The sequence below is a fragment of the Tachyglossus aculeatus genome, chromosome 13 (assembly GCF_015852505.1).
Source record: "Tachyglossus aculeatus isolate mTacAcu1 chromosome 13, mTacAcu1.pri, whole genome shotgun sequence".
Lineage (NCBI taxonomy): Eukaryota > Metazoa > Chordata > Mammalia > Monotremata > Tachyglossidae > Tachyglossus > Tachyglossus aculeatus.
In genome coordinates, this window is record NC_052078.1 from 23797689 (window position 1) to 23929510 (window position 131822).

The window sequence follows — 131822 nt, forward strand, 5'->3', positions numbered from 1 at the left end:
ATATATCCAGGTGCTGTGGGGAGGGGATGGAATAAAATCAATAGAATAAATATGTACAAGTAAAATAGAGTAATAAATACGTACAAACATATATACATGTATCCAGGTGCTGTGGGGAGGGGATGGAATAAAATAAATAGAATAAATATGTACAAGTAAAATAAATACATAGAGTAATAAATACGTACAAACATATATACATATATCCAGGTGCTGTGGGGAGGGGACGGAATAAAATAAATAGAATAAATATCTACAAGTAAAATAAATACATAGAGTAATAAATACGTACAAACATACATACATATATCCAGGTGCTGTGGGGAGGGGACGGAATAAAATAAATAGAATAAATATCTACAAGTAAAATATATAAATGGAGTAATAAATACTTACAAACATATATCCAGGTGCTGTGGGGAGGGGACAGAATAAAATAAATAGAATAAATATGTACAAATAAAATAAATGAATAGAGTAATAAATACGTACAAACGTATATACATATATCCAGGTGCTGTGGGGAGGGGATGGAATAAAATAAATAGAATAAATATCTACAAGTAAAATATATAAATGGAGTAATAAATACTTACAAACATATACCCAGGTGCGGTAGGGAGGGGACGGAATAAAATAAATAGAATAAATATGTACAAGTAAAATAAATAGAGTAATAAATACTTACAAACATATATCCAGGTGCTGTGGGGAGGGGACGGAATAAAATAAATAGAATAAATATGTACAAGTAAAATATATAAATGGAGTAATAAATACTTACAAACATATATCCAGGTGCTGTGGGGAGGGGACGGAATACAATAAATAGAATAAATATGTACAAGTAAAATAAATAGAGTGATAAATACGTACAAACATATATACATATATCCAGGTGCTGTGGGGAGGGGACGGAATAAAATAAATAGAATAAATATGTACAAGTAAAATAAATAGAGTAATAAATACGTACAAACATATATACATGTATCCAGGTGCTGTGGGTAGGGGATGGAATAAAATAAATAGAATAAATATGTACAAGTAAAATAAATAAATAGAGTAATAAATACTTACAAACATATATCCAGGTGCTGTGGGGAGGGGAACGGAATAAAATAAATAGAATAAATATGTACAATTAAAATAAATAGAGTAATAAATACGTACAAACATATATACATATATCCAGGTGCTGTGGGGAGGGGACGGAGTAAAATAAATAGAATAAATATGTACAAGTAAAATAAATAAATAGAGTAATAAATACAAACATATATCCAGGTGCTGTGGGGAGGGGACAGAATAAAATAAATAGAATAAATATGTACAAGTAAAATAAATAAATAAATAGAGTAATAAATATGTACAAACATATATACATATATCCAGGTGCTGTGGGGAGGGGACGGAATAAAATAAATAGAATAAATATCTACAAGTAAAATATATAAATGGAGTAATAAATACGTACAAACATATACCCAGGTGCGGTGGGGAGGGGACGGAATAAAATAAATAGAATAAATAGGCACAAGTAAAATAAATAAATGATATACATATATCCAGGTATTGAAGGCAGCCGGGGGGGAGGCGGTCAAGCGCTTACTACGTGCCCAGCACTGTTCTAAGCGTTGGACCTCCGCTCCCTCCCCACAGCACCTGGATATACGTATATATGTTTGTACATATTTATTATTCTATTTATTTTACTTGTACATATTGATTCTATTTCTTTTATTCCGTCCCCTCCCCATAACAATAAACAGACACATTCCCTGCCCACAATGTGCTTAGAGTCTGAAGGATTTGAGGAGGGAGGGCGTTGGGAGGTTGCCAGTTTCCCCCTGGCAGATAGCTTAGCTCCTCAAGGCCGGTGATCCTTAGGGAAGCAGTGTTGTCTAATGGATAGAGCCCAGGCCTGGGAGTTGGAAGATCACGGCTTCTAACCCCTGACACCGCCCCTTGTCTGCCGTGTGACCTTGGACGAGTCACTTCTCGGTGCCTCAGTTCCCTCATCCAATAATAATAATAATGATGGCACTTATTAAGCACTTACTATGTGCAAAGCACCGTTCTAAGCGCCGGGGAGGTTACAAGGTGATCAGGTTGGAGATGAGGGAACTGAGGCACAGAGAAGTGAAGCGACTTGGCCCAAGTCACACAGCTGATCATCGGCGGAGCCGGGATTTGAACCCATGACCTGTGACTCCAAAGCCCGGGCTCTTTCCACTGAGCCACGCTGCTTCTCATCTGCGGAAGAGGGGAAGTGGAGACAACTCTCAAGAAGGCTGGAGCCCACTGTTGGGTAGGGACTGTCTCTATATGTTGCCAACTTGTACTTCCCAAGTGCTTAGTACAGTGCTCTACACACAGTAAGCGCTCAATAAATACGACTGACTGATTGATTGATTGGAGTAGAATGGTAGGAGGGAGATGGGGCCGTAACTGGAGGGAGCCAGGAGTCAAGGGACGGTTTTATTTTAATCTCTACTCAACCACAGTCACACCCACTCAAAGTGCTTAGTACAGTAGAGGCCCAATAAATACTACACTAATAATATTGATCGACGGATTTTGAGGAACCAAATTCCGGTTGTCCTCCTAGATTCCCCAGCTTCATAGGTAGGGAGGGGACCTTGACTTGCTCCCTTTATTCCAGCAGAGATTCGACGTGCCAGTTTGCGGTTAGGTATTTTTAAAAATAGAGTTACCGAATTAAAAGCAAAAATCTGGCATTGAGGGCAGTGTTGGATGCAGGCGGCCTTCGATCTAAATGTTTTGAGGTTCGACCAACGGGACTAGCCCCTTTTAGCCCCAGACTGAACCCCTTCCTTCCTCTCCCCCTCGTCCCCCTCTCCATCCCCCCTATCTTACCTCCTTCCCTTCCCCACAGCACCTGTATATATGGATATATGTTTGTACAGATTTATTATTCTATTTATTTATTTATTTATTTTGCTTGTACATATCTATTCTATTTATTTTATTTTGTTAGTATGTTTGGTTTTGTTCTCTGGCTCCCCCTTTTAGACTGTGAGCCCGCGGTTGGGTAGGGACTGTCTCTATATGTTGCCAATTTGTACTTCCCAAGCGCTTAGTACAGTGCTCTGCACATAGTAAGCGCTCAATAAATACGATTGATGATGATGATGATGATCTTACCTCCTTCCCTTCCCCACAGCACCTGTATATATGTATATATGTTTGTACATATTTATTACTCTATTTTACTTGTACATATCTATTCTATTTATTTTATTTTGTTAGTATGTTTGGTTTTGTTCTCTGGCTGCCCCTTTTAGACTGTGAGCCCACTGTTGGGTAGGGACTGTCTCTATATGTTGCCAATTTGTACTTCCCAAGCGCTTAGTACAGTGCTCTGCACATAGTAAGCGCTCAATAAATACGATTGATGATGATGATGATGATCTTGCCTCCTTCCCTTCCCCACAGCACCTGTATATATGTATATATGTTTGTACATATTTATTTATTTATTTATTTTACTTGTACATATCTATTCTATTTATTTTATTTTGTTAGTACGTTTGGTTTTGTTCTCTGGCTGCCCCTTTTAGACTGTGAGCCCACTGTTGGGTAGGGACTGTCTCTATATGTTGCGAATCTGTACTTCCCAAGCGCTTAGTACAGTGCTCTGCACATAGTAAGCGCTCAATAAATATGATTGATGATGATGATGACCTTCGACATTCCCTAAATCTCCCCTCTATCATAATAATGATGATGGCACTGTCTTAAGCGCTGTCTTAAGCGCTGGGGTAGATTAGAGAAGCAGCATGACTCAGTGAGAAGAGCACTGGCTTTGGAGTCAGGTCAATCAATCAATCAATCGTATTTATTGAGCTCTTACTGTGTGCAGAGCACTGTACTAAGCGCTTGGGAAGTACAAGTTGGCAACATATAGAGACAGTCCCTACCCAACAGTGGGCTCACAGTGTAAAAGGGGGAGACAGAGAACAAAACCAAACATACTAACAAAATAAAATAGAATAGATATGTACAAGTAAAATAGAGTAATCAATCAATCAATCAATCGTATTTATTGAGCGCTTACTGTGTGCAAAACACTGTACTAAGCGCTTGGGTAATAAATATGTACAAACATATATACATATATACAGGTGCTGTGGGGAAGGGAAGGAGGTAAGATGAGGGGGATGGAGAGGGGGACGAGGTGGAGGTCATGGGTTCAAATCCCAGCTCTGCCAACTGTCAGCTGGGTGACTTTGGGCAAGTCACTTCACTTCTCTGTGCCTCAGTTCCCTCATCTGTAAAATGGGGATAAAGACTGAGAGCCCCCCGTGGGACAACCTGATCACCTTGTAACCGCCCCAGCGCTTAGAACAGTGCTTTGCACATAGTAAGCGCTTAATAAATGCCATCATTATTATTACGCAAGATAATCAGATTGTTCCACGCGAGGCTCACGGTCTTAATCCCCATTTCACAGATGAGGGAACTGAGATATAGAGAGGTCAAGTGACTTGCCCAAGATCAGTGGCGGAGTCGGAATTAGAACTCACGACTCCCAAGCTCTTGACACTGCGACCCAGCATAAGCGTCAGGGCGGTGACGATTTTCGGTTGCTGGCTCACGCCGTCGTGTCCTAGCCATAGCCACGCCACGGACGCGTCGCTCCCAGACGGCCCCGCTCTCTGTCTGCCGTCGTTCTGGTAGTGGATCCGGAGAGTTTTCTCGGGAAAAATCCGGCATCTTTTGCCCATCGCCTCCTTCCGCGCGGTAAACTTGAGTCTCCGCCCTCGACTCTCTCCCCTTCCGCTGCTGCCCAGCACGGGGGAGTTTTGACTTGTAGCAGATGGCCTTCCACTCGCTAGCCACTGGCCAAGCTAGGAATGGACCGGGTAATAATGATAATAATAATAATAATAATAGCATTTATTAAGCACTTACTATGTGCAAAGCACTGTTGTAAGCGCTGGGGAGGTTACAACGTGATCAATTCGTCCCACGGGGGGCTCACAGTCTTAATCTTAATCTCCCCCTTTTAGACTGTGAGCCCACTGTTGGGTAGGGACTGTCTCTATATGTTGCCAATTTGTACTTCCCAAGCGCTTAGTACAGTGCTCTGCACATAGTAAGCGCTCAATAAATACGATTGATTGATTGATTGATTAATCACCATTTTCCAGGCCCGGAGAAGTGAAGCGACTTGCCCAAAGTCACACAGCTGCCAAGTGGCGGAGCCGGGATTTGAACCCATGACCTCTGACTCCAAAGCCCGGGCTCTGCCTGACTCTCCCTCCCTTAGCCGAGACCGGGAGAGGCCCGGAAACTCTCTCCAGGGGCCACCCTGGGAGGGGATGGCGGAAATAGGGAACGTTATTCTGAGAAAAGGGATGACGGAAATAGGGAACGTTAGTCTGAGAACGCAACCCTGTGCGACACAGCGTGGGAAGGAAGAGCTGTGGGCAGGAACTTGGCCTTACCCTGGCCATTTTCTTCAGCGCAGGTTTCTCCAATTTCCCAGAACGAGGCACGGAAAAGGCCATAAGCGTAGGATCGGCGTTTTGGATAGTTTTACGGGTCGCACTTGGGGATTCAGACTGTGAGCCCCACGTGGGACAACCTGATAATCTTGTAACCTGATAACCCCAGCGCTTAGAACAGTGCTTGGCACATAGTAAGCGCTCGCTTAACAAATACCATCTTCATTATATGAAATCGCTGACTTCACGAGAGCCACCAAATGAGCCAAAAAACATCAGTTCTACGCTGCAGCCCGGAGGGAAGAGAACATCCGGTTTTTAGCGAGAGACCGTTCTCGGAGCGCAAGGAATTGAGCCGCACCAACTACTGTTTCCAAGTTTATTTTGAACGATAATTTTTGGATAACCAAGCAGCTCTTTAAAGACGATGCACAGAAGTCATTCAGGCACCTTTCGGAGTGTACACCGTCTGGGATTTCAAACGCTTAAAACGCCACTGACACGCTCCGCTCCGTCCGCTTCGGCTCCGGGGTTCGGAAGCAGATCCGCCCCGGGGCATCCGGAACGGGACACTCGAACCGTCCAACGACATCACAGGTGAGGATGAGGAGGGAGGTGGCTTTTGGAGAGGGAAGGGGAGGGGTGAGAAGTCCCGCAGTCTCGCTAGACAGACTCCGCATTATCCATACCGAGAGAACACACGGGACCGAAGGGAAAACGCATAGGGGTTCGCGGCAGCATGCGGGTTAAAGAAAAAGGGTTGATAATTCCATCGATTTATAAAATCCCCCAAGTTCTCTGCCGGGGAGTGAGCAAAACAATGGCCTGTCTATCGTTCCTGTAAAAAAGGCACTTGGGTTAACGGGGCCAGGATCAAAGGACGCTCGGCTGACGCGAAATTCCGTTTGGTTTCGTTAAAAGGCTCGACGGGGAGAGACGCCACGGAGTTCCCGGACGGAGACAATGAAATAAACCACCAACAGAGAGAACAGATCAAAACAAGAGCATAAATGTTTACAACCAAATCGCAATCCCCCCCTCCCGCCATCCCCCGCCGCCCCCAAAGCATAACCGAAGCGTTAAATTCCTTAACAAGCAGCGCCGCGTAGCCTTTTGAGCATAACACGCTTCCTCCGACCCCCCTGGCCGACGCGTGCCGATCCGACCCTCGGCGATCCCGGCTAGGCGTGATCGAACCGGCTGGAGAGAGGAAAAAACAAAACACCCACGAAGTCCCCCGCTCCCCAACTTCAACCATCACCAGGGTTCAGGGGAAAGGACGAGGTCCTCGAACCGACCTTCCTCGGCGCCTTTTTCGACGCCTGCGACGAAGAGTCCGGTATCCGGGCTACGGGAGGCGAGCGTTCCCATCCACCTCTCCCGAGGGAGGATCGGCAACCCTCCCGTCCGCCGGCCCCCCGCCCGCCTCCCCGCCGCGTCCCGTTTCTCTCACGGAGAAGCCGGGGGCTTCCGCCGAAAGGATATTTGGCAATTTCCTAGGCCTCGGAGAGGCCGCCGCTCACTTCAGGTTGAACGCCATCAGTGGCCGTTCCTCCCGTCTCTGCCACGGGCTCTTCTTGTCTTCCCCCTGGTCGTCGTCGTCGTCGTCGTCGTCCCCTTCGCGGGCGGTCGGCCCGGGGTCGGGGCCGGCCGGAGGTTCCGGGGGCCGGTCCGCGGCCCGCTTTCCCGCCTCCTCCTGCAGGCTGGGCAACTGGGCCCCGGCCCTCCGGCCGGCCGCCTCCAGGAAGCAGCGCAGGGCACCGTCCTCCGGGCCCTCGGCCTCGCCGCCCTCCCGCTCCGGTCCGTCCAAGTCCACCAGCCGGGGGAAGGCCGGCTCCCCGGGCGGGGGCTCCCCGGGGCCCTGCGGGCTCGGCAGCGTCGGGGGGTCTCCCCTTCCCTTCCGGGCGGCCCGGGGTTCGTTCATGTCCACCCCGGAATCCAGGCTGGCGTCGTTCCGGCCGCCGCGGCCGGCCCTTTGGAGGTCGATGTAGGAATGGCGGACGTGGGCGTTGGAGCGGCCGTCCAGGGAGACGAACCAGGCCCGCGGGTGGGGCAGGGGCCGGCCCCCGCCCAGCTCCATCAGGGCCTTCTCCACGAGGAGCGGGCCGTCCCCCGCCGCCACGTGGACCAGGGCCGCGTCGTTGAGGGCGGCGGGGATGGACAGGGACTCGGCCACGGGGGCGTCGGGCGCGCTCCAGTCCCCGGCCCCCGCCTCCTGCAAATGCTGCTGGGACACCGCCTGGGCGGAGAAGTGCGGCGGCCGGAACAGCTGCGTGTGGGAGCCGGCCAGCTCCGCCTGGAGCCTCTCCATCTCCCCCGGCTCCTCCTCCCAGGGCTGGCCGCCGTACGGGGGCTCCCCGGGCAGCTGCAGGTAGCGGGCCGGGACGGCCAGGGTGGGCACGACGCTGCGGAAGAGGCGGTCGCTCACCTGGTCCACGGAGTTGCAGCAGAGCAGCTGGCCGGGCCGGGGGTAGGCCGCGGCCGGCCTCTCCAGGTGGTCGACGGAGCGGGACATCATGCACTCGGCGGGCCGGCGCTCGGCCGGCTGCTCCTTCTCGGGGGACGAGGAGGGCCCGGGGCCCGGCCGGGCGGGGGTCCGGGGCCGCCCGCCCGCGGGGAGAGGGCGGGCGGGAGGCACCAGGACGTCGTAGCTCTTCCGGTAATCGTCCTCGCGGCCTTCCGCCTCCGGCGCCTTCCTGGACCTCAAGGGGAAGATCTCCACGGATCGGTGGTAGTCCTTCCCGAAGGCCCCGCCCGGCGCCAGGTGATCGAACGAGGCCCGGCCCCGGTCTTCGTCCCTGCGGGAGAGGAGCTCTTCTCGGGAGCTAAACTCCTGGGAGGTGCTGTACGACAGCTTCAGCCTCGGGGTCGGGGGCCCCGGGTTCCCCCCGGCGGAGATGGTCTCCAGGCCCGCCCCGGCCATCAGCTCCTCCCGGCCGGAGAGGTCGGGGCGCCCGCCCGTCGCCGCGGGGAGGGCTCCGGGGAAATCCGACTCGCGGTGGGAGAACAACAGATTGACGTGGGACATGGAAGTCGACTGGTCTTTTTTGGCGGCGTCCAGCGAGGCCGGGAGTTGCGGTTTCCTGGGGTGCTGACGGGGCTTTAGGCATTTCCTCCTGGGAGCGGGGGAGACAGACCGGAGAGTTGGAAACAAACGTTAACGCGGGACCCTCCGCCGGGAGAGGGTCTTCGCACCGGGCCTCGGACAACCGACCATCGGGGGACGCCCGCCGGGTAGCTCGTCGTAAAAGCGAGAACGGCTGACGCTCGAGAACCCGGACGGCGGGTGGGGAGGAGGAGCTCTGGGACACGGACCTCACCCGACGTCGAGACGGATCTCCGATCGGGGGCCGCGGGAAACCGATGAGGCCTCGCGACCCTCCCCGTCTGCGTGCATCCCGCGGCCCCGCGCCCCTCTCCGAACATCCCGCGGCGGAATCGTCTCCTTCCGCTGGCAGGCCGTCGACGAGGGCCGACCGTTTGGGTAGGGACTGTCTCTATATGTTACCAACTTGTACTTCCCAAGCGCTTAGTGCAGTGCTCTGCACACAGTAAGCGCTCAATAAATACGATTGATTGATTGATTGATTGATTGATTAAACATTTGGAGGAGAGGACGGGGGGAAGGGGGCGTTCCCAACCGGAGGAGCGGGAAAGGAGAGAGGGAGGAGCTAGGCTCTCGGGACCGCGCTGCCTACAGAAGTCCAGAAGGAAAAGGGATTCCCGAAGCGGCGAGACTTTACCTGCAATAATACAAAGCGAGCCCCAGCAAAACCAGAAGGATGAAAGCCAACCCTCCTAAAATGGCCAAAAGAAACACCGTGTGATAGGTGGCAATATCCTGTGTTACAACCGGACCTGGAAGGTCAGAAAATGGAATTTTAGACGGGTGAGAATCCGGACAGAGGAAAAGGGACAATTAGCTGGGCACTCCTGTCTGTTTCCTCACCGCCCGGGATTTGGGGGTGGAGGGGGAAAGTGTTCTTCCTACGCACCGTTTTCCAAGAACCCCGAGGGCCCAGGCAGACCACCTCTAAGTGCGTTCGTTGAAAATGACGCTATCGATTGAAATCTTGAAGCCCTGGTCGGCTCCGCCGCTTGTCTGCCCTACTGTGAGTCACCTCGCTTCTCTGTGCCTCAGTTCCCTCATCTGGAAAATGGGGCCTGAGACCGTGAGCCCCACCTGGGGCAGGGACCGCGTCTACCTCAATCTGCCGGTATCCACCACGGCGCTCAGTACGGCGCCTGGCACATAGTGAGTTCGGCATTCCCGGCAGGCGAAACGTGAAAAATCGAGACAAGTTCTGAAATGTTCCAATGCCGTTCCCGAACGGGGCTGGGGCCGGGGAAGAAAAATCTTCCCTCCTTTCAACTTCGCCTGGGGCTTTCTGGGTGGAAAGCTGAACAGACAGGAGTAGGTTCGAGTGGGTGGGATGTAAAATTCCAAGGGATTCTCCTAAACTAAGTTCAGCGTTTCCTACTGCGCCGCCAAAATCACCAGAGAGAATTGGCTTTTTAAACAATCCGACTTCCACCCTGGGCGCTTCTCAGCGTGGCTCGGTGGAAAGAGCCCGGGCTTGGGAGTCGGAGGTCGTGGGTTCTAATCCCGACTCCGCCACCTGTCAGCTGTGGGACTTTGGGCAAATCGCTTCACTTTGCCGCGCCTCAGTTACTTCATCTGTAAAACGGGGATGAATGCTGTCAACCCCACGTGGGACAACCTGATGACCTTGTGTCTACCCCAGCGCTTAGAACAGTGCTTGGCACCTAGTAAGCGCTTAACAAATACCATCATCATCATCATCATTATAATACACCTTTATTAAAATGATAGAAGTATTCGTCCAAAATGGATAACCCAACATCACTATCATACCTGGAATCTGACCGCTCTAAAGGACCGCCCAAGCAATTATTTTGCTTTTTTCCCATGAGATCCCTGTGAGGTAGGGAGAGGAAGGTATGATTCTCGTCCCCATTTTACAGATGGGGAAACCGAGGCCCAGAAAAGTCATTCATTCCTTCAATCGTATTTATTGAGCGCTCACTGTGTGCAGAGCACTGTACTAAGCGCTTGGGAAGTACAAGTCGGCAGAGTAGGACGATGGCGCAGCTGGGCCTCGACTAATTCGGGACTCCTGATTCCCATCATCTCTCCACTTGGCATTTTCTCTGACGAGGCAGTGTGGCCTAGCGGAAAGAGCCGGGCCGTGGAATCAGGAGGACCCGGGTTCTAATCCCGGCTCTGCCCCCTGTCTGCTGTGTGACCACGGGCAAGTCACTCGACTTCTCTGGGCCTCAGTTCCCTCATCTGGGAAAGACGGCGAACCCCACGTGGCACCCGACTGGCTTGAATCTACCCCAGTGCTTAGGAGAGTGCCCGGCACACAGTAAGTGCTTCACAAATATCGTTAAAAAAAAATAGCTACGGGGAATTATCCAAGGTTGGAGAATTCACCAGATTAGTTCCTGATCTTGAGGATCCAGAGCGATCCCAATCCCTCACCTAGGCCTCCCTGATGGCAAGGCTGTTCATAATAATAATGATGGTATTTATTAAGCGCTTACTATGTGCAAAGCACTGTTCATCATGAAGCTACCCTGCAACCGCCGCGAAGGAACCAGCCAAACATCAATGACGTTCACATCCACCTGGCAATTCCCACAAGGGAAGCAAGACAATCTTCCCAACGCATTTGAAGAACCCAAATCCCGAAGATTGAATAGCTAAACTCCAGCCCACCCGCCATGGGGAAAATGGATGTTTCTCTTCAGCGTGGCTTAATGGAGAGGGCACAGCTTTGAGAGTCATGAGTTCTAATCCCGGCTCTGCCACTTTCATTCACTCATTCAATCGTAATTATCGAGAGCTTGCTGTGTGCAGAGCACTGTACTGAGCGCTTGGGATGTACAAGTTGGCAACGTATAGAGACGGTCCCTACCCAACAACGGGCTCACTTGTCTGCTGGGTGGCCTCGGGCCCGTCACTTGGCTTCTCTGGGCCTCAGTTACCTCATCTGGAAAATGAGGATTGAGACCGCGAGCCCCACGTGGGACAGGGACCACATCCAACCTGATCAGCATGTATCCACCCCAGCGTTTAGTACAGTGCCTGGCACACAGTAAGAGCTTAACAAGTACCACAACTATTATTATTAGAGCGCCTGGCACATAGTAAGCGCTTAACAAATACCATAATTCTTCTTCTTCTTATCAGGTAAGAATTCTGGGAGACAAGAAGGCCTGAAACTAGCTCGTATGAATTGGGGATTGGGGCGGTTTCTAAAAGAAAGAAAGGTAACGATCAAGCCCACTGTTGGGTAGGGACTGTCTCTATGTGTTCCCAACTTGTACTTCCCAAGCGCTCAGTACAGTGCTCTGCACACAGTAAGCGCTCAATAAATACGATTGATTGTGTGACTCGCAGTGGAAACACGTCTTGTTCCATCTGCTGGGTTGGAGAAGAGGAGGAGTCCCACCAATGGAAGGTGAGTCAGAAACGGGGCAGGGGGAGCCCGGCTTCAGCTTTCCAGGACCCCCACTCCATGCTGGAGTTTCATCAAGCGCTCAGTACAGTGCTCGGCACACAGTAAGCGCTCAATAAATACGACTGAATGAAATGAGTGAATGTTCCTCTGAAGGACGGTCAGATCTCTGAAACTGAAATGCCAACAGTCTCAGAAGGACTCTCGATGCAAACGTACGCTCCAAAGTGCTTAGTACAGTGCTCTGCACACAGTAAGCACCCAAAAGACACCACTGATCGATAGATACGCACCCAATCACCTAATCTTTTTTTTTTAGGGATGTCACAGTGGGGGAAGCATTGCTCTACTATACTCTCCCAAGCGCTTAGTACAGTGCTCTGCACACGGTAAGCTTTCAATAAATACTATTGAGAAGCAGCATGGTGCACTGGGAGAGCAGAGGCCTGAGAGAGAGAAGGGCATGAGTTCTAATCCAGGCTCCGCCACGTGTCTGCTGTTTGACCTTGGGCAAGTCACTTAACTTCTCTGTGCCTCAGTTACCTCATCTGTAAAATGGGGATTAAGATTGTGAGCCCCATGTGGGACAACCTGATCACCTTGTAACCTCCCCAGCGCTTAGAACGGTGCTTTGCACATCGTAAGCGCTTAATAATTGATTGATAGTATGCATGAATGATAGTATGATAGAATGAATGAATGAATGACTTTATTTATTTTATTTGTACATACTTATTCTGTTTATTTTATTTTGTTAATATGTTTTGTTTTGTTGTCTGTCCCCCCTTCCAGACTGTGAGCCCGTTGTTCGGTAGGGACCGTCTCTATATGTTGCCGACTTGTACTTCCCAAGCGCTTAGTACAGTGCTCTGCACACAGTAAGCACTCAATAAATACAATTGAATGAATGAATTACTCTATTTATTCATTTTATTTGTACATATTTATTCTATTTATTTTATTTTGTTAATATGTTTTGTTTGGTTCTCTATCTCCCCCTTCTAGACTGTGAGCCCACTGTTGGGTAGGGACCATCTCTATATGTTGCCGACTTGTACTTCCCAAGCGCTAAGTACAGTGCTCTGCACACAGTAAGCGCTCAATAAATATGATTGATTGAATGAATGAATGAATAAAAAAAAGTCAATTCACTTCTCTGGGCCTCAGTTCCCTCACCTAGAAAATGGGGATGGAGACTGTGAGCCCCACGTGGGACGGGGACCGTGTCCAACCTGATTTGCTCGTCTCCGCCAAGGTGCTTAGAACAGTGCCTGGCACATAGTAAGCGCTTAACGAACACCACAATCATTATCATCATCATCGACCGATCGATGACAAAGCCGCACGGATCGATTGACAGGATAAGCTCCCGGGGAAGGCATTTTCAGTTTCTGGTCAACGCCTCCAAAGTCAGTCGACCGTGCTTATTGGGTGCTTACTATTCATTCATTCAGTCGTATTTATTGAGCGCTGTCCTAAGCGCTTGCAAAGTACAATTCAGCAACAAACAGACCCAACAATGGGCTAAAACACTCAACACAACCACTCCACTCCGGCCCGCCTCCTCTCCCTCGCACCTGGTGTATCCCTAATTCCTCAGCCCCCCGTCCGGCCCCGGAGCCAGGCTGCGGAGAGCGGGAGCGGAGGAGCAGGATCCGCCTCTTGGGGACAATTCGTACTTCCCAAGCGCTTGGTACAGTGCTCTGCACATAGTAAGCGCTCAATAAATACGACTGACGATGATGACAAATCGACGCAGCTGGCGATTACCTTGGCCATCCGGAGACATGGCTGCCACCCAGTAACCCAGCTGAGGGGCGATGTAAGTCCAGGTCAGCTGGGTCCCCTCCTGCTGCACGAGGCCCAAGCCACTTTTCAGCCACGTCCCTGCGGGAGGTACAAGAGAACTTTAGGGAAGCGCGACGCCTCCGGAGTTTTCCCGTCTGGGAAGCGATCCCGACCGACGGGACTCTTCCCCCTCAGAGAGTGAAGATGAGCCGGCTGGGACGTTCCCCTCGACGATCCAAAGAAGTCCTCGGTTGGGTTCTGGCCCGGCCGGCCTAGGTTCTCTGCGGTCGTGGCGTGGTATTACGAGACGCATTCATTCATTCGATCGTATTTATTGAGCGCTTACTGCGTGCGGAGCACTGTACTGGGCGCTTGGGAAGGCCAAGTGGGCAACATATAGAGACGGTCCCTACCCAACAACGGGCTCACAGTCTAGAAGGAAAGAGCCTGGGCTTGGAGGTCAGAGGTCAATCAATCAATCAATCGTATTTATTGAGCGCTTACTGTGTGCAGAGCACTGTACTAAGCGCTTGGGAAGTCCAAGTTGGCACCATATAGAGACAGTCCCTACCCAACAGTGGGCTCACAGTCTAAAAGGGGGAGACAGAGAATAAAACCAAACATCATCATCATCATCAATCGTATTTATTGAGCGCTTACTGTGTGCAGAGCACTGTACTAAGCGCTTGGGAAGTCCAAGTTGGCACCATATAGAGACAGTCCCTACCCAACAGTGGGCTCACAGTCTAAAAGGGGGAGACAGAGAATAAAACCAAACATCATCATCATCATCAATCGCATTTATTGAGCGCTTACTGTGTGCAGAGCACTGTACTAAGCGCTTGGGAAGTCCAAGTTGGCAACATATAGAGACAGTCCCTACCCAACAGTGGGCTCACAGTCTAAAAGGGGGAGACAGAGAATAAAACCAAACATACTAACAAAATCCCCGCCCCGCCACTTGTCGGTTATGTGACTCTGGGCAAGTCACTTAACGTCTCTGGGCCTCGGTTACCTCATCTGTAAAATGGGGATTAAGACTGTGAGCCCCACGTGGGACAACCTGATCACCTTGTATTTACCTCAGCGCTTGGCACATAGTAAGCGCTTAACAAATACCATCATTATCATTATTATTATCGTCCACGATGCCCTTTAAGTGCTTGATAATAATAATAATAATAATCATCATCATCATCATCAATCGTATTTATTGAGCGCTATGTGCAGAGCACTGTACTAAGCACTTGATAAATAATCAATAATATATTGATAAATAATAATAGCATTTGTTAAGTGCTTTGATTAGAGCTCTACCTCAGTGCCTAATACATAACGTCATGGCAAGGCAATGTGTCAACGTCGTGGCAACGATGTATCTAAGAGCTGGTGTCAGAATACAATTCCAATCCTCTGGGAAAATCCCGCTACTTTGTCCACGGGGACAACTTGATATTCATCCCACCCTCAGTCCCTAAGCACTTATGTACTTATCCATGATTTACTTATTTACATCGATACGCTGTAAGACTCTAGACAGTAAGCTCGTTATGGGCAGGGGCCACGTCTGCTAATTTTGTTGAACTGCACTCTCCCAAACACTCAGTAAAGTGCTCTGCACATAGTAAGCGCCCAATAACATTGATTGATTGTTTGTCTCTCCCTCTAGTCTGTCGGCAGGGAAGGTGTCTACCAACTCAGTTATATTCTACTTTCTCAAGAGCTTAGCACAGTGCTCTGCACATAGTAAGTGCTCAACAAATACCACTGATTGAATCTCTATTTTGCATCACACAGCATAACTGCCTTTATAAAGAGCAGGTTTCACAACAAGTAGCAAATAATCTCTGAGTCTTTCTCATCGAACCAGTCCTGTTGTTTTCTCATTCATTCATTCAATTGTATTTATTGAGCACTTACTGTGTGCAGAGCACTGTACTAAGCGCTTGGGAAGTACAAGTTGGCAACATATAGAGACGGTCCCTACCCAACAACAGGCTCAAGTAACCCCCAATCTAAATAATAATGGCATTTATGAAGTGCTTCCTATGTGCAAAGCACTGTTCTAAGCCCTGGGGAGGTTACAGGGTGATCAGGTTGTCCCACGGGGGGCTCACAGTCTTCACCCCCATTTTCCAGATGAGGTCACTGAAGCACAGAGAAGTTAAGTGAGTTGCTCAAAGTCACACAGCTGACAACTGGCAGAGCCGGGATCCGAACCCATGAACTCTGACTCCAAAGCCCGGGCTCTTTCCAGTGAGCCACACTGATTCTCTGAAGAGTTTTCTGGTTGAAAATCACCCACTTGGTCACCTCGACACGGACAAGATTCCCTCTCTTCCACGGTCTGTTCAATGTGAAATCTGTCCCATGTTATTTTGCCCTCTAGGAGCTCGGCATTCAACCATCCGGGCAGTTCGAATGTCACCTCGTGATACGACTCAAACAAAGGATAAAACCCACGGATCAAGTGAGGAGGGGCCTAGGATTCAGCCAAGTATTAAGAGAAACACGCGTCCTTCATGCGTCACTGGTGGACAACGTCAGACGCAATAACAGGTCCCCGCTTGGACCTCAGATACAGCCTAGAGGTCTTTCTCTCCCTCACAATATATATATATATATATATATATATATATATATATATATATTTATTTATTTATACATATTTATTACTCTATTTATTTATTTATTTATTTTACTTGTACATATCTATTCTATTTATTTTGTTAGTACGTTTGGTTTTGTTCTCTGTCTCCCCCTTTTAGACTGTGAGCCCACTGGTGGGTAGGGACTGTCTCTATATGTTGCCAACTTGTACTTCCCAAGCGCTTAGTACAGTGCTCTGCACACAGTAAGCGCTCAATAAATATGACCGATTGATTGATTGATTGAAAAAGGATGTTTGTGACAGTGTGAGATGATTTTTGGTACATAAAGAAAGAAGGTTTTTCTAACACATTTCCAAGTCCCTTCCCAGGGTGCACTGAAATTTCCCATAAGAATCAATTTATCCGGCATTGGAACTTTGGAAACTCTATGGATTCATAATCATTCAGTCAGTCATACTTATGAAGCGCTTACGGCGTGCAGAGCACTGTACTGAGTGCTTGGGAAAGTACGATACAATAATAAACGGTGACATTCCCTGCCCACCACGAGTGTTCGGTCAATGGTACTTACTGAGCGCTCGCTGTGTGCAGAGCACTTGGGAGCGTATTAATTCGTTCGATCGTGTTTCTTGAGCGCTTACTGTGTGCAGAGCACTGTACTAAGCGCTTGGAAAGTACAAGTTGGTGACATATAGAGACGGTCCCTACCCAACAACAGGCTCACAGTCTAGAAGGGGGAGACCGACAACAAAACACAACGTGTGGACAGGTGTCAAGTCGTCAGAATAAACAGAATTATAATGTAGACAAGATCTCTGATTAGGGAAGCAGCGTGGTCTAGTGGATAGAGCCCGGGCTTGGGAGTCAGAGGGACCTGGGTTCTAATCCCGCTCAGCCACTTGTCTGCTGTGTGACCTGGGGCAAATCACTTCCCTTCCCTGTGTCTCAGTTACCTCACCTGTAAAATGGGGATTTAGATCGTGAGCCCCTGGGTCCCACCTGATTAGAGCTCTACCTCAGTGCCTAATACATAACGTCGTGGCAAGGGGATGTGTCTGTTCACTGTTGTATGGTACTCTCCCAAGCGCTTAGTACAGTGTTCTGCACACAGGAAGCGCTCAATGAATACGACTGAATGAATGAATGTATAAAACAGGACCAGCTTCGTGTAACCTATGCCGTACCAAAAGATGCAACGATGCATCTAAGAGCTGGTGTCAGAATACAATTCCGATCCTCTGGGAAAATCTCTCTACTCAACAAGCTCAGGGCATTATCAAGAATTATCATGAATCAGCTCGACTCTGAAGACTCTGCTCGGAAAAGACCCACACATACATACAAACACACCCACACAGACAATTATGAACTGCTTCTCGAAATCAGCAATCCTATGGGCTGACAATTAATCTGAAGACTAAGGATACGTAGCAAATATATTTATATTTACACTGATTGTTAGTGCTTGAGAACATATAATCGATCGATGGTATTTCCAACTTGTGCTTCCCAAGTGCTTAGTACAGTGCTCTGCACACGGTAAGTGCTCAATAAATATGATTGCTTGATCGGCTGATTGAACACTTTTTTTAAAATGCTATTTGTTAAGGGCTTACTATGTGCCAAGCACTGTACTAAGCGCTGGGGTAGATACAGCTTATCGGGCCGGGCATAGTTCAGTCTTAATCCCCATTTTACGGCGGAGGTAACGGAGGCACAGAGAAGTGAACTGTCTCTATATGTTGCCAATTTGTACTTCCCAAGCGCTTAGTACAGTGCTCTGCACATAGTAAGCGCTCAATAAATACGATTGATGATGATGATGATGAAGTGACTTGCCTAAGGTCACGCAGCAGACAAGTGGCAGAAGCGGGATTAGAACCCAGGCCTTTGTTCTATTCTCTAGGCCACCCTGCTTCCACTTACTGTGCACATTACCACGTAATTCATCTATATTAATGTCTGTCTTCCCCTTTAGACTTTAAGCTCCTTGTGGGCAGGGAATGTCCCTGTACTCTCCCAAGCATTCAGCACAGTGCTCTGCACGTGGTAAGGACTCAACTGATACACTGACTGATTGGTTGCTGGGCAGATGGTAAAGGGCTGAAGAAATACCAACAGCTAATCTCCTACATTCCCGCTGAAATCTAGCAACTGTCCAAAACACCTTGGAAAACAGAAATCCACGGCTGGGGTTCACCCATCCGATTCAGTCTCCGCAGACTTTTACCGTTTTCCAGAAATAAATACCGAACGAAGGTCCGGGGGAACACCAATAAGAATGAAAGAGTCGGGATGCCGTAAATGGCATTTATGGGCAAACCTGTCTTCAGGGGAGGAGGGTATTTCGCACCTGAACAAGAAGTAAATTTGAGAATTTAGTTTCAACACTGGGAACGTGTGTGGCGGCGAGGGGAGCTGCCGTGAAATCAGATGAATGATTAGATAATAATAATAATAATAATAATAATGGCATTTGTTAAGCGCTTACTATGTGCAAAGCACTGTTCTAAGTGCTGGGGGGGATACAATGTGATCAAGTTGTCCCACATGGGGCTCACAGTCTTAATCCCCACTTTTACAGATGAGTTAACTGAGGCTCAAAGAAGTTAAGTGACTTGCCCAAGGTCACACAGCAGACTTGCGGTGGAGCCGGGATTCGAACCCATGACCTCTGACTCCAAAGCCTGTTCTCTTTCCACTGAGCCATGCTGCTTCTACAAGATAGATAATAATAATAATAATGATAATGATATTTGTTAAGCACTTACTATGTGCCAAGCACAGTTCTAAGCGCTGGGATAGATACAAGCTTAACGGGTTGTCCCACTTGGGGCTCCCAGTCTTGATCCCCATGTTACAGATGAGGTAACTGAGGCACAGAGAAGTGACTTGCCCAAATCAATCAATCGTATTTATTGAGCGCTTACTGTGTGCAGAGCACTGTACTAAGCGCTTGGGAAGTACAAGTTGGCAACATATAGAGACAGTCCCTGCCCAACAGTGGGCTCACAGTCTAGAAGTCAGCCAGTCACCCAGCTGACAAGTTGCGGAGCCGGGATTAGAACCCACGACTTCTGACTCCCAATAATAATAATAATAATAACAATAATAATAGCATTTATGAAGCGCTTACTATGTGCAAAGCACTGTTCTAAGCGCTGGGGCGGTTACAAGGTGATCAGGTGGTCCCACGGGGGGCTCACAGTCTTGATCCCCATGTTACAGATGAGGTAACTGAGGCCAAGAGACGTGAGTTGCCCAAAGTCACCAAGCTGACAGGTGGCGGAGCCGGCATTTGAACCCATGACCTCTGGCTCCCAAGCCCGGGCTCTTTCCACCGAGTCACGCTGCTTCCGACTTGATGCGATTAGACGGTCGAGGCTGGGGGGACGGGGCACGAGGAAGCGGGGGGGCGAGGGGCCGGAGCGGGTCGTCCTTCCCCCATGCTACTCGGGCCCTTTCCGGTCAAAGACCAATCAATCAATCGTATTTATTGAGCGCTTACTATGTGCAGAGCACTGTACTAAGCGCTTGGGAAGTACAAATTGGCAACACATAGAGACAGTCCCTACCCAACAGTGGGCTCACAGTCTAAAAGGGGGAGACAGAGAACAAAACCAAACATACCAACAAAATAAAATAAATAGGATAGAAATGTACAAGTAAAATAGAGTAATAAATATGTACAACCATATATACATATATACAGGTGCTGTGGGGAAGGGAAGGAGGTAAGATGGGGGGATGGAGAGGGGGACGAGGGGGAGAGGAAGGAAGGGGCTCAGTCTGGGAAGGCCTCCTGGAGGAGGTGAGCTCTCAGCAGGGCCTTGAAGGGAGGAAGAGAGCTAGCTAGACCAGAGACGTCCGCTGTCCCGGCAGCTCCCAGGGGGAGGGTCTCGGGCCGGGGCCCGGAATTGGGGGATCCACCCCCGGGATGGATCCGACTGCGTTGACCCCGGGTTGACCGGAGGCCGGGCCTGAAGACCTTCCGCTCATCCTCTGCGCTCAGTCGCCCTGAAACCCCACGTAGAAACCCACCGGCTCACCATACCCCAGAGACTGACTCGCGACGCACAAACCTGGGGGGTCTCTCTGCTCCAAAACGGGGGGCCGGGCCCAGGGATTCAAGGTTACGAGGAGGCTCGGCTTTTCACAAAGCCAAATAAACGGCGCGTTTTGTAAATGTGAACACCTTATTTATTTTCTATTTATTTTATTTGTACATGTTTATTTTATTTTGTTAATATGTTTTGTCCTCTGTCTCCCCCTTCTAGACTGTGAGCCCACTGTTGGGTAGGGACCGTCTCTACGTGTTGCCGACTTGGACTTCCCACGCGCTTAGTACAGCGCTCTGCACACAGTAAGCACTCAATAAATACGATCGAACGGAATGGTAGAGGAGCGTGGCTTACCAAGCTTCGGGTCGAAGCGCCAGGCTGTGACGTAGGCATTATGCTTCAGGTTGCTGTAGATGGGGAGAGGGACGGTGACAAATATCGGGCCTTCTACCGCGACTGGAGCCCCGTCGCTGTTGAGAAGCTGCACGCTGATGGCGGTGACGGGCGTCAGGTCATAGCTTGTGCTGTTTCCTGGAAAAGAAAAGTGATTTTATAGACGCGGTCCCCGCTCGCCGAGACCTCGCCGGCTACAGGGGACATGGACGCGAAAATAAGTGACGCCAAAGGACGGTAAAATCAATTAACGGAAAGGGACGTGAGTGCTGTGGGGATGAGAGGGGGGTCAACGTCGACGGAGAAGCAGCGGGGCTTAGCGGAAGCCTCGGGAGCCCGAGGATGGGGGGTCTAATCCCGGCTTGGCGGAAAGAGCCCAGGCTTGGGAGTCGGAGGCCGTGGGTTCTAATCCCGGTTCCACCCCTTGTCGGCTGTGTGACCTTGGGCAAGTCGCTTGATTTCTCTGGGCCTCAGTGACCTCATCTGTCAAACGGGGATGAAGACTGTGAGCCCCACGTGGGACAACCTGATCCCCTTGTCTCTCTCCCCAGCGCTTAGAACAGTGCTGTGCACATAGTAAGCGCTTAACAAATGCCATCGTTATTATTAGCAGGTGATCAGCAGGGGGAGGTTGGAAAGGGAGAGCCGACTGAGCACGCGATAAGGAGTTAATCCACACAGCTGCACGGGGGTTCGAATCCCGGCTCCGTCACTTGTCAGCTGTGTGACCTTGGGCAAGTCACTTCACTTCTCTTGGCCTCAGTTACCTCATCTGGAAAAGGGGGATGAAGACTGTGAGCCCCACGTGGGACAATCTGATAAACATGTATCTGCCCCGGTGCTTAGAACAGTGCTTGGCACACAGTAAGAGCTTAACAAATACCATCATTACTATTATTATCATTATCATCTTCGTGAAGCATCGCTCGGCCCATATCTCTCCACTCCCTGAAAACCCTCCACAAGGTTCCCTGTGTCCGGGATCAAACAAAAGCGCCTCGAAATCAGTTTCAAGGCGCTCCGCCTGAAACCGTAGAAGCAGCATGGCTCAGTGGGAAGAGCACAGGCTTTGGAGTCGGAGGTCATGGGTTCGAATTCCGGCTCCGCCACATGTCTGCTGCGGGACACTGGGCAGGTCACTTAACTTCTCTGAGCCTCAGTTCCCTCATCGGTAAAATGGGGATTAAGACTGTGAGCCCCATCTAGGACAACCTGATCACCTTGTATTCCCCCAGCGCTTAGAACAGTGCTTTGCACATAGTAAGCGCTTAACAAATGCCATTATTATTATTATTATTATTATTATTAATTGCAGTGCCAAACCGTGCCACCTTCATACCCTCAAAACCAGCCTTCTAGCTCTACCCTTGTTCTCCACACTTACTCCCTCGCTCCCTTGGCTTGGAAATCCGTCTCTCCCCACATTCAGAGCTCTCGTAAAATCCCTCCTCTGCTATCGAGCTCTCCCCGATTAATCTCCAAGCACCACAGCAAGCTCTAGCACTTATGAACTTCAGCGCTTAGAACAGTGCTTTGCACATAGTAAGCGCTTAATAAATGCCATTATTATTATTATTATTATTTTTATCTTTTTTGAATGGTAAGCGTTGTAATAAGCCCTGAGGTAGATACAAGCAATCAGGTTGGACACGGTCCCTGTCCCACACGGGGCTCACGATCAATCCCCATTTTACAGATGAGGTAACTGAGGCATAGAGAAGCAGCGTGGCTCAATGGAAAGAGCCTGGGCTTTGGAGTCAGAGGTCAGGGGTTCAAATCCCGGCTCCTCCAACTGTCAGCTGTGTGACTTTGGGCAAGTCACTTAACTTCTCTGTGCCTCAGTTACCTCATCTGTAAAAGGGGGATTAAAACTGTGAGCCCCCCGTGGGACAACCTGATCACCTTGTAACCTCCCCAGCGCTTAGAACAGGGCTTTGCACGTAGTAAGCGCTTAATAAATACCATCATTATTATTATTATCTACCCCAGCGCTTAGTACGGTGCCTTGCACATAGTAAGCACTTAACAAATACCATTATTGTTATTATTATTAATCTGCTCTTCCCAATTGCCTAGTCTACTGCACTGACACCAAATGGGTGCTCAGTAAATATAACGTCTACTACTAGAGGCACTTCTGTACATACCTGTAACTTATTTATTTATATTAATGTCTGTTTCCCCTTCTAGACTGTAAGCTCATATTGGGCAGGGAATGTGTCTGTTTACTGTAGTATAGTACTCTCCCAAGTGCTTAGTACAGTGCTCTGCACACAGTACGTGCTCAATAAATACACCAGACTGACTGACTAACGGCAAAGGGAGAGAATAAGACCTCTAAGGGAAGATTTCCACAAGGTTTAAAGTTTTCAGATTTCCCTAGACTGCCCGTGGATTTACTCGCTTTTTTCCTATTCCTCCTTCAGCCCCACAGCACCTACGTACACAGGCGTGATTTTTTCCTTTATATTAATGTCTGTCTCCCACTCTAAGACTGTAGACTCGCTGTGGGCAGGGAACGTGTCTGTTTAGTGTTATGTTGCGGTCTCCCAAGCGCTTAGTACAGTGATCTGCACATACTAAGTGCTCAATAAATATGGAGATTGATTAGCTTGATGAAAAAATAAAGGAGACGCCCACGTGAGGAGACATTTTAGTTAATTGTTTTACGCCGTTTACTACGTACTAATTCAGACATATACAAATGGGATGAGAGTGTATAGGTGTGTACTAATTCAGACATATACTCACTTGTATGGGATGAGAGTGTATAGGTGTGTACTAATTCAGACATATACCCACTTGTATGGGATGAGAGTGTATAGGTGTGTATTATTTGTATTTGTATATTATTTGAGTGCCTGTTTTCCCCCAACCCCTGTCCCCCAACTAGACTGTAAGCTCTTTAAGGTCAGGAATTGTACTCTCCTTTGTAGTAAGTACAGTGCTCTGCGTGTAGTAGTTGCTCAAAAATACTACCGATTGACTTGGAAGTAATCAACTGAGACATCAGCCCAAGAGCTGGATTCTCTGAAACCTGTCCTCCCAGGGGCTGACAAACCCCTTGAAATGCTCCAAGGAAATTCAACAGTGATTACATCTCTAGAAATAGTCCTCCTCCGGAACCTGAAATCCATTATTGCTGTTCTGGGGCCGAAAACGTTGGTGTGAGAGCGCTCCCTCGCCCAGATCTCCCCCTCCCATTAAATCCTGGCTGAGCGGAGAGACGAGCGGCGTTACCTGTTCCATTTCCATCTAGTCCCTGTAGATAAGGAAAGCTTCGGGCTTCCACGGGGGAGCTGGCTGCTGTGAGAAACGCGGTTAGATTGCCGTAGCCAGCGTCCTCTGGCAATTTCAGGGCTCGTCTCGGAAAGTGGGCGTGAGGCTCGGGGCGGGTTCCTGCAAAAATTCAGCCCCGAGTTACGACTGACCACAGCTTGCCGGGAGGGTTGTTTTCTGAGAAACGGAAACCGAGTGGGAATCTCCACAAGGGACCGGGAGAGACCCGCCAGCGGGGACAGGACGTGACGATACGGTTACGCGAACCAAACTCGTCACCTGCGGCCTAATTTTTTCTCCACTCGGGGATTTATCGGGCTTGAAAAAAAGGCTTTCTGGCTTCCGTTCGGGTGAGATGCTCAGTGCACGATATTCGGTGCTGTACACTGGTAAAGAAAAAATCAAATATGAATTCACCTAAATTAAATCAGGAGATGACAAATAATCCATTTAGATGATAATTGGCCCTTTAATACAGCATCGGGCGCATTCTTAATGAATTCCCACTTTCATTTCTGACTTTATTAGGAGGCTTCTAGTAGACAGTGAAGCCTGCAGAGTCCCGAGCCCATCTCCATCACACACTAAGGATAACAATAAAAAGAAAAACTGTGGATTTGTTACGTGCTGACATGAGCCAGGAGCACCACGTATGAAGCGCTAGGGTAGGTTCCAGATAATTAGATGAGACACAGTCCCTGTCCTACATGGGGCTCACAGTCGAAGTGAAGCAGCGTGGCTCAGTGGAAAGAGCCCGGGCTTTGGAGTCGGAGTGCATGGGTTCAAATCCCCCCCATTTTACCTTCTTCCCTTCCCCACAGCACCTGTATATATGTATATGTTTGTACATATTTATTACTCTATTTATTACTCTATTTTACTTGTACATATCTATTCTATTTACTTTATTTTGTTAGTATGTTTGGTTTTGTTCTCTGTCTCCCCCTTTTAGACTGTGAGCCCAATGTTGCGTAGGGACTGTCTCTATATGTTGCCAATTTGTACTTCCCAAGCACTTAGTACAGTGCTCTGCACACAGTAAGCGCTCAATAAATACGATTGATGATGATGATGATCCCGGCTCCGCCAATTGTCAGCTGTGTGACTTTGGGCAAGTCACAGCACTTCTCTGGGCCTCAGTTACCTCATCTGGAGAATGGGGATTAACACTATGAGCCCCCTATGGGACAACCTGATCACCTTGTAACCTCCCCAGCACTTAGAACAGTGCTTGGCATGTAGTAAGCGCTTAGTAAATGCCATCATTAATATTACTATTAAGAGGGAGGGAGAACGGGTATTTTACCCGCATTCTGCAAATGAGTGAGGCTCAGACAAGTGACTCGTCCAAGGCCACACACCAGGCATTGGTGCGGCGGCGATCAGAACCCACAGCTTCTGATTCTCGGGTCCGGGCTCCTTTCATTAGGCCGGACTGGTTCTCAAGGAGTTGCAACCAGCCTCCTCTCTCCCTCTGGATTCCCGGCACTCCAGACGAGAACCGGGACAGATCGGATCTTAGACCACTTCTCCCCAAGGACGACCCGGATCCAGACAGTCTGCTCGACTACACTCTCCAGGGTGGCGGCTGGTACTTTGTTCGCCGCCTGGGGACTCCAATTGCCTGTTCCAGATATTGTTTTGATTATAAGATCCTGACTTGTTTATAAACGAACACCATAACGATATGGGGACTGTGTCTGAGCTGATTATTTTGTATCTTCCCCAGCGCTTAGCACACGATAATAACAATTAACGATCATGGAAAAAAGCACTTCCTTCCAAAACTCAATTCAACAGTGTTATGACAAAGACGCAGAAACTGAAGCTTCAAAATTCAAACAATCCATCGAGAGTATTTACTGAGCGTTTGCTGCGGATGGAGCACTGTAGATCATGGAAAAAAAGCACTTCCGTCCCAAACTCAATTCAACAGGTGTTACGACAAAAATGCAGAAACTGAAGCTTCAAAATTCAAACAATCCATCGGGAGTATTTACTGAGCGTTTGCTGCAGACGGAGCACTGTACTAAGCGCTTGGGAGAGAAGCAGCAAGGCACAGTGGATAGAGCACGGGCCCGGGAGCCAGAAGGTCATGGGTTCTAATCCCTCTTCCACCACTTGTCTGCTGTGTGGCCTTGGGAAAGGCACAACTTCTCTGGGCCTCAGTTACCTCGTCTGTAAAATGGGGAGGGAGACCCCACGTGTCCAACCCAATTTGCTCATGTCCGCCCCAACGCTCAGTACAGTGCCTGGCACACAGTAAACGCTTAACAAATACCATTACTGTTATTGTTGTTGCACTATAATAGAATTGGTGACGTGTTTCCCGCCCAATTCACCAATTACGTGTGACTGGATTAGTGATAAAAGTCATGACACCAACATATCAGTCTTTCCAATATCATGTCTTTCAAATACCTCCCCTCTTCGCTCTCCTAACGACTATTTATTGCTCTATTACTCTATTTATTCTACTTGTACATATTTACTATTCTATTTATTTTGTCAAAGAAGTGCATCTAGCTTTACTTCTATTTATTCTGATGACTTGACACCTGACCACATGTTTGGTTTCATTGTCTGTCTCCCCCTTCTAGACTGTGAGCCTGCTGTTGGGTAGGGACCGTGTCTATATGTTGCCAACTTGTACTTCCCAAGCGCTTAGTACAGTGCTCCGAACACAGTAAGCGCTTAATAAATACGACAATGAATGAATGAATGAACTAACCCTCTAACCTTCCCACTCTCCCCTGCCTTTGCTTCAATCTCTACCAAATACAGAGGGTCAATCAATCGTATTTATTGTGTGCTTAGGGAACGCAAAGAACTGTAGCAGGCGTTTGGGATAGGATGATATAAAAGAGCTGATAGGCATATTCCCTGTCCACAGTGAGTCTACAGGGGGTGACAGACATGACAATTAAATAAATTAAATTATAGGTAATAATTAATGATGGCATTTATTAAGCACTTACTATGTGCAAAGCACTGTTCTAAGTGCTGGGGAGGTTACAAGGTGATCAGGTTGTCCCACGGGAGGCTCACAGTCTTAATCCCCATTTTACGGATGAGGTAACAGGCACAGAGAAGTTAAGTGACTTGTCCAAAGTCACACAGCTGACCATTGGCAGAGCCAGGATTTGAACCCTTGACCTCTGACTCCAAAGCCCGGGCCCTTTCCACGGAGCTGCGCTGCTTCTCGGCTTCTTAGATAGGTACCTAAGTGCTGGGGGGCTGAGAGTTGGGTGAATGAAGGATGAAAATCCTAGTGGAAGGGCGATGTAGAAGGGAGTGGGAGAAGAGGAAATGAGGGCTTGGTTGGGGAAGGTCTCCTGGTGGAAATGTACTTTTAATACGGCTCTGAAGGTGAGGAGAATGACCACTTGAGAACTACGAACAGGGCAGGCATTCCAGGCCAGAGGGAGGACGTGAGCGAGGATCGGTGGTGAGACGGACGAGATGGAGGTACAGTGAGGAGGCTGGCTTTATAGAAGAGTGAAGTGCGTGGGCTGGTTTGTAGAAAAAATCAGGGAGGTAAGGCAGGAGGGGGCAAGGTGATTGAGGGCTTTAAATAATAATGGTATTTGTTAAGCTCTTACTATGTGCCAGCCACTGTACTAAACGCCGGGGTGGATACAGGCAAATCGGGTTGGACGCAGTCCCTGTCCCACATGGGACTCATAGTCTTAATCCCCATTTTACAGATGAGGAAAATGAGGGACATAGAAGTTAAGTGACTTGTCCAAGTTCATGCAGATGGTGGAGTGGGCATCAGAACCCAGGTCTGTGCTCTATCCACTAATCCACGCTGCTTCTCTCCTTAAAGCCGATGGTAAAGAGTTTCTGTTTGGTGGGGAGGTGGATGGGCATCCACTGGAGGTTTTTGAGGAGCGGGGAAAACACAGACTGAATGGTTATGTACAGATACGGTCCGGGTAGCAGAGGGAAGCGTGGACTGGAGTGGGCAGAGACAGGATGCAGGGAGGTCAGCAAGGAGGCTGATGCGGTCGTCCAGGTGGGATGGGATCAGTGCTTGGATTAACGTGGTAGCAATTTGGACGGAGAGAAAAGGGAGAATTTTGGCAAGGCTGTGAAGGTTGAACAGATGGGATTGGGTGACAGATTGAACATGTAGGTTGAATGAGAGAGTTGAGCGGAGGATAACGCCAAGGTTACGGGCTTGTGAGACAGGAAGGATGGTGGTGCCGTCTTCAGTGACGGGAAATCGGGGGAAGGACGGAGTTTGGGTGGGAAGATATGGAGTTCGGTTTTGGACATGTTAAATTTGAGGCGACGGTGGGACATCCAAGTTGAGGTGTCCTGAAGGCAGAAGACTTTATCCCTCATCAGATCCTTCACCAGACCCTGTAGAATCTTTCAATTTTGTCTCCATCTTTCCAAAGCCACACCTTTGGAATTCTGTTCCTAACTGCTCTCTACACTTCCATGGTCTCCTGCTCCTCTGCCACGCCATCCACTTTCCTGATCAATTAATTGCATTTATTGAATCCTTACTTCCCTAAAGTCTTCTTTCCTCTTCTCCCATTCCCTTCTGCAATGTCCTGACTTGCCCCCTTTATTCACCCCCCTTCCCTGCCCCAGAAATAAATGTATTTATTCATAGTCATGTCTGTCTCTCCCTCTAGACTGCAAGCTCACTGTGGGAAGGGAATATGTCTGTTTATTGTTGCAGTGTACTCTCCCAAGCGCTTAATACAGGGCTCTGCACACAGTAAGTGCTCAAGAAATATGACTGAGTGACTGTGCAGAGCAGTGTACTAAGCGCTTGGGAGAAGACAATATAACAGAACTTCCTCAGCAACCTCCCTGCTTCCTGCCTCTCCCAATTCCTGGCCTGATCACAGATTCCTTGTCCATAGCGAGCTTGGGCATCTCAATGTAAATCAACTTTCTAAATGCTTAAATCATTTCTCCGAAGGGGAGGTTCTATCCATACTGCATTGTCTCTGCTGGCAAATGAAGGGGGTTTGCATCCGAGGAAAGCACAGAGCTGTCAGCAAACATTCATGCGTTCCTATTGATTTTTTAAAAGGTAACTGGGAAGTTATTCTGATTTGAGCCAGTGAGGGAAATGGTTATCCACAGCTGCTGAAGCTAGCATTTTCCAGAATTTGCAACAGGCTGCCCCAAATGGCCTTGGGCTGAGAAAGGTGCTTTTTCAATAGACCTCCCCTCACATTGCCCAAAAGGACCATTTTTTTAAAATGTCATCTATTAAGCACTTACTATGTTCCGGGCACCATACTAAGTGCTGGGATAGGTATGAGCTAATCAGGTTGGACGCAGTCCCTATTCCATATGGGGCTCACAGTCTTAATCCCCATTTTACAGGGGAGGGAACTGAGGCCCAGAGAAGTGACCTAACAACCAAGGTCACACAGCTGACAAGTGGCAGAGCCAGGATTACGATGACTACTGGGAATTTCAGTTCCCTTTTTCCCCCTTTTACAATACAGGTCACATCACCTACACCAAACTCTACAAACCCTGCCTGAAAGTCATTGAAGCTAATGAAAACTGTAGCTATAAAACCATCCAGCTCTACTCAATTGCCATTTTTGTGGAGGAAAGCAGGATCTTGCATCAGCAGAAGAATCCAGTCCTCCAGATTATAAGCCCGTTGTTGGGTAGGGACCGTCTCTATATGTTGCCAACTTGTACTTCCCAAGTGCTTAGTACAGTGCTCTGCACACAGTAAGCGCTCAATAAATACGATTGAATGAATGCCTGAATGAACCCAGTGACCTGGCAGAAACGGAGCCAAAATGCCTCATTTATCTTTCCACCGATACAAATTCTTCTGTAAAACATAGATTTGGAAATTTCCCCCTTATGTTGGGGAAAGGGAATTTTTACAAGCCAAAAACTGGGGAGAACAGTCATCAGTTCAAGAAACGGAGTAGTCTGTTATGAGGCTGGTAAATGGTGGGGAAATGGGGACCTTATAGACAAAATCAATTCCCTGCTCTGAACTACAGGGTGACATTCCCGACGACTAGTCGATTGGATTATGTTTCTGGCTCCGGAGAGATGGATGGTCAATTCAAACGGCTTCGGGCGGGGAGAGAATCGAGCCAGGCCCTGGGAAGGGAGAGAACCGAGTTAAGGTCCCAGGCGGGGGAGAGAACCAAATCGGGAGAGAACATGGACTCAAACCGAGACCCGGAGTCGGGGCTGTGGCGGGGAGAAAACCAAGCCGAGGGAGAACGGGGAAAGAATCGAGCCAGGAGAGAACAGGGAGAGAACCAAGCTGGGACCCTGGGCGGGAAGAGAACCGAGCCAGGCCCAAGGTGAGGAAAGAATGGAACCGGGATTCTGGGAGGGGAGAGAAATGAGTCAGGGCCCCGGGTAGGGACAGAACCGAGCCAGCGACCCAGATGGGGAGAGAACTGAGCCGGAGTGCCGGGCCCGGAGAGAACCGAGCCGGGGCCGGGGGTGTGGAGAGGATGGAGCTGAAGTGCCGGGCCGGGAGAGAACCGAGCCGGGAGAGAACTGAGCTCAGGAGGAGTCAAGAGGACCTGGGTTCTAATCTCGAGTCTGCTGTGTGATCTTGGCAAATCACTTCACTTATAATAATAATAATGATAATGATGATGGAATTTATTAGGTGCTTACTATGTGCAAAGTACTGTTCTTATCTGTGCCTGATCTGGAAAAATAGAACTGTGAGCCCCACGTGGGGTAGGGACCGTGCCCAACCTGATTAGCCTGAATCTACCCCGGCGCTTAGTACGGTACCTGACACGTTGTAAGCACTTATCAAATACCATAATAAAACCAAAATATCTCTTTTAGTCCCTCAGTGGTGGAGCATACCTTGAAAGGCCGCAAGTACCTGGACCACGTCTTCATACACCATTAGAGTAGCTGATCGTTCCGGAAGCAAACGGAGACTTAGAGAAGAAAAAACTGCCAGAACAAAGGGGAGACCATTACATTTCAGGAGGCCTGTAAATCAGCGCTTAGTACAGTGCCTGGAGCTTATCAAATACTGTAATTATTATACGATTATGACTGTTTTCAGCCAAGACGTCCTCTGAGCCGTAAGTGCCAATGCTGAATTTCATTACATTGCTTTCCAATCAATCAATCTATCCAATGAGAGGGAGCTTGGCTTAGTGCTAAAAGCACAGGTTTGGGAGTCTGAGGACCTGGGTTCTAATTCCGGGGCCGCCAACTTTCATTTATTTATTGATTCGATCGTATTTATTGAGCGCTTACTGTGTGCAGAGCACTGTACTACGCACTTGGAAAGTACAATTCGACAACAGATAAAGACCACCCCTAACCAATAACGGGCTCACAATCTAGAAGGGGGAGACAGACGACAAAACAAAACAAGTAGACAGGCATCGACAGCATTAAAATAAATAGAATTACAGATATATACACATCATTAGTAAAATAAATAGGATAATAAATATGTACAAATATACACAACTGCTGTGCTCCTTACTGTATGACTTTGGGCAGCTCACAACTTCTCTGGGCCTCAATTCTTCTGTTCTCCCTGCTATTTAGGTCCATCGACTGTGTCCAACCTAATTAACTTCTATCTACTCCAGCACTTGGAACAGAGTTTGACACACAGGAAGTACTTAAATACCATAGAAAAAAACCAATCAATGGCATTTGAGTGCTCACTGTTTGCAGAGCACTGTACTAAGCACTTGGGAGAGTATAATACAGACAGTTGGTACACATGATCTCCAACAATTTAGTGGGTGAGGTACATATTAAAATAAATTACAGGTTGGAGAAGAAGCAGCGTATAGAATATGTACATATGTATGGTGGGGTTGGGGGTTAGATGAGTATCAGAATGCCTTAAGGGCACAGACTCAAATGCACAGGCATAAAGAAGCAACGTGGTCCAAAAGATAGAGCACGGGCCTGGAAATCAGAAGGACCTGGGTTCTAATCCCCACTCCATTGCTTGTCTGCTGTGTCACCTTGGAAAAGTCACTTGACTTCTCAGCGCCTCAGTTACCTCATCTGTAAAACGGAGATAAGATTTGTGAGTCCCACGTGGGACGTGAACTGCGCCCAACCTGAATAGCCTGTATCTACCCCAGTGCTTAATACACTGCCTGGTACTTACTAAGTTAAACAAATACCAAAAAAGAAAAGAAGGGAGGGTCAATAGTGTGGGGAAATGAGCAATTATTCAAGGAAGGCTTCCTGGAGGAGTTATGATTTTAGCAGGGCCTTTTGAATAGGCTACAGTGCCTCTGGCAGACACAGCATTACAGCTTTAAATCCTTTGACAGTAGCGTTTTCGATTCATGTTTTTAATCTAGCTATGCTGTCAACCAACTGGTTAATGTACACTTTCAGAAGCTATCAGGGAGCATTTTTCCATTTCACAGTGAGAGTAATTTTAGACTAACTTACTTCAGGCTTTTAGGAATAGGCACTTATTTTCTATGTTCCAGAAAAACCACAGCTTGGTAATGCTAGGGAAAAAAACCTTGAGATTCTCCTCCTTTTTTCCACTTATGTTCTTGCTAAACTGAACCCTGCACAAAGCTGATGGTAAAATACAGTTCTGGAGTGCCAGGACTCAAAATGGACATAACCGAAGATGGGTTGACAATGTTCTTCTTTGGAAATGCTGTGTCCCTTGCCCATATTAACTAGATAGAGGGTTTGGAGACAGGCTACTTCTCATCATTCTAGATTCTAAGCTCACTGTGGGCACGGTATGTGTGTGCCAACTCCATTTTATTGTACTCTTCAAGCGCTCAGTACAGTCCTCTGCACACAATAAACGCTCAATAAATATCATTGACGGTGATAACCATTCTCCCTGAGAAGATGTCACCAGTAAGATGAAGTCTTCTTTTTAAAGCTGTCCACCTTTGGTGAGTTGTTAAATTTGTTTTTTTAACAGTGCTTACTATGTATCCCATACTGTCCTAAGTGCTGGGATAGATAGACGTTTATCAGGTTGGGGCACAGCACAAATGATATGAAAAAACAAAGATGCCAAGTTAAAAAAATGATAATGTGAGAATAGTAATAATCATCATGATGGTATCTGTTAGGCGCTTACTGTGTGGCAAGCACTGTTCTAAGCGCTGGGAAGATATAAGCCAATCAGGTTGGATACAATCCCTTTCCCACCTGGGGCTCAGAGTCTTAATACGAATCACTGAGTCACGTGAACCAAACAATGCTTCCTATCTGAAGATTTAAGATTCTGGGCTCGAAAATATCAGCCATTTAAGGTTTTGCGGTTGCTATTTATCACGTATTCACCCCACCGCCAAAGCCTCATAGCACTTATGTACCTATGTTTCACTGTGCCGCTTCCTCCATCTGAAATATGTTTTAATGTCTGCCTTTATCGCTATACTGTATGTTCCTCAAGGGCAGGGACCAACTCTCCCAAGTGTTTAGTACACTCAGTAAGCATTCTATAAGCACCGTAGAATGACTGATAGGTTCTCTTCCCCACTTAGGGGTGTGTTTCTAAGCCAGATCTCTCTTGCTAATTCAAGCATGCTGGAGTCATAGCACAAACCCATTTCTAGGACTGGATTAAGGTTACTCATGCAAAACTACGTTCCCGGTATCTTCTGTGTCTCAGGCACAGTTCTTAGATTTGAAGGTGGGCTGTAGGTCAGCGATATGTCTGAAATGAAGGGCGGGGGCGGGGGGGGGGGGTCCCTTGAAAACCGGGGGAGCCGCCGCTATCCTCGGGCTGAAGAGGCAAAAAAGAAAGTGCTTTTTTCCTCTCTGGGAGTTCTACTACACTACACTGCCTTTCCGTCGAAGGAGAGCCACTTATCTTTCCAAAATTGCTAACGTGGCTAACGATGCTGCGGGAGGCTGTGGGGAAGACGTAGGGAATCCGTCACGGAGGAGATTTAGGCAGGCCACCGGCAGATGAGGAACAATCTCAGGAATCTCAGCGTAGGTTCCTCTCACTCTGGGAAAATGGCCCCGGAAGGCACCAGATGGGCATTCTGTGATGCCCACCTTGTCTGAGACCTCGCCTCCCCACTCCATGATAAGTGTGGTTGTCCTTTACCATTACGAACACCGGTTAGGTGCTGCCCTGAGTGAAAGGACTGTGGTGATTCCACGGAACCTAGTTTTCCTGGATCCTTGGGTCAGAGGATTTATTGAGCCCTCACAGAGCACTGTACTAAGCGCTTGGGACAGTAAAATACCAAACGGTAGGTACAGAAGATCTCTGTCCACAGACGAGAGGGGCGAAGAGAGACATTAAAATAAATTCCAGATAGATACAAACAGAATTCCTGTGAGACTGGGGAAGGGTGAACAGCGAAATGCTTAAGGAGAACGGGTGAACAGGTGGAAACAACATGATCTGGTGGAAAGAGTATAATCCTGGGAGTCAGGGAACCTGGGTTCTAATCCCAGCTCTGTCACTCTCCTGCTGTGTGATCCTGGGCAAGTTACTTAACTACTCTGTGCCTCCGTTTCTTCACCTGTAAAATAGGGGTTCAATACCTCCCACCTATACTGGGATTCCCACATGGGTCAGGGGAGGTGTCTGATCTGCTTATCCTGTACTTACCACAGCGCTTAGTACATACAGTGCTTGGCACATAGTAAGTGCTTCATACCACAATTATCATTATTATTATATGCAACGCGGGGGGAGGGCTTAGATAGAGAAGCGAGGGCTTAGTTGGGATAGGAAATGTGACTTTAGTAGGGCTTTGAAGATGAGGAGAGAGGTAGTCTGTTGGATACGAATGGGGAGGGAGTCAAGGGGTCAGAACTGAGACAAAATCGAGGTACAGTCAGTGGGCTGGTGACAGAGGAAAGAAGTGGGCGGGTTGGGCTGCAGTAGGAGATCAGCGAGCTAAGGCAGGAGGGGGACTCAGGGGAATGAAAATCCAAATTGGGGATGGCAAACCCAATGAGAACAGCGGTTCAGACAAAACTGGAATAGGGTTAAAATTCACCACAGCGGAAATATCCACCGTATAACCCCAACTCCCCTCTGAATCCCGTTACAGCTAGAAGTAGAGTGCTGAACTTCCCGTTCCAGAGAAGACATTGGGAAGTTCAGATGAAATCCACCCTTCGCTTCTCTTCATGGCCCCTCAAAAGTCCAAAGGAGAAAAGGCTTCGTTCTCGGTTCCCTTTGTCAGGAGAAAACATCTCCTCAGAACGCCGAGAAAGAACTCTTACCGGGTAATCGGGTGGGTTTCCACGGTGCCGAGCCGGGGACATAGGCGTGCTTGGAAGCTGTGACGACCAGCTGGCTGCCCAATTTATACTGAAACTTAATGAAAGCGATGCCATCTGCTCCCGTGCTTCCAGAGGCAACGGAAACTTGATTGGTGAAGATTTCCACGAAGGCTTCGAGGATTGGCTGATGTGTGCTGCCGTCGCTCACATGGACTTTCAGCGTCACCTCTGCAATGAGAAGAAACCAGACTCGGTATTCGGGGAGGTCGTGCGGCCTAAAGGAATGAGCACAACTGGGAACCTAGGACGCCTGGCTTCTAGCCTCAGTTTTTTTTTGGTTTGCTTTTTTTTTTAAGGTATCTGTTAAGCACTTATTACGTCAGGCATTGTACTAAGCGCTGGGGTAGATACCAGCTAATCAGTTTGGACACAGTCCCTGTCCCACAAAGGACTCACGATCTTAATCCCCATTTTACGGATGAGGTAACCGAGGCACAGAGAATCAATCAATCATATTTACTGAGCACTTACTATGTGCAGAGCACCGTACTAAGCACTTTGGAGAACACGATACAACAGAATTAGCAGGCACGTTCCCTGCCCACAACGAGCTTACAGACTAGAAGGGGAGACAGACGATAATAAGAGAAGTTAAGTGGCTTGCCCAAGGTCACACGGCAGATGCTATTGATGCCTGTTTACTTGTTTTGCTTGGTTTTCTTGTCTGTCTCCCCTCTTCTAGACTGTGGGCCCATTGTTGGGTAGAGATTGTCTCTATTTGTTGCCAAATTGTTCTTTCCAAGCATCCAGTACAGTGCTCTGCACAAAGGAAGCGCTCAACAGATAGGACTGAATGAATGAAAAAGTGGCAGAGCTGGGATTAGAACCCAGGTCCTTCTTTCCCCCAAGCCTGCACGCTATCCTCTAGGTCGTCTTGCTTCTCAGTTTGGTTTGCTGGCTCGCTGGGTGACACTGAACAGGATGTTTGGACTTTCTGGGTCTCAATTTTCTCATCCCTAAGAGGACTAGATTGTGATCCATTGTACTGTAATGTCCTTTGGGATGCAGCAGCCCCAAAATTACTATGGTTATTTAAAAAAATGCATGGAACTACACCAACAGAACACCGCAGAAATGAAAAAGTCTTCAATGTTATTAGAAACAAAAAGGAAATATTGCAAAGATGAGCAAATAGTGACACCATTATCAGCTCTGGGCCAGGTTTATAGTTTGAATGAATGCGGCATAAGAGCAATACTGAATAAGTAAACAAAAGTAAAGCTCAGGGGAATTAGTTGACATTATCCCTGCCCTTAAGGGGCTTACCCAAAGAGTCCCTTCAAAGATCTATATCCAAATATTCACATCCTCTGATCCTTTGATGTTTAATAAGACCTAACTGCGTTTCATCCTGTGCTCTAAGTGCTACCATAGATGTGTGAAAATCAGAAGAGACATGGTCACTTTCCCCCCTGATTCCCTTCTTACTACCTGGCAGCCAAAGGTGAACAAGAGGACAGAGGTGAGGAAATAAATCTAGGAATTTCTCTTCTAACACCATTCCCATCCATAAAGCTCTTCCCTTCAGCCACGGTGAAGAATCTTGCTGCACTGATTCATATTCCAATGCCTGGAATGCCCTTCCTCCTCACATAAGATGTTGCCAACTTGTACTTCCCAAGCGCTTAGTACAGTGCTCTGCACACAGTAAGCGCTCAATAAATACGATTGATTGATTGATCAGATAACTGCTCTCCCCCCTTCAAAGCCTTATTGAAGTTATATCACCTCCAAGAGGCCTTCCCTGACTAAGCCCTCCTCTCTTCTTCTCCCACTCCCTTCTGTATCTCCCTGATTTGCTGTCTTCATGCATCCTCCCTCCCATCCCCACAGCCTATATATAGATATCTGTAATTTATTTACGTATGCATGCATATTAATGTCTTGTCTCCCCCTTTAGACTGTGAGCTCGCTGTGGGCAGGGAATGTCTGTTGTTCTATTGTACCCTCCTAAGCGCTTAATACAGTGATTTGCATACAGTAAGCACTCAATAAAGACGACTGAATGAATACTCTCCTCTTCAGCAGCACAGGGAACAGTTGCCTTGAAGATAGAACACTAAGTCTCATCTTTTAGTCTCTGCCCCTCTGTTGGCCTTGGATCTAGCTCTCTGTGAACGGAAAAGGGCAGTTTCAGTATAGAGAGCAGTGTGGGCTTCTGGAAAGAACATGGTTTTGGTAATCATAGGCCCTGGGTTCTAATCCCGCTTTGCCAACCACCTGCCGCGTGATCTCGGGCAAGTCACTTCTCTACGCTTCAGTTTCCCAGACAGAGCCCCCTTTTTCCTCCCCCCAGGCCCCCCAGCCCTACCTCCTTCCCCTCCCCACAGCACCCGTATATATGTTCGTACAGATTTATTACTCTATTTATTTTACTTGTACATATTTACTATTCTACTTATTTTGTTAAAGATGTGCTTCTAGCTTTATTTCCATTTGTTCTGACGACTTGACACCTGTCCACATGTTTTGTTTTGTTGTCTATCTCCCCCTTCTAGACTGTGAGCCCGTTGCTGGGTAGGGACCGTCTCTACTTGTACTTCCCAAGCACTTAGTACAGCGCTCTGCACACAGTAAACGCTCAATAAGTACGATCGAATGAATGAATAAAACAGGGATTCAATACATCTCCCTCCTACTTAGACTGTGAACGCAACAAGGGACAGGGGCTGTGTCTGTTCTGATTACCTTGCCTCTACCCCAGTGCTTGAGTTCAATGTTTGACACAGAATAAGTGCTTCACAAACACCACCATTATTGTTACTTGGGAGAATGTCTGAGGGAGAGAAATTTTCTGGGTCATCAGAATGGCAGTCACTAAATATTTAATGAGCACCTACTGTATACTCAATCAAATCAATCCACTAATAGTATTTCTTGAATACCTACTGTGTGCAAATACCTACCTACTTAGCACTGCTCTAAAGGCGATGGATAATACAACAGAAAAGAAGATCCCTGTCTCCAAAGAGCTCACAGACACCAAATAATTTACAGACAGGAAGAATAAACGAAGGGAAAGGTCGGAATGTGGCCGAGTACGGGATGCAGGTGGCGGAACTGTTGAGGTGATGTAGAAGTATTGAGGAAGTAGCTGGAAGAAGGAAAATGAATTGGGCAAAGCCTCCCGGAGAGAGTTGGAGTTCGAAGGGCTTTGATGATGGAGAGTTGTCGTCCAGAAGATCTGAAGGGAGAGAAAGTTCCAGAAAGGAAGGAAAGTGAGCCGGGATCAGATGACTCAAGCTGGGGTGGTATTAACTAACTGGGGAATGAATGTCTGCCTCTTGGAGGAGTTGTTTGTTTTTAAATGGTATTTTTTAGGGACTTATTATGCGCCAGGCATTCATTCATTCATTCATACTTATTGAGCGCTTACTGTGTGCAGAGCACTGTACTAAGTAAGCACTGTACTACGGCACCAGGATGGAAACGAGATAATCAAGTTGGACAGTCTATGTTCCACACAGGGCTCACAGTTTTAACCCCCATTTTACAGAGGAGGTAACTGAGGCACAGAGAAGTGAAGTGACTTGCCCAAGGTCACACAGCAGACGAGCATCAGAGCCGGGAATAGAACCAAGTCCTCCAACTCCCAAGCCTGTGTTCTTTCTACTAAGCCACACTGCTTCTTGTTTTCAAGGGGGGATCTGAATAAGGGGAAAGCTGGAATCTGGCGATTGGATTTTTTTAAACGGTATTTCACTCATTCATTCATTCAGTCGCATTTATTGAGCGCTTACTGTGTACTAAGCACTTGGGAAGTACAAGTTGGCAACATATAGAGACGGTCCCTACCGAACAACGGGCTCACAGTCTAGAAGGGGGAGACAGACAACAAAACAAAACATGTGGACAGGTGTCAAGTCATCAGAATAAACAGAAGTAAAGCTAGATGAACATCATTAACAAAATATATAGAACAGTAAATATGTACAAGTAAAATTTGTTAAGCATTTATTACGTATTAGGCTCTGGACTAAGCGCTGGGGTAGACACGAGATAATCAGATTAGATCCAGTCCCTGTTCCATATAGGGCTCCCGGTCTTAATTCCATTTTACAGATGAGGTAACTGAGGCACAGAGAAGTTAAGTGACTTGTCCAAGGTCACACAGCAGACATGTGGCGGAGCCGGAATTCGAACCCATGATCTCTGACTCCAAAGCCCGGGTTCCTTCCTCTAGGCCATGCTGCTTCTTTGGAGGGAGAGAGAGAGATCCAAGCAAAGGAAAAGGCCAGGAGTGAAGGGTCGCGGTTGCTTGGGAAGCAGCGTGGCTCAGTGGAAAGAGCATGGGCTTGGGAGTCAGAGGTCATGGGTTCAAATCCCACCTCCGCCACTTGCCAGCTGTGTGACTTTGGGCAAGTCACTTAACTTCTCTGTGCCTCAGTTCCCTCATCTGGAAAATGGGGATGAAGACTGTGAACCCCACGTGGGACAACCTGATCACCTTGTATCCTCCCAAGCACTTAGAACAGTGCTTTGCACATAGCAAGCGTTTAACAAATGCCATCATTATTATTATTATTATTACATTATTATTATTATTATTATTATTATTATTATTATTGGGAGAAGTGAAGAATTTGAGCTGGGGAGTACCAGGTGAAAAGAGCCGATATGAATGAAGGAGTGTGCTGGTACAGTGGGGAATAAATCAGGGGAATTTTCACTCCCACACAGCCACTGGACTCTCCGCTGGTTTTTGGAATAATATTAATAACAACAATAATAATGGTATTCGTTAAGCGCTTACGATGTGTCAGGCACCGTACTAAGTGCGAGGGTGGATACAAGCAAAGCAGGTTGGATAAAGTCTCCGTCTCACGTGGGGCTCACAGTCTCAATCACCATTTTACAGATAACTGGGGCACAGAAAGGTAAAGTGACTGGCCCAAGGTCACACGGCAGACAAGTGGCACGGCCCACGACCTTCTGACTCTCAGGCCCGTGCTCTATCCACTAAGCCATGCTGCTTCGTCATGGAATAGAAGATACCACTCTGGGAACCATTCGTTTATTCATTCAATCGTATTTATTGAGGGCTTACTGTGTGCAGAGCACTGTACTAAGCGCTTGGGAGAATACAATAGAACAATAAACAGACACATTCCCTGCCCAGAGCGATATCACAGTCTACAGACTTTTGAGGTAACTGATGCCATGGGGCTTATCTGGGCATGGACATAAACACATGAAAGAAGCGTGGCTCAGTGGAAAGAGCCCGGGCTTGGGTGTCAGAAGTCATGGGTTCTAATTCCGGCTCCGCTACTTATCAGCTATGTGACTTTGGGCAAGTCACTTAACTTCTCTGTGCCTCAGTAACCTCATCTGGAAAATGGGGATTAAAGACTGTGAGCTCCACGTGGGACAACCTGATTACCTCGTATCTTCCCCAGTCCTTAGAACAGTGCTTGGCACATAGTAAACGCTTAACAAATACCAACATTATTATTATTATTATGAAATGCATTGCTCATGAGTATCTCTAAGAACAAATAAGATACTTTCAGGGCTTTTTTCCCTTCTCCTTTCAAACAAAATCAGTGAGCACAATCCAGTAGTGGAAAACTGGGATGATGCATTTGTCGAAGTAAGCACAACTGAATGGATGGGAAAAGTCTTTATTACAGGATGTCACTGTAGGCTAAAAAGAATGGCTTAAAACAGCAAGGCAACAAAAGCAACTGTCGTACTTTGAAATGCAGTCTCAGGATCATCATTTCCAAGGACTGCCACTCCCCAAAACCCAAGTTAAATGTAGCCGGCTTTCTGAATTTAAAAATAAACAGTGAGAGAGTCCAAACAGGAATAGATCGGGCTGTTAGAAGAATCCTATCATGCTTGGTGTAGCTCCTCGTGAGTTTTCATTCCGAGAAACAAGGATATGAATCTTTTATCCTTATGTAGCACTGCTCTTAGAAGGCAGGAAGACTACAGCACGTTTTTGGTAAGTGTGCATAAATGTGCTTTGCAGAAGAGGCTCACTTGAAATACCCAGGTAAATACACGAGAACCAGAAAGACCTGGGTTCTAATTCCGCCTCTGCCGTTCATCCACGGTGCGACCTTAGGCAAGTCGCTTAACTTCTCTGGGCCTCAGTTCCCTCATCTGTAAAATGGGGATGAAGGGTGGGAGCCCTATGTGTGATAGGGACTTTGTCCAACCTATCTTAAATCTACAGTACAGTGCCTGGCACGTAGTAAAATGCTTAAAAAATACCTTAAAAATTTCAACCGTATTTACTGAGCGCTTACTGTGTGCAGAGCACGGTACTAAGCGCTTGGGAAGTACAAGTCGGCAACATATAGAGACGGTCCCAACCCAACAACGGGCTCACAGTCTAGAAAATGACTAAGTGCGGATAATTAGGTATCAGCAACAATGCCAATTGATGTTTACCCTGTCACATCATAAGAGGGATCATGTCTTCTATTTCTATTCTACTCCTGCAGTGCTCAGTACAGTGCTCTGCATATTTGGCTTAAAATGACCCCTAACAAAGACTTTAGTTGGACCAAGGTGGTGGGACAACTGTCAAGCCGAATGGAAAACGTCTGGAAAGATCTTATCTGTGTGGTTTAGTCAATCACTCAGTAGTATTTACTGAGCACTTAACTGTTTGCCAAGCACTGTATTTAATGGTGAGTTAAGAGGCTCCCTGCCTCTAACTTTTATTCATTCAATCTTATTTATTGAGTGCTTACTGTGTGCAGAGCACTGTACTAAGCGCTTGGAAAGTACAGCAATAAAGAGAGATAATTCCTGCCCACCACAGGCTCACAGTTTAACGTTAACAGTGATCAGATCTGTACCAGAACTCTTCTCTCCAGAGTTTCCTTGTGCTGTTTTTCTCCATCTGCCTGTCTCAGTCTCCCCTCAAACGCTTGACTTTATTGAGCACTTGCACTGTACTAAGCGCTTGGGAAAGTACAACAATAACGGGGTTGGTAGACACATCCCCGGCCTACAACGAGCTTACAGTCTCCATCCTAGTTCCTGTCACCCTTTAGATGGTTGTTAGCTCCTCCAGACTGTAAGCTCTCTGTGGGCAGGGAATGTGTCTATAGACTCTGCTGTACCGTTCTCTCCCAAGTGCTTAGCGTGCAGTGCTCTACACACAGAGAGCGCTCAGTAGAGAAGCAGCATGGCCTCGTGGCAAGAACCCAGGCTTCGGAGTCAGAGGTCACGGGTTCTGATCCCGGCTCTGCCGCTTGTCTGCTGGGTGAACTTAAGCAAGTCACTTAACTTCTCTGTGCCTCAGTTAACTCCTCTGAGGTAACTAATGGGAATTGAGACTGTGAGCCCTTCGTGGGACAGGAACTGTGTCCAACCTCATTGCCTCGTATCTACCCCAGTGCTTAGAACAGTGCTTGGCAAATAGTAAGTGCTTAATAAATTCCATAATTATTATTTTTATTACGACTGATTGACTGATCAACACTCCTATCCCTTCCTCTATTGTCATTCATTCATTCAATCGTATTTACCGAGCCCTTACTGTGTGCAGGGCACTGTACTAAGCGCTTGGGAGAGTATGATTCAACAATAAACAGATACATTCCCTGCCCAAAATGAGCTTACAGTCTTCCCCTTTGCCTCAAACCATCTCATCTATCCTGTTAGGTACGGATCCAAACTAGCATCCTAAAAGGATCCTCGAGTAACCACGGTAACCGTCCCAATAAAGTATTACCATTCACCATCTACGGAGAAAGGCCAAGTGAATAAACACATTTCTGAGAGTTTTCAGATGGCTGTAAAAGTTTTTTTTGTTTGTTTTTTTTTTTACAACAGACTTTTAGTACGTTCCCCTCTGGAAAACTAAACTTCAAAAGAACTCTCTAGTTTGGAAAGCAGCATTTTTCATGCTGCTTCGTGCTGCTATATAATACGTGGCCTCTCCCTTAGGAAATGAACTGTGGTTGGGCGCTCATTAAATGGCTTGCTTGCAATCGGCGGTGAATGCTTTTCTGCAAGCAAAAATGTCTGTTTGTTTACAGAAATAGCCCTTTTCGAGATTCTATCACTTTGAATGAATTTGGTGAATTGGACCATGTGTGCTAATGATAATGTCCTCTCCCCGTCAGAAACAGACCCCGCTGCCTCACACCACTCTGGTTCCAACATGTCCCGATGGCCTGATTAGCAACAGTAATAACGCTGATTGTCCTAAGGGTTTTCTAGAGCAAAAGGATACTAAAAAGATTTTAAATTTCCTGCCTGGGGTTGAAAAAGAAAATTAATTGGCTTGGTGGTGGGTTTTTTTGTAACTTTGTTCCAACAAATCTCCTCCGCGGGATTTTCCTCAGAATTCTAGTTCACTGGACAGAGACTTCTTTGTGATAGAACTAACTATGGCCCAAATAGATTAGTTTCTTGGTTTCCTTAAACTTCTGTGAATGTTTGGTGTCACTTTAATTAGGCATTTTCTTTAGCTTAAGAGAAGCCCCATGCTCTCTTTTAGAAAGGTCATCTCCATTCCCTGTGTACAACTACAGAAACACCTTGTTTTTTTACAATCAGATCAAGGAGAGAATCTTGCACTTGGTTTCTAATATGCTGAGAAAAACGCATCAGATAACACTACTATTAAAAATAGTATCTTGTAGTACAATGCTTGATACACAGTACATTTAAATACAATTATTATTATGATAGTGTCTGTTAAGTGATTAGCATGTTCCAAGCAGTGTACAAATGCAACGATGAGAATGAGATAAGCGGTGACCTTGGGCAAGTCACTTAACTTCTCTGTGCCTCAGTTACCTCATCTGCAAAATGGAGGTTAAGTTGGAGCCTTAAGTGGGACATGGACTGTGTGTTTAATCTGATTAGCTTGTATCTACCCCAGTGATTGGTAGCGCTTAGAACTATGCTCGGCACATAGTAAGCGCTTAACAAATACCATAAAAAAACCCCAAATCAGAGCAGACACTGTCCACTTTCCCCTCAGGGCTCAGAGCCTAAGTGGGAGGAAGAACAAGTATTGCATCCTCATTTTTCAGGTGAGAAAACTGAAGCGCAAGGAAGTTAGGCGACTTGCCCGAAAATAATAATAATAATAACAGTAATAATAATAATGATTGCATTTATTAAGCGCTTACTCTATGCAAAGCACTGTTCTAAGCACTGGGGAGGTTACAAGGTGATCAGGTTGTCCCACAGGGGGCTCACAGTCTTAATCCCCATTTTACAGATGAGGTAACTGAGGCCCAGAGAAGTTAAGTGACTTGCCCAAAGTCACCCAGCTGACAATTGGCAGAGCCGGGGTTTGAACCCATGACCTCTGACTCCAAAGCCCGGGCTCTTTCCACTGAGCCACGCTGCTTCTCATATCACCTCCCTACCCCCTAGTAATGCTTCAGTACCTATCCTTAAACTCCATTATTCCTTATTTCCACTATTATTCCAATATTCCATTATTATTCCATTATTCCTTCAGCGCTTAGAACAGTACTTTGCACATAGTAAGTGCTTAACAAATGCCATTATTATTATTATTATTTGGCTTTAGCACTCAATCGCCTTGATCCTCCTACCTCACTTCTCTGCTCTCCTACTACAACCCAGCCGTACATTTCACTCTTTCGCTCCCGTAATGCCAACCTTCTCACTGTACCTCGACCTCATCTATCTCTCCACTGATCTCTGGCCCACATCCTGTCCCTGGCATGGAACGCCCTCCCTCCTCATATCCCACAGACAATGACTCTCCCCCACTTCAAAGCTTTATTGAAGGGACATCTCCTCCAAGAGGCCCGACTAAACCCTCTTTTTCCTTAACTCCCAACTGCATCGCCCTGACTTTCTCCCTTCCCAGCCCCACAACACTTAGGTACAAAGCTGTAAATTATTTATTTATATTAATGTCCACCTCCTTCACTACAGTGTAAGCTCATTGTGGGTGGAGAATATGTCAGCTACATTGTTTTACTGTACTCTCCCTAGTGCTTAGTACAAATCTCTGCCGACATTAAAAGCTCAATAAATATGACTGACTGACTATACTTATTTTGAGTCAGTCTCCCCGACTAGTCTATAAATTCTTTGAGGGCAGGGATTACGTCTAATAATTCTCTTGGACCCCCCCAAGCATAAAGTCCAGTGCTTTGCATAGAGTAGGGGCTCAAATACAACCAACTGATGTATAAGATGCCCAAAGTTATTAAAGGAAAGTTAGAGATGGAATGATAGAGATGGAAAGGGATGTTAGCTAGTTCATTCATTCAATCATATTTATTGAGCGCTTACTGTGTGCAGAGCACTGGACTAAGTCAAATTCAGCAACAGATAGACATTTTCTACACCAAGTCCTATTATACTGTCAACAGAATCATGGGCTGAAAGTCTGATTTAGTTATGGCCATTCTTATGGCTTTATGTTCTAAACTAACTGCCCTAAGGCTTTATGGAATTACAGCATGTCTGTAGTCAGTTTGGTAGTAGCCTGTAATTGTACACAATTCAAGCTTCTACCAAACTGCCTACAGACAAGCTGTTTTGGGGAAAATTCCCAAACACTGCCCTGGCTTTCCCCGCTCCAGTTAGGTCCCACAGTTACTAGGGTAAAAATCCTGGAAGCAAGAGCTTTTGTGGCCATAATGTGACACCAAACCCCTCACCGCATAATAATAATAATAATAAAAATAATAATAATAATAATAATAGTTATGGTACTTGTTAAGCATTCACTATGTGCCAGGCACTATACTAAGTGCTGGCAAATCACATTTGGGGAAGGCCCTTAAATGGCTTTACCGAGTACAGAATTTCCCACCCTCTCCTTTCACCTTGTCTCCTGCTTCCTCCCCCGGCCCCCATCTTTCTCACCCCTGGGCTCCCAAACTTTTCCTACCCACCCATTCATGTCTGAGGAATGCTGCACTCCCACCTCAGCTCTGCACAGTGTCCTAAATATTTCAGGGCTGAGAATAAGCATTAAAAAGGATTCCTGTGTCTGCCGCCCCAATATTTTCCTCCCACCCCTCACACATTTCCATTTCCCACCTGAGAACCACAGTGAAATGACTGCCCTGGAGTTCGCCCAATTTCAGAGGGCTCTTCTGATAGCCGAAGTTTCCGAGCCTGAGGTTCAGCAGACACTTGTTCAAGTGGGCAACTCTGTGCGGGTATTTTAAGAACTGCATCTTTTCACGCCCGTCACCACCTCCACCTCCACTCAATCAGGGCTTGGGGAACTCGGCATTCCCTTCCGGAGTCTCCCGTTTCCTCCAGCTGTGGGACTCAAATGAGGTAATACACAGAGGGAGGAGAGGGAAGGGTAAGGGCTTGTAGAATCCCCTCCACAATCCTCTCAACAGCTGACAGGGAACTCAGCTGTTTGGTTGAGGGGCAGCTTGCTAACCAAAAGTCACGCCTAATAAGAGGACAATCACTCCATCGTATTTAATGAGCGCTTACTGTGTGCAGTGCACTGGACTAAGCACTTGGGAGAGTAAGCAACATGGCTCAGTGTTAAGAGCACAGGCTTGGGAGTCAGAAGTCACGGGTTCTAATCCCTGCTCCGCCACTTGTCAGCTGTGTGGCTTTGGGCAAGTCACTTAACTGCTCTGAGCCTCACAGCACCATACTAACAGTTTGGAAGAGCTCAATATAACAATAAACAGACATATTTCCTGGTCACAACAAGCTTAGAGGCTAAAGGACACAGCCAATCGTATTTGTCCATAAAGAATAATATCCCAATACCTGTTTATAATTTAACGGACCGTGACCCTCTATTTTTTTCTATAGCAATACCTCCAGAAAGATCATCTGGCCATCCACAAAGGTATCAGGCAGGTTACACTCTGAAAATTATCAGTTCTGTGCTGCAGTGAAAAACTGACAGTTCTATCACAAGACAAGTCAAGATAATCAATAACAAAGTCCTGGAATTCAGTCAGTCCAGCATTAAAGAGGCAGTGTTTGAGCCATTACTTCTTTGCTTGCAGGGTCATGATTCAGTGAACACCAACAGAAGCAGTATGGCCTAGTGGAAAGAGCACGGACCTGGGAATCAGAAGGAACTGGGTTCTAATCCCAGCTCCGCCACTTGTCTGCTGCGTGACCTTGGACAAGTCACTTCACTTCTCGGTGCCTCGGTTTCTCTTCTGTAAAATGGGGATTAAGATCAGGAGCCCCGAGTGGGACACGGACTGTGTTCAACTTGATTATCTTGTATCTGCTCCAGCACTTAGTACAGAGCGTGGCACATACTAAGTCCCTAACGTTTACCACAAAAAAACCCCTAACAAAGAAAGAGAGTGCTCAACAGCTACTTGGCGAGCTGAAATGATGAAAGAGTAAACAGGGAGGGGAAAAGGAATGCTAAAAAGCACAAAGAGGCAAAACTTTAGAGGATGTGTAAGACCTGTTCACAGCTGGGAGACAGCGACAGAAAAAAGACCAGCTGGAATTTGGCAATTAGAACAGGGTGGCAGAATTAGAAAAGAGACCTTGGGAAGATCATAACAGCAGTAAGTGCTCAATAAATACGACTGAATGAGCAAGAGAAAGGAATGATAACAGCCCCAGGTACTGTGGGTAACAAATATAACACCAGAGCGATGCCAAGATTAAAGTGTACAAGATGTGAAAGGACTTTTCTGTCACCCTGGTATTATCCATTACACTCTTAGACACTCATCAGTACACACTGGCAGCGCTTAGTACAGTGCTGTGCACACAGTAAGTACTTAATAAATATGACTGAATTAATGAATTTTGTTAAACAGTTACTGTGAGAAGCAGCATGGCACAGTGGAAAGAGCATGGGCCTGAGAGTTAGAAGGTCATGGGTTCTAATCCCAGTCTGCCACTGTGTGACCTGGGCGAGTCTCTTAACTTCTCTGTACCTCAGTTTTCTCTATTCTGCACAATGGGGATTGAGTCTATGAGCCCCACATGGGACAGGGACTGTGTACAACCTGATTTTCCTTGTATCCACCCCAGTGCTTAGTACAGGGCCTGGCACATAGTAAGTGCTTAATGAATACCATATTATTATTATTATGTGACAAGTACTGTCCTAAGCACTTGGATAGATACAAGGAAATCAGGTCAGACCTGGTCTCTATCCCATATGGGGCTTGAATGGTAAAAGAGAGGGAGAATGGGTTTTTAATCCCCTCTTTACAGATGAGGAAATCAAGGTGCAGAGAAATTAAGTGACTTGCCTAAGATCACACAGCAGGGACATAGAGGATCTGGATTTCCTTGACTCCCAGGACTAAAGACTTTCCACTAGACTATGTTGCCTTGAGCCAAGAAGGCAACCATATAAACCCAAAACTGCATAAAACATCCAGATATACTCTGGAACAATGACCAGTTTTCTACTAAAGGTTTCCTCCCTAAGGACAAACTATACTAGATTTAAACAACATCAAGAAAACGGCAGGATGTAACTCATTCACTGTCATTTCCTGCTTTATAATAGGGAGCCAAACCTTCTATCAAGTAGCCCTACGAATCTCTACACACGGAAGGGAAGCCCTGTTTCCAGATAGAGCAATCTGTTTTCCTTCAAACGACTCACTCTGGACTCTGGAGGGAGCTTGGAAAATGGGGAGAGTTGTGGTCTGGTGTATAATAATGATAATAATAATGATGGTATTTGTTAAGTGCTTACTATGTGCCAGGCACTGTACTAAGCGCTGGGGCAGGGACAAGCAAATCGGGTTGGACGCAGTCAATTTATTCATCCCCACTCCCAGCGCCGCACATATCTACGCACCTTATGCACATAGGCTGTAATGTTATATATTTATATTAATGTCTGCTCCCCCTTTTGAATGTAAGCTTGTTGAGGGCAGTAGTATGTCTGTTTTATTTGTATATTGTACTCTCCCAAGCGCTTAGTACAGTACTGTGCACTCAGTAAGCCTCTTCTTTCTCCACACAGTTTCTCAGATCTCCCCCTTCATTTTCACCCAAGCAGCCTATTCCAAGCTTTCGTCCTCTCAATCAATCAGTGGTACTTACTGAGTGCTTATTGTGTGCAGAGCACTGTATTAAGCGCCCGGGAGAATACAGTTCAGTAGGTTTGGTAGAGCTGTTGCCATCCCACAAGGAGTTCACAGTCTAGAGGAGGAGCGTATTCTCCCAAACGCTGATTACAGTGCTTTGCACGCAGTAAGCACTCAATAAATACAACTGAGTGAATGAATGTATGAACGTACACCCGACAGGCAGCATGTTCTAGAGGAAAGAGCCCAGAGTCAGAGGATCTGGGTTCTAATCCCGGCTCCAAAATTTGTCCGCTCTGTGACCCTGAGCAAGTCACTTCACTTCTCTGGGCCTCAGTTCCCTCATCTGGAAAATGAGGATTCATTTTTTGTTCTCTGTTCTGATCCGTTCTCTTACCTACTCAGATAGTGAGCTTCATGCGGGACGCAATTATTTTGTTTCTACCTCAGCACTTAGTACAGTGCTTGATATATAGTAAGTGCTTAACAAATACCCTTATTGTTATTATTTATTAGCTACCTCATCTGTAAAATCAGAATTAAAACTGTGAGCCCCATGTAGGACACGGACTGTGTCCAGCCTGATTATCCTGTATCTACCCCAGCACTTAATACAGTGCCTGAACATAGGAAGCACCTAACAAATACTGGTGTTGTGGATAGAGCACAGGCCTGGGACTCAGAAGGTCATGGGTTCCAATCCCGACTCTGCCACCTGTCTGCTGCGTGACCTTGGGCAAGTCGCTTCACTTCCTCGTGCCTCAGTTACCTCATCTGTAAAATGGGGATTGTGAGTGTGAACCCCATGTGGGACAGGGATCACGTCCAACCCGAAATCTAGGAACTTGAGATGGGGGTGTAATAATAATAATGGCATTTATTAAGCGCTTACTAAGTGCAAAGCACTGTTCTAAGCACTGGGGCGGATACAGGGTGATTAGGTTGTCCCACATGGGGCTCACAGTCTTCATCCCCATTTGACAGATGAGATAACTGAGGCCCAGAGAAGTGAAGTGACTTGCCCAAAGTCGCACAGCCGACAATTGGCAGAGCCGGGATTTGAACCCATGACCTTTGACTCCAAAGCCCGTGCTCTTTTCCACTGAGCCACGCCGCTTCTCTGGATAACTCACTCAAGGAGTTTGGAGCGATACGGTAGGAGGGAGATGGGGCGGTAACTGCATTGAACTGTGGAGTCATGGGTTTTCTCCTTTAGGACAGGGGAGACACGGGGGTTGAAGAGAAAATATTCACCGGGAGCTTCAAACATTAAATAATAATAACGATGGCATTTGTTAAGCACTTACTACGTGCCGAGCACTGTTCTAAGCGCTGGATACAACGAGCCAACAAGGGATGACTTTTTTGTTTGTCCAATGGGGCCAGAACTGTGGATTGGCCTTGACATCAACACTGGCCTTGACGCACATACCACGCACACACACAAACACACTGACTCATGGGTGAACTTCACGGGTAAATTCGAAGGACAACTCCATATTTAGAAGGTAAACTATAAATCGGTAGAAATGGAGGTGGGAAAGAACATCTCGTCTTGCTTCCTGAAAAAATTAGCAACCATCTGTCCCCAGTTGTGTTCATCAGGACGACGACTCCAGTTGGTTAGATCTTGACTTGCCTGTACGGATCGTACACTGCAGACTGAATTATCAGTCAAATTATTACTGGAGGTTTTTCACATGTATATTTTAAATCAGATTTTCAGATGGGCAGACTGAAACACAGAGAAGATAAGACCAAACTGAAAATCAGAGCCCATGTAGAAGATGGCATTCCTTGCTCTTTAAACCAGTAGACTCCTGCCCACCATAAAGTTCTTCTGGATCACTGAAGAATATTCCGTACAAATGCACATAAGGAATTTATTCAGAGATCTCACTAAGTCATGCTTGACACTGAAGCTGGAAAATTAAGCAATCCTTGATCATATTTCAATTGTAAAAATTGGATTATGTATAATCTAGTCATCTTGTTCGGGACACTATTTTCATATAAACATTTAAAATAGTCTGCCTAGTAACTGAAAATGATATTTAAGCATTCCTCTCTGCTCTGAATCAGAAAAGTGCTTGGCACATAGTAAGTGCGTAACAAATACCATAATTATTAGTATTATTATTAAAGGCTTTCTCCATGAGAAACCTTCTCTTCAAGAAATTTAATGACGTCCATTAAAATGAATGGCAGTTACACATGCAGCTCAAGAAGAGATTATTTATTCCTCATTTTCAAGGACAAAGCTGAACACCAAGTGACAGAGCATTTATTTGGAATTGTTGAGGGTATGCATGATAATTCCCCAAAACAAAATTTATAAATTACAAAAAAACTAATTGTTGAGGCAAAAAGATCCAGCTCTCGTGCGTGCCAACAGAAAGAGCTAATTTTATGCCTCGTTAGCTGTTTGCCTTTGGATAGAGCCTCTTCACAGGACTGGATTTTTAACCATTTTTATTAAAGCAAACACAGAACTCGGACTGGTTAAACCAGTGAACTCCGTTGCCTTGGATGGTTCCCTGTAGCCTCAGATAGCTATTCAGTATTCACCCCATTGAACCTCTGTATAGCTCTATAACTGATTTATTTATACTAATGTTCATCTCCCCCTCTAGGCTTTAAGTTCATCGTGGGCAAGGGAACGTGTCTACCACCTCTGATGAATTGAGAAAGGTATCAAAATGGTTCAGAAAGTTGGAGGGGGGATCTGGGGGGAGGGAGATGATGGCTACCAGAATCTGGAGTTGGTGGTCAAGGCGCAATATATGGGCTTTGAAAGAAAGGAAAGAAAGGGATGGGGAAGATGGAATGGTGCAGAAGTGGCATTAGTTACAGTGTTTTGCATGTAGTAAGCGCTCACTAAATACCATTGATGATAATATTATTACGGTATTTGTTAAGCTAGGCACTGTAGTAAGCGCCGGGGTGGATACCAACAAATCGGGTTGGACACAGTCCCTGTCCCACTTGGGGCTCACGGTCTCAATCCCCATTTTACAGATGAGGTACCTGAGGCCCCGAGAAGTGAAACGACATGCCCAAGGTCACACAGCAGACAAGATGTGGAGTTAGAATTAGAACCCAGGACCTAACGATGACAGTGACAATGCAGAGCACTATACAAAGCACGTGAGAGAATATAACAGAGAGGGCAGGCATGTTTCCTGCCCTCTCCTACATTGACTAAAAATGCATATAGATATACTGGGCACTTTACTACATGTCAAGCACTGTTCTGATCGTTGTGGTTCACATCCCACATGGGGCTCACCATCTAAGCAGGAGGGAGAACGGAAAAGGTGATGGAAAAGAGCAAACATTACCTGCAATGGGCAGCTCACAAGTTTTGACCCATGGCATATTTTCTATTGCTTCTTCCGCCCTGTACTTTATTTTATTTATTTTATTTTAATATCTGGATTTTAAACTCTGTGGGGGCAGAGATCATATCTGCCAGCGCTACTGAGCATTCTGTAGGCGCTCAATAAATTCCACTGATTGAAGGCTAATGATTTTCAGAGGCAATCAAAAGCCATAGCTGAAATCAAGCATCATTTTAGCAGCTTGGTCTAGTCAGAGCACAGGGCTGGAAGTCAGAAGGACCTAGGTTCTAATCCCGACTCTTCCATCGTCTGCTGCTGACTTTGTGCAGGTCACTTAACTTTTGGGAAATAACAATTAAACAATGAAATAACAATTACAGTAGACTGTAAGCTCCTCTTGGGCAGGGAATTTGTCTGTCAACTCTTCTATAGTCTCCCAAGCGCTCACTAGAGTGTTCTGCATATAGTAAGCGCTCAGTAAATACCACTGATTAAGCACTTGCTGTGCGTAAAGCACTGTTTTGAGCGCTTAAAGTACAATACAATAGAATTGGTGTTCCTCATCTGTAAAATGGGGACTGAATGCGAGTCCCATGTGAGACCTGGACCATATCCAACCTAATCAGTTTACAATAATAATGATGGCGATTGTTAAGCACTTACTATGTGCAAAACACTGTTCTAAGCAACCCCCCTGCCCCACAACACTTATGTACACATCCATAATTTATTTACTTCTTTTAATGTCTGTCTCATCCTCTAGACTGAAAGCTCATTGTGGGCAGGACTGTGTCTGTTGTAGTGTACTCTCCCATGCGCTTACTACGGTGCTCTGCACACACGAAACGCTCAATAAATACAACTGATTGAGAGAGGCAAGCCTATCGATTCCGCCCTCATTCTGCTGGGTAACAACAACCGGGTCTTCCCCAGAGCGGGAAGTTTCACGCATGTTTCTGTCTTCCCAACTAGACAGAAGTGGAATTTAATGGTTGGAGCCTTATCTAGCCCTGCATGGTAATGCGATCGAAGAGAAACAAACTTCAAAGACAACAGTTCTCTGCCAGAGCAGAACAGCTGTTTCCCAGAGGAATATTACGGCCAGTCATTTGTGCTGGTGAACGAGAAAAAGTGGCCCTCAAGTGGCCTGACTCCAAGAAAGGATCATGGATGACCACCAAATGAAATCTTCTCTCTTCTTCAGGCAGACCTCTCCCGGGGTCAAAACATTAACCAGAAGCCATTTTCCTCTGCCAAAATCCAACAAAAACCCAGTGATGTTAGATAAGTTGCCTCCAACACTTTAATACTACAGTGCACAGGATCGTGGACACCAATTCTATTGTATTGTACTTTCAGCGCTCAAAACGGTGCTTAACACACAGCAAGTGCTTAAACGGTGGTATTTATTGAGCACTTACTATATGTAGAACACTCTAGTGAGCGCTTGGGAGAATGTGAAAGAGCTGACAGACAAATTACCTGCCCACAAGGAGCTTACAGTCTACCATAATTGTTATTTAATAGTTTAATTGTTAATTGTTATTTCCCAAGCACTTAGTACAGTGCTCTGCCCACAATAAGCGTTCGATGAATATCGATATTTAATATCGATAAAAAGGCAGACAGATACATACAAACACCTACCACAGGAAATCATATTGCAGCTAAGCAGTCCTGGACTCTGCAGCAATGAAAAACTCATTACAGAATCATTTTATAAGTGACTCAGAGATGTTTTTCCAATAGTACACACTGTCCCTATTACCCAAAAGTCAGCAAGCACGTTATAAATGCTTCTGCCAAAAACACTGCAAAGTTAATATTAAGAAGCTTCATTCGCCTAGATGATGAACAGAATGTGTGTTTCAACCTGACTACACCACGAAAAGTTGCACAATATTTTTAACTGTCACATGAAGAAAGTTTCTTGTCCAATAAAATGTTGGCAAACGTTACTTAAAACACTTATGTCTCTCAACAGATATTTATCGTCACCTGGAATGCAATCAGCTCCTCGGCAATGAAGCGACATGAAGACTGTGTGAGGAGGAAGACAAAACCAGACACCCAAAGCAACTATCATATAGTCAACTGAAAGGGGGCAAGAATAAATGTTTTAAAGCTAATGGGAAGCACAGACACTTTGGTGTGGTTGTGGACTAGCCGATCGGTCAATCAATAAATAGTATTTCCTGAATGCTTCTTCTGTGCAGATCACTGTACTAAGCACTTGGGAAAAGACTATGGTTAGTAGGCTCTATCGCGGCCCCCAAAGAGTTTACGATGCAGGGGGGACTGACTCTAAAATAAATTCCGGGGAGAGAGAGATAATTGTGTTTAAAAAAAGACGTACACAAACGCTGTGAAGACCTTAGTGCTTAGGAAGGGTGGGGATTTGAATGCACAGATGATGCAGGTGGGAGGGAAATAAGATGAGGAGATTAAAATGTGTCAGTACATTTAGTAAGTGTCTATGACACGCATGGTTTGAAACACTTAGGTGCTGCCTCCTTTTCATCGGGCCTGACTGCTTCTTCAGATGTTCATGTCAAAGCCAAGTTCCTGTTCACTAGATAAACTGACATACTACACATTTTATTCCAGTTAGGGTATGAGAAATCACCTAGGGAGTCAGCTTATACAGGCACAAGGGAATGCTCTCCCTAAAAGTCCGATCACCAAAGCCCAAACAATCGAGAGAACATTTTGGAAGCCTTCTCTCCACCTTCTTCCTCAAAACTCAAAGAGAACTTTCTACATAAAAACGGGCAATAGAGTTGTAAGTAAAATTGAGAGGCCACTTTAAACAATTTCCCAAGTGCAGACAGAACAGCTGACACTCTCACATGGGTATCTCCAAATTATTATTACTACTAATAATAATAATAATGGTATTTGTTAAGAGCTTACTATGTGCAAAGCACTGTTCTAAGCGCTGGAGAGGTTACAAGGTGATCAGGTTGTCCCACGGGGGGCTCGCAGTTTTAATCCCCATTTTCCAGATGGGGGAACTGAGGCCCGGAGAAGTGAAGTGACTTGCCCAAAGTCACACAGCTGACAGTTGGCAGTTGGCCACTACTGGACTTGTTAAACACTTACTATGTGCCACACACTGTACTAAGCACAGGGGTAGATACGAGACAATCAGATTGGATACAGTCCCTGTCCCACGTGGGACTCACAGTCTACATAGGATTTAATCCCCATTTTACAGATGAGGGAACTGAGGCACAAAGAAGTTAAGTGACTTGCCCAAGGTCACATAGCAGACAAGTGCAGAGCCGGGATTCGAACCCACAGCCTCTGACTCCTAGGCCCGGGCTCTTTCCACTAGGCCACGCTGCAAATGTTTGCTATAAACACTGAAGTAATTATGGAAGCTCTAGTCATCAATACCATTTGACATATTTAAATAATCAGCTAGCAGCCGGAAAGATACAGTAGTAACCTAAGCCAACTTTTAAAGCTGGCTAGCCTCAAACAATGACTGTACACTGTTCTTGGAAAAGAGTGAAGTAACGTGGGCAGTCTTTTCTGTTGATCTTGGCAATAAAACCAGTATTTCTGTCATATTTCCTAACTGCTTTCCTTTACGTTTGCCCATCTGGCACGTCTGACGTGAAGTCAAGAAGAAACACTTGCAAAATGTTTTAGTAAGTTCAAAGTTGGCTGCTCCAATTCCAATCTCCCGTTCTCCCTCCCTCCGTGAGCTCCATATGGGAAAGGGACTGAATCCACCCTGATTTTCTTAGCACAGTGCTTGGCATATAGTAAGCACCTAACAAATACCACAATTATTAACAGCCACAAATAATCCCTGTGGAAACTCCCAGTCGGCAGACAGATTTACAGGAGACCTCAAACAATATTCATTCAAATCAATCCACCGATCAGTGGTATTTATTGAGCACTTACTGTGTGCAGAGCGCTGCAATATGACAGACACATTCCCTGCCCACAACAAGCTTACAGTTTAGAGAGGGAGAATCAAATCCTGACCAGGCACGCTGCTTTTCCTTCGGAAGACCCTAACTCCAAGTCTTCCGGGCAGCGTGTGGAGTTTACCCCATGTTCTGGGGAAGCAGCGTAGCTCAGTGGAAAGAGCACAGGCTTTGGAGTCAGAGGTGAGGGGTTCAAATCCCAGCTCCGCCATTTGTCACCTGTGTGACTTTGGGCAAGTCACTTCACTTCTCTGGGCCTCAGTGACCTCATCTGTAAAATGGGGATGGAGACTGTGAGCTCCCCGTGGGACAACCTGATCACCTTGTAACCTCCCTAGCGCTTAGAACAGTGCTTTGCACATAGTAAGCGCTTAATAAATGCCATTATTATTATTATTATTATTATTTGGAGCCAAGACCTCACCTTTTGGAAACCAGGCCCACACTCTTTCCACTAGGCCATGCTGCTTCTGTACTAAGCGCTGAACATTTATTCTGAGCACAGCCTTGTACTAAGCACCTGGGGGGTACAACAGAGTTGGCAGACATGATCCCTGCCATCACAGACCTTACAATCTAGCTGGGGAGGCAGATGCTAAAATAAATTACAAGTGAGGGCAACCACTGAGTATGAGGATACATACGTATGAGATATGCTATATGTTACCTACTTGTACTTCCCAAGCGCTTAGTACAGTGCTCCGCACACAGTAAGTGCTGAAAACACACGACTGAATGAATGAATGAATATGCATGTATGAGAAGCAGTATGGCCTACTGGATAAAGCCCAGAACTGGGAATCAGGAGGTCCCGAGTTCTAATCCCAGCTCCGTCACTTGTCTGCTGTGTGATCTTGGGCAAGTCGCTTCACTTCTCTGGGCCTCAGTCACCTCATCTGTAAAATGGGGATTAAGACCGTGAGTCCTAAATGGGGCAGGGATTGAGTTCCAACTCGATTTGCTGGTATTCCCCGCCCCCAGCGCTTAGAACAGAGCCTGGCACAGAGTAAGCACTTCATCATCAATCGTATTTATTGAGCGCTTACTATGTGCAGAGCACTGTACTAATCAATACTGCACTTAATACTGCACTTAATCAATACTACAATTATTATTATGTACATCAGTGGTGGGCTTAAGGGAAACATCCGCTGACGACCGAGCCCTTAATAAAACAAGCACTGAAAAGAGATGACCCAAAGTTACCAATGCAGCAAAGATTGTGACATTTTGGGCACAATTTAACATTCCACTGTGATAAATGAGTGAATTATTTTACAGCAGCCGAGTTATAAGGTACAATATTGGAAGGCAATTTGACCTAGTTCTTGTAGCACTTCGATTCTTCACAGAGTTGATAAGAGTGATTTTGCCATCACTTTACCGGGTAATCCTGAACTACTATTCAGGGGTCTCGTGAGGAAAAATAGTCTTTATGATTGCACAGCAAACTTCAAATTTTTCCAGTAAACGTGGACAATTCTAAACTCTTTAATAAGACTGTCCACTTGGCTAGATCCTAAAAAGACAGTGCCAGGATTGTTAAAAGGCTGGTTTGTGTCCTTTGTAACCACTCTGCAGTCTGTGGAAAAAATGTTGGGGTTTATTAGGCTTGGTTCTGAACAGGCATATGCGGTTTGTCTTCGTCTGCTAGTTGGATCAGGACTGCAGGTCAGTGGAACTAGCTACCAGAGGATTTCTCTTTTGTTAATTTTTTTATTGAAATATATCACATTTTCCAAGGTTAACACGAGCCACGTTTTTAAAACTTTTCAAGAAGCGATTACAAAAGTTTTGAATTTCTTTCCACTGGGTCAGAACATAGGTTCTAAATTATTTGATTAGTTGGTCATCAGTGGATAGGCTGCTAGATGGATTTTATTTTAAAAATGGAAAGATATAAGATTATGCCAAGGTGTTAGCAGACAATTACAGTGCTGACACTATTTAACTGCTTCTAAACAAGCCCAAATCGACCATTTCCCGCTTCATGACCATTTCAAATCACTGACCGGCAGGAGCCCTGGGGGTGTGTTTGAGTTCCGTAATTCTTAATAATAATAATTATGGTTTGTTAAACGCTTACTATTTGCCAAGCACTGTTCTAACCGCTGGGTTAGATACAAGCTAATCAGATTGGACACAGTCCCTGTCCCAAATGGCATTCACAGTTTTAATTCCCATTTTACAGATGAGGCAACCGAGGCACAGAGAAGTTAAGTGACTTGCCCAACAACACACAGCTGACACGTGGCAGAGGCGGGATTAGAACCCACAACCTCTGACTCCCGAGCCCGGGCTCTTTGCACTAAGCGACGCTGCTTCACACACTCTGCAAACAGTAAGCGCTCAATACGATTGATTGTATTAAGTACTTGGGAGAGTACAAAAGAGTTCATAATAATAATGATAATGATGATGGTATTTGTTAAGCACTGACTATATGCAAGGCTCTATAAACGTTCCCTCCTCACAACAAGCTCACAGCCTGGAAAGGGAGGCAGATATTAACATAAGTAAATAATACACAATTTATAGCATGGCTCAGTGGAAAGAGCACAGGCTTTGGAGTCAGAGGTCATGGGTCCAAATCCCGGCCCCTCCAATTGTCAGCTGTGTGACTCTGGGCAAGTCACTTAACTTCTCTGTGCCTCAGTTACCTCATCTGTAAAATGGGGATTAAGACTCTGAGCCCCCCGTGGGACAACCTGATCACCCTGTAACCTCCCAGCGCTTAGAACAGTGCTTTGCACATAGTAAGTGCTTAATAAATGCCATTATTATTATTATTAGATACATACGTAAGTGCAGTTTGGCTGAGACTGAAGCAAATATCAAAAGCCCCAAGATCATAGATTCTAGGGCCCCGGCACTTTATAACTAAAACTGAACTTATCGTCCCATTTATTCATTCATTCAATCGTATTTATTGAGCGTTCACTGTGTGCAAAGCACTCTACAAAGTACTTGGAAGAGTACAATATAACAATAAACAGACACATTCCCTGCCCACAACAGGCTCACGTCTAATCCCACTCCTCTTCACCAATGTTCCCCTCACAATGAAAACCACTACCAACCTCCGTATCCCCCAAACTCACCCAACCTTGGTGTCATCTTTGTGCTTCAACTTTCACACTGAGTCTGTCATTAAATCCTGCTCGTTTTCCTGTCACACTGCGCCCTGGATGATGATGACGATGGCATTTGTTAAGCGCTTACTGTTTCCTTGTCCAGCCCCAATATTAGAATGTAAATTCCTTGAGGATTCAGTACAGTGCTCTCTGCTCATCCTAGGTGCTCAATCACTGTATTCCACTCTCCACATCTCTCGAGCACTGCAACAAAATCAATTCAGAGGCAGGATAATTGGCTTCCTTCTGCTCATCAACTCAGAGACACTTTCCCTTGAATGTAAAGCTCTGTATTTGTCCTTAATATTCCTTTCTAATCCTACTTTAGGTCAACATTTTTCTTTCAGTAAAACCCCAACCCAGAGGAGAATGCTGTGAATATACAAAAAAAATCCCAACCAAAAGTATCTCATAGAGAATGCTGTGGATAGAAGCAACGTGGCTCAGTGGAAACAGCACGGGCTTCGGAGTCAGAGGTCATGGGTTCAAATCCTGGCTCCGCCACTTGTCAGCTGTGTGACTTTGGGCAAGTCACTTAACTTCTCTGTGCCTCAGTTGCCTCATCTGTAAAATGGGGATTAAGACTGTGAGCCCCATGTGGGACAACCTGATCACCTTGTAACTGCCCCAGTGCTTAGAACGATGTGCTGCACACAGTAAGAGCTTAATAAATGTCATTATTATTATTATATACAATCCAGCCAGGATTTCACACATCCCCAGGTTGGAGTGGGTGGATACAGTTAGTTATTACAGTGTTTCTACTGCCCACTGCTCTTTATTTTATTATTACTATTATTATTATTGTTGTGATATTTGTTACTGCGGTATGCTAAGCGGTTAGTACGCGACAAGCCTAACGGGTAGATCACGGGCCTGGGGTCAGAAGGACGTGGGCCCTAATCCCGGCTCCACCACCTTTTCGCTGTTTGATCTTGGGCAAGTCCCTTCATTTCTCTGTGCCTCTCAGTTCCCTCATCTGTAAAATGGGGGCTAAGAGTGTGAGCCCCAGTGGGGCACAGGAACTGTGTCCACCCTGATTATCTACCTCAGCAATGAGAACAACTAAAATGTACCATAGCTAGTAGTATTAGTATCTGATCAGCCAGATTCAGTCACAAAAACCATCTCAAAATGGTTGACAAGGCAACAGAAGGAGCGTTTGCTGGATTAATCTACCACATTTTTTCTTTTCTTTCCATCTAGCACAGGGTTGTTTGGAGTCCTGCCCGAACTAAGGACATTAAATACTTGATCAATCAAGGATTGATTTTCGGTCAATCAATCAGTCAATCAATGAGAAGCTGCATGGCCTAGTGGAAAGAACACAGGCCTGGGAGCCCGAGGACCTGATTCTCAACCGGCTCTGCCACTTGCTGCTGTGTGACCTTGGGCAAGTCACTTCACTTCTCTATGTCTCAGTTACCTCAGCTCTAAAATGGGGATTAAGACTGTGAGCCCCACACGGGACAGGGGCTGTGTCCAACCTGATTTTCTTGTATCTACCTCAGGGATTAGTATATTACCTGTATCAAATAGTAAGCCCTTAACAGTTTTTTATGGGCAGCGAATGTGTCTGCTAATTAATTCTGTTATATTATACTCTCTCAAGTGCTTAGTACAGTGCTTTGCACACAGTAAGTGCTCAATAAATACAACTGAATGAATATCAAAGATCACACAGGGAACGTCTGCTATTTCTGCTTTACTGTACTCTCTCAAGTGCTTAGTACAGTGCTTTGCACACAGTAAGTGCTCAATAAATACAACTGAATGAATATCAAAGTACACACAGGGAACGTCTGCTATTTCTGCTTTACTGTACTCTCTCAAGTGCTTAGTACAGTGCTTTGCACACAGTAAGTACTCAATAAATACAACTGAATGAATATCAAAGTACACACAGGGAACATCTGCTATTTCTGCTTTACTGTACTCTCTCAAGTACTTAGTAAAAATGCTCTGCACGTAATAAGTAGTCAATAAATATCGTTGACTGATTGATTAAAGGGCATATAAGGCGAGGCAAAGATAGGGATGACTCTCACAGACTCCAGCAAAGACACTATACTAGACGCACCTTCTCTGAACCCTAAGTTCAGCATGCCCAGTTCCGCTCAGATACAGGGATTCAGGCCCTGCGAAACTCCGCATTAGGGAAAACAAGTGCTGTAGCACTCATTCATTAATCAATCAATGGCAGAAAACATTTCTCGTGACACCGCGGTGTCCTGTATCCAAACAGATTCGTGTTGCCTGAAGAACACTACCTACTTCCTAGGTGGAAACACATTGTGAGAGCCTGGTTCCGGCAGAACTGGATGGATAAAAATAGCGTCTGACTCACTGATTCTCTCCATCCTAAAATTCCATCGGAGAACACAATTTCTCTTGTTCTCTCTCCTACTGACATTCGACTCGAATACATGTAAAACATTTTGCATAATCTAAACCTTGGAAAACTACTGAATGCATTTCAACAAGTTGGTTACCAGCCAAAAGAGGCTTTTCTTAAAGATCTCCTTGCATCTCAAATGATTCTGCCTTACCTTGGGTACAAGTTTGGCACCAAAATGCACCAATGATGAGCTGGAATGAAATATGGATATGTACATAAGTGCTGTGAGGTGAATTTCAAATGTTTAAAGTGTTCTGATTCAGGTCCTTTTCAATCGGGTTTACAACTTTTCTAGATCTGTTATATTGTTGTATTGAGCTCTCCCAAGGGTTTAATACTGTTCTCTGTGCACAGTAAGCGCTCAATAAATACGACTGATTGGCGGACCTTGATGCTGAGAGGAAAGTCAACCACAGGACAACTCCAACGATTACAGCAATAAACCGTGAGTGTCGTCTTTGAGCACCTACTGAAATCTCACGCTCCTCCGATATCTGTCAAAGAGCCAGTGAGGGAGGGCAGTTTGTAAACCAGTATCTGTGAAAAATGAACTCAGGGTCGGATGGCCACGTAAGGGTTCCCAGACAATTCCTTCAGGCTTTTACAGAAGGGAAACTCAGCCAATTCCCTGGCTCTCCATCCAATTCCAATTCTCCATCCAACTCCATCCAATGCCACCGCAGACCGTTGTAAGAGAGGAGGTGTGAAGGAGACACTTTGTGCAGCACTTAGCGTGCTGCTTGACACTGGATGCCCTTAAAGAAATGCCTGTAGAAAACATAAATCGGAGCAGCGTGACCCACTGAATAAAGCACGGGCCTGGGCGTCAGAAAGACCTGGGTTCTAATTCCGACTCCGCCACTTATCTGCTGGGTGACCTTGGGCAGGTGCCTCAGTTACTTCATCTGAAAAACAGGGATTAAGACTGTGAGCCCCACGTGGGACAGGGACTGTGTCCAACCTGATTAGCTTGCCCGGCACACAGTAAGCGCTTGAGAAAAAGTGTCCAAAAAAAAAGTCACAGTTAAGGCCAAATGATGATGATGATGATGGTATTTGTTAAGCGCTTACTATGTGCCAAGCACTGGGACAGATACAAGATAATCAGGTGGTCCCACGTGGGGCTCACTGTTTTAATCCCCATTTGACAGATGAGGTAACTGAGGTCCAGAGAAGTTAAGTGACTTGCCCAAAGTCACCCAACTGACAACGGTGGAGCCAACAGTGACCCAATGCTGGAGCCGGGACTAGAACCCACGACCTCTGACTCCCAAGCCCGTGCTCTTTCCACTAAGCCATAGCATAGGCTAGGAAAGAACCAAGGAATTAGCTATCTTTATAAACTTTATAAAGGAGAAGCAGCGTAGGAAGAGCATGCAACTTGGAGTGGGAGGACCTGGATTCGAATCCTGGCTTTGCCACTTGTCTGCTGTGTGACCTTGGACGAGACACGTCTGTGCCTCAGTATGACCTCATCTGTAAAATGGGGATTAAGTCCGTGAGTCCCACATGGGACAGGGACTGTGTCCAACCTGATTACCTTATATCTACCCCAGTGCTCAGTAAACACTTGGCCCATAGAAAGCTCTTTTAAGAAGCAGCGTGGCTCAGTGGAAAGAGCCCGGGCTTTGGAGTCAGAGGTCATGGGTTCAAATCCCAGCTCCGCCACTTGTCAGCTGTGTGACTTTGAGCAAGTCATTTAACTTCTCTGGGCCTCCGTTCCCTCAACTGTAAAGTGGGGATTAAGACTGTGAGCCCCCCTGTGGGACAACATGATCACCTTGTAACCTCCCCAGCGCTTAGACCAGTGCTTTGCACATAGTAAGCGCTTAACAAATGCCATCATTATTCCCCGCCGCCTTACCTCCTTCCCCTCCCCACAGCATCTGTTTATATGTATATATGTTTGTACATATTTATTACTCTATTCATCTTACTTGTACATATTTATTCTATTTATTTTGTTAATATGTTTTGTTTTGTTATCTGTCTCCCCCTTCTAGACTGTGAGCCCGCCGTTGGGTAGGGACCGTCTCGATACGTTGCCAACTTGTACTTCCCAAGCGCTCAGTACAGTGCTCTGCACACAGTAAGCGCTCAATACGATTGAATGAATGAAGGAATGAACTTGACATATACCATTAAGGAAAAAAACCACAAAAGACAACTGACCTAGATGTTAGTCAGACCCCTGAATCGAATCACAGTAGGAAACAGCAGCACACACAATTCAATACAGCTAGGCACAATACAACACATCCCACATCCTAGCCCAGAAATCCGCTTCATTCATCCTTCCGTTCGGCAGCTGGAGATCCCTTTTCAGAAGTTACAGTAAAACGTTCCACCCGCGATTTGCCCGCTACGACCGTGTCAAAACGGTAGGCGTTCAGTGACGTCAGTCACCACTGCCAAGCACGAGCGAAGGCTCGCGTGGGGCTCGTAAACGGCCTTGGCGTGATGGTTTCGGTCAGACGGTATGACCGAGTGGGTTCCCCAATCAATCGATCGGATTTCCTGTGCGCATCCTGTGTGCAGAGCTCTGTACTAAGCACTTGGGAGACAAGAGATGGTACACAGGGGATCTGCCAACTGTTCCATATTGTATTTCCCCAAGCTACTCTGGACTGCTCAGTGAGGAGGCAAGAGCAATTCTTCCCACAAAGCACTGTGTTGTTTGCTTCCAGCCCACCCTTCTCCCTCTCCCTTCTGTAGCTATTCAACCAACAGGACCCACCAGTGACCTTTGCATTTCTCTGGGGGCTGCAGGAATGACCAAGGGCGGAAAGAGAGACCGAGAGAGAGAGAGAAATCAACCACAAGCCCATTCATACTAGCCCACTCTCAATGATAATAATAATGACGGCATTTGTTAAGTGCTTACTATGTGCAAAGCACTGTTCTAAGCGCCGGGGGGGGGGGATACAAGGTGATCAGGTTGCCCCACGAGGGGCTCACAGGCTTAATCCCCATTTTACAGATGAGGGTACTGAGGCTCAGAGAAATGAAGTAACTTGCCCAAGGTCACACAGCAGACACGTGGCAGAGCCAGGATTCAAACCCATGACCGCTGACTCCCAAGCCCGGGCTCTTTCCACGGAGCCAATGATGCACAGAATGAGAGGAAAACCAAGCTCAAAAAACCATGCATCCTCCCGGCTTCTCCACTTTCCTGCTGTGTGACCTAAAGCACATCCCTTAACTTCTCTGAGACTCAGTTCTGATTTTTTTCTTTCTTTTTTTCAATAGTAACTGTTAAACGCGCTTACTGTGTGCCAAGCACCTAACTGGGCACTGGGGTAGATAAACGTTAATCATGTTGGAGACAGTCTCTGTCCCAAACAGGGCTCACAGTCTCAATCCCCATTTTACAGATGAGGTAAACTGAGGCCAAGAAAAGTTAAGTGACTTGCTGGGGATTCAATACCTGTTCTCCCTCCTACTCTTTTATTTTTTCACTCATTCATGCATTCAAATCGCATTTATTGAGCGCTTACTGTGTGCAGAGCACTGTACTAAGCGCTTTCAGTGTTTTTTGTCCAACACTGTTCTAGGTGCTGGGATAGATAACAAGTGAACCGGGCTGGATACAGTCCCTGTCCCACATGGGTCTCATAGAAGCAACATGGCTCAGTGAAAGATCAGGTTGTCCCACAGGGGGCTCACAGTCTTCATCCCCATTTTACAGATGAGGGAACTGAGGCACAGAGAAGTTAAGTGACTTACCCAAAGTCACACAGCTGACAATTGGCAGAGCCAGGATTTGAACCCATGACCTCTGACTCCAAAGCCACTGAGCCACGCTACTATTACTATCATTATTATGATTTTCCTCCTCGGAGCCTCTTATGGGATGGAACGTCATATCATCTTTCCTCAGCTGGTAGGGCTAGTTGCCAGAAGAACAGCAGCCTCAGGGAGCAGGGAGCCACGGCTCGGACTGGATCCCAATATACCTCGTCTGGATGACCAGTCCACTCTACCAATCCTGCTTATTGAGCGCTTATTGTGTACAGAGCACTGTACTAAGCACTTGGGAGAGTAAACTATAACAGAGTTGGTAGACATGTTCTATTAATGTCTGTCTCCCCCTCTAGACTGTAAGCTCACTGTCGGCAGGGAATGTGTCCATTTATCATTATAGCGTACTCTCCCAAGCGCTCAGTACGGTGCTCTGCACACAGTAAGCGCTCAATAAATACGACTGAATGAACAAATGAATAAATCACAGAACATGACAGACTCTATCACAGAAACCATAGCTACTGTTCCAGAACTGGGGCCTAAGAAGGTGATTCCATATTTTTCAACCTATTGTTCCGTTCTTCGATTCTCAAAGGACACGGACTTAAGCATCCAACTAATGTGTTTCTAGCCAGCGTATGGAAAGGAATCTTTAATCTCCTTAGGTCCCTTCCCTTCCCCCATCCTTTGCATTTCTGCAGCGACAAAGAAGCTGCATTTCTCGGCTTGTCTGAGCAGTTCTGAGGTAGGTGGAGGTTGAAAGAGAGACTGTTTTGGTGCTTTTTTTAAACAATCAGGGGTCCCGTCATATGAAAAGTTCACTATAAAGTCTTCCCACTTGCATTGCAGGCTAATATTCCCTCCAGGATCTGAAACAGCCAAATGGATACCCTCGGGGCAACTTAAATTCAATAGGGCTAAAACTGAAGTCTTCATTTTTCCTCCTCAATCCAATCCTTCTCCTCGGTTTCCCATCACTATTGACCACACTACCAATTCCCTCATCCCAGGAACTCACAACCTGGTGGTCACCTCCGACACCTTTTGGCGTTCTCCTCCCACATTTGGATAATAATTGTTAAGTGCTTACTACATTCCAAGTACTGTACTAAAGCAAAGGGAAAGATAGAATGCAATCAGCCCCAGCAAGGTCCCTGTCCTACATGGGGTTCACAGCTTAAGTAGGAGGGGGAACGGGTTTTAAATCCCCAGTTTACAGATGAGGAAACTGAGGGCTGGGGAGGTCAAGTGGTGTGTCCGATAACACCCAGTAGGCATCTGGAGGAGCTGGGATTAGATCCCAGGTCTCCTATCAGGCCCGTGCTCTTTCCACTACTTCTTCAGCTGAACATTACTGTTTTCTTCTCCACAATGCATTCCTCTCCACCCGAAAAGCCACTACCTCGTTCAAACTCTTGTTATCAACCAAGCAGATTAGTGTCCCCCGCTGCATGGTGTAGTGGATAGGGCACGCCCCTGGGAGACAGGAGGTCATGGGTTCTAATCCCTGCCCTGCCACTTGCCTGCTGTGTGGCCTAGGGCAAGTCACTTCACTTCTCTGTGCCTCAGTTACCTCCCCTGTAAAATGGACAATTAATACTGTGAGCCCCATGCGGGACGGGGACTGTTTCCAACCTGATTTGTTTGCATCCACCCCTGGGCTTAGTATAGTGCCTGGCACATAAGTGCTTAATAAATACTAAGTCTGGGGAGATTCAATGTGTCAATTAACAGATACGTTCCTTGCCCACAACAAACTTACAATCAGATGGACAAATACCCCACTTGTCTCTCCCTCTACTCTGTAATCACCTTGTGAACAGGGATCGAGCCTACTTACTCTACTGTATTATACTCTCCCAAGTGCTTAGTACAGTGCTCTGCACACGTAACCATTCAATAAATACCCCTGATTGACTACAACTAAACTTCTCATTGTTTAAACAGGCTCTCACCTGAAAAATCCATCTCCCCACCATTTGTAACTCCAAATGCTGTGCGCATTTAAAGTCCTGTTTCAACCAGTGTAAGGCTCCTGAAAAGTTACACTGAGATCTTCAAAAACGTTAATTCCTTCAAAACCGTTCAGTCCATGTCTCCCCACTCCTCAAGAAACTCCAGGGGTTGCCCATCCACCTCCGCCTCAAACGAAAACTCCTCACTGTTGGTTTTAAAGCCCTCGATCCCCTCGCCCCCTCCTAACTCACCTCACTACTCTCCTACGCTTCGTTCCGCTAATGCCATCCCTCTCACTGTACCTCCATCGCATCTATCTCACCACCGACCTCTCGCCCACATCCTACCTCTGGCTCGGAACGAACTCCATCCTCATATCAGACAGTTAATTGCTCTCCCCCACTTCAAAACCTTATTGAAGGCACATCTCCTCCAAGAAGCCATCCCTAAGCCCTCCTCTCCTCTTTTCCCCACTCCCTTCTGCACCACTCTTCATCCTCCCTCCCATCCCCACAGCACATATGGATATATCTGTCATTTATTTATTTCTTTGTATAAATGTCTGTCTCCCCTTCTATACTGTGAGCTCGTTGTGGGAGGAATGTGTCAGCTTGTTGTGATCGCTTAGTACAGTGCTTTGCACACGTAAGCGCTCAATACAAATGATTGAATGAATGAATGAAGACCACAACAAACACAGCCCTCAGGTCCTCAAATTAGCTACCATGCAGAAAAGGGCTCTGGGAAATTCAATCCATTAATCAAACAATCACTGGTATTTATTGAGTGCTTGCTATGTGCAGAGCACTGTACTAAACGCTTGGGAGAGTAAAACACAACAGAATTAATGGACACGATCCCTGCCCGGAACGAGTTTACAGTCAGCCACTCAATCCCTCCGGGGTCATTCATTCATTCAATCATATTTATTGAGGGTTAACTGTGTGCAGAGCACTGTATTGAGCCCTTGGTGAAGAAGCTTGCTTTGATCCCGCAGTGGAAGAGCCTGGACTCCCTCATGCCATTAGGACTCTTTCCCAGGAACCTGGGTGGGATCTCATCTATTCCATCGCTGACCCCTTTCCCACATCCTCCTACTGGCCTGGAATTCCCTCCCTCTTCATACATGCCAGACCACCACCTTCAAAGCATTATTCATTCATTCACTCATTCAATCGTGTTTATTGAGCGCTTACTGTGTGCAGAGCACTGTACTAAGCACTTGGGAAGTACAAGTTGGCAACATATAGAGACGGTCCCTACCCAACAGCGGGCTCACAGTCTAGGAGGGGGAGACAGACAACAAAACAAAACATCTTAACAAAATAAAATAAATAGAATAAATATGTACAAGTAAAATAAATAAATAGAGTAATAAATATGTACAAACATATATACAGGTGCTGTGGGGAGGGGAAGGAGGTAAGGCGGAGGGGATGGGGAAGGGGATTTATTAAAATCCCAACTCCTCTAGGAGAACTTCCCTGATTAAATCCTCAGTTCCCCTACTCCCTCCCTCTTCTGAATCACCTATGCACTTGGATTTGTACCCTTTAAGCATTTTCCTGGGGTCTGGAGAATCCTCGCAGATATGATCCTCATCGCAGGGGAAATGACCTCTCCTGAAAACCCAGAGTGGAGACAGGAGGGGATTAACCAGGAGGAGAAAGAAAGCACTGTGCTCTCCTAAGCACTGGCTATAGTGCTCTGCACACAATAAGCGTTTATTAAATGCCACCAATTGAGCCAAGTTCATAGCACAAAATAAGTTTTTCACATCACGGAAGATCAAGTATATTTTCCACACAGCTTGACACTAGAAATATACCTCAGGAGATAGCAGAATAGGGATGAGCCCATTGTTGGGTAGGGACCGTCTCTATATGTTGCCGATTTGTACTTCCCAAGCGCTTAGTACAGTGCTCTGCACACAGTAAGTGTTCAATAAATATGATTGAATTTAATGAATGAATGATTTTATATTCTCCCCGCCCTCAGCCTCACTGCATTAAGGTACATCGCTCTAATTTATTTTAATGCCTGTCTTCCCTTCTAGACTGTAAGCTTCTATTGGGCAGGAAACGTATACTACTACTACTAATAATAATGATGGTATTTGTTAAGCACTTTCTATGTGTAAAGCACTGTTCTAAGTGCTGGGGGGATGTAAGGTGATCAGGTTGTCCTACATGGGGCTCACAGTCTTCATCCCCATTTTCCAGATGAGGTAGCTGAGGCACAGAGACGTTAAGTGACTTGCCCAAAGTCACACAGCTGACAAGTGGTGGAGCCGGGATTAGAACCCAAGACTTCTGACTCCCAAGCCCGGGCTCTTTCCACTGAGCCACGCTGCTTCTCAATCTTACCAATGCTGTTGAAGTGTACTCTCCCAAGCACACAGAACAGTGCTCTGCCCTCAGGAAGCGCTCAACAAATACCACTGACTGACTGAACAGTTAGGGTAACCACAAATAAAGCCCATTTCCCATCAGAACATCTCATTCAATACCAAACCGAAAAAGCAGCCATAGCCCCGCAGTCTAGAATCTCCATTTTTTAAATAACATTTTCTTCTGGGGTGAAGGTGAGTAGATCTTCATTCTTAATGAGAAGCAGCATGGAGCTGTGGATAGAGCACGGGCCTGGGTCATGGGTTCTAATCCCGGATCCGCCACTTGTCTGCTGTGCAACGTTGGGCAAATCACTTCACTCTGCGGAGCTCAGTTTCAACTATAAAATGCCGATTGAGACTGTGAGCCCCACGTGGGACAGGGATTGTATCCAACCTGATTAACTTGTATCTACCCCAGCGCTTAGAAGAGTGTTTGAAACATAGTAAGGGCCTAGCAAGTACCATTATCAAATTCCAGTACCATTATCAAATTCCACTGAGAAGCAGCGAGGCTTGTCACAACTTCTCTGTGCCTCAGTTACCTCATCTGTCAAATAGGGATTAAGACTGTGAGCCCCACGGGGGACAACCTGATAACTCTGTATTTATCCCAGGGCTCGGAACAGTGCTTGGCACATAGTAAGCGCTTAACAAATACCATCATTAATATTATTATTATTACAACCTATGTTTATTGGATATGAGGAGGACCTGCTAAACAAAGGCTCTTTTCAAGAGCAGGAAGAGGAGCATTTTTCATGGGAGGATTGAGAAATCTCTCGAGAGTGCTCTGGCTCATAAGCACAATTCCAAATGGCTACGTGCCTTCTGCTTTGGCAACTTTTCTATATAACCCAGACACAACAAGTAAACTCCACGGTGCCAAATGATATGTATCCATGTCATCTGTGCATAGTGCACTCACTCACATAATTGCCTCCACCACACAACTTCCCCCCAACTCCAATTTTCGAGGTGGAAACCGATTTTTCTTTTGGTAGCATTTTCGGGTAATGGTGGGCAGTAATGGGGGCACTTCACTGAGGTAGGAAGAGAAGGATTAGCAGAACACGATAAAGCCAATGAGGCAGGTTCACACCAGGGAAGGGGAGTACCGATCCAGATAGGAAGAAGAGAAGAGATGCCTATTGTATGTAACATTTGGAAGTATTCAAAAAAAATTAGAGGGGCTATGCTCTGCACACAGTAAGCGCTCAATAAATGCGATTGAATGAATGAATCTGAAATTCAATCATTCATTCAATCGTATTTATTGAGCACTTTCTGTGTGCAAACTGAAATGTCTTTTGTCTCTCTTCCTTCTCTCCCTTCTTTTCCCCTCCTGTTCCCCTTAGTGCTATACTCAGTGCTTAGTAGAATGCTTGGCACATAATAAGTAGCTAACAAATACCATAATTATAATTACACTTAAATCCCCAGGTAACCCCCTACTCTGTTTTTGGGTTGCAAAAATTATGCCAAAAAGTGGGGCAATTATGCAAGTAAATATGGTAGGTTACCGAATGGTGTTTAAGTCAAAATAGACAACGCATTCATAGAGGCTTCAAAAAATTAAACACGCATGTTTTTAATCGTATTTGTTGAGTGCTTACTATATCCCAGGCACAGTACTAAGCGCTGGAGAAAATTCAAGCTAATCATGTTGGACACAGTTCATGTCCCACACAGCCTTACAGTCTTTCCAGTGCTTAGAACAGTGCTTTGCACATAGTAAGCGCTTAATAAATGCCATCATTATTATTATTATTAATCCCCATGTTACTGATGAGGGAACTGAGGCACAGAGAAATGAAGCGACTTTCCCAAGATCACACAGCACACAAGTGGCAGAGCCAGGATTAGAACCCAGGTCCTTCTGATTCCCAGGCCCATCCTCTCTCCCCTGGATCATGTTACTTCTCTACACACTTAATTGTAGAAAAAAAATGCAGGGAGGGCAAGAAAAATTAAACCAGCCCACAGGGGACTCCTCAGGGAACCTCATTAGCACTCATGAATATAAATGGACTCTTTTAACTTATTTTGACCACTCCATGTAAATATTTTTACGTTTGTCTATTCCATTACTGTGTAAACTTCCTATGGGTCGGGAACTTGTCACTTCTTTATACTACACTTTCCAAAAGCCGAGCCAGGGCATTGTACTTCGACTCTGAGCCTCAAGTGGGACAGGGAATGTGTCCAACCTGGCTTTCTTATCTACTCTCCCAAGCGCTTAGTACAGTGCTTTGCACCTGTAAGTGCTCAATAAATACTATTGAAAGAATGAATGAATCTACTGCAGTGCTCAGAACAGTGCTTGACACAGAGTAAGCCCTTAACAAATACCATAATTATTATTAATTACTAAATGGGTGCTCAAAACTACTACTTCTTCCACAAAGGAGACTTTACAATGCAATGAGGCCTTATATATGACACCACATTAAATCCCTGTTACGTCTAAGGGAGCGACATTAAATATTTTTCTCAGTAATCAGTACAGTGCTGCACAAGGCAAGCACTCAGTAAATACCACTATCAATCAATATTGTACAACACAACAATATAACAGACATATTCCCAGCCCCTAGAAGGCTAGGGCACTGTAGTAAGCACTTGAGCGGGTACAACTGAACAAAGTAGACACGGTCCTTCCCGCAAGGAGCTAGAGCGCTTAACAAGTACCATGTCCCGCCAGTTTGAAACCAAGGTGAACCTGGATTTCAAGCGGATTTTCAAAATGGGAAGATAATTCTTCATTCCACTCAGCTTTCCCCACATCAGCGTAGCTCCGTTGCTACAGCCCGGGAGTCAGGAGGACGTGGGTTCTAGTCCCAGCTCCGCCGCCTATCTGCCGTGTGACCTTGGGTGAGTCACTTCACTTCTCTGAGCCTCAGATAACTCATCTTTTAAATGGGAATGAAGACTGTGAGCCCCATGTGGGACAGGGACTGTGCCCAACCTGATTTGCTTGTATCCACCCCAGCGCTTAGTATAGTGCCTGGCACAGAGTAAACATTTAACAAATACCACAATTATTATTTGTGTATCCCTTGTGTGTATATATATATGAATATATACAAATATGTACATATCTATCATTCTATTTATATTAATGCCTGTTTACTTGTCTTGATGTGACTAGATCTAAAGTTCTATTTATTTGTATTGATGCCTGTTTAACTTGTTTTGATGCCTGTCTCCCCCCTTCTAGACTGTGAGCCTGTTGTGGGCAGGGACTCAGCAATAAAGCTGAATTGTACTTTCCAAGCGCTTAGTAGTAATAATAATAATAATAATAATAATGACATTTATTAAGCACTTACTATGTGCAAAGCACTGTTCTAAGAGCTGGGAAGGTTACAGGGTGATCCGGTTGTCTCTCGTGGGGCTCACAGTCTTAATCCCCATTTTACAGATGAGGTAACCGAGGCACAGAGAAGGTAAGTGACTTGCCCAAAGTCACACAGCTGACAATTGGCGGAGCCGGGATTTGAACTGCACAAAGTAAGCGCTAAGTAAGTACACTGAATGAAAGTACCACAAATTATTCTTATCTCTGACCATCCACAGAACTACTCGGAATCAATTGTTTCCCTCACTCCATCTGTGGCGTGGTAAGCAGACTGATCCATATCCAGTGCATGAACATCACTGAAGATTTCCGCGACTCTTTTTCGAGGGCCACGATCCTAAGCTCCCCTTCCCACAGTTGGGGTGATTGAATGACTCCAGGGTCCTGCAAAGAGGTGGCCATTCCACATCTACTTGCACGAGAGCCTACGGAGAAACAGAGCACGGGAAAAGGTGAGGGACGCTAAAAAAGGAATTAAAAAAAAAAAATCGGTGATTTTCCACCCCATCCCATGAGCCCGTGAGCTTTCTTCTTCCTTCTGTTCCTTTGCCAGCCCCTGCAATGGGACACACTTTCTTGTACTGCACGTTTAAATCCGGGAGGACTATCACAATCCCTCGCCTCTGTTCCGGCAGGTTTCCACGGCAACCCCCATCGGGAGCTATTTCGGCCTAGCGAGCACATCATGACTTCTTGGTTTAAGGGGAAACGCAGAGACATCCACGGCGCTCCATCCCTTTCTTGCATTCATTCCTTCATTCCATCTTATTTACTGAGCGCCTACCGTGTGCCAAGCGCTGTACTAAGCGCTTGGGACAGTACAGTATAACAATAATCAGATACGTTCCCTGCACTCAATGAGCTCTGAACGCAGTAAGAGCTCAATGTGAGCCTGTTGTTGAGTAGGGATTGTCTCTGTTGCCGAATTGTACTTTCCAAGCACTTAGTACAGTGCTCTGCACGTAGTAAGCGCTTAATAGATACGACTGAATGAATGAATGAGCTTACAGTCTAGAGGGGGAGACACACATTAAGGGAAGCAGCATGGCATAGTGGATAGAGCATGGGACTGGGAGTTAGAAGGTCATGGGTTCTAATCCTGGCTCCGCCACAGGTCTGCTGTGTGACCTTAGGCAAGTCACTTCACTTCTCGGGGTCTCGGTTACCTCATCTGTAAAATGGGGATTGAGACGGCAAGCCCCACGTCGGACCGGGACTGTGTCCGACCCGATCTGCTTGCATCCGCCCCAGCCCATAGTACAGCGCTTGGCACACAGTAGGTGCCTAACAAATACCACAATTATTATTATTAGAAATGAACTACAGCTAAGGACCTACGTGCTAAAATGGGGATGAAGGCTGAGAGCCCCACGTGGGACAACCCGATTACCTTGCATCTACCCCAGGGCTTACAACAGTGCTTGGCACATAGTAAGCGCTTAACATATACCATCATTATTATTACTACAGAAGTGTTCATCCCCTGGTCTGGAGACAGTACGGGGACAAAGAAGATGGTTCCCGGCTGGTCTCCCCGCTTTGTGCACAGCCCAGGGACCCTTTCTAAAAGGGACACTGAATTCGGACTACACCCGCCTTGATCTCCCCAGATGAGATGCAGGGAGGCAGCTGGCTATGCAGGCGTATAAGGGACCAGGCCGGGCTTCAGGGCAAGAAAAAATGAGACACGTTATTCTGCTGTCTCTCGCCTGCATATGGCTTTCTTGGCCTGCTCTGCTTGCCTCTCAACTCAACCTCAGAGAGCAGGACGGCAGGCTGCCAGCCCTCTGAAGAGGGACCCAGCATTGACACTTGAATTTACCTGGTAATTTTGCCCCTTCTTCCTTCCCTCTCTTTCTCTCTCTCATAGAGAGGAGGGGAGTGGAGGAGCAGAAATAAAAGCCAGGCCTAATCAGATAACTGCCAGGCAACATAAAATAACACAGCAGCAGTGTGGCGGAGTGGAAAGAGCCCGGGCTTAGGAGTAAGAGGACCCGGGTTCTATGTGACCTTGGGCAAGTCACTTAATTTCTCTCTGCCGTAGGTTCCTCAACTCTAAAACGAGGGTTTGATACTCAGACTGTGAATCCCATGTGGGACAGGGGCCGTCAACCTGATTGTCTTCTATCAGCCCCAGAGCTTTGAACAGTGCTTGACACACAGTGAGCGCTTCAATACCATTAAAAGATAAAATCAAAAGCAATTTTAGTGTCCTACAGCAAGAGGGAGATTCAAACACATTCCTCAGTAAGCACACAGCCACGGTTTTAATGTTGAGACTTATAATAATAATAATATAATAATGGTAGTTGTTAAGCGCTTACTATGTGCCAGGCACTGTTCCTTTATCAATTAAAATGTAGTCAATTTCATTCATTCATTCAATTGCATTTATTGAGAGCTTACTGTGTGCAAAGCACTGTACTAAGCGCTTGGGAGATTACAATATAACAATAGTCAGTTTGTGCATACTGTGTGTTTTCACTAGGTGTTTCAGATAAGACGGCAAAAATACGAACGCATTTTTCCGACTGCATACATCTGCCTGGATACAACGTATCCTGAGAAGCCTTGGAAACAGGGTCTCCTGCAAAACCAAGTTCCTTAGGAACGTATCCTCCCAGGCTATAAGAGAACTGACTGTATTTGAGGAAATGACTATAAGCTACCCAGCTCCAACGTAAGCATTATTTTACTTCTGCTTAGCTTGAATCCAGTTGCTTTCAAGGTAAGCCCATGCACAAACAGCTAAGAACTACCAACTTTTGGCAAACATTAAAGAATAAAGAGGGCTGGGGAAGGGAAAGTATCTAGCAAATAAAACAGCAAAAGGGCCTTTCAGCACCCGGCCTTCTTTCTTCTCCAACCAACCGCCAAATGCCAAAACAGCAAAAACCACTATAAATCAAGGCCGTTTTTTTAGGAAATGCAAATCAGGCATTAGAAGGTAATTTCCCTTCACTTCTTTAAACGGTTTGGTGTGCTATCAGAGCTGGATTCTCTAGGACGGATGGCCCAGAACAGGCTTTCTCCAGCACAATGATGACAGGACAGAAGCGTAGCCAGAGAGCCCAAAGCCCAGGGAAACCAGGAAAAGCAGACAGCACAGACAAAAGAGCCACTCTTTGACCCAAGGCAGTAAGATCACAAGGACAGGGCACAGGGAGGGCGTGAAAGCTGCTAGAATGTTTTGATTTGTGAAAGAACAAAGGAGATTCTTTGGAACTCTCAGGGCTATGAGGGAGACTCCATCTCCAACAGAAATCCCTGGGAGGAAAAGAGATCGCTTCCTTACTGACCAAAGCACACTTTCCCCAGAGCGTGACCCCCGGCTGACCACTGCCGGGCTCAGAACTGACTAGGCCTCAAAAATGGCCTTATTCGGAGGGCCTTTCTGGCTCCCTTTCAAACAAGTCACAGTGAGCGTGGCACATGAGGCCACGGAAAGAGCCGAGCCGTTTCCAACGTGAATCGTGCTCTAGACAAAATCCTGCCTGCGCCGCTTCTGCTTTCAGACGAATGCCCGGGAGAGCGATTCCGTTCAAAATGACCATCGAGCCCCAGTCTCCTGAACAAAGCCGGCCCTTCTAGGGGGTCGTGACCCCTCCATGGAGATTTGGAATGGCTCCATCCTCGGCTAGAGGGGCCCTGGAACATTAGCTCATTTGCCCTTTCAGGAAAACATACAGGAGAAAAGTGGGCGGAACAAGAACCAGAATCTGTAAGGAACCAGAGACATAAATCCCAGACGTCAGCGGATCACTGAAAAGCCAGGGCAGTGGCAAACAGACAACAGGGTGACAAATCAATCACTCGATTGGATTTATTGAGCGTTTACTGTGTGCAGAGCACTGTACTAAGTGCTTGGGAGAGGAAGATATAACAGAGCTGGTAACGATAACGATAATAATGATGGTATTTGTTAAGTGCTTACTACGTGTCAAGCACTGTTCCAAATGCTGGGTAGATACAAGGTACTCAGGTTGTCCCACGTGGGGCTCACGGTCTTAATCCCCATTTTACAGAGGAGGTAACTGAGGCACAGAGAAGTTACGTGACTTGCCCAAGATCCCTGCCAACACGTAGGTCACAGTCTAGGGGAGGACACTGATAGTATTAGAAGTATCCCGTCTGGACTACTGCACTAGCCTTCTCTCTGATCTCCCATCCTCGTGTCTCTCTCCACTTTAATCCATACTTCATGCTGCTGCCCGGATTATCTTTGTCCAGAAACGCTCTGGACATATTACTCCCCTCCTCAAAAACCTCCAATGGCTACCGATCAATCTGCGCATCAAGCAGAAACTCCTCACCCTGGGCTTCAAGGCTCTCCATCACCTCGCCCCCTCCTACCTCACCTCCCTTCTCTCCTTCTACTGCCCAGCCCGCACCCTCCGCTCCTCCACCACTAATCTCCTCACTGTACCTCGCTCTCGCCTGTCCCGCCATCGACCCCCGGCCCACGTCATCCCCCGGGCCTGGAATGCCCTCCCTCTGCCCATCCGCCAAGCTAGCTCTCTTCCTCCCTTCAAGGCCCTGCTGAGAGCTCACCTCCTCCAGGAGGCCTTCCCAGACTGAGCCCCTTCTTTCCTCTCCCCTCGTCCCCCTCTCCATCCCCCCGTCTTACCTCCTTCCCTTCCCCACAGCACCTGTATATATGTATATATGGTTGTACATATTTATTACTCTATTTATTTATTTATTTATTTATTTTACTTGTACATTTCTATCCTACTTATTTTATTTTGTTGGTATGTTTGGTTCTGTTCTCTGTCTCCCCCTTTTAGACTGTGAGCCCACTGTTGGGTAGGGACTGTCTCTATGTGATGCCAATTTGTACTTCCCAAGCGCTTAGTACAGTGCTCTGCACATAGTAAGCGCTCAATAAATACGATTGATTGATTGATTGATTGATTTGTACATAAGTGCTGTGGGGCTGAAAGACGGGTGAATAAAGGGAACAAATCAGAGCGAGACAGAAGGGAGGGGGAAAAGGGGAAATGAGGGCATAGTAGGGGAAGACCCGTTGGAGAAGATGCACCTTCAAAAAGGCTTTGAAGGCAGGGAGAGTAATTTTCTGTGGAATATGAAGAGGGAGGGGGCTCCAGGCCAGAGGCAGGATGTGGGCAAAGGGTCACTGGCGAGATGGAGGTACAGTGAGAAGGTTGGCATTAGAGGAACCAAGTCTGTGGTCTGGGTTACAGTAGTGCTTTGCGCATAGTAAGCGCTTAATAAATGCCATTATTATTAATATTAGGAGAACAGTGAGGTGAGGTAGGAGGGCATAGGGTGATGGACTACTTCAAAACCGATTGTAAGGAGTTTCTGTTCGATGCAGAGGTGGATGGACAGCCACTGGAATTTTTTGAGGAGTGGGGAAAATTGTCCTGAACGTTTTGGTAGAAAAATCACCTGGGCAGCAGAGTGATGTACGGACTGGAGAGAGGAGAGACAGGAGGCAGGGAGGTCGGCAAGAACATGGCAAGTATCCGTCAGGAGAGGAGGAGTTCTTTATTTCTGCATTTTTGGATTCCCTTCTATTCCCCATCTACAACCTCTAATTTGGAGAATTCATTCGCTCCCATGGCTTCAACTCATTCATTCAATCGTATTTATTGAACACTTACTGTGTGCAGAGCACTGTACTAAGCGCTTCAACTCCCACCTGTATGAGGACGATACCCAAATCTCCATCTCCAGCCCTGATCTCTTCGCCCTCTCTACAGTCTCGCATCTCCTCCTGCCTTTGAGGCATCTCCACTTGGATGTCCTCCCATCACTTCAAGCTTAACACAGCCAAAACAGAGCTCCTTATCCTCCCACCTAAACCCTGCCCTCTCCGCTGACTTTCCCATCACTGAGGACGGCACCGCCATCGTTCCTGTCTCACAAGCCCGAAACTTTGGTGTTATCCTTCGCTTATCTCTCTCATTCAACCCACAGATTCAATTCTTCACTAAATCCACCTTCACAACATCGCTAAAATCCGCCCTTTCCCCTCCATCCAAACTGCTACGACATTAATACAATCACTCATCCTATCCTGCCTAGGTTACTGTGTGAAAGTACTTATGTACATATCTGTAATTTTTTTATATTAATTTCTGTCTCCCACCTTCTTGACTGTAAGCTCGTTTTGGGCAGGGAATGTTACTGTTTATTGTTGTACTGTACTCTCCCAAGTGCTTAGTTCACTGCCCTGCACCCAGTAAGCGCTCAATAAATACGACTGAATGAATGTGTTGAATGAATGAATGGATTTGTTAAGCACTTACCATGTGCCAGGCACTGTAATAAGGACTGAGGCAGATGCAAGATAGTTTGGACACAGTCCTTGCCCCATATGGGGCTCACAGACTTAATTCTCATTTCACAGATGAGGGAACTGAGGCACAGAGAAGTGAAGTGACTAGCCCAAAGTCACACAGCAGAAAAGTGGCGGAGCTGGGAGCCGCTCAGGACAGAATGATTTTTTATTCATTTATTTATTTACATCACACTCTGTCTTCCCCTCTAGACTGTGAACTCATTGTGGGCAAGAATGTGTCTGTTGTTATATTGTACTCTCCCAAGTGCTTAGTACAGTGCTTTGCACATAGTAAGCACTCAATAAATGACTGAATGAATGAATTAGAATACATGACAAATAGAAATGAAATAACCACCTAAGCCAATCCACACATGCCATACTAGCATGTGGGGATTATTATTATTATTCCTATAGTTATTATTACTAGTATTATTATTATGGTACTTGTTAAGCTCTATATTCCAGACTCTCTACAATGCACTGGGGTAGATACAAGATAATCATATTGGAAACAGTCCCTGTCGCACACTGGGCTCAGAGTCTAGACGATCGGGAACAGGATTTAACCCCATTTTACGGATGAGGGACTGAGGCAAAGAAGAGTTAAGTGATGCACCCAAGGTCACACAACAGGGACAGGGCAATTCTGGGATTAGAATCCAAGTCCTCTGACTCCTAGCCCGTGCTCTTTCCACTAGGCCGCTTGGCTTGCCTAGGAGGTAGGATAGGACATCAATAGTACCTTAATAAAGACACTGTAGTGCTTGCTATGCGCTAGTCACTGAGCTAAGCGCTGGGGTAGAGATGATTCACTCAGATCAGACACAATTCCTATCCTAGATGGGGTTCACATCCTCATCCACCTAGCAGGGCAAAATGTAAGCTTTTATTTATAAATTCAATGGCCTGCTTTTGTTTTTATCAATTGTATCCAGTGACGCAATTACTTATTTTATATTAAATTCATTCAATCATATTTATTGAGCGCTTACTGCGTGCAGTATAAATTGTTTGTACTTGTCTTCCCCATTAAACTGCAAGTCCCCAGGCACAAGGATTGTATCTTTTATTTCTAATATGCCCGTTAAACACCTAGTTCAGAGCCGACGCTAAGTACGCGTTGCTTCCGTGCTGATGGTGGAATACTATACTAGGAACTAGTGAATATTCAAAATAAAATCACATTCCAGTCAATCCCTGCACAGAAAAGAGGAACAGAAGTAATAAACAATTTAATCGATCGTATTTATTGAGCACTTACTATGTGAAGAGCTTGGGAAAAGGTAGAACGCTTGGGAGAGCTTAATATGTACGCTCGTAGGGGGCAGGGCATGTGTTTGTTTATTGTTGTACTGAACTCTCCCAAGCGTTTAGTACAGTGCCCTGCACACAGTGAGCGCTCAATAAACACGACTGACTGAATGAAGACAGTTTATAGACATGTTCCCTGCCCATAACAAGCTTGCAGTCTAGAGAGAGAGAGAGACATTAAAGAAATACATCACAGATATGTTCGTAAGCGACGTAGGGCTGAGGAAGGGGTGACTAAAGAGTGTAAATCTAAACGCGATTTAACATCAAATACTAAAGTGCTTCTCCGCAAGAGAGTGGAAAGAGCCCGGGCTCGGGAGCCAGAGGTCGTGGGTTCTAATCCCGGCTCCGCCGCTTGTCAGCTGTGTGACTTTGGGCAAGTCACTTCACTTCTCTGGGCCTCAGTTCCCTCATCTGAAAAATGGGGATTAAGACTGCGAGCCCCCCATGGGACAACCTAATCACCTTCTAACCTCCCCAGCGCTTAGAACAGTGTTTTGCACATAGTAAGCGCTTAATAAATGCAATTAAAAAAAGTCACTTCACTTCTCTGTGCCTCAGTTACCTCATCTGTAAAATGGGGGTGAAGACTGTGAGCCCCACGTGGGACAACCTGATCACCCTGTAACTACCCCAGCGCTTAGGACAGTACTTGGTACATAGTCAGTGCTTAACAAATATCATCATGATGATGATTATTATTGCCCACTGACTCCCCTCAAATTCCTTCCCCCCAACCTCCTCAGCCAGGAAACAGAAAAATCCCCAGGTTGATGAAGAATATTACTAACGCTACACTTCCGACATCGCAGCAGGGTACAGCTGACCTGATCTTTGCTACAGGACTGATAGGGAGACGTGCAGAAAACGGTACCAAAATGCTTGTCCTCTTTTCATTCCAAACTGTTTGATATTAATTTATTTTATTTTGTTAGTATGTTTGGTTTTGTTCTCTGTCTCCCCCTTTTAGACTGTGAGCCCACTGTTGGGTAGGGACTGTCTCTATATGTTGCCAACTTGTACTTCCCAAGCGCTTAGTATAGTGCTCTGCACACAGTAAGCGCTCAATAAATACGATTGATTGATTGAATGATTAATAACCTTTTACAACAGTGGACATTATTAGGGGTTCATCTCGCTTAGTCAACCCATACATTCTATCTGTCACTCTATCTTGTCAGTTCCACCTTCACCACACCGCTCAAATCCGCCTTTCCTCTCGACTCAAACTGATTCCGCGATCACTCAAGGACTTATTCCCCATCTTGACTTCCTGCATCAGCCTCCTTACTCACCTCCCGGCCTCCTTGGGTCCACACTTTACTCTGCTGCCCGCATCATTTTTCTAAAAAACACTCAGTGTTTTTTAGAAAACCCTCTCCTCAAAACTTTCAGTGGTTGCCCATCACCTCGACATAAGCTCCTTATGGACAGGGAACATATCTGCCAACTTTCTCATGAGTTTAGTACAGTGCTCTGCACATAGTAAGCATTCAGTAAATACCACTGATTGATTGACAGATCAAACAGAAAGTCCTTAGCATTTTACTTTCCCAAGAGTTTTGTGTTATTATTATTATTATTATGGTATTTGTTGAGCGCTTACTGTGTGCCAAGCGCTGGGGTAGATATAAGTAATCAGGTTGTCTCACATGGGGCTCACAGTCAATCCCCATTTTACAGATGAGGTAACTGAGGCACAGAGAAGTTAAGTGACTTGCCCAAAGTCACACAGCTGTCCTCTGGAGGTCCCTGGAGATTCCTGAAAGTAGAAAAAGGTTTTAAAGACTGTGGGGTTTTGAATTTTCTAGGATGAGAATCCATGCAGAAGAATGCCAAGCTCTAATTGCCTCTAGACTGTAAATAATAATTAATAATAATTACGGTATTTGTTAAGTGCCTACTATGTGCCAGGCACTGTACAAAATGCTATAAACTCCTTGTGGGCAGGGATCCTGTCCTCTGACTCCCAAGCTCGGGCTCTTTCCACTAAGCCACGTTCCTTCTTTGCACGTAGTAAGCATTCAATAAATACTACTGATTGATTGATTGACTGATAAAACAGAAACTCCTTACCACTACCTTCAAGGTACTGAATCAGCTCTGCCCTTCCTATCTTACTTCAAGACTGGAAGCTTGCTGTGGGCAGGGAATGTGATGGTGATGATGACGACGGTATTTGTTAATTTCTAAGTGCTGAGGCAGATACACGGTAAGTTGTCCCACATGGGGCTCCCAGTCTTAATCCCCATTTTACAAATGAGGGAACTGAGGCCCAGAGAAGTTAAGCGACTTGCCCAAGGTCACAGAGCAGACAAGTGGCAGGGCCAGGATTAGAACCCATGACCTCCTTACTCCCAGGCCCATGCTCTACCCACGAGGCCATGCTGCTTCTCAATACCTCTCTCCTCACCACTGAAAAGTTTCCAGTGATGATTTTAAAATGATTTTCAAAGGTCACACAGAAGATGAGTGGAAGAGCTGGGATCAGAACCCAGGTCCTTCTGATTCCCAGGCCTGCTGCTTCTCGAGTGCTGAGTGCTTACTGTGTGCAGAGCACTGTTCTGAGCACTTGGAAGAGTACACTATACCAAAGTTGATAGACACGATCCCTGCCCACAAGGAGTTTATAGCGTTTTGTGCAGTGCCTGTCACATAGTAGGCACTTAAATACCATAATTATTATTAATTATTATTTACACAGTCTAGAGGCAGTTAGAGCGTGGCATTCTTTTGCATGGATTCTCATCCTAGAAAATTCAAAACCCCACAGTCTTAAAAACCTTTTTCTACTTTCAGGAATCTCCAGGGACCCACTGTTAAACTTGCTGCCAGACAGATGTTATGACTAATACGAACTCCACCTATCCTCAGTGCAGTGCCACAAAAGTTCACAGAGCAGCGAAAAATTTGGACTCAATTTGAGTGGCCACGTTATTCAAATCACAGCCCACACAACGGTCTTCACACGCTGGAATCTCAGAAAACACCAGTTTTCAAAAATAAGTGGACGGTCCAAAAGGGTTTTTTTTTATTTGATTTTTTTAAAAAATGGCATTTGTGCCAGGCACCGTCCTGAGCGGCTCACAGTCCTAATTCCCATTTTTACAGATTATCATCCAGGTCCTCCGACTTCCAGGCTTGTGCTCTTTCCACTAGGCTTCGTTGCTACTCAGTTTCCCCCCAACTGATGCTACAGCATCTAATGAATCTCAATCGATCAACAATCGAATGTATTTATTGAGCACTTAAGCACCTGGGAGAGTACAGTATAAGAGGGTTGGTGGACACGTTCCCTGCCCACAGTGAGTTTGCAATCTAGAGGGGGATACAGACATTAATATGAAAAAATTGCAGACACGTTACGTAAGTGCTGCGGGGCGGAGGGAAGCGCGAATTAAAGGGGGCAAATCTAAGGGCAGAGGCGACAAAGCAGGGAGTGGGAGATGAGGAAATGAGCGCTTAGTCGGGAAAGGCCTCTGGGAGACGGGCCTTCAGTATCAGTATCTAGTCCGGAGCTTCGTACAGTGCCCGGCATGTAGTAAGCGTCTAATGAAGACCATTAAAGAAATAAAAAGAGAGAGGCTGATTCAATTAAATGTAAAATATGACCACATAGAAACAGCATGGCTCAGTGGAAAGAGCATGGGCTTCGGAGTCAGAGGTCATGGGTTCAAATTGCGGCTCCGCCAATTGTCAGCTGTGTGACTTTGTATACATGTATATATCCTGTATATATGTATGCATGTTTGTACGTATTTATTACTCGATTTATTTATTTATTTTATTTGTACATATTTATTCTATTTATTTTATTTTGTTAATATGTTTAGTTTTGTTGTCTGTCTCCCCCTGTGAGCCCGCTGTTGGGTAGGGACCGTCTCTATATGTTGCCAACTTGTACTTCCCAAGCACTTAGTACAGTGCTCTGCACACAGTAAGCACTCAATAAATACGATTGAATGAATGAATGAAAGTCACTTCACTTCTCTATCAATCAATCAATCAATCGTATTTATTGAGCACTTACTGTGTGCAGAGCACTGTACTAAGCGCTTGGGAAGTACTAGTTGGCAACATATAGAGACAGTCCCTACCCAACAGTGGGCTCACAGTCTAGAAGGGGGAGACAGAGAACAAAACCAAACATACTAACAAAATAAAATAGACTAGATATGTACAAGTAAGATAAATAAATAAATAAATAGAGTAATAAGTAAGATAAGACATACTTTTGTCCTATCTCCATGAGCCCCCTGCTCGAACATGGGGTGTCAGCTGAAAGAAGTCAAGACTCACATAAACCTCATTCAAAACCAGGGAAATCTGATGCAGAAAATAGCCGTCGGCCAGGACTTCCTAAAGTATATATTAGGTCACAGCCCCATGGTTAAAGCAACTATAGTTAGCCATTTTATAGAGACCAATTAAGCCTTGGTTTTATGCAGTTTGGTAATGAGTTCCATTGTTCTGCAACATTTGGGTAGCCTCAGTCAGCCAGGCTATATGCTAGTCACGATAATTGGATTGAATCAGTAAATCAGTAAATCAGTAATCAGTTCTCTATGTCTCAGTTACCTCACCTGTAAAATGGGGATTAAGACTGTGAGCCCTCCGTGGGACAACCTGATCACCTTGGAACCTCCCCAGCACTTAGAACAGTGCTTTGCACCTAGTAAGCACTTAATAAATGCCATCATTATTATTATTATTAACAAGAGCCCAAACAATGGATTTTCGTACATCTCTTACTGACCTGTTCCGAGAATTAAGAGACTACTAGAAAGAGGGCAGTGCCCGGATGCTGGATGCACTGGTAATACGTGGTCTAGTGAATAGAGCACGGGCCTGGAAGTTAGAAGGTCCTGGGTTCTAATCCCAGTTCCCCCACTTGTCTCCCACATGACCTTAATAACAGTAATAATAATAATTAAGGTATTTGTGAAGCACTTACTTTGTGCCAGGCGCTGTACTAAGCCCTGGGGTGTATACAAGTAAACTGGGTTGCGCACAGCCCCTGTCCCACGTGGGGCTCACGGTCTCGATCCCCATTTTCCAGACGAGGTAACTGAGGCCCAAAAGAAGTTAAGCGGCCTGCCCCAGGTCGCAAGGTGGGTCAGCGGCAGACGCGACATTAGAACCCAGGTGTTCTGACTCCCAGAAGTGAAATGCTAAAGAAAGTCTTTCCACTGGGCCGCACTGCTTCTCAACTCTAAGCCCCGCTCCACTCTAAACCCCTCAGGTGGCCTTAGCTTGCCCTTGTGAGAGGCGAATCACCCTCAGGGTGTTCACAACTCCTAATTTTCCACGCTTGTTTGTGGATCGAGAAGTCTCGGCCTAGGCTAACGCTCTCCCGAACTCTCAGGTAGCCGAGAGTTTACATCGGTCAGTCAGCTGTATTTATTGAGCACTTACTGTGCGAGGAGCACTGTACTACGCGCTTGGGAGACAACAACATAACAGCGATATAGACACGTTTTCCCACTCGCACGAAACTTAAAATCTAGAGCCTACATTTTAAGGGTGGGGAGGAAATAATAATAATACTAACGATGGCATTTATTAAGCGCTTACTATGTGCAAAGCACTGTTCTAAGCGCCGGGGAGGTTACAAGGTGATCAGGTTGTCCCACATGGGGCTCACAGTCTTAATCCCCATTTTATAGATGAGGTAACTGAGGCACAGAGAAGTTAAGTGACTTGCCCAAGGTCACACGGCTAACAGGTTGCGGAGCTGAGATTTGAATCCATGACCTCTGACTCCAAAGCCCGGGCTCTTTCCACTGAGCCACGCTGCTTCTCTCAAAGTTTTTAGGGGAGGAAAAAGAACCAAGAAGTGTATCTCTTTTAACACCCAACTTTCCCTCACCTTACCCGTTCAAGTCAGTCACACCCCAGCGCTCAGGGTTGAGAGTCTTAACTAAACAGCGGCAAGGCGAGCATCCTTGGCCTCAAAGCTAAGTCTCAAAGTCTCTAACGAAGTAGGGCCTATGTAAACTGAGTGTTCATTTCTAGAGTTCACCCAGGGGAAGCCTCGTCGAACCAAAAGCAATTTAATATCCACGAATTCATCAGTTCCCACTGGGCTTTCGCTTGTTCTATCGAGCGGTACCTAACGGCGATCCTAGTTTCCACAATAAAAGCAACATTACGGTGAGCATCCCCAAAAAACAGCTCTGTGGCAACGTAACAGTGTCAGCAACAGAGTTCGGAAGAAGAGACGCATCTCGACTCCCCAGTTGAAGTAACGATTTGCAAAGGCCCATTTTGGTAATAACCGACTCCCGCCAGAACGCATTTGCCAGGATGGAAAACCAGAAGGAAATCTGGAAATCAAAAGGAGGCACCTGGAAGCAGAGCCCCCCTCTTCATCCCTGCCACCTCAATAACGGACTTGTATTCCTTTTGAAAAACTTAGCCAACACATCCTACTCACGGGATGGGGACAGCGTGCACTAAAGAACAGCCTACGATCTGGTAAAGATGTCACCTTCATAACCTGGTGTTACATTTCCGAGGAATTTATTACAACATCTGATGGGGGGGACCTTTCTGAGCCCAGCCCTCTTTCTACCCCTTTAACTCTAGAAAACACAACCAAGATGAAAAGGTCTTTTAGAATGAGAGGCTCCATCTCAAGTGTTTTCCATCATCTCAATGGTATTTCTGGAGAGCTTACAGTGTCCAGAGGACTGTACTAAGTGCTTGGGAGAGTTCGCTACAACCCACGAGGGCTTTACCTCCAAAACATCGGCATCAGCCTGGATATCTGATAGGACGCAGATGAAACCACTTTAGGAGCTGAAGAGTTCCGGGGATGTGCGGACCACCACGGAACTCGGGAATTTTACTCCTCATTCATTCATTTAATCGTATTTATTGAGCGCTTACTATGTGCAGAGCACTGTACTAAGCGCTTGGGAAGTACAACGCTAAAGAACCTCCCTGGCACCCTACACGTCACTATGGCTCCGCTGAAGATGGTCCTCAGAACCACTTTCATCACTGAAACGGTCGGAATCCTACACGAGCGACTAGGCCACGGCCCCCACGAGGGACGAACCTACACGACCTGAAACGGAAACTGGCCAGCTTCGTCTATTACCCTGACTCTGACGAAGAAATGGAGCAGGCCGAAACAGCCGCACTTCGTCTCGGCTGGCTAACGATGGGACAACAGGCCAGCACCCCATAAAAAGTTGGCCTGCCAACCTGCCCGAGCGTATAGAGGAATTGGTCTCAGCTCTGTAAAATGGTTTCGGGGAAGAGGGTGGCCCTGGAGGGTGGAGATGGGGGCAGGGGCCAGGCATGGCTAGGGCAGGGGCTACTGAGGATGCCCGCTTCGCGCCCCGTTCCTGGCTCGCCAATGGCTTTCTTTTCCATGGCAGTCGGAACCCCAGGATCCGGGCGAAATTCTGATGGAAATAAAGGCTGACTGGACCATCGTTATTATTATTACTGGCTTCACAGGCCCCCACGGGATTCTAGGGCAGGAGGGCAGGGTGGGGACAGGTGGATGGCTGGCGGGCAGGTGGGCAGAGAGGGTAGTTCCAGCACAGACGGGTAGGCGGGTGAGTAAAGGGGCAGAGTGGGCAGGTGGACAGATCAAAGGGCAAGTAAACAGGGGCAGGCGGGAGTCTCCAAACAAAAGAACTGAGGGGGTGATGCCAATGGCCAGGGGCTTGAGGCTGGGCACACCTATCTGTGCCAGGGGACCTGCGGCCTGAGTGGTGCGGTGCGGGGCGGAGGAGGAGTCCCTCTGGACCTACCGGCCCCCCACCTACCCTCCGGCCTGCCAACGTGGGCGGGTGGAGGAGCCAGGGGCAGACAGACCAGCTGGGAGCAGGCAAAGAGCCCAGGGCAGGGACTGAGGAGCCCAAGGGCACGGCTACAAAGCGCCTGGGGCAAGGGCTGAGGAGCCCAGGTGACCAGGGCAAGGAGTAGGGAGCCCAGGGCAGGGACGGGGGAGCCTGGTGGAGAGGACAGGGGCTGAGGAGCCCGAGGGGTGGGTCCGGGGATATGGGGGCAAGGACAGGGCAGATTGGGGCAGGGCCAGGAGGAGCCCGGGGCACAGATAAGAGGTGCCCGGGGCAAGGGCTGGGGAGCTCAGAGCTGGGACAAGAGGAGCCCAGAGCAAAGACTGGGGGGAGAGGAGCCCAGAGCAAAGACTGGGGGGAGAGGAGCCCAGAGCAAGGTTAGAGGAGCCACGGGCAAGGGCTGGGGAGCTCAGAGCTCGGACAAGAGGGGTCCGGGGCACTGATACGAGGTGCCCAGGGCAAGGAGAGGGGAACCTGGGCACTGGAGTCGTGGGACACTGGAGCCCTGGTCATTGGGGCCGAGGGGCACTGGAGCCCTGGGGCATTGGGACTGTGGGGCAATGGAGCCCGGGGCATCAGGGCTGTGGGGCAATGGAGCCCTGGTCGTTGGAGCTGTGGGGCATAGGGGATGTGGAGCATTGGAGCCCTGAGGCAATGGAGCTGTGGAGCAATAGAACCTGGGGCAATGAGGCCCTGGGCACTGGATCTGTGGAGCACTGGGGCCCTGGGCATTGGATCTGTGCAGCACTGGAGCCCGGGCATTGGATCTGTGCAGCACTGGAGCCCTGGGCATTGGAGCCATGGGGCATTAGATCTGTGGGGCACTGGGGTCTGGGGCATTGGAGCTGTGGAGCACTGGAGCCCTGGGCATTGGAGCCATGAGGCATTAGATCTGTGGGGCACTGGGGTCTCGGGCATTGGAGCTGTGGAGCACTGGAGCCCTGGGCATTGGATCTGTGGAGCATTAGGGCCCTGGGCATTGGATCTGTGGAGCACTGGAGCCCTGGACATTGGAGCTGTGGGCCACTGGGGCCCTGGGCATTGGATCTATGGGGCATTGGAGCCCTGGGTGTTGGATCTGTGGGGCACTGGAGCCCTGGACATTACATCTGCGGGGCAATGGGGCCCTGGGCATTGGAGCCGTGGACATTGGATCTGTGGGGCATTGGGCCCCTGGGCGTTGGAGCCATGGGCACTGGATCTGTGGGGCATTGGGGCCCTGGACATTGGATCCGTGGGGCATTGGGACCCGGGGCACTGGAGCCCTGGCCATTGGAGCTGTGGGGCCCCGGGGCCCTGGGCACTGGAGCTGTGGGGCACTGAAGCCCTGGCCGCTGGCTCTATGGAGGACTGGAGCCCGGGCCGTTGGATCCGTGGAGCCCTGGAGCCCTGGAGCCCTGGCCGTTAGATCTGCGGCGGGGCGGGGGTCCCCCCGGTCCTGCGGGCCTCCCCCCCCCCCCCCCCCGGTGCCCCCCGGGCCGCAGTACCCACCTGGCAGAGGGCGGGCATCTCTCGGGGCTCGTCGGGGCGGCTTGTCCCCGTTCCCGGGCCCCCGGACCCCCCCGGCCGCCCAGCCCCCCCAGGCCGCCCAGGCCCCCCAGGCCCCCCAGGGCCGCCACCGCCAGGAGGGCCGCCGCCCGCCACATCTCCGCCGGCTCGGGGCCGGACGCGGGGGGCCCAGAGCCCAGCCCAGCCCAGCGCACCGCGCAGCCCCGCAGCCCCGCCCCGCCCCACGCCGTAGTAACCCCTTCCTCCCCGTGGCGCCCCCCCTGCGCGGACCGCTCCGCCCCGCGGCCCGACCCCGTGCACGGCGCTCCCGGGCCCTCACCTTGCGCACAGCGCTCTGCGGGGGGCTGGCTCCCTCTGCACTGCGGGCCACCGGGCCCCTTTATCCCCCGTGCGCGCCGCTCCCGGGCCCTCACCCTGTGCACAGCGCTCTGCAGGGGGGGGGATTCCGTCTGCACTGCATTGAACGAGGCCCCTTTATCCGTGCACAGCGCTTCTGGGCCCTCACCCTGTGCAGAACGCTGTGCACGGGGCGGACTCTACGCAATGCATTGAACAGGGCCCCTTTATCCATGCACAGCGCTCCTGGGCCCTCATCCTGTGCAGAGCGCTCTGCAGGGGGTGGATTCCAACTGCGATGCATTGAACGAGGCCCCTTTATCCGTGTATAGCGGTCCTGGGCCCTCACCCTGTGCAGAACGTGGTGCACGGGGCGGACTCTGCACTGCAGTGCATTGAACGAGGCCCCTTTATCTATGCAGAGCGGTCCTAGGCCCTCACACTGTGCAGAGCGCTGTGCAGGGGGTGGAATCCGTCTGCAATGCATTGAACGAGGCCCCTTTATCCGTGCACGGCGCTTCTGGGTCCTCACCTTGTGCAGAGCGCTGCGCAGGGGCCCCACAATGCTTTCAACAGGGGCCCTTTATCCATACACAGCACTCCTGGGCCCTGACCCTGTGCAGAGCGCTGTGCAGGGGGTGGATTCCGTCTGCAATGCATTGAACGAGGCCCCTTTATCCGTGCACAGCACTTCTGGGCCCTCACCTTGTGTAGAGCTCTGTGCACAATGCATAGGACAGGGCCCAGTTATCTGCACAGAGAGGTCCTGGACCCTTACCCTGTGCAGAGCACTGTGCAGAGGGTGGATTCCATCTGCATTGCGTTGAACTGGGCCCCTTTATCTGTGCAGGGTGCTCCTGGGCCCTCACCCTGTGCAGACCACTGTGCAGAGGGTGGATTCCGTCTGCATTGCATTGAACTGGGCCCCTTTATCTGTGCAGAGCGGTCCTGGGCCCTCACCCTGTGCAGAACACTGTGCAGGGGACGGACTCCATCTGCACTGCATTGAACGGGGCCCCTTCATTGATGCAGAGAGGTTCTCTGGGCCCTCACCCTGTGCAGAGCGCTGTGCACTGCGTTGAAGGGGGCCATTTTATCCGTGCAGAGCCCTCCACTGAGTACCGAGCATGTGCACAAAACCTTTCTGGGCACCTACTAGGTGCTGAGCGATCACTCATCCTGACCCGCCTGGACGACTGCATCCTCCTCCTGGCTGACCTCCCAGCCTCCTGTCTCTCCCCACTCCAGTCCGGACTTCACTCTGCTGCCCGGATCATTTTTCTCCCAAACCGCCCAGGCCAGGTTTCCCCACTCCTCAAGAACCTCCAGGGGTTGCCCGTCCACCTCCGCATCAAACAAAAGCTCCTCACCATTGGCTTTGAGAAGCGGCGTGGCTCAGTGGAAAGAGCGCGGGCTTTGGAGTCCGAGGTCAAGGGTTCAAATCCCGGCTCCGCCAATTGTCAGCTGGGTGACTTTGGGCAAGTCACTTCAGTTGTCTGGGCCTCAGTGACCTCATCTGGAAAACGGGGATGAAGACTGTGGGGCAACCTGATCACTTTGTAACCTCCCCAGTGCCTAGAACAGTGCTTTGCACATACTAAGTGCTTAATAAATGCCATTGTTATTATTTAAAACACTCCATCCCCTCACCATCCCCTAACTCACCTCAACTACCGCCCATCCTGCCCACTTGGCTCCTGTAATGCCAACCTTCTCACCGGGCCTCCATCTTGCCGTGGACCCCTGGCCCTCATCCTGCCTCTGGCCTGGCCCACCCTCCCTCCTCAAATCCGACAGACGATGACTCTCTCCCTGCTTTAAAGCCTTACTGAAGGCCCGTCTCCTCCAAGAAGCCTTCCCAGACTAAGCCCCCCTTTCTCTCCTCCCACTCCTTTGTCCGTCTCCCTGACTTTATTCTGATGACGTGACACCTGTCCACATGTTTTGTTTTGTTGTCTGTCACCCCCTTCTAGACTGTGAGCCCGTTGTTGGGTAGGGACCATCTCTATATGTTGCCAATTTGTACTTCCCAAGCACTTAGTACAGTGCTCTGCACACAGTAAGCGCTCAATAAATACGATTGACTGAATGAATGACTTGTTCCCTTTGTTCGTCCACCTCCCAGCCCCACAGCACTTCTGTATATACCTGTAATTTATATATTTAATATTAATGTCTGTCTCCCCCCTCTAGGCTGTAAGCTTGTTGTGGGCAGGGATTGTGACTGGGTACTGTTGCACTGTATTCTTCTAAGCACTTAATACAGTGCCCTGCACACAGTAACCGCTCAATAAATACGATTGAATGAATGAGTGACTTGTTCCCTTTGTTCATCCACCTCCCAGCCCCACAGCACTTCCGTATATACCTGTAGTTTATATATTTAATATTAATGTCTGTCTCCCCCCTCTAGGCTGTAAGCTTGTTGTGGGCAGGGATTGTGACTGGGTACTGTTGCACTGTACTCTTCTAAGCACTTAATACAGTGCCCTGCACACAGTAAGTCCTCAATAAATACGATTGAATGTGGATGACTGAATGAATAGTGCTCACTGCTTGCTGTGTACTTACTGTGTACAGAGCGCTGAACTAGACATAACTGTTGAGAAGCAGTGTGGCTCATTGGAAAGAGCACAGGCTTTGGAGTCAGAGGTCATGGGTTCAAACTCCGGCTCCACCAACTGTCAGCTGTGTGACTTTGGGGAAGTCACTTAACTTCTCTGTGCCTCGGTGACCTCATCTGGAAAATGGGGATGAAGACTGTGAGTCCCCTGTGGGACAACCTCATCACCTTGGAACCTCCCCGGTGCTTAGAACAGTGCTTTGCACATAGTAAGCACTTAATAAGTGTTATTATTATTATTATTATTATTAACTGTCCTTCCTATTTGGAGAAACCACCACATGGTGAAACTCACCTGTGAGTGTGGGGCTGAAAGGGCTAATGTGGAGGTCACAGTCCCGGCCACATTGTGCGCACAAAAAGGTTGTCCCCTGTTGTTCTGATTTGTGTTTTATTTTACTTGTCCCGGCTCCATTGTGCACGCAAAAAGATTGTCCCCTCCTGCTGGGTGACCTTGGGCGAGTCACTTCACTTCTACGTGCCTCGGTTTCCTCATCTGTAAGATTGAGCTTCAATACCTGTTCTCATTCATTCATTCAATCTTATTTATTGAGCTCTTACTGTGTGAGGAGCACTGTACTAAGCGCTTAACCCTCCTCCTCAGACTGTGAACCCCATGTGGGACAGGGGCTGTCTGATTCGATTAACTCGTATCTACCAGAGAGCTTAGGACAGTGCTTGACACATACTAAGTGCTTGAGTAATGTGGTAATAATAATAATAGCAATAATCAATCAATCAAAGGCATTTATTGAGCACTTACTGTGTAAGGAGCATTGCACTAAGCACTTGAAAAAGTATAATTTCCACCCACAACGAGCTTACAGTATAGCGGGGAGACAGACATAAAAAGAAATTACGGATATGGTCATTAAAAAAAAAGATGGCATTTATCAAGCGCTTACTATGTGCCAGGCACTGTACTAAGCGCTGGAGTAGATGGAAGCAAATCGAGTTGGACACAGACCCTGTCCCACGTGAAGCTCACAGTCTCAATCCCCATTTTACAGGTGAGGTAACTGAGGCCCAGAGAAGTAAAGTGACTTGCCCAAGGTCACACAGCAGACAAGTGGCGGAGCCGGGATTAGAACCCACAACCTTCCGGCTCCCAGGTCCGGGCTCTGTCCCCCAGGCCACGCTGCTTCTCTGCGTGAGAGCTGTGGGGCCGAGGGTAGGGCGACTATCAAGTACTCGGGGCGTACAGATCCGAATGCGAGGGCGACACAAGGGTGGCTCTCAAAGAGACCCAGATTTAACCAGATTTGGTTCTGGTCCTTGCCCCCTGCCTTCTGTGCCGCCCTCCAGCCTCCATCCTTCCCACATCCCCCCAGTAATAATTAGTAATAATTAGTAATAATTAGCCTAGCTGGGCTCTGGAAATTACTGAGCAAATTTGGTTGTCCCGAAAAGTTCATTAAAGTTCCGAGACTGCTTCATGAAGGCCTGGCTGTCTGGGATAATAATAATAATAATAATAATAATAATGGCATTTGTTAAGCGCTTACTATGGACAAAGCACTGTTCTAAGGGTAGGGTAGTAAAAATAATCGTGCTATTTGCTAAGCGCTTACTATGTGCCAATCAATCAATCAATCGTATTTATTGAGCGCTTACTGTGTGCAGAGCACTGTACTAAGCGCTTGGGAAGTACAAGTTGGCAACATATAGAGACAGTCCCTACCCAACAGTGGGCTCACTGTACTAAGCTCTGGAGTGGATACAAGCAAATCAGTTTGGACACAGTCCCTGTCACGGGGCTCACACTCCATCCCCATTTTCCAGATGAGGCACAGAGAAGTGAAGTGACTTGCCCAGGGTCACGGAGCAGACCGGTGGCGGAGCCGGGTTTAGAACCCACGACCTTCTGACTCCAAGGCTCTCTCTCCTACGCCATGCTGCTTCTGACCCAATCCACACTGCCAACCGAGTGACCGGGGGATACGTAGAGGGCCTGGAAACTTGTACTTCCCAAGCGTTTAGTACAGTGCTCTGCACACAGTAAGCGCTCAATAAATACGATTGGATGAATGAATGAATGGACTTTTCAATTTAGTCTGGGCAGCCATGCTGGAAGAGGCTGAAGGCGGGTTTTAGAAGACGCCTCTGGGGAACTCTTCCAACTCAATAATAATAATGATAATTGTGGTATTCATTAAGCACCTGCTATGTGCCAGGCACTGTACTAAGTGCTGGAGTGGACACAAGCAAGTAATATAAAAATAATGATGGCATTTATTAAGCACTTACTATGTGCAGAGCACTGTTCTAAGCTCTGGGGACGTTACAAGGTGATCAGGTTGTCCCATGTGGGACTCACAGTCTTAATCCCCATTTAACAGATGAGGTAACTGAGGCCCAGAGAAGTCGTGACTTGCCCAAAGTCACACAGCTGACAAGTGGCAGAGCCAGGATTTGAACCCCTGACCTCGAACTCCAAAGCCCATGTTCTTTCCGCTGAGCCACGCGGGTTGGGTGCAGTCCCTCCTGGAGCTCACGTTCGATCCCCATTTTCCAGATGAGGTAACTGAGGCCCAGAGAAGTGAAATGACTTGCCCAAGGCCACACAGCAGACACGTGGTGGAGCTGGGAATAGAACTCGGGTGTCCTCCTGACTCTCAGGGCCGGGCTCTATCCGAAGCAGCGTGGCTCAGTGGAAAGAGCCCGGGCTTTGGAGTCAGAAGTCGTTGGTTCAAATCCTGGCTCTGCCACTAGTCAGCTGTGTGACCTTGGGCAAGTCACTTAACTTCTCTGGGCCTCGGTTCCCTCATCTGGAAAATGGGGATGAAGACTGGGAGCCCCACGTGGGACAATCTGATTACGTTGTATCTACCCCTGCGATTAGAACAGTGCTTGGCACATAGTAAGCGCTTAACAAATACCAACATTATTATTATTATTAGACCACACTGACTCCTCACAATCAATCAATCAATCGTATTTATTGAGCGCTTACTGTGTGCAGAGCACTGTACACAGCACTCACAGCCAAGAGAGGTGAGCCAGAATAGAGCGGGGATGGTCCTCGCGGGGCACGTCATTTGGACGCCCTGCCCCATTCCACAGGGCAGGGGTGGAGGCAGTGCCGGCGCTTAGTACAGTGCCTGGCACCAAGTAAGCGCTTAACAGACTGTGAGCCCACTGTTGGGTAGGGACCGTCTCTATGTGATGCCAACTTGTACTTCCCAAGCGCTTAGTACAGTGCTCTGCACACAGTAAGCGCTCAATAAATACGATTGATTGATTGATTGATTAACAGAGACGGTCGTTTCTTTCAGGGCGAAGCCTGGGAGACTGCTCCCATGACTCCAGATGCAGCGTTGACCTAATGACACTAGACATCTCATCGCGGCCTTGCGTAAACAATTCATTTTGGGGTCCGTGGAAGGTTTAATCCAGTCTTTCCGCCCACCAGGTATCCCGGGATAACGCCCCAAACAGATCAACACCGCCCTGGTCACCCTCCCCATCAATCCCGAACCAGGATTTTGCTGCCCACATTGGAGCAGCTGGTTCGCAGGAGGTCTCTCGTACCAACGCGCAGAGATCGACGCGGTGACGAGTCGCTCAACACAGGGCTTGGCGCGATGAATAATAATAATAACAATAATGACATTTATTAAGCGCTTACTATGTGCTGTTCTAAGCGCTGGGGAGGTTACAAGGTGATCAGGTTGTCCCACGGGGGGCTCACAGCCTTAATCCCCATTTTACAGATGAGGTAACCGAGGCACAGAGAAGTTAAGTGACTTGCCCAAAGTCACACAGCTGACAATTGGCAGAGCCGGGATTTGAACCCATGACCTCTGACGCCAAAGCCCGGGCTCTTTCCACTGAGCCACGCTGCTTCTCCCGAATCAATGAATTCATGACGGTCGGGTGGTACAGCTTTCCCAGTAGGTAGTTCTGCTCAGTGTCTGCCCCGGCCTTTTCGCCCTCCAGTGGGTCTCTTCTACTTGGGGTTAGAGCTGGATGAGGGTAGTCCAATAAGCTCAGGTTTGGGGGAGCCTCCCTAATCACCACGCATCGCCCACCTCTCCTGAAATTGTGCCCCTCTGGACTTTATAATAATAATAATGATGGCGTTTGTTAAGCGCTTACTCTGTCCGAAGCACTGTTCGAAGCGCTGGGGAGGATGCAAGGTGATCAGGTTGTCCTACGTGGGGCTCACAGGCTTAATCCCCATTTTACAGATGAGGTAACTGAGGCACAGAGAAGTTAAGTGACTTGCCCAAGGTCACACAGCTGACAAGCGGCAGAGACGGGAGAGACCTCATCCCCAGGGCGTTTTGAAGCAGCATGGCGTCGTGGCTAGAACCCGGGCCCGGCTGTCAGAAGGTCATGGGTTCTCATCCCAGCTCCACCACTTAATAATAATGGCATTTATTAAGCGCTTACTATGTGCAAAGCACTGTTCTAAGCACTGGGGAGGTTACAAGGTGATCAGGTTGTCCCACGGGGGGCTCACAGTCTTAATCCCCATTTTACAGATGAGGTAACAGGCCTAGGAAGTGAAGTGACTTGCCCAAAGTCACACAGCTGACAAATGGCGGAGCCGGGATTCGAACTCATGACCTCTGACTCCAAAGCCCGGGCTCTTTCCACTGAGCCACGCTGCTTCTCTTGCTGTGGGGCCCTGGGCAAGCCACTTCACTTCTCTGGGCCTCAGTTACCTCACCCGAAAAATGGCGATCGAGACCGCGAGCCCCACGTGGGTCGGGGACCTTGTCCAACCCAACTTGCTTGCATCCGTCCCGGCGCTTAGTACAGTGCCTGGCAAATACCAGATTATTATTTTTTAAAAAAGTACTGGTTCCACCTTGTTGCTGGTACAGGGATTGGGGGATTTACTCCTTCATTCATTCAATCGTATCTATTGAGCGCTTACTGTGGGCAGAGCGCTGTACTAAGTGCTTGGAAAGTGCAGTTTAGCAATGGGTAGAGACAATCCTTACCCAACAATGGGCTCACAGTCTAGAAGGGGGGAGACAAACAAGTAGATGAGCGTCAGTAGCTGCAATATAAATATTCATTCATTCATTCATTCATTCAATCGTATTTATTGAGCGCTTACTGTGTGCAGAGCACTGTACTAAGCGCTTGGGAAGTCCAAGTTGGCAACATAGAAAGACAGTCCCTACCCAACAGCGGGCTCACAGTCTAGAAGAAGCGAGAGAAGCAGCTTGTCTCAGTGGAAAGAGCGTGGGCTTGGGAGTCACAGGCCATGGGTTCGAGTTCCGCCTCCCCCACATGTCTGCTGTGTGACCTTGGGCAAGTCACTTCACTTCTCTGTGCCTCAGTTCCCTCATCTGTAAAATGGGGATTAAGACTGTGAGCCCCACATGGGACAATCTCATCTTGTATTCCCCCCAGTGCTTAGAACAGTGCTTTGCACATAGTAAGCACTTAACAAATACCAACATTATTAGAAGGGGGAGACAGACAACGAAACAGAACATATTAACAAAATAAAATAAATAGAATAAATATGTACAAGTAAAATAGAGTAATAAATATGTACAAACATATATACATATATACAGGTGCTGTGGGGAGGGGAAGGAGGTAAGGAAGAGGGGAGGAGGAGGGGAGGAAGGAGGGGGCTCAGTCTGAGAGAGTTATAGAGTTATAGATATAGAGATATGATTAATAAAATAAGGAAAATAATAAATATGTACAAATATACACCGGCGCTGTGGGGTGGGGAAAGGGGTAGAGCAGAAGAAGGGAATCGGGGCGATGGGGAGGGGAGGAGGACTTCTTCTAGACTGTGAGCCCACTGTTGGGTAGGGACCGTCTCTATATGTTGCCAACTTGTACTTCCCAAGCGCTTAGTACAGTGCTCTGCACACAGTAAGCGCTCAATAAATCCGATTGATTGATTGATTGATTGAGGAGCAGAGGAAAAATGGGGGGTTCAGTCTGAAAAGGCCTCCTGGAGGAGGTGAGCTCTCAGTAGGGCTTTAAGCACTTCCGTGTGTCGGACACTGTTCTAAGCGCTGGGGTAGACACAGAGAAATTAGGTTGGACTTGTGGCTGGAGAGAGTGGTAGAGGTGGAGGTGGTTTGGTGGCCGGAGCCCGGGCTTGGGAGTCAGAGGTCGTGGGTTCTAATCCCGGCTCCGCCACTTGTCAGCTGTGTGACTTGGGGCCAGTCACTTCACTTCTCTGGGCCTCAGTTACCTCATCTGGAAAATGGGGATTAAGACTGTGAGCCCCCTGTGGGACAATCTGATCTCCTTGTAACCTCTCCAGTGCTTAGAACAGTGCTTTGCACATAGTAAGCGCTTAATAAATGCCATCATAAAAAAGTCACTTCATTTCTCTGTGCCTCAGTTACCTCATCTGTAAAATGGGGATGAAGATTGGGAGCCCCACGTGGGACAACCTGTTCATCATGTCTCTACCCCAGCGCTTAGGACAGTGCTTGGCACATAGTAAACGCTTAACAAATACCACCATTGTTTTTTTCTAATCCCAGCTCCACCACTTGTCAGCTGTGTGACTTGGGGCAAGTCACTTCACTTCTCTGGGCCTCAGTTACCTCATCTGGAAAATGGGGATTAATCAATCAATCAATCAATTGCATTTATTGAGCGCTTACTGTGTGCAGAGCACTGTACTAAGTGCTTGGGAAGTACAAGTTGGCAACATATAGAGACAGTCCCTACCCAACAGTGGGCTCACAGTTTGTGAGCCCCCCGTGGGACAACCTGATCACCTTGTCTCTACCCCAGCGTTTAGAACAGTGCTTGGCACATAGTAAGTGCTTAATAAATGCCATCATAAAAAATTCACTTCATCTCTGTGCCTCAGTGACCTCATCTGTAAAATGGGGATGAAGATTGGGAGCCCCACGTGGGACAACCTGATCATCTTGTCTCTACCCCAGGGCTTAGGACAGTGCTTGGCACATAGTAAACGCTTAACAAATACCATCATTGTTTTTTTCTAATCCCAGCTCCACCACTTGTCAGCTGTGTGACTTGGGGCAAGTCACTTCACTTCTCTGGGCCTCAGTTTCCTCATCTGGAAAATGGGGATTAAGATTGTGATCCCCCAGTGGGACAACCTGATCTCCTTGTAACCTCTCCAGTGCTTAGAACAGTGCTTTGCACATAGTAAGCGCTTAATAAATGCCATCATAAGAAAGTCACTTCATTTCTCTGGGCCTCAGTTACCTCATCTGTAAAATGGGGATGAAGATTGTGAGCCCCACGTGGGACAACCTGATCATCTTGTCTCTACCCCAGGGCTTAGGACAGTGCTTGGCACATAGTAAACGCTTAACAAATACCATCATTGTTTTTTTCAAATCCCAGCTCCACCACTTGTCAGCTGTGTGACTTGGGGCAAGTCACTTCACGTCTCTGGGCCTCAGTTACCTCATCTGGAAAATGGGGATGAAGACTGTGAGCCCCCCGTGGGACAACCTGATCTCCTTGTAACCTCCCCAGCGCTTAGAACAGTGCTTTGCACATAGTAAGCACTTAATAAATGCCATCATAAAAAAGTCACTTCATTTCTCTGGGCCTCAGTTACCTCATCTGTAAAATGGGGATGAAGATTGGGAGCCCCACGTGGGACAACCTGATCATCTTGGCTCTACCCCAGCGCTTAGGACAGTGCTTGGCACATAGTAAGTGCTTAACAATACCATCACTGTTTTTTTCAAATCCCGGCTCCACCACTTGTCAGCTGTGTGACTTGGGGCAAGTCACTTCACGTCTCTGGGCCTCAGTTACCTCATCTGGAAAATGGGGATGAAGACTGTGAGCCCCCCGTGGGACAACCTGATCTCCTTGTAACCTCCCCAGCGCTTAGAACAGTGCTTTGCACATAGTAAGCACTTAATAAATGCCATCATAAAAAAGTCACTTCATTTCTCTGGGCCTCAGTTACCTCATCTGTAAAATGGGGATGAAGATTGGGAGCCCCACGTGGGACAACCTGATCATCTTGGCTCTACCCCAGCGCTTAGGACAGTGCTTGGCACATAGTAAGTGCTTAACAATACCATCACTGTTTTTTTCAAATCCCGGCTCCACCACTTGTCAGCTGTGTGACTTGGGGCAAGTCACTTCACTTCTGTGGGCCTCGGTTCCCTCATCTGGAAAATGGGGATTAAGACTGTGAGCCCCCCGTGGGACAACCTGATCACCTTGTCTCTACCCTAGCGCTTAGAACAGTGCTTGGCACATAGTAAGCGCTTAATAAATGCCATCATAAAAAAGTCACTTCATTTCTCTGTGCCTCAGTGACCTCATCTGTAAAATGGGGATGAAGATTGTGAGCCCCACGTGGGACAACCTGATCATCTTGGCTCTACCCCAGCGCTTAGGACAGTGCTTGGCACATAGTAAGCGCTTAACAAATACCATCATTGTTGTTTTCAAATCCTGGCTCCACCACTTGTCAGCTGTGTGACTTGGGGCAAGTCACTTCACTTCTCTGGGCCTCGGTTCCCTCATCTGGAAAATGGGGATTAAGACTGTGAGCCCCCCGTGGGACAACCTGATCACCTTATCTCTACCCCAGCGCTTAGAACAGTGCTTGGCGCATAGTAAGCGCTTAATAAATGCCATCATAAAAAATTCACTTCATTTCTCTGTGCCTCAGTGACCTCATCTGTAAAATGGGGATGAAGATTGTGAGCCCCACGTGGGACAACCTGATCATCTTGGCTCTACCCCAGCGCTTAGGACAGTGCTTGGCACATAGTAAGCGCTTAACAAATACCATCACTGTTTCTTTCAAATCCCAGCTCCACCACTTGTCAGCTGTGTGACTTGGGGCAAGTCACTTCACTTCTCTGGGCCTCAGTTACCTCATCTGGAAAATGGGGATTAATCAATCAATCAATCAATTGTATTTATTGAGCGCTTACTGTGTGCAGAGCACTGTACTAAGTGCTTGGGAAGTACAAGTTGGCAACATATAGAGACAGTCCCTACCCAACAGTGGGCTCACAGTCTGTGAGCCCCCCGTGGGACAACCTGATCACCTTGTCTCTACCCCAGCGTTTAGAACAGTGCTTGGCACATAGTAAGCGCTTAATAAATGCCATCATAAAAAATTCACTTCATCTCTGTGCCTCAGTGACCTCATCTGTAAAATGGGGATGAAGATTGGGAGCCCCACGTGGGACAACCTGATCATCTTGTCTCTACCCCAGGGCTTAGGACAGTGCTTGGCACATAGTAAGCGCTTAACAAATACCATCATTGTTGTTTTCAAATCCTGGCTCCACCACTTGTCAGCTGTGTGACTTGGGGCAAGTCACTTCACTTCTCTGGGCCTCAGTTACCTCATCTGGAAAACGGGGATTAAGACTGTGAGCCCCCCGTGGGACAACCTGATCTCCTTGTAACCTCTCCAGTGCTTAGAACAGTGATTCGCACATAGTAAGCTCTTAATAAATGCCATCATAAAAAAGTCACTTCATTTCTCTGTGCCTCAGTTACCTCATCTGTAAAATGGGGATGAAGATTGTGAGCCCCACGTGGGACAACCTGATCATCTTGTCTCTACCCCAGCGCTTAGAACAGTGCTTGGCACATAGTAAGCACTTAACAAATACCACCATTGTTTTTTTCTAATCCCGGCTCCACCAACTTGTCAGCTGTGTGACACTGAGCCAGTCACTTCACTTCTCTGGGCCTCAGTTGCCTTATCTGTAAAACGGGGATGAAGACTGGGAGCCCCACGTGGGACAACCTGATCGCCTTGTAACCTCTCCAGTGCTTAGAACAGTGCTTTGCACATAGTAAGCGCTTAATAAATGCCATCATAAAAAATTCATTTCATTTCTCTGTGCCTCAGTTATCTCATCTGTAAAATGGGGATGAAGAATGTGAGCCCCGCATGGGACAGCCTGATCATCTTGTCTCTACCCCAGCGCTTTAAGACAGTGCTTGGCACTTAGTAAGCACTTAACAAATACCATCATTGTTTTTTTCAAATCCCGGCTCCACCACTTGTCAGCTGTGTGACTTGGGGCAAGTCACTTCACTTCTCTGGGCCTCAGTTACCTCATCTGGAAAATGGGGATTAAGACTGTGAGCCCCCCGTGGGACAACCTGATCTCTTTGTAACCTCCCCAGCGCTCAGGACAGTGCTTGGCACATAGTAAGCGCTTAACAAATGCCATCATAAAAAAGTCACTTCATTTCTCTGTGCCTCAGTTACCTCATCTGTAAAATGGGGATGAAGATTGTGAGCCCCACGTGGGACAACCTGATCGTCTTGTCTCTACCCCAGTGCTTAGAACAGTGCTTGGCACATAGTAAGCGCTTAACAAATACCATCATTGTTTATTTCAAATCCCGGCTCCACCAACTTGTCAGCTGTGTGACACTGAGCCAGTCACTTCACTTCTCTGGGCCTCAGTTGCCTCACCTGTAAAATGGGGATGAAGACTGGGAGCCCTACGTGGGACAACCTGATCGCCTTGTCTCTACCCCAGCGCTTAGAACAGTGCTTGGCACACACTAAGCGCTTAACAAATACCGCAGCGATCACTGTTATTACCAGATGGCAGCAGGCAGGCCCAACGTACACTGAGAGCGGTCATGAGGGAAATCGATCGAGCGATCAATGATATTTATTGATTTCTTGGGAGAATACGAGCGACAGAGTTGGTAGACAGATCCCTTCCCACAAGGAGTTTACCATCTAGAGGGGCTGTGGGGCTAAGAGGTGGGTGAACCGTTAAATTGAGTTGTCATGGGCAGAGGACTCAATTTATTTATTTATTTTACTTCTACATATCTATTCTATTTATTTTATTTTGTTAATATGTTTTGTTTTGTTCTCTGTCCCCCCCTTCTAGACTGTGAGCCCACTGTTGGGTAGGGGCCGTCTCTATATGTTGCCAACTCGTACTTCCCAAGCGCTTAGTACAGTGCTCTGCATTCATTCAATCAATTAGGGGAAGCAGCGTGGCTCAGTGGAAGGCGCCCGGGCTTTGGAGTCAGAGGTCAAGGGTTCAAATCCCGGCTCTGCCACTTGTCAGCTGTGTGATTTTGGGCAAGTCACTTAACTTCTCTGTGCCTCAGTTCCCTCATCTGTAAAATGGGGATTAAGACTGTGAGCCCCCTGTGGGGCAACATGATCACCTTGTAACCTCCCCAGCGTTTAGAACAGTGCTTTGCACATAGTAAGCACTTAATAAATGCCATTATTATTATTATTCAATCGCATTTATTCAATCGTATACAGTAAGTATACAGTATACAGCCTTACTTGGCACACAGGAAGCGCTCAAGAAATATGATTGATTGAGGGAAGATGCCTGTTTATTGGTCTATTAATCAATCAATCAATCAATCAATCGTATTTATTGAGCGCTTACTGTGTGCAGAGCAGTGTACTAAGCGCTTGGGAAGTACAAGTTGGCAGCATATAGAGACAGTCCCTACCCAACACTGGGCTCACAGTCTATTAATAATGATGGCATTTGTTAATAATAATAATAATGATGGCATTTATTAAGCGCTTACTATGTGCCACGCACTGTTCTAAGCGTTGGGGGAGGTTACAAGGTTAGTAGGTTGTCGCCCGGGGCGGCTCACAGTCTTCATCCCCATTTTCCAGATAATAATAATAATAATAACATTTATTAAGCGCCCACTATGTGCCACGCACTGTTCTAAGCGCTGGGGAGGCTACAATGTGATTGGGTTGTCCCACTTGGGGCTCACAGTCTTCATCCCCATTTTCCAGATAATAATAATAATAATAATAACAATGACACATGTTAAGCGCTTACTATGAGCCAAGCACTGTTCTAAGTACTCTCCCAAGCGCTTAGTACAGTGCTTTGCACACAATAAGCGCTCAATAAATACTACTGAATGAAGAATTCACTGCTGAGATCAGAAATATCCCAGTCCTGGATGAGGATGCGGTGGAGGCTGCCCTCCTCAGGATCCAGCCTGAAAGAAGCCGGCACGCTCAGGTCAACCCCGGATTCCCAACCCTGGATTCCCACTTCCAAGGAGATCCCGCTTCCAAGGAGGAAAAACCCAGCTCTCTGCCCCTTGGTGCTCAATTCATGTCAGCTGTGTGACCTTAGCCAAGTCACTTCACTTCTCTGAGCCTCAGTTCCCTCAACTGTAAAATGGGGATTAAGTCCGTGAGCCCCGCGTGGGACAACCTGATCACCTTGTAACCTCCCCAGCGCTTAGAACAGTGCTTTGCACGTAGTAAGCGCTTAACAAATGCCATTATTATTATTATTATTATCAATCAATCGGTGGCATTTCATGAGCGCTTGCTAGGCAAAGGCTACTGTAGTAAGCGTTAGCCCACTGTTGGGTAGGGACTGTCTCTATATGTTGCCAATTTGTACTTCCCAAGCGCTTAGTACACTGCTCTGCACACAGTAAGCGCTCAATAAATACGACTGATGATGATGATGACAATATAACAGAGTTCGTAGATAGGTTCACTGCCACCTGTCTACTCTCCTCCAGTTCGGTAATGAAAATATCTTTGAAATTTGGTCGTTTCAGTGGTTTAGTTTAGCGCCTTTTTCCTGTTAGATGGTAAAGTTTTTGAGGACAGGGATTATCTCTCCTAACTCCATTAAGCTCTCCCCAAGTGCTTACACAGAGTAAGCCCCCAGTAAATTCTTGTAGCATAAATACTGTAAATAATAGTATAAATATAAATGCTTGTACAGTAAATAATTGTAGTATTTGTTACGCTCTTATTATGTCCCGGGAACTGTATAAATACTGTAAGTAATAGTATAAATATAAATGCTTGCGCACTAAATAATTGTAGCATTTGTTAAGCTCTTATTATGTTCCGGGAACTGTATAAATACTGTAAGTAATAGTATAAATATAAATACTTGTACAATAAATAATTGTAGTATTTGTTAAGCCCTTATTATGTTCCAGGAACTGTACTAAGCTCCCAATAAATAGTTGTAGTATAAATACTGTATATAATAATATCAATACAAATACTTATACAATAAATAACTGTAGCATTTGTTAAGCTCTTATTATGTTCCAGGCACTTTACTAGGCCCCCAATGAATACTTGTAGTATAAAAACTGTATATAATATAATAGCATAAATGTAAATACTTGTACAATAAATAATTGTAGTATTTGTTAAGCTCTTATTATGTTCCGGGCACTGTACTAAGTCCCTGATAAATACTTGTAGTATAAATACTGTATATAATAGTATAAATATAAATACTTGTACAATAAATAATTGTAGCATTTGTTAAGCTCTTATTATATTCCAGGCACTTTACTCAGCCCCCAATAAATACTTGTAGCGTAAATACTGTACATAATATAATAAAATAAATGTAAATACTTGTACAGTAAAGAATTGTAGTATTTGTTAAGCTCTTATTATGTTCCAGGCACTGTACTAAGCCCCAATAAATATTTGTAGTATAAATACTGTATATAATATAATAGTATAAACATAAATACTTGTACAAAAATAATTGTAGCATTTGTTAAGCTTTTATTATGTTCCAGGAACTTTACTAAGCCCCCTATGAATACTTGTAGTATAAATACTGTATATGATGATGATGATGGCATTTATTAAGCGCTTACTATGTGCAATAGTATAAATGGAAGTACTGGTACAATAAATAATTGTAGTATTTGTTAAGCTCTTATTATGTTCCGGGCACTGTACTAAGCCTCCAATAAATACTTGTAGTATAAATACTGTATATAATATAATAGTATAAATATAAATACTTGTACAATAAACAATTGTAGTATTTGTTAAGCTCTTATTATGTTCTGGGCACTGTACTAAGCCCCCAATAAACACTTGTAGTATAATACGGTATATAATATAATAGCATAAATATAAATACTTGCATATATAACAATTACCATCATTGTTTTTTTCTAATCCCGGCTCCACCACTTGTCAGCTTTGTGACTTTGGGCAAGTCACTTCACTTCTCTGTGCCTCAGTTCCCTAATCTGTAAAATGGGGATGAAGATTGTGAGCCCCACGTGGGACAACCTGATCACTTTTGTATCCCCCCCAGTGCTTAGAACAGTGCTTGGCACATAGTAAGCGCTTAACAAATGTCATCATCAATATCATTATTACCAAGTGGTTACCAGCAAATCAGTCCCTGTCTCCCGTGGGGCTCACAGTCTTCATCCCCATTTTCCAGATGAGGGTACTGAGGCCCAGAGAAGTGAAGTGACTTGCCCAGGGTCACACCGCAGATGAGTAAAGCGCTTAGTACAGTGCTCTGCACACAGTAAGTGCTCAATAAATACGACTGATTGATTGATTGAGTGAGTGGGAGAGGTGGAATTAGAACCCAGGTCCTTCTGACTCCAAGGCCTGGCCTCCATCTGCTAGGCCTCTCTGTTTCTCTACTACAGAATCTCGATTGTGAGGTCGTTATGGGCAGGGAACGTGTATGGCACTCTCCCGAGTGCTATGTACAGTGCTCTGCACATAGTAAGCGTTCAATACATACCACTGATGATTGATTGATTGATTGATTGATTGATTGATTCATGCTGAATGTGAATCTTTTTCCAATAAAGCCAGGCATTCTGCAGAATGACCAGAAGATGGCGCTGCTGCACCTTCTGGGTCCCAGAACAATAATAATAATTGATAATTATTATTATAATACTCTATAATAATATAATAATAATAATAATAATGATAATGGTGGTATATGTTAAGCACTTTCTACGTGCCAGGCGCTAAGTGCTGGGATGGATACAAGATAATCAAGTTGGACACAGTCCCTGTCCCATATACGATTCATTCAATCATATTTATCGAGCGCTTACTCTGTGCAGAGCTTTCATTCACTCAATCGTATTTATTGAGCGCTTACTGTGTGCAGAGCACTGTGCCATTATTATTATTATCATTATTATTATTACTAAGCGCTTGGGAAGTACAAGTGGGCAACATATAGAGATGGTCCCTACCCAACAGCAGGCTCACAGTCTAGAAGTGGGAAACAGACAACAACACTTGGTGCAAGTGTTCTGCACACAATAAATACGATTGAATGAACAGTTGAATGAATGTGGACAGCTGTACAGAGCACTGAACTAAGCGCTTGGAAAGTACAATTCAACAACAGAGACAAGCCCTGTATCCCCCCAGTGCTTAGAACAGTGCTTGGCACTTAGTAAGCTCTTAACAAATACCATCATCATTATTATTATTACTGAGTGGTTACAAGCAACAGGCTCACCGTCTAGAAGAGGGAAGACATACATAGAAACAAATGAACAGGCTTACTGTGTACAGAGCTCTGTTCTAAGTGCCTGGGAGAGTACAACAGTCTTAATCCCCATTTTCCAGATGAGGGAACTGAGGCAGGCCCAAAGTCACACAACAGACAAGCGACACAGCTGGAACTAGAACTCAGGTCCTACTGATTCTCAGGCCCGGGCTTCATCCACTAGACCAGGCTGCTTCTCTATCGCTTCCTGGGGCCATAGCAAGTGAAAGGGAAGCCATCAAAGCCCCTCGGATCATTCATTCGTTCATTCAATCATATTTATTGAGCGCTTACTGTGTGCAGAGCACTGTACTAAGCGCTTGGGAAGTACAAGTCGGCAACAGATAGAGACGGTCCCTACCCAACAACGGGCTCACAGTCTAGAAGCAGCGTGGCTCGGTGGAGAGAGCGCGGGCTTTGGAGTCAGAGGTCATGGGTTCGAAGCCCGGCTCCACCACTAGTCAGCTGTGTGACTTTGGGCAAGTCACTTAACTTTTCCGGGCCTCAGTTACCTCATCTGGAAAATGAGGATTAAGACTGTGAGCCCCACGTGGGACAACCTGATTACCTTGTATTCCTCCAGTGCTTAGAACACTGCTTGGCACATAGTAAGCGCTTAAGAAATGCCATTATTAATTAATTAGAAGGGGGATCACTAAAGTGGGATGCAATTTATTTATTTCTATTAATATCTGTCTCTTTCTCTAGACTGTATATTTGCTGTGGGTAGGAAATGTGTCCGTTTATTGATATATTGTCCTCTTTCAAGCGCTTAGTATAGTGCTCTGCCAACAGGAAGTGACCATAAATACAATTAACTTGACTGATTGATGAGAGAAGCGGTATGGCCAATTAGATAGATCACAGGTCTGGGAGTACAAAAGGACCTGGGATCTAATCCTGACTCCGTGACTTGTCGGCTGTTTGATCTTGGGAGAATTACTTCACTTAATAGTACTAATAACGATGGTATTTGCTAAGCGCTTACTATGTGCCGAGCACTGTTCTAAGCACCGGGGGAGATATAAGGTAATTAGGTTTTCCCAGGTGGGGCTCACAATCTTAATCCCCATTTACAGATGAGGTAACTGAGGCCCAGAGGAGTGAAGCGACTTGCCCAAAGTCACACAGCTGACAAGTGGTGGAGCCATGGTGAGAACCCACAACCTCAACGCGGATTCTCTGGGCCTCAGTTACCTCATCTGGAAAATGAGGATTGAGAAGTAGCGTTAATTTCTCTGGGCCTCAGTTACCTCATCTGGAAAATGGGGAAGAATAATAATGATGGCATTTATTGAGCGTTTACTATGTGCAAAGCACTGTTCTAAGTGCTGGGGAGGTTACAAGGTGATGAGGTTGTCCCACGGGGGGCTCACAGTCTTCATCCCCATTTTACAGATGAGGTAACTGAGGCCCAGAGAAGTTAAGTGACTTGCCCAAAGTCACACAGCTGACAAGTGGCGGAGCCAGGATTTGAACCCGTGACCTCTGACTCCAAAGTCCGTTCTCTTTTCACTGAGCCATGCTGCTTCTCACGTGGGACAACCTGATTACCTTGTATCTCCCCCAGCGCTTAGAACAGTGCTTGGTGCATAATAAGCGCTTAACAAATACCTTCATCATTATTATTATATAACGACAGCCTAAGGAACTATCCATGAAAACATTCTCAGGAAGAACTTGTACAGCCTATATAGCTGGGGGCATTTGAAAATAACAGACGTAAAGGTGTCCAGAGCCTTATTAGGCAGTGGACAGACTAGCTACAAAATGGACTGTCCAGTATAAAACCAGACAAATAATAGTAATATTTCTTTTTATTAGAAGTCTTGGCCCCTGCCTGGAAGAAGGCTAGTTGTGGAAACGAGAACCTGGGGCTCTCTGCAGATTCCCTCTAGATTGCAAGCTTATTGTGGGCAGATATGTGTCTGTTATTATAGTATACTCTCCTAAGCGCTTAGTACAGTGCTTTGCACCCCGTAAGTGCGCAATAAATAAGATTGAATGAATGAAGGACGGCTGTTTTTGCTGTTTTATTTGAGAAGCCTCCAGGGTGCAGTGCGATCCTGGCTACCTCAGAGGAGCCTTCACAGGGACACATGTTTGCGGGGACACATGTTCACGGGTACACACGTTTGCAGGGACACACATTCACCCAAGCCGATATTGTCCGCCTCTATCCCCCACTTCAGATTCTAGTAATGGTCATCTCCCCCCACCTCCAACTTCTTTAACCATTTTGATCGCTTTCCCGCATGTCGTCTCTCTTTCTCCTTGCTTACACTGATCCTTGGGGACTTCGATATCCACGTAGATGTTCCGGATGACCCTTCGGCTGACCACTTTCGATCACTCCTCAACTCCACTGACCTCCCGCTTCACCCCACCTCACCCACTCACCAACTCGTCCCCTCTCTAGATCTCATCATCTCTAACCACTGTGCTTCTACCCTCATCAACTCTGAAATCCCTCCTCCCCTGCTTTCTCTCCCACACACTCATAAATCTGTACTGTTCCCTCACAGAGACCTTCGACCTTTTGACCCCATCCAGTTTTCTCAAGTCATCACGTCCCATTCATTCATTCATTCAATCGTGTTTTTTGAGCGCTTTCTGTGGGCAGAGCACTGTTCTAAGCGCTTGGGAAAGTACAAGCATCAATAAAGAGAGAGAATCGCTGCCCACAGTGAGCTCGCAGTTTAGAGGTAGCGCCCAGAGCCTCCATGTCCAAACTACCTCCCTTGATGACCAAATTGACACTCTCAAAACCACCCTCTCTACTGAATTCAACTCACTCGCTCCCTCAGTTGCTCCCGTCCCACTAACCCACAACCCTGCATCAATTCTACCGTCCACCTCCTTCCCTCCTATGCACGAGCTACAGAGCGTTGCTGGTGGAATCTAGATATCAGGCCGATTTCATCCACTTCAAGTGGATCTTTCCATGCTTTAACTCTGCCCTCTCCTCTGCCCGGAAAAACTATTTCTCCACCCTGTTGACACCCACGCCTATCCCCCGCTCCGGCTGTTCCAGACATTTAACTCCCCTCATCCCTCGCCCCCAGTGACCGGCTCACTTTATCAACAAAATTGACTCTATCAGGGGTGATCTCTGGAAAATCTCCCCTGCCCCTCTCCAGTCCCTCCCTTCTCCTGCCCTTTCTTCAGCTCTCCCATCTTTCCCAGCACTATCTCTAGAGGAAATCTCCTCCTTTCTCTCAAAATCCACCCCCTCCGCTTGGGCATTCAACCCCTTTCCTTTGAACCTCATCAAAATTCTTGCCTTCCCTGACTGAGCTCTCTTCTCCTCTTCTCCCACTCCTTTCTGAGCCACTCTGACTTGCTCCTTCATTCATCCTCCCTCCCATCCCCACGGCACCTATCTGTAATTTATTTATTTCTCTATATTAATGTCTGTCTCCTACTCTAGACTTGAGCCCGTTGTGGGCAGGAATGTGTCTAACTGTTGTTTTATTATACGCTCTCAAGTGCTCAGTACAGTAAGCACTCCATAAATATGATTGTGTGAATGAATGGATGAATGAATCCGTTGGAAATTTCTGATGTTTCCTTTCTCCTAATCCCTAAATTGCCTCTTAATATCAAACCCACCTCTTCCTTACGTATTCACTCCCTGCTAAATTACTTTCTCCAACTAAAAACAACCACCGTCCTTCTTCGGATACCTACATGAATAGGTGGAACTTCTTCTTGTTGCTTGCACTTGCTAGGAATGGGGCTAACTGAGGAGAAGGGGGAAGAGATTGAGGCTGCTGGGATTTAAAAGCAACAACCCACGACCAACGCAATTTTGAGAAATGAAGCAATCAATATTATCATATTTATCAAGCGCTTACCGTGTGCAGAGCATTTTACTAAGCACTTGGGAGAGCACAATGCAGCAGAAAGCTCAGGGAGTCCACCCAAAATCCATAGGAATGAAGACATAATCCCAGCATGGATCACGAGGCTGAGCGTCAATCATTTTTAACCAAATGTTAACCAGATTTTAACCAAACCAAACAGAGAAGCAGCGGCTCAGTGGAAAGAGTAAGGCTTTGGAGCCGTAGGTCATGGGTTCAAATCCGGCCTCTGCCAATTTTCAGCTGTGTGACTTTGGGTGAGTCACTTAACTTCTCTGTGCCTCAGTTCCCTCATCTGTAAAATGGGGATTAAGACTGTGAGCCCCCCGTGGGACAACCTGATCACCTTGTAACCTCCCCAGCACTTAGAACAGTGCTTTGCACATAGTAAGCACTTAATAAATGCCATTATTATTATTATTTTACTATTAAATGCCCCGTGCAGTCTTCCCCAAAAGGGACCCGTGATTCAGAGAGCTGGGGGCCGGTTATTAGAGTGTCTGTGAGTGTTTTACTTGCCCAACTTTTCCGGATTGTAAACTCGATGTGGGCAGGGAAGGTGTCTACCAACTCTGTCATCTAGTTCACTCCCAAGCACTTAGTACAGTGCTCTTCCCAAAGTAAGTGCTTAATCAACACCATTGATTGATGGGGGATATTGTTGGGTGAGTAATAATAATTGTGGTATTTGTAGAACACTTACTTAGTACCAAGCACTGGGGTAGGCAGCGTGGGTCAGTGGAAAGAGACCAGGTTTTGGAGTCAGAGGTTATGGGTTCAAATTCTGGCTCTGTCACTTGTCAGCTGTGTGACTTTGGGCAAGTCACTTAACTTCTCTGTGCCTCAGTTACCTCAACTGTAAAATGAGGATTAAGGCTGTGAGCCCCCCATGGGACAACCTGATCACCTTGTAACCTCCCCAGCACTTAGAACAGTGCTTTGCACATAGTAAGTGCTTAACAAATACCATTATTATTACTATTATTATTATTATTATGATAGAGATGGACTCAGTCCTTGTCCCACATGAGGCTCAAAGTCTAAAGGAGAGGGAAAACAGGTATTGAATCCCCATTTTACAGACGAGGAAACTGAGCCACAGAGAAGTGAAATGACTAGTCCAAGGTGTCACAGCATTAGACCCCAGGTCCTCTGACACCCAGACCTGGGCTTCTTCACCTGATTCTCATTCAGTTCAGGTTAGGACTGATTCCAAAGGAAGCCCCTTTCCTCAAATGTTTTTTGATGTTTTTGGAGAGGTTAATTCCGGGAGTCCTCAATCCGAACATGTCTCGGTCTGGGAGTTCCCATTTTAAGGAGGTGATTTCCCCTTCCCTTCTGAAGTCAGCAAAATGTGCTCTCAGGGGGTCTGAGGGAGAGAACTAATCATCATTTGCAAAACATATTTTACTTATTTTAGAAACATTTGTTGGATTTCCTTTCCTATCCTCAGTCCAGTTGGCTAATCTCACCTATCCTCCTTGCCTCTGGGAATCTCTGTTTCGGTTTGTTTGGGGAAGCGGCCCTGGTCCTATTGAGCACAATAAAGCATTCTGTTATATTGAACTCTCCAAGCACTTAGTTCAGTGCTTTGCACACAGTAAGTACTCAATAAATACCACTGATTTATTCTCTGGGCCTCAGAGGGCAGCCAGAGTCCTAGAAATTGGGAAAAAAACTTGGGACCATCAGAAGTTGCTCTTTCAACAGGAAAAAAGATTGCCCTTTCAAGCAAATATCACACATGTTTGGGTCAGACTAGCTCTCTCACTGGAACAGAATAAAATATGTATTTTTCCTACAGATGTGTGGAACAATTATAGCTATTAAATAACGTCCTGACCACTGGGCTGAATTCCAGATTAGAGGCCTTGGTGTTTGGGTCACAAGTCAGCCGCTTGTCTGGGCTAAGCCTACCAGAGAAATTCAGAAATATTTCAAGTTATCCCCACCAGCTTACATTACCGCAACGAGAAATATTTTGTGACATAAATTTATTTCGATTTTGTTGAAGTTGAATTTTTCACCCTGGATAAAGGACTGTATCTCCTTTATTGGGACTCATTCTCTGTCTTGACTTAAGATGGAGTTGTGGGACTTTTTTTTAATGGCATTTATTAAGCGCTTACTATGTGCAAAGCCCTGTTCTAAGCGCTGGGTAGGTTACAAGGTGATCATGTTGTCCCACAGGGGGCTCACAGTCTTAATCCCCATTTTACAGATGAGGGAACTGAGGGACAGAGAAGCGAAGTGACTTGCCCAAAGTCACACATCTGACAACTGGCGGAGCTGGGATTTGAACCCACGACCTCTGATTCCAAAGCCCGTGCTCTTTCCACTGAGCCACATTGGAAAAACTAAACTGACTTCAATCATTACATTGAATACTGTGGTTCTCATACGACAATATCCAGAAATTTCAAATAATATTCTCTAGTTAAACCGTAAGCTTTTCCAATCATGTGCAAATGTCAAATTTCTCCATGGTTTCAAGTCTCAATTTTTTCTCATCCGTAGTCACTGCAACCGTGGATATTTTGCGACATGTCTCATTGGATTTCACAGCGTTCTCTGTGAATTAATGTGATTCTTGATTTGACTCCACAGACCTCCCAGGTCTTATTAAGCCATTGTACCCTATTTGACGAGGGTTTACCAAAATGGCGAGTGGGCGGTGTTGTCTGCTGTGGTTGAATTCTCAGACACATTCTTTTTCGCGACATGAGACTACCCCCACTTCCTCTAGAAGTGGCCCCTCGGTGCCTACCTTCTGGTCACTGGGGGGGTCCGGTGAAGGGGGACATCTTGTTAGGCTAAAACCAGCTCTTCTATTTTCATGCCACATAGCCCTAATCCAAATGTTAAACATTTTTCTAATCCTAAAATTGCTACGCTCGTCTCTGAGTGAAAAAGTCACACGTTTATCTTCTTATCGTAAATGGTACTGGCATGTTAAAATACTGGAATTGCAATATTTTCCTCTGAATAATCAGGGTTATAGGAGTCCCTTCCCACGGTCACACCTGGAGAGTTTCCAGTCCTCTGCCAGTCTCGACTATGGGAGGGAGAGTCCGGTTCCATTCCTAGCTTGGGCAGTGGCTAGCGAGCGGCAGGCGATCTGCTACAAGTCAAAACTCACCCGTGCTGGGCAGCAGCGCCGCGGGAGAGAGTCGAGGGCGGAGACTCAATTTTACTGTGCGGAAGTGAATTCTGTATTTTTACCAAGAAAACTCTATGGATCCACTACCAGAACGATCGCAGATGGAGGTGGGGTGTTCTGAGAGAGATGCATCTATGGCGTCGCTATGGGTCGGACACGACTCGACAGCATAAGACAAGTTAGGGTATAGAATAGTAGTAATACTTAGAGAAACAGTGCAGCCTAATGGATACAGCACAGGTCTGAGGGTCAGAAAGACCTGGATTCTAACCCCGGCTCTGCCACCTGTCTATTGTGTGACCTTGGGTAGGTCACTTCACTTCTCTGTGCCTCAATTACCTCACCTGGAAAATGGAGATTAAGACTGTGAGCCCATATGGGACAGGGATTGTGTCCAACCTGATTAGCTTGTATCTACCCCAGCACTTAGAACGGCACTTGATACACAATAAGCACTTAACAAATATTAGTAGTAAGAGCAGTAGCAGTATTAAAAGAAATAGCAGAATTAATCGACTCTCCATTTGGTGCAGTTCAGTGGTCCCAGGGACTGAAGAGAGAAATGAGAAATAACATATTCCCTGCCCATTAGGAGCTTACACTATAATGAAGGAGATAATAGTGGTATTTGTTAAGTGCTCACTATGTGCCAAGCACTCTACTATGCACTGTGGCAAATATAAGATAAATAGGTCCCACATGGGGCTCAGAGTCTAAGTAGGAGGGAGAACAAGTATTGAATCCCAATCCCAAATGCCATGCTCACCACTGATTTGATTCCTGCAGAATAATAGGCTTTCTCTAATGAATTTTGGAGAGTGGATTCATTTCACCAATCTCAGGGGATCTGAGGAGGAACAGGTATTTTACAGAGAAGGAAACTGAGGGACAAAAACTTCAATTACTTGTCCAGCAGAACAGATCACCAGGGGCAGATTTAGGATATCGGTGTCCTGATTCCCAGGCCTGTCCTTTCTCCTTAAAGCCAAGAATCTGTGGGTCTCACAGACAATCTTCACACCACGTCCTCTGTATTATTGAAAAACCATTCAGTCCATGTTTTCCCACTCCTCAAAAGCCTCCAGTGGTTTCCCTTTCTCCTCTGCACTAAATAGAAATTCCTTATGATAGGCTTTCAAGCACTCAATCGCCCCGTCCCCTCCTGCGTTACCTCACGGATAAGGCCGTGCACTTCACCCATCTAACGCCAACCTGCTCAGTGAACCTCAAGCTCAGCTATCTTGGCTGCTGAACTGTTGCCCTCCTTCATATCCAGGAGAAGCAGCGTGGCTCAGTGGAAAGAGCCCGGGCTTTGGAGTCAGAGTTCATGGGTTCAAATCCCGGCTCCGCCAACTGTCAGCTGTGTGACTTTGGGCAAGTCACTTAACTTCTCTGTGCCTCAGTTACCTCATCTGTAAAATGGGGATTAAGATTGTGAGCCCCGTGTGGGACAACCTGATCTCCTTGTATCCCCCCAGTGCTTAGAACAGTGCTTTGCACATAGTAAGCACTTAACAAATACCATCATTATTATTGGAGGAGTACAATATACCAGTATAACAAACACATTACTTGCCCACAATGACCATACGATGTAGAAGGGAGGCAGACATTAATATAAATGAATAAATTATGGATATTTACATAAGCACTCTGGGGCTAATTATATTCTTGTCTGTCTCACCCTCTAGACTGTAAGGTTGTTGTGAGCAAAGTGTCTGTTCTATTGTACTTTCCCCAGCGCTTAGTACAGTGCTCTGCACACAATAAGCACTTAATAAATACAACTGATTGATTAAAATCACATTTCCTCCCATCCCTAACTCCCTTTCCCTTTTGCATCGCTTTTGGACTCAGATTTGTACCCTTAATTCAACCTCTAGACTATAATGCTCATCTCCCCCTCTGGACTGTAAGCTCCTTGTGGGCAGGGAACGTGTCTGACACAACCTGATTGGCTTGTATCTACTCCAACGCTTGTACAGTGCCTGACACATAGTAAGTGCTTAACATATAATGTTAAAAAAAAGAGAATGACTTGCCCAACAACAGACAGGAATGGAGTCGGGATAAGAACCCAGATCCTCCGACTTAACAGAAGAACCAAAAGCCAGAGGGCATGCGAATCCCGTTGCTATTAAGGGAAGTCGATAATAAGAAGAACTGTGGTAGCTGTGAAGCGCTTACTATTTGCCAGGCCCTGTACTAAGCACTGAGGTAGATACGATGAGAACGTAGCAAGTTCTTAACAAGCACCACTAAAAGAACAAAAAGAAATTTTCAAAAAGCAACTTGCCCAACATCACACAGCATAGGGTACTAAGTTCCTCATCTGTAAAACAAGGATTCAATACCTTCTCTCTCTTTAAATATGGGACAGGGACTTCTCTTGCATCTATGCTGGAGCCTTGCACAGTGCTTGGCACATAGTAAGTGCTTAACAAACCCCCACCCCGCAAATGGATCGACGGCATTTATTGAGCACTTTCATTGTGCAGAGCATTTTTCTAAGCACTGAAGAAAATGCAGTAGAGTTGGTAGACATAATTCTTGCTCATAAGGAGCTTATACATTCTAGAGGGGGAGACAGACTTCAAAATAAATTACAGAGAAGGAAAAATGACAGGTAGACCTTTTTTTCCGAAGTCATTCATTCAATCGTTCAATTGTATTTATTGAGCGCTTACTGTGTGCAGAGCACTGTACTAAGTGCTTGGGAATAGCGTGATTATCAAGTGCCTGAGGGGTTACAGGCATAAGTGTGTAGTTGATGCAGAGGGGAGGATAAATAGTAGAAATGAGCAATGAGTCAGGGAAGGCTTCTTGGAGATGTGATTTTAAGATGGCTTTGGAGATGGGGAGAGGGGTGGGGCATCCTTTGGATATGAAGGGGGAGAGAGTTCCAGTCACGTCACTGCTCTGTGCCTCAGTTTCCCTCCAGGCAAAACAGGAATTGTGTCCCACCAGATTAATTTGCATCTACCCCAGCGCTTAGAGCAGCACTCGACACATAGTGCGCGCTTAACAAATAGTGCTTAAAAAATCCCAAGCGACTCTTTGGAACTTTGATTTATTTCTCATTCATTCAATCGTATTTATTGAGCGCTTACTGTGTGCAGCACACTGTACTAACAGTTGTTGAGGGCGTGAAGAGAGTGGAGTTCTCCATAGGCACAACCCAAATGTTGGATTTCTCACTGGCGTGGTGGGCATCCGACCAGTTCCCACATTCCATGGCAGAATAGGAAACAGTTTTCCTAGTGGAAAGAGCACAGGCCTGGGATTCAGAGGAACTGGGTTCTAATCTGGCCTTTGACACTTGTCTGCGGTGTGACCTTGGGCAAGTCACTTCGCTTCTCTGTGCCTCAGTTACCTCATCTTTAAAATGAGGATTAAAACTATGAGCCCCACATGGGACACGGACTGTATCCACCCTTGAATCTATCCCAGCACTTAGTAGTCAGTCATTCGTATTTATTGAGCACTTACTATGTGCAGAGCGCTGTGCTAAGTGCTCAGGAGAGTACAAGACAACAATAAAGAGACAAATTCCCTGCCCACAACAATCTTACAATCTAGTCTGATGCCGGGAACATAGTAAACACTTAACGTCTGTGTACAGACAGAAGATCATTGACCCAGCTTGTAATAATGAAAAATTGTGGTATTTGTGAAGCAATTATTATGTCCCAAGCACTGTACCAAATGCTAGGGTAAAATCAGAAGCAGCATGGCTTAGTGGAAAGAGCCCAGGCTTGGGAGTCAGAGGACATGGGTTCTAATCCTGACTCTGCCCCCTGCCTGCTGTGTGTCCTTGGGCAAGCCACTTAACTTCTCTATCCCTCAGTTGTAAAATGGGGATTGTGATTACCTGATTATCTCTCCCCCAGCACTCAGAACAGTGCTTGGTACATAGTAAGCACTTAACAAATATCATAATAATAATGATAATAATAGACAAGATAATCAGGTCAGACACAGTCCTTGTCCACCGTGCGGTTCACAGAAACGCACCTCAGGACGAGCCCCGGACACAAACGCTCCATCAGAACCGCCTTTGGAAAGTCAAGACCGGAATCCAGACCGAAGGATGAAGTGTCGCCTCCCCAACTCCGAGGAACCCCATGCCCTTTTGGAGGTTCACCCAGGGGGTCAGCCGTTGTCCGATCGGAGCGGTGATAAAAGCCCATTCATTAGGCCGAGCCATCTGGGCTCTTTAAATCCACAAGGAACCATGCAATTTATCAGCCTTAATTTGCTCACCCTGGGCTAGGCAGCAGAGATCATTCCCCCAGACAGAAGGCAGATGTTCCCTTTCTGCAGGCAGGCCCCTCTCCCCTCTTCTCCTCCTAGAATCTTCCACCCACACGGTGCTGCATCCTTAACCCATTCCTGGGCAGGGCAGCCCATGAAGTTGATGAGGAGACCCTCTTCTGGTGGCTCTTTTTGAGGGGCGCAAACAGGCACCATCCCAAGCAGGCCCCCCTCAGAGAAACCACCCCGTGGCAGATTTTTTATTCTCTGGGGGGAAAGTGGTCGAAAATCCAGTCAGTAAAGACACCACTGGTTTTGGCCTCCCTTCTCAAATCTGACAATCACTCTCACCCTGTTCAGAGCCTTATTGAAGGCACATCTCCTCTAAGAGGCCTTCCCTGACTAAGCTCCCTTTTCTTCTTTTTCCATTCCCTTCTGCGTCGTCCTAATTTTCTCCCTTTTCCTTCACCCCTCCCAACCCCACAGCATTGATGTACATATCCGTTATTTATTTATATTAATGTCTGTCTCCCCCATCTCTAGGCTGTAATCCCACTGTGGGCAGGGAATGTCACTGTTTAATGTTGCATTGTACTCTCCCAAGAGCTTAGTACAGTACTCTTCAAACAGAAAGCGCTCAATAAATACGACTGAATGAAGGAATGAAACAGGGGCTGGGGGTACTGAAGGTTGGAAAGCTTGCCTGGGAACTGGCCAGGGTAGGAGCCTAGTGGACAGTCAAAGGTAATGATAATAATAATTAATGGTAATAATAATAACAATAATAATGGTACTTGTTAAGTGCTTACTATGTGCCAAGTCCTGTTAATTGGGTAGGACACAGTCCTTGTCTCACATGTGGCTCACAGTCATCACCATTTTACAGATGAGGTAACTGAGGCACAGAAAATAATAATAATAATAATGATGGCATTTATTAAGCATTTACTATGTGCCAAGCACTGTTGTAAGCACTGCGGGGATACAAGGTAATCAGGTTGTCCCACATGGGGCTCACAGTCTTAATCCCCATTCTTCAGATGAGGGAACTGAGGCATAGAGAAGTGAAGTGACTTGCCCAAAGTCACACAGCTGATAAGTGGCAGAGCTGGGATTAGAACCCATGACCTCTGACTCCTAAACCCGGTCTCTTTCCTCTGAGCCACACTGCTTCTCCAAAAGTGAAGTGACTTGCTCAAGGTTACCCAGCAGACAGGTGGCGGAGCCGGGATTAGAACCCAAGTCCTTTTGATCCCCAGGCCCGTGCTATCAGATGGGACCATCAACTGGTTCTCCCGGGCAAGACAGTCTGGGAAGAAAGGACCCATTGGCTCTGCGCTGACTACGTGAACTGGCCAGGTGATTGAAATATGGTTGGCTTGGAGTGCTTACTACAGTGCCCCAGCACTTAATACAGTGCCTGCCACATAGTAAGTGCTTAACCAATACAATAATTATTATTATCATTATAATCTGCTCCCAGGTCCCAGGTCCCAGGAACAGAACCGCTTTGGCTGGGCCCAGTGATTAGTAGAGTGCTAAACAAACGCAGCTTATTATCACCGTTATTATTATTTTTATTATCTAGGTCAAAGAGGCCAGAGCCAACGATCTAACTGGCCTTGGTGGCTAATTGCCAAGTGCATTGGCCGTTAAGGTTTCCACCTCCTCTTCATTTAAGTGACAATCTGGGGGCAAGGTGACTCTGGAAGAGGCTGAGATATTTCCCGCATCTTCTGTTGCGGGGACTCGCTCTGCATCGCGAATGTCGCAGAGAAAGAAAATTTGGCCGTCCTGATATTTGAGAGGCCGGGAGAAGTCGGTATCGGCATAGGCCTGGACTGGAAGGGTTTTGGGAGGGGTCCTATGAGCCTCCCAGTTTCCTGGCCCCCAACTAACTAGCCCCCATCTGGATGTGGGTGGTCTAGAGATCCCTGCCAGAGCCGAGATCCGCTCAGCTTTTTCATTTTCATTCCAGAAGTCTGGAAAAACCGAGATGTATCACCACAAAACCAGGTACCAGAAGAATCAGGCTTTCCATTCATTCATTCCATTGTATTTATTGAGCCCTTACTGTGTGCAGAGCACTGTACTAAGCGCTTGGGAGAGACAATGTAACACTATAACATTCTCTGCCCACAATGGGATCCACACCTCACCCCCAGTTCAATTTCCTCTTGCCCACACCCTCCCTCTGACCTTCAACTCCCTCCCCGTCACAAAAAAAGACCATCACTCTTTCTGCCTTGAAAGAGTTACTAAAATCAAATTTCCTCCAAAAGGCTTGCCTCAACAAAGCCCTCATTTCCCCTTCTTCCTCTCCCTTCCGCAAGCTGCAAGCTCCCTGAGGGAAGGGAATATGTCTACCAACTCTGTTGTGTTGTATTCTCCTGAGCGCTTAGTAAAGTAAGTATTCAATAAATACTGCTGTTGGAGTGATTCCTCTGAGCTCCTAATCTTGGTGTTACCCTTGACTTCATCTCTCTCATTCAACCCACAGATTTGATATGTCAATCAATCTTCACAGCATCAACCTTCCCAACCTTCACACATTCAATTTGTCAAACTTCACAACATCGCTATAAAATCTGCCCTTCCCTCTCCGTCCAAACTGCTATCATGTTAATCTGAGCATTTATCCCACATCACCTTGATTATTGTATCAGCCTCCTTGCTGACCTTCCAGCCTCCTGCCTCTCAGACTCCAATCCATACTTCACTCTGCTGCCCAGATTATTTTTCATCAAAAAAGTTCAGTCCATGTTTCCCCGCTCCTCAAAATACTCCAGGGGTTGCCCATCCACCTCTGTATCAAACAAAAACTCCTTCAGAGAAAATCCCCAAAGTAGTTGGTGGAGAGTTGCAAGGGTTCTAGTGTCCCCATTTGAGGCGGCAATGCTTTGAGACTTCAATGTTCCCATCTGTAAAATGGGATTAGCCCTAAAATGGATCCAATGGAAAGAACACGGTTCAGAGGATCAGAACACCTGGGTTCTAGTCATCATCATCATCGTCAATGGTATTTATTGAGCGCTTACTTAGAGAAGTAGCATGGTTCAGTGGAAAGAGCCTGGGTTTGGGAGCCAGAGGACACGGATTCTAATCCCGGCTCTGCCACTTGTCAGCTGTGTGACCTTGGACAAGTCACTTCACTTCTCTGTGCCTCAGTTACCTCCTCTGTAAAATGGGGATGAAGACTGTGAGCCCCACCTGGGACAACCTGATGACCTTGTATCTACCCCCATGCTTAGAACAGTGAGCTCTTAACAAAACCATAAAAAAGAGGGGGGAACAGTGTGGGCTGCATCCCAGAGTGGGGTAGCAAGCTGGGAACCGGTGCTCTGGCAGTTTAGGTGGCCGGAGGGCCTGCCCCACTGACCACCCAGCTGGCTGGATTTTGGAGCTACTCCGATTAGGACCAGACCTAAAATGGAGATAAACGGTACGAGGCCTGCTTCCCTCTGCAGATGAACAAAACACAAACAAGCTGTGCCCGAACAGGCCCCAGAGACTTGGAAAACATTCCACGTTTTGCAAAACACAAAACTCAACCGGGGTCTCGGGACACCAGCTGAGAGGTTTGCAGGATCCACCCACACGGTTTTGAACAGAAAGTGGTTCTGGACTCGGACCGAAGCCCTCCGCCCTCGGCAACCAGACACCACGGTTCTTTCCAACATCCTCCCCGCCCCAATCCAGAACACCCCTGTTTCCTGCAGCTGGAGACCGAAGCCAAGTGGCTCCCCGAGAAATCTCCCCCCAATTCTGGTTCTGGATGGCCAGGACTGTGTATCCGTCCATATGGAACTCATCCCGGTTCCTCCCGAGGAGGAAAGTGGTCCCGGAGGCCATGGTAAAGGGGAGGATTGCTTTGCTTTGTTCAGATAAGAGATGAGGGAGGATGGTTTCCTGATTCTGTGTTTTGCCTCCAGGGCTCAGGGGTGAAGATGCCAGCCAGGGATTTCCAGGTAGAGCACGGTGCAGGCACTTAGTACAGCGCTCTGCACACAGTTAGGCGCTCAGTAAATACGATTGAATGAATGAATAAATGACCTGGATTCTAATCCACCTCCTTCTTCCCCATCTCCTTCCTCCTCTACACTTAGCCCCTTCCTCCCACTTCCTCCTTGCCCCACCTCTGCCTCCCCATCTCCTTTCCATCTGTGGAGAAGCAGCGTGGCTCAGGGAAAGAGCCCGGGCTTTGGAGTCAGAGGTCATGGGTTCAAATCCCAGCTCTGCCAATTGTCAGCTGTGTGACTTTGGGCAAGTCACTTCACTTCTCTGTGCCTCAGTTACCCCATCTGTAAAATGGGGATTAAGACTGTGAGTCCCCCATGGGACAACCTTGTAATCTCCCCAGTGCTTAGAACAGTGTTTTGCACTTAATAAATGTCATTATTGTTATTATTATTATCCCAGCTTCCACCAATTATCTTTCATTCAATCGTATTTACTGAGTGCTTACTGTGTGCAGAGCATGGTATTAAGCACTTGGAAAGTACAATTTGACAACAGAGAAAGACAATAAGTCACTTAACTTCTCTGGGCCTCCGTTACCTCACCCATAAAATGAGGATTAAGATTGTGAACCCCATGTGGGACAAGGATTGGGTCCAACCTGATTAGTTTGCATCTACCCCAGCGCTTAGAACAGTGCCGGGAAAACAGTAAGCGCTTAGCAAATGCTATTAAAAGAAAAAAAGTTCCTGTCACTGAAGCAAGCCAGATCAGCGGAGTCTAATTTGACTGGCAGAAGTTCAAGAAGGCCCCTCTGCCCTGGCCTTACTCACTCTGAAAAGCAGCATGGTTTAGTGGAAAAAACCCGGACTTGGGAGTCAGAGGTCATGGGTTTTAATTCTGGCTCTGCCACTTGTTAGCTGGGTGACTTTGGGCAAATCACTGAACTTCTCTGTTGCCTCAGTTACCTCATCTGTAAAAATGAGGATTAGGACTGTCAGGCCCACGTGGGACAACCTGATTACCTTGTATCTATCCCAGCACTTAGAACAGAGCTTGGCACATAGTAAGTGCTTAACAAATACCATTATTATTATCTAGTAGGGCAATCAGATGTTAGATCTCGGCCACCCTGACTCACTCTGGCGCAGCTCAGCCCCCGGGGCAGTCAGGATCATCAGCTGGAGGAGGGTTTGGCCTGAATCTCTCCCACCCAAGATCATTCTCATTTCCACATAGGACAGATCAGTGGCAGTAGTAGAAAGAGTGGTTACTCTGTGCAGACCACTGCTTGGGAGAGTTCAATACACAATAAACAGACACATCCCCTGCCCACAGTCAGTTTACAGTCTAGATGGGGTGGTGGTGGGGAGAGAGACATTAATATAAATAAATTAAATTACAAGATCTGTACCTAAGTGCTGTGGGGCTGAGAGGGGGAACGAACAAAGGAAGCAAGTCAGGGCAGCGGAGATGGGAGGCGAAGAAGAGGAAAGGGGGACTTAGGGAAGGTCTCTTGGAGGAGACGTCCTTCAGTAAGTCTTTGAAGCAGGGGAGAGGAATTGTCTGTTGGGTTTGAGGAGAGAGGGCATTTGAGGTCAGAGGCAGGATGTGGGTAAGGGGTCAGCAGTGAGATAGATGAGATCGAGGCCCAGTGAGAAGGTTAGTATATGTAAGGTGAGGTAAGAGGGGGCAAGGTGATTGAGGGCTTTGAAGCCAATGGTGAGGAGCTTTTGTCTGATGTTGGGGGAAATCACTGGAGTTTTTTCAGGAGTGAGAAAACATGTCCTGAATGTTTTTGTAGAAAGATGATCCAGAATGAAGTATGGACTGGAGTGGGGAGAGACAGGAGGCTGGGAGGTCAGCAAGGAGGCTGATACAGTAATCCAGGTAGGATGAGTGATTATATTAATGTAGCAGCGGTATGGATGGAGAGAAAAGGGTGAGGTTTAGCAATATTGTGAAAGTGGGACTGACAGGATTTAGTGATGAATTGAATAGGTGGTTTAAATAAGAGAGAGAAATCAAGGATAACACCAAGGTTATGGGCTTGTGAGACAGAAAGGATGGTGATGCCATCTACAGTTATAGGAAAGTCATGGAGAGGTTTTGGGTGGGAAGATAAGGAGTTTGGTTTTGGATATGTTAAGCTTGAGGTGACGGGGGGACAGCCAAGTAGAGATATCTTGAAGGCAGGAGGAAATGTGAGACTGCAGAGAGGGAGAGAGATCAGGGCTGGAGATGGAGATTTGGGTGTCATCCACATTCAGGTGGTAGTTGAAGCCATGGGAGTGAATGAGCTCCAAGGGAGTGGGTGTAGATGGAGAATAGAAGGGAACTCAGAATTAAACCTTGAGAACCCCCCACAGATAGCAGGGGGAAGGCAGAAGAGAAGCCTGTGAAGGAGATTGAGATTGAGATCATTCTTAGTGGCCAAAGAAATGAAAGGAGAACCAGGAGCAGAGAGTGTCAGTGAAGCTGAGTTTGGATAATGTTTCCAGGAGAAGGGGGTGGTCCACAGGGTGGAAGGTAGCTCAGAGGTTGAGGAGGATTAGGATGGAGTAGAGGCTGCTGGATTTGGCAAGATGGAGATCATTAATGACCTTCTTGAGGGCGGTTTCTGTGGATTGCATGGGGCACAAGCTAGATTGGAGTGAGTGGATTTTGAGAAGAGCCAGGAGATCTCCTCTAGAGCTGCTGCTGGGAAGGATGGGAGAATGGAAGAGGGGGTGGGTGGAGGGAGGGACTGAGAAGGGGCAGAGGAGATTTTTGGGAGACCACGCCTGATAGTGTCAATTTTCTTCATAAAGTAGGTGGCAAGGTCACTGGGGACATGGATGGGGGAGGAGGAGGGACATGGGGCCTGAGGAGGGAGTTAAATATCTGGACAACTGGTGAGGGCGATGGGCATGGGTGTTGATAAGGGTGGAGAAATAATTTTGCTGGGCAGAGGAGAGGGCAGAATGCAAGGATAAACTTGAAGTGGACAAAGTCGGCCTGATTAGCTAGATTCCCGCCAGCAACTCTCTGTGTGTTAGTGGTACGAGATCGATGTTGGGATAGGGGAGCGAATGAGTTGAGTTCAGTAGAGAGGGTGGAGTTGAGAGTGTCAATTCGGTCGTCAAGCGAAAGTAGTTTGGGTATGGAGGCTGAGTGGGGCATGATGAGTTGAGAAAATTGGATGAGGTCGAGAGATTGGAGGTCTCTGGTGGGGGGAATAGTACAAAGTTATGGAGCGGAGGGATGTGAGGAGGTTGTGGTCGGATAGAGGGATTTCGGAGTTGGTGAGGGTAGAGATCGTGCAGTGGTTAGAAATGATGAGATCCAGTGTGTGTCCAAGTTGGTGAGAGGGTGCGATGGGGTGGAGCAGAAGGGCAGTGGAGTTGAGGAGGGATGGAAGGTGGTCAGTGAAAGGATCATCAGGAACATCTAGGTGGATATTGAAGCCCCCAAGGATCAATGTAGGCATAGAGAAAGAGAGAAGGAATGTGAGAAAGGGATCAAAATGGTTAAAGAATTTAATAATAATAATAATAATAATAATGGCATTTGTTATGTGCTTACTATGTGCCAAGCACTGTTCTAAGTGCTGGGGGGGGGTGGTGTTTACAAGGTGATCAGATTGTCCCATGTGGGGCTTACAGTCTTTATCCCCATTTTCCAGATGAGGTAACTAGGCTCAGAGAAGTGAAGTGACTTGCCCAAAGTCACACAGCTGACAAGTGGCGGAGCCAGGATTAGAACCCATGACCTCTGATTCCCAAGCCCGGGCTCTTTCCATGGAGCCTCTCTGCTTCTTCTCGAATTTGGAGGTGGGACCCGTATTAATTAAGCACTTACTTTGTGCTGAGCACTGTCCTAAGCCATGGGAAAGAATATACATGCAGGAATTAGACACAGTCCCTGGCCCTCAGGGGGATCACAGCCTGAAAATGTAAGTGGGGAGAAGAGATTAGTGACACATAAGGGGAGATGAAGCAAACACTGAGACTCATAAAGACGTGGACAGATACCCAAATGAAAATCAAAGCTCAGCGGGGCACTGTGGCGAAAGGAGCGGAATATCAGGCTCCGTGGCCACAGTGATCGCTACGGTAGCCACAGTCAGCCTTCCTGAGGTTTTGTGGCTACTCTTCCCTGTCCCGCTGAGGTGTTGTGAGGTTGGGACGGAGCCTTCTTGGTGATGCAGAAGAGAAGCAGTGTGGCCCAGGGGGTAGAGTCCGGGCCTAGGAATCAGAAGGATCTGGCTTCTTTGTCTGCTGTATGACCATGGGCAAGTCACTTCACTTCTCTGAACCTCAGTTCCCTCATCTGGAAAATGGGGATTGAGACTGCGAGCCCCACGTGGGACAAGGACTGTGTCCAACCCGATTTGCTTGTAGCCACCCCAGTGGTTAGTAAGTGCTTGACAAAAGCCATTATTATTAAATAATAATAATAAAAAATGGGATCTTCTGGCGTCAAAACAGCTGCTTGTAAGTGTCCTGTGCCTGTTTTCACTCACTGTCCTCCAAGAGTCTCCTTGGGGAAATTTTTTCTGGCTTTTCTGGCCACAGGGCTCTGGGGATTGGCTCAGTATAAGTGTGTGTTCATTTCTATTTATCTGGCTTCTCATTTATTTACTCAGCTGTTTCATCCTGGTTTGTTTGAACTGCTTACAACCTTGTACTTCTCTTTCCTCGGGCTTCAATATCTTTTGTCTGCCTTCCCATTAGATTTTACGCTCCCAGAGGGCAGGGATTCTGTCTTGCTGCTGCTGTGCTTTGACATTCAGCACTGGGCCTGCCCGCAGTGGGTGCTAGATAAATGTCATTAAAAAAAAAACTGAATGGTATTTGTTAAGCGCTTACTATGCTCAAGGCACTGGGGTAGATGCAAGCTAATCAGGTTGGACACAGTTCCTGTCCCACATGGGGCTCACAGTCTCAATCCCCATTTTTTACAGATGAGGGAACTGAGGCTCGGAGAAGTGAAGTGACTTGCCCAAGGTCACACAGCCGACAAGTGGAGGAGTGGAATTAGAACCCAGGTCCTTCTAACTCCCATTGATTCTTTGAGGCACTCAGACTTTCATTGAAGAATTTGACTATGTTACATCTCCCCGGAGTGGCTTAAAGTCCCCCCAAGTCCGCCAAGAGCCTGAACACTAGACTCTTGGGGTTGATTTGGGGGAAGTTGGGGTGCTTCAGAAGCACAAGGAAGCCGGGGAAAAGCTAATGTACATTTTCTGGATGGAGCAGGGAATGTTGGGAGTGGTGGGCTGAGCACCTGTATACATGCTTGTACAGATTTATTACTCTATCTATTTTCCTTGTACATACTTACTGTACTATTCTATTTATGTTGTTAATGATGTGCATCTAGCTTTACTTCTATTTATTCTGATGACTTGACACCTGTCCACATGTTTTGTTTTGTTGTCTGTCTCCCCCTTCTAGACTGTGAGCCCATTGTTGGGTAGGGACCGTCTCTATAAGTTGCCAACTTGTACTTCCCAAGTGCTTAGTACAGTGCTCTGCACACAGTAAGTGCTCAGTAAATACGATTGGATGAATGATTGAATGAATGGGTAGGGGCAGGGCCTAAGGATGCAGAGGGCTTCCCCCTCTACACAGAGGCTCAGTGGAAAGAGCATGGGCTTTGGAATCAGAGGTCATGGGTTCAAACCCCGACTCCTCCAGTTGTCAGCTGTGGGACTTTGGGCAAGTCACTTAACTTCTCTGGGCCTCAGTTACCTCATCTGTAAATTGGGGATTAAGACTGTGAGTCCCCCGTGGGACAACCTGATCACCTTGTAAAATCCCCAGTGCTTAGAACAGTGCTTTGCACATAGTAAGCGCTTAATAAATGCCATTATTATTATTACACATATGCTCATCTAATTACACTGTTCAATAGAAGCAGCTTGGCTAGCAGACAGAGCACTGGCCTGGGCCTCAGAAGGATCTGGATTTTATTCCCGCCTCTGCCACTCATCTGCTGTGTGGCCTTGGGCAAGTCACTTAACTTCTCTGAGCCTCAGTTACCTCATCTGCAAGACTCTGAGGCCCATGAGGGACAAGGACTACAACCAATCTGATTTGCTTGTATCCACCCCAGCGCTTAGTACAGTGCCTGGCATATAGGAAGGGCTTAACAAAGACCACAATTTATTATTATTATTATCAAACAAATCTCCAGCCTCTGCCTGGGGAATGGAAGGAACAGCATTTTTGGAGACTATAAACACTGAAGCTGTTTCTAGAAAAAAAAAACCTCTATACATACACATCCTGGACAAGAAATTAAGGGAAAGCAGGAAAACGGAGAACTGAGGAATGAAACATTATCGTTTTGGGGAAAAGTCAGAGGCTGAGCATTCCCAGCAGGAGGGCAGGGGCCTGTAGACAGGCCCTGCATCCCCAACCCACAGCCAGCCCCAGCGGAGGAGATAATAGGAACATTCCACCGCCGTCACATCATGGTGCCGACATAAGCTAAATTCGAGCCTTTTTATTGTCAAGAGGCAGCAGCAGAAGGCTACATTTCCCCATGGATCATTGCCAACTATCATAAATAACCAAGAACATCCTCAACAACAATTCCAAAAGTCAGCATGTCAGGCAGATGGTATTTCAGAAAAGTTACCCGTGGTAAGGAGAGTTAAATCCTGTGTTCCAGGGCTCGTCAACTCTGTGGTTCTCGTGATTCTTCAGGTGGGCGGCTTTACTTGGATCCCAGTGGTCCGGAATAGGGCAAGGGTCTAGCTTATGGTTTGAGCCTCACCCAGGACCCCTGAAGGCCCTTGACTAGCCCTTGGTTTGTGCCCAAGGATGAAGAGCTGGTGGGAGAAGGCAGATTCATCAACCCCGACTCAGAAAGGTGCAGGGAATGGAGAATCCCAATCCAATCCATCAGTTGTACTTACTGAGTGCCTTCTGGGTGCAAAACACCCAACTAAGCAGTTGGGAGAGTACGATAGAGTCAATAGACATGATCCCTGCCCTCGAGGAGCTTGCAATCTAGTGCAGAAACCGGCACTAAGCGTTTAGTACAGGGCTCTGCACACAGTAAATGTTCAATAAATACAATTGAAGGAATGAACATTGCAGGATGGGGGAAGAAACAGATTATAATATGCCCATAAATGCAACAGTTGTCAAGGGATGGTAGTGCCTTTTGTGTTGGCGATGTGTAAGTGCTGAAGGGGCATTTTTTTATGGGGGGGATAAGGTGGGAAGATGAAAGATTAATCAGGGAAGGCCTCCTGGAGGAGATGTGTTTTCAGAAGGGCTCTGAAGAGGAGGAGAGTGGTGGCCTGCCAGATGGGACTAAGAGGTCCGTGGTGGGAGAGATGAAAATGAGGCTCGCTGAGTCGGTTGGCTTGAGAGGAATGAAGTATGGAAACCAGGATGTAGTGGGAGAAACTGGGAGAAGCTGCATGGTGGCATGGACTTGGGAGTCAGGAGACCTGGCTTCTAATCCTGGTTCTGCCAACCGCTTGCTGTGTGACTTTGGATAAGTCACTTAACTTCTCTGTGTAAAACGTCTCCACTGTAAAATGGGGATTAAATCCTCCCTCATATTTAGAGTGTGAACCTGATGTGGGACAGGAACTGTGTCCAACCTGATTAACTTGGGTTTATCCCAGTACTTAGAACAGTCCTTGACACATAGTTAGCATTTAACAAATAGAAGAAAGAGATGGAGAAAGAGGAGGAGGAGGAGGAGGAGAAGAGAAAGAAGAGGAGGAAGACAAAGAAGAAGAAGAAGAAGAAAGAGAAGGAGGAGAAGAGGAGGAAGAACAGGAGGAGGAAGAAGAGGAAGAGGAAGAAGGAGGAAGAAGAGGAGAAGAAGGAGG

At 46.7% G+C, this 131822-nt stretch overlaps 1 protein-coding gene across 1 annotated transcript; it reads right to left on the minus strand.

Moving 5' to 3' along the window:
• Positions 1-6528: 6528 nt before the first annotated feature.
• Positions 6529-116972, minus strand: FAM171A1 (family with sequence similarity 171 member A1). Its single transcript, XM_038755657.1, has 12 exons — positions 116943-116972; positions 112439-112491; positions 105355-105422; positions 97375-97456; positions 90515-90678; positions 35289-35516; positions 30933-31025; positions 24054-24212; positions 20775-20951; positions 13730-13846; positions 9218-9332; positions 6529-8590 (listed from the first exon to the last, which is right to left on the minus strand). The coding sequence occupies exons 1-12, from the start codon at positions 116970-116972 to the stop codon at positions 6994-6996; spliced, it is 2883 nt and encodes a 960-aa protein (XP_038611585.1). The 3' UTR covers positions 6529-6993.
• Positions 116973-131822: the final 14850 nt, after the last annotated feature.

Excerpts from the sequence above, each read along its gene's own strand:
- FAM171A1 (XM_038755657.1), bottom strand. The coding sequence starts at position 116,972 with ATGGGTGAAGTGCACGGCCTTATCCGTGAG. Across the intron at positions 90,679-97,374 it reads AACTACCTACTGGGAAAGCT|CCGGCGGAGATGTGGCGGGC; the intron begins GTACCACCCGAC and ends TCCGGCCCCGAG. Across the intron at positions 13,847-20,774 it reads GCGCTTCGACCCGAAGCTTG|GGACGTGGCTGAAAAGTGGC; the intron begins GTAAGCCACGCT and ends TACCTCCCGCAG.